The sequence below is a fragment of the Malania oleifera genome, chromosome 1 (genome assembly GCF_029873635.1).
Source record: "Malania oleifera isolate guangnan ecotype guangnan chromosome 1, ASM2987363v1, whole genome shotgun sequence".
Classification (NCBI taxonomy): Eukaryota; Viridiplantae; Streptophyta; class Magnoliopsida; order Santalales; family Ximeniaceae; genus Malania; species Malania oleifera.
The window spans coordinates 123,386,271-123,507,037 of NC_080417.1; the positions used below are offsets into that span (position 1 = coordinate 123,386,271).

General features: G+C 37.8%; 1 protein-coding gene across 3 annotated transcripts; it reads left to right on the forward strand.

The window, feature by feature from the left end:
• The first annotated feature begins 55,292 nt into the window (after positions 1-55,292).
• On the forward strand, positions 55,293-104,319 carry LOC131152891 (ABC transporter B family member 29, chloroplastic). Of its 3 annotated transcripts, XM_058104832.1 has the most exons (10): positions 55,293-56,246; positions 59,702-59,788; positions 59,890-59,997; positions 72,441-72,707; positions 73,542-73,625; positions 82,671-82,887; positions 83,014-83,099; positions 101,345-101,532; positions 101,734-101,863; positions 103,833-104,319. In XM_058104832.1, the coding sequence occupies exons 1-10, from the start codon at positions 55,647-55,649 to the stop codon at positions 103,977-103,979; spliced, it is 1,914 nt and encodes a 637-aa protein (XP_057960815.1). In that variant the 5' UTR covers positions 55,293-55,646; the 3' UTR covers positions 103,980-104,319. The 3 variants fall into 3 exon arrangements, with proteins under 3 accessions (XP_057960815.1, XP_057960832.1, XP_057960823.1); XM_058104849.1 differs by lacking the exons at positions 101,345-101,532; positions 101,734-101,863; XM_058104840.1 differs by lacking the exons at positions 82,671-82,887; positions 83,014-83,099 and having other exon boundaries at positions 55,331-56,246.
• Positions 104,320-120,767: the final 16,448 nt, after the last annotated feature.

Below are 120,767 nucleotides of genomic sequence, written 5' to 3' on the forward strand. Positions count from 1 at the left end.
TAAATTTTAAAAATCATTGATGTTTTAAAATTTACTAAGAAACTAATCAAACTAAACTATGTACTTTCGAAATCAAGAGATATTACTAAGAATCATTTTCAACTTCTACATTTTTTTTTTCAAATATTGTGATGTGATGTTGCATGAGCAGCGACTTCCCTTCTGATTTGGTGCTGCCTAAATGGTATGAAGGATTTGTTCGTATTGGAGTTTTAGGTCATAAAATAAAATTAAAAAAAAAAAACACTCTTCAGACTTCTTCAAAGAATTTTATATTTTCACCAATAGCTTTTATAGTCATTAGTAAGTCACGTAACAAATCGCATATGTGAAATGTAGGTTTACAAATTTAAAATAACTTATTATTATTTACTTATATTCGTTCAAAGATTACAATAATTTGTTATAAAAATATAAAAACATGACAATTTATTTAAACTATAGGACAAAATGCACTAAACCCTCTAATTTTAGTAAAAAGATACTAATGTTTCTTAAAATTTTATAGGCCTATCATAAATTTGGCAAAAAATATTGTAATTCTCAATCCTCAACATTTATAATTTTAGGACATTTGTATCTCTACCCAAACTTTTTTCTTTTGTGGGTAAAATGTGAGTACAAGTATGTGTCTTTTTACCAAGTCTCAAGTTATAGAATTTTTAAAATTATAAGAGAGCTTTATCTTTCTTTTTTCTTTTTTTCTAAATTTTAGAGAATGTCTTTATAATTTTTAAATTTTTAGAAGAGTGCCGTATTTTTATTAAACTTAAGAAAAAATTAATGTATTTTATCTTAAATTAAATAATAACAAATTAATTTTATAAATTAGTTAAAGACACGATATTGGGTGCATGTGCATTGGACGATCAACACAAAAGAAATCAAAAACTAAGGAAATAGTTTTTTCCAGTTTTAGTTTTAATTTATTTAAAATTATTTAAGAAAAGTTTGGGGGAAAATTTATTTCCCTATTTGATGCGTCTTAAGAAACGTTGGATGGTTCAGCATCTTTTAATCAAAAAGAGCTCACCACTCATTGACGGGTGGTTTAAAAAAAAAAAAAAAAAAAACATTGCACTAAGTAGAGTTTTTTTTTTTGCTCTTTTAGTCTAAGAGAGCTCACCGCTCACTGACGTGTGACAGCCAAAAAACATTGTATGGTCCAGCGTCTTTTAATCAGAAAGAGCTCACCACCCATTGACGGGTGGTTTTTAAACAATTAAAAAAAAAACGCTAGATGGTTCAGCATTTTTTAAACAAATTTTTTTTTTTCTAAAAACGCTACACGAAATAGCTTTTTTTTCCTATGTTCTGACACTCCTCTACGCTCCTCTCTTCCTTGTTTCCACAAAGGCTAGCACTACCACCCATCCGTGTTATCCTCTTGAGGGATATCCTCAATCCCCATGTGTCCCATAGGTTTTACTCTTCTATTTCTACACCCTACAACCCTAACCCCTCTCCTACCAATGCCAGTATTTCTCTCTCTCTCTCTCTCTCTCTCTCTCTCTCTCTCTCTCTCTCTCTCTCTCTCTCTCTCTCATCTGCTAAACTTTTACAAGATACCAACTTTATTATTATTGTTGACTTTTTGAGCCATATCCCGTTTTGATTATGACAAAGCATAGCATCTCATTTGCGCGCTAAGTGTATAAACAGGATCTGCTAAACTTTTACAAGATACCAACTTTATTATTATTGTTGACTTTTTAAACCCTATCCCGTTTTGATTATGACAAAGCATAGCATCTCATTTGCGCGCTAAGTGTATAAACAAGTTTATGTTTCTATAAGCATAGATGTTTGATGCAAATTTGAAGTCTTGAAGTACCTAAACGAGCACATCATTTGGCGTATTCCATTGATATGAAAAGAGCAAAGCTTGAAGACCTAGGATTTTTTCAATTGTAATGTTTTTAGGTTTCAATTGTGCATGCATATCATCTTATTTGAATTGAACCTCTCATATGACCTTAAACTGACCTTAGGCACTTTATATTTCATGGAAAATCATTTTACAAATGTGCAAAAATTATTTGAAGTGTAAAAATTATTTTTGGAATGAAAAACTCCAAAACAAGTTTTTCAAAAACCCCTTGATCAATCCGTTCTCATCTTAAAAATTGTTCAACACAAAAGTTGTGGATTTTCTCTTAGCTTTCATTTGATACCAAGGAAGTTCCATTTGGAGTTTCTAGAAAAAGTAATGGCCAAAATATTGAAAGGTGTCCACAATAGAAAATTCCCTTCATGCTTCCGCTGCCTCAATGATGAGTGATTTTATTAATGAATCACTTCTTATCTTAAAAAGTAATCAACATGAAAGTTGTGGGATTTTCCCTTAACTTTTTGTTGATATCAAGATCATCCAATTTAGAGTTTTGTAGAAAAAGTTATGCTCGAAATACTAAAGGTATTTGCAACCTCTTGGGAAAAGGGTAGAAACAACCATAAAACGGCTAGTTTTCAAAATAAAATATATTTTAACACGTCGATGACCATAAAACGGTTATAACTCCAATTTTCCTATAAATACCTTGTCCAAACACTTGAACAAGTCAAGAAAATCATTTGGAAAGCCTACTTGCATATTCTTCGATTCTTACTCATATTTGAAACCCATTTTGAAGATCAAGTTCATATTTTATCCTAGTTTCTTTTTCAAAATCCTTTTGGGAGAAATCTTTTTGGGTTATTCAAGAAAGGTTTGAGCATATATTCACACTCATATTGTGTTTAATTTTACAAAGGTCAATCTTGAAGAAATATTTCTCCTATTCTTCTTTTGAAAATTATTTTTGGAGAAAATCTTGTGAGTAATACAAGAAAACTTTGAGCATATATTCATTTATATATGCTTGCTTGAAAAGCTTCTTGAGAAATGCTAGAGCAAATATTCACACTCATATATTTTGCTTGGAACCTTCTTACTTGTTATATTTAAAAGGTCATTTCAAAAAAATCATTTCCATACTCTTACTCTTGCTTGCAATATATTTTTGAGAGAAATCCCTATACTCTATCGAGCTTCAATTTACAAATTATTTGAGAATGCATATTAGAATATTTTTCATTGTACAAATCAGCTTGTGAAGAAGCATTTTCTTATATGCAAAAACTATTTTCTATCATTTGTATTTTTGCGGTTCGGGTTGTGAATCGTACCAAGTGAAGGGAAATCACTTGGAGAGGTGGCTCCGCCTATAAGGAGTGGCCAAGCGAGGGAATATGATTTGGAGCGGTGGCTCCGCCTATAAGTAGTGGACCGAATGAGGGGATATTGCTCGGAGAGGTGACTTTGCCTATAAGGAGTGTGTAACGTGGTGGCTTCACCCAGTTAAAGGAGCGCTATAGTGGAAATCCTTGGGTGGTTTGTTCAAGGCAATGACATTGGCGGGGATAGCTGAACCTCGTCAAAATTGTTGTGTTTGATTTCACTCTCCTAACACAATTTATATTTTCGCATGTGTATGTTTGTTTGTTTATTGTTGTGATTGGTTTACATACATGCTTTAAATTTTGTTTGGGATATTATTGGTGAATCGACAAATTAATTAGCAAAAGTTTAAAAAAAAAAAATCCAATTCACCCCTTATCTTGGGATTACATCAATCCTCTGTAATAACCCGAACTCAGAAAAATAAAATAAAAATAAATAAAAGAAGAAAAAAGAAAATTTGAAAAAGCAGCACAACAGGGACTCATCGACGAGTGCCATGTGCTTGTCGACGAGGATATCCTGAGAGCAGGAAATGTAACGACCCTTGCCCGCCACATGGGCCCAGTGTGCTACTTTAGCGATGTCTGTGTACCTAATACCTTGTTCATCATATATAAAACACATATATGCATCGCAAATAAAATACAAAATTCTCAAATTACATTACCAGAGTTCTAACTATCTTTATACACAAATATATCCATTTTCACATATTTGCATCCCATAAAACTAAATAAAAATAAAATCTCTATCTACACACTACCTACATAAAATTTACACCATTAGCCCGACTCCTCTAGCCTGCTAGACCTGATCTCTAGGATTTCCTAAAAAAGACAGTTTGTAAAGTAGGGGTAAGGCACAACTCAGTAAGGGAAAAACTAAGTTAATGTCAGTGTGTGACCAGCATGCATTTAGTGTACAAAAAATAACCAGTTCACTAAATAGATAAACACATTTATGAAAACATTCTTAATTTACACTCACACACACAATTAGCCGAGGATAGGGAAGATTACCTGCCCATACAAGTAGCTTCCCTCTACTCTAATATCATTACTGCTATTAAGGCACTCACCTTTCTCACCAAGCTCTCGAAATTATCTTATTAATTATTCGTATTCACATAAATTAACAGATGTGCATATAACACAGTCCTTATGAAAAACATGCCATTTACTTCCCCCATGACACGGAGTGTGTGGCTCGAAGGCTGGACTAGTGTCTTGGGGGATCCACCCAAACAATAGTCATCTGTACTCTCCGTTAACATACTCCGCGGGTATATGCAACTCCAACTTCTAGTCCAATTGCCCTCACCTAGGGCGGTACATTTACCTCACGTAGGCAAATCGGACAAGGTCACAACGATACCGTGCTCACAATACACTAGTCCCCAAGGTTCCTAAAGCATATCATGCAATTTAGATAATAGAAAATACCATTTAAAATATCAATTCACATATATTTCCTGTTATTCCAAAAACCTGGCCCCCAACCACAAAATAAAACCTGGCATATAGTCATAAATTAAAACACGGCCCTCGACCATCATACCAAATTCCTGCATTATTCACAAGCAGTTCCAGTATTTTTCACAACAATTCTAGTATTCCACAAATAGTTCCCGTATTTCGCAAACAGTCTCAAATCTAGTTAAACAATAAATCCTACCAAATAATCATTGGCCACACGATTTTAACATTTAAACATAACCATATAAACAACCAAGCTTTCCACCTTTTGTTTCTATTCAAAATACCAATTCTAGGTTTATAAAATTTATTTCGAACAGTTGGTTTTTGAAATAACCTTCAAATTCTCAAATAAATAAATAAATATTAATTTAATCGGTTCAAATTAAATAAAATTCCTAACTTAACTTAATCCCCTTACCTTATTCCTAAAAAGCGCAATAACACCCCGACCTACGCCGTAGGCGTTCAAAAACCCCTAAAACCCTGAAATTTAAACTTAACCACATTATTCATCACAATTCCCAAAGTAACTTTCCCTAAAATTTCTCTAAGTTCTGAATACCCTAAATAGCCTAATAAAGTCTAAATTATTAAACTTACCCCCGATTTAAGGTTGGTGCCCCGGAGCTCCAATTCGAAAACCCACTCTGACTAGATTGTAGAGAATCTCCCCATAAGTCTCCTGACAATTTCCGTTCTTTAATTGGGCTTATGGTTTAAGAAAAACTGAGGAAAGAGTAAAAAGTTGCCTTACCCCAGGAGATATATCTACTCCTACGACAAATCCGCTCCAATAGGATTGTTGATGGCGTTGATTGGAACTCAACGGTATCTTCAGATTTCCGATCGACCGAATATTGGAGATGAGATTGAGGAGAGTGGGAGAGAGGAGACAAGGAAAGCATTAAGACGCAGAGCTTCTACGCAGAATGAGAAAGAAAAAAAAAATGCTTCTGTTTCCTGAAGGATCTTGATCCTTTAGGATAACCTAAACTTATATATATATATATATATATATATATATATATATATTATAATTTATAATATATTATATTATATTATATTATATTAATATATTATATATTTATTATTTATTTATTTATTTTAATTATTTATTATTAATATTTTTTTATTTTTTTTGAATCATTGCATTCTCCCCTTCTTACAAAAATTTCATCCTCAAAATTTGTTAACTATTATCAATCACATCATTAACTCGCTACCCCTGTCTGCAGAAGAGTCGGTAACCACCCATATAGCGGCCCCATCCCACATCTATTAACTACCCTCACTTATGGCAGAGGAATACCATGGTTACAATAATGTCATTGGGAAATTACAATATCCATAATAAATTTTCTCAAAGACTATCCATAATTAAAACTACTAACAACTAACTACACAACCTACTTTAATCCATCCATATACAACCATACCCTTACCTGTCTGGCACTAGCCCTCGCTGAACAGCTGCAGGTACTTCTGGCGTATTTCCATTTCTAACTCCCAAGAAGCCTCTTCAATTGCATGATTTCACCACAGCACCTTTACTAACGATATATCCTTAGTATTTTTTCGATCCAGAATCTGAACTAGTACCTTCTCGTATGCTAGAGTATCCCCAATCTCCAACGCTTCATAACTGATCACATGTGAGGGTTCTGAAATGTACCTTCTCATCATGGACACGTGGAACATGTCATGTATCATGGACAGCGCTGGGGGTAGTGCTATCCTATACGCCACCGAACCAATCCTCTTCAGAATCTCGAACGGCCCAATGTATCTAAGGCTCAACTTGCCATTCTTTCCATACCTCATCACTCCCTTCATCGGAGCAATCCTCAAGAATATCATATCACTTATCTCGAATTCTAGCTCCTATCGGCGAGTATCCGCATAACTCTTCTTTTGACTCTAGGCTGCTTTAATCCTTTCCTTGATAAGTTCAACCTTTGCAAAGGCCTGCTGAACAAGTTCTGACCCCAAAACCTGCCGCTCGCCTACTTCATCCAATACAACGGAGATCGGCACCGAAGACCATACAAAGCCTCATATGTTGCCATTCCAATTTTGGCCTGGTGACTGTTATTGTATGCAAACTCAACTAACGGCAGATATTAGATCCAACTGCCCCCAAAATCTAACACACATGCCCGTAGCATATCCTCAAGAATCTGAATGGATCCTTCTGAGGGTGAAATGCAGCACTAAAAGTGAGTTGAGAACCCAACGCTCCCTGCAAACTCTTCCAAAAACGCGAAGTGAACCACGGATCTAGATCTGAAACGATGGACACGGGCACGCCATATATTCTGACTATCTCCTGAACATAGAGTTCTTCTAGATTATCCATTAAGTAACTGGTTCTAACCAGAATGAAATGGGCAGTCTTCATCAATCTGTCAACCACTACCCATATGGCATTCTGCTCATGCAACACTGAAGGCAATCCCGGTACAAAATTCATTGATATATGCTCCCACTTCTACGTAGGGATGTCCAGTGGTTGAAGTGGTCCCACTAGCCTCTGGTGTTCTACCTTCACCTGCTGACATGTCAAGCACTGACCCACAAATTTAGCAATTTCCCTCTTCGTGTTACTCCACCAGAACAATTCTCGCAAGTCTCTATACATCTTTGTGCTACCCAGGTGAACTATATAAATAGAATGGTGAGCTTCCCCCAGAATCGTCATCTTTATCTCTGCGTCATCTAACACACATAATCGAGTGTGAAATATGAGAACTGCCTCCTCAACAACATTAAAGTCTGTGTGTTGCTCATCCTGTATCTTCTCTTCAATCTCCATCAACTCTGCATCTTTCAACTGAGCTGTTCTGATTCTCTCCTATAAATTCTGTTGAACTACCAAACTAAAAATGAACGTCTGATGATTCCCTTATACCAATTCTACACCCAACCTCTCTAGGTCCATCATGATCTGATGCGAAGCCATAACTGCTGAGGCTGACGTATCCCCAAATTTTCGGCTCAATGCATCGACTACCACGTTCGCCTTTCCTAAGTGATAGCTAATGGTGCAGCCGTAATCCTTTCTCAACTCGAGCCATTTGTGGTTAGTAAAGATCTCGCACCTTACCCCATAAAGATAGTGTCTCCAGATCTTCAATGCAAACACAACTGCTACCAGCTCCAAGTTGTGCGTAGGATAGTTCTTTTCGTACTCTTTCAACTAGCAAGATGCATACACAATGACTTTCCCCTGCTGCACTAGAACACAACCAAGTCCCTTCAACAATGCATCACTGTAAATTACAAATTCACTCTCACCTGATGGAAGGGTCAACACTGGGGCAGTGACTAGACGTTGCTTCAATTCCTGGAAACTCTGCTCACATTTTTCGGTCCAGTTAAATTTCACATTCTTCCTCATGATTCGTGTCAAAAACCTTGATAATCTAAAGAACCCCTCGACAAATCGGCGGTAGTATCCGGCAAGACCTAAAAAACTTCTGACTTCCTACACGTTCTTCAGCCTTGCCCAATCAACTACAGCCTCTACTTTGCTCAGATCACTAAAATCCCTTCCTTGGATACCACATGACCCAGAAATGCAACCTACTCTAGCCAAAATTCACATTTCTTAAGTTTAGAAAATAACTTCTTTTCCCTGAGCACTTGAAGTGCTAGTCTCAGATGGGCTTCATGCTTCTCAGGGCTCCTCAAATAGACCAAAATATCATCTATGAACATAAGAACAAACTGGTCTAAGTACTCGTGGAATACCCTGTTCATCATATCCATAAATATCACTAGAGCATTCATCAACCCGAACGACATAACCAAAAACTCATAATAGTTATACCGAGTCTGAAAAGTAGTCTTCAATACATTATCTAATCTAACCTTAACCCAATGATATTCAGATCGCAGATCGATTTTAGAGAAAATCTACATACCTTGAAGCTGATCAAATAGGTTGTTAATTCAGGGTAATGGATACTTGTTCTTCACCGTTACTTTTTTAATCTCCCGGTAGTTGATGCATATCCACATCGACCCCTCCTTCTTCTTCACAAACAACACCGGTGCACCCTAAGGTGATACACTCGATATGATAAACCCCTTGTCTAGAAGCTTCTATAGTTGCTCGTTTAACTCCTTTAATTCAGATGGAACCATTCTGTATGGGGCTTTAGAGATTAGTGTTGTCCCTGGGATCAGATCCATTGCAAACTCCACCTCACCATCAGGAGGCAATCCCGGTAAATCTTCTGGAAAAACATCAGAGAACTCCCTTATCACTGGGATATCTTCCAACTTGAGTTCCTCTTTCGGCACTTCCTTCACCATTGCAAGGTAACCCTGGCATCCCCCCAAAAGAAACCTCTTCGCCTGGATAGTAGAAAGGATCTATGGTGGCGAATGCACACACGACCCAACAAATACAAACTCCTGCTCCCTAAGAGGTCTGAATACCACCTCCTTCCTGCTACAGTCAATGTTCGTGTAGCTGGATGCTAACCAGTCCATGCCCAGAATAATGTCAAAACCATGCATATCAAGGACTATCAACCTAGTAGGAAACACTCTCCCCTGAATTTTTACTAGATAATCCCTGGTTACCTTGCTACACACTAACACTGACCCTGTCGGTGTGCCCACTTCTAACTATGTCTCTAACAGTTGAGCCCCTAATCCTTATAGTTTAACAAATCCTTGAGACACAAATGAGTGGGTTGCGCCTGAATTAAATAATATAATGGCACTATCTAACAGTATGGAAATAATATCTATCACCACATCGCTGGCGGTCTCCACATCACCCAGTGTAAGGGAGTATACTCGCATTTGAGTCGTACCCCGCTGGTGACCACCTCGGGGTGCCTGGTTACCTCCTCTATACTGTGGCTGCGGCAATGCGTAGTTCAAGACCGCGCGGCAATCTCGTATCCGATGGCCCGCCTCTCCACATCGGTAGCAGACAATTGATCTTCCTATGCACTTATCCCAATGCCTTTGATGGCATTTAGAACAGATGGGATGTTGGGGACACCCTGATGGCCTCGGTACCCCATCTCCTATTGCTGGCTCGAGAAACTACCAGGCCCCTTCCATGAGCCCTAGCTAGTGCTAGTCTGAAACCCCTGAGACAAAGGCCTCTTCTTCTGGTTCACCACTCTCTCTCCCTCCTAAATGTTGGCCTCAACCTCCATAGCCAGGTCCACCAACTCAGAAAAGCTCTGAGTCAACAACGCCACCACCTGTGCGTGTATACTCTGTCTCACTCCCCTCTTAAACATCCGTGCCTTCAGCGGCTCGTTTAGAACCATGTGTGAAGCTGTAACGACCTGCTATTTAACTGGGTTTTTTTTTTATACTGCAAAGTTTATAATGCTCTGATACCTACTAGATCAAACCAATGCATCAACCTAAGCAGCAAGAAGCGGAATTCATATAAACACAACCAAGAGAATATACAATACCAGAGTGCTAAAAGGTTCCTCAAAATATACATATAAAATTGTTACCCAAAATACCCTCAACTGGGCTAGGGCTATACATAATTGCTCTAAAAAAATACCACTCTATTGATAGGGCAGTACTAAAGCCCCTCTATCTGCGAGTCTGATCTGCTCACCTACCTGGATCACTTGAAAATGTTAAAGTAATGACATGAGCCAACGCTCAGTAAGACAAAATATGTTATTTTTAGTGTGGCAAATGAGTTACAATATTGAGAAGATCTGTTTCTATATAAACACATATAACTGAATCTAATAATATAGTACAAATAATATAATAACCTTCATCCCATGTTGTTTAACATAACTGTATTTTTTAAGATTTCTATACATAATAGTTTTATTATACATAAGTACGCCCTCTATTACTGTAAAACTGTATATACATATAATAGCTGAAAACTTCTCTGGATGGTTGTATGTCATGATTTAACCCCTCATGATAGGGTTGTGCGGCCCGAAGGCGGGATCTACCCTGGCTGGCCAACCAGAAATAAACCACTATACTCCATCACTCTGATCAGCCTTCCTCAACCCATATCTGATGGGGAGCTGCCCGCTCCTGGGCATTTGATCGACCTACATACCACGTATTATCTGAATAGGTGGTTGCATTCTATACTGAGTATCTGTATATAGCAACAGTACTGTGCTCTGCTGTCTGATCCATCAAGGTCTGATACTAAATAATACATTACTATGTACAATCTATATGTTTTACCATGATTCTGTAATATCTGTTGTTAGACCAAGTGGTTAAGGGTCTTTCATTCCAACTATGTTTTGATGACAACAACCCATTAGCAGTTCATTAAGGCTACTAACCTTTTTCTCTAGTCCTGTTCAGTTGCACAGAACGGCACCAAAGTAAGCAAGTTTCAAATCAGCCAAAAGCAACTCGTGACATGACCAAAAGATCAGCCACTCAAAGCAATCATGGACTCTACATAATATGCAAGTGTTCTAAAGATTGAGTGTGATAGTAAGAGGGATTATTTTTTGTAAATCCCTTGTATATGGAGTGACTCAAATAAAGAGCAAGAAATGGGCATAACACACACACACAACAAAGCCAAGTAAAGCTACTTAAGGTGTCTAAAAACCCTTAAACATGTTTTACAAAATTTAAAACATATTACAATGAATCAGGGATCATCCCTCATAAATAGACAAGGACCTTTCTTAGAACTTAAAAGGATTTTTTTCTAAAGTAGTAAGAAGGGCCTCATTGACGAAAACAGGGCTTCGTCGATAAGTATAACACATGCCCTTGTCGACGAACACAGGGTTCTCGTCGACGAGAATATAACGAGAGTGCCTAAAAATTCATAGCACTCCTCGTCGATGAATACAGGGGACTCGGCGACGAGGTATGTGCAAACTTCGTCGACGAACACAAGGTTCTCATCGACGAAAAGAAATCAAGACTTGTCTGAATTCAGAACCTGCAACTCGTCGACGAACACAGGGCTTCGTCGACAAATATATTGAAGAGCTCGTCGACAAAGTATAGACCTCATCGACGAATGTCGGGCTACAGGTTCATTAAATGCAGCAGAACGGCTAGTTTTGCTCTTGTCTTGCATCAATAAATGCCCAATGGCTCTCTAGCACCCAGCTCGCCCATTTGGTGATTAAATAAGGGTTTTTTCCTTTACTTTACACTAAGAAAGCTCATTTACTTATCAAGATCATTTGTTGTGCTTTCACTCTGGGTTTCTTTTATACTCACTTGCCCTCTTCCTACTACTCTTGCTCTTGTTTTTACTCCATTGAAAAGAGGACATAATGTGATGATCTTGCAGTGATACTCAGCTCAAAGGGAGCATTTAATATTATATTCACCTTTTGTCAACTACTTGTATAGAAAGGCCCTTTGTGAGCCATTGTAGGGTATCTCTAAGTGAGTACCTTGTTTGTAAGAAACCGAACCGTGATATATGGATTAATTATGTAAAAGAAGGGTAAAATGGTAAATTGAGTAGAGTTCTTCGATGAGGCCAGGGTTCGTCGATGAAGTTTCTTCTATCTCGCCGACGAAATTCAGAGGCTCATCGATGAGGGGATGCCGAGAGGTTCGAAAAAATTTGAAATATCCGGCTCGTCAACGAGGCCACCTCTTCGTCGACAAAGGTAATGGCGGACTTGTCAACAAGGACGCCAATTCGTCGATGAATCCACCCGAGTCAAAGGCCTTTAAAAGACATTTTGAGGTTTCTTCTTGGATAAGATTTGGAAATCCTCTCTCTCTCTAGAATTCGGAACCCTCTCTCTCTCTACTCAATTTCTTCGCCATTCGTCGCCTGATTTGTAAATCGGACATTACTGCGAGGATCAGGCAAGGATTCTCTATGTTTCTAGCAGATCGGAATTTCATTTTGAGTGATTTCGGGTTTCGGCCTAAAATCGAGGTAAGGCTCGGTTCTCGTTTATGATTCAATATATGTGCAGTAGTATGAATTGTAAGCATGTATTGTACTGGGGTTTGTAGGTTTTGGAGTCTCAGTTCGTAGTTTTGGGGATCGTAGAGTTCGTAGTTGGAATTCGGGTTAAGGTAAGCAGATTCAGTTTATATCAATTTATTTTCGAAATCAGGATTGGTAAGCTTGTAGGCTACAATCGTATGTATATTTTGGTAACTTATTTGGGAAAATCTATCGGGAAAAAATACGGGATTTTTGGGTTACGGTTTTCAAAAAAATTGGAGATTTCATGTCTCATCTCTACTTTGTTTGGAAAACCGTTCGTTTTGTTTAAACTGTATTATCGAGATGGTTGTTATCCATATTTGCATAAACTATATACTTGAAATGGAAAACGATATAATTTTTTGTAAACCAAATAAGTGTGGTATGTATGGTTGTATGAAATTGTTCCAGGAATGTTGTAAAATAGCTATATGGTAGCTTATTGTCGTACGCTGATATGTATAGGAGTATGAGCTCCAAAATGATTCCAGGTTTTGTGAAATTGGCTAGTGGCGGCTAATTACCATACGTTGAAACAACTATGCGGTGGTTAACTACCGTATGTTGCGCCATGTACCGGTGTGAAAATCGTGGGTGAGAGTGTCCGGCTCTATATTCGAGGGTGTGAAATATCAGTACATCATTTCCTTGGTCACCGAAGGGTGTGAGCCACCTTGTATGGCAATGTAATCATTGTGAAACTTTGAGTTCATGGAGTAGTTTCATGTTGGCAATGTAATCGATGTGAGACTTGAGTTTATATCGTAGTTGCGTACTTGTGTGAGCTACATCATATTGGCAATCGCTTGAAGCTTCGGGTTTCATAGCGTAGTTGCATATTAGTGTGACGACACTGACCGTATGTTTTGGGTATCGTATGTACTAGAATGCATTTGTATGCTTGAACTGAATGGAACTGTATGAAAATGTTTGGAATTGTACCGTATTGTATAGTGTTATATTTATGTAAAATAACACTAGTATGTCATACACTGATATAACATGTTTTCTTCCTTACTGAGAGGTATCTCACCCCGAATGTACATACAATGTTTTTCAGGTCCTTCTAGTAGCCATAATTAGCATTCTAGCATCTGGAAGTGGGGGTGTCATTAGTTACTGCTAGTACCTGTTAGGTACGAGTTTTGGTATCCGGGTTGTCAAGATTGGTTTGTAGACACCTGGGGCATGTTTTGTATTATGGGAATGTATATCCTAGCTTATATAGACTCTGGTATGATACTGTATATGTATAAAAAGATCGTATCCTGCTACGTATCTGACGAGTATGGATTTGTATGTGTATGTGAATAGGGCATCTGTGTACCCCACGGGGTCGGACCCTTTTATTGTATCGTATCATGTATGTTTGAATTGATACAAAGATAGGTTAGGTCACTATATTCACACCTGGGACCCACCTACGTGTTCGGGCAGTGACAGCTTGGTATCAGAGCTAACCAGGTTACTAGGTCTTATAGACTTTGTTAGGAGTATTGATGTGTACATACCAAAGTATAGGATGTAGGAAATTGGTAGTGTTGGTCAAGGGTTGTTTTGTTGCTAGATTGGGATTTGTTGGCGGTATTCCATGTTTTTCTTGGGATGACAATTCCAGTAAAGGCAGGGCAGACCATTGATGGATTCGTGTCGGTGTGACGGGACAGGTTTAGACCTGTGAGAGTAATAGTTGACATGATTAGGTCTATGATTGTGTTAATTGTGTATGATATAGGAATTCTAACCGATTCCTATTCTGTTTTTCAGAATGGAGCCCAAGGATAATAACTTAGATAGTGGCTCCGAGGAGACGGTGAGCGATGAGTCTCCTTCTGTGTCTCGTGGTTTAGCGAGACAGGTGATCCAAGTAATTAGGCGGAGTGTTAGGAGACGCGAGAGCTCTCCTACGGATGCGGGGTGTACCACCAAGAGGTTCACACGCATGTACCCTCTGACATTTATAGAAGGACCTGATCCGATAGTGGTGAAGGACTGGGTCGAGAAAACCGAGAGGATTTTGGAAGTCCTCCACTGCACTAAAAAGCAGAAGGTCTTGTACGCTACCTTTCAGCTGACTGGGGAGGCAGGGCAATGGTGGACGGTGATGAGTTTGCTTGAGAGGCAAAGAGCTGGTCCATCTGGTATGACATGGGGTCGCTTCAAGGAAGTATTTTTTTAGAAATACTTTTCGGTCTCCACTCGAGATGCGAAGGCTGATGAGTTCTTGGGCCTGACGTAGGGGACTCTGACGGTGCAGAGGTATGCTACCAGGTTTATCAAGCTATCTCGATTTGCGTCATACTTGGTTTCGAATGAGCACGAGAAGTCTCGGAGGTTCGAGAAGGGTCTGAGGAAAGACATCTGCTGTCTTATGGGGATGCTGCAGATCCGTGAGTTCTCTATCCTAGTGGATAAAGCCACCATAGTTGAGACCGACCTTCGGGGATATGAAGTAGTGCCAGATCAAGGGAAGAGGTCAGTATCTTCTGGTCCTTAGAGTGGTCCTCAGCAGGAATAATAGAAGAAGAAGAAGAAGTACAGTTCCAGTTAACGGTAGAATACCGAGCGGCAAAGTTATCAGGGGGATCCATCCTCTGCGCCGTGCGCCAAGTGCTAAAAAAGGCACGATGGAGAATATCAGTCGTTCTGGGGAAACTACTACAACTGTGGCAAGCCGGGTCACATGTCACGGAGTTGTTAGGCACTGAGGAGAGATACACCTGCACAGAACCAGAATCATGGGAGTAATCAGATACCTCGGGGGAACTACCAGGCAACTATGGCTCCGACGAGGATATATTCACTGACTCTATCAAATGCGAAACACACTGGGAAAGTGGTGATAGGTACCATGTTATTGCTTTCAAATAGAGCTATTATTTTATTTGATTCGGGGGCAACCAATTCGTTCATATCTGCTAGATTTGTGAATTGTGTGGGGCTGAAACTTGTGTGATGAATAAGATGTTGTTTGTGACTACACCTACTGGGAGTGTAACGATCTGTAGTAAGATGTTAGGGAACTGCCCAATAGAAATCCAGGGAAGACTATTACAAGCAAACCTTGTAGTATACGACATGTATGGTTTTGATGTCATACTGGGATGGATTGGCTATTCTCCAATTTTGTAGTGATTAATTTTCGTAGGAAGGTAGTAGTGTTCAAACCTACTGGGGAGCAAGAGTATGAGTTCATAGGATCGTGTGTGCGTTCGACGCCACATTTTCTATCAGCATTACAAACGAGGAGGCTACTCTTGGATGGGTGTCAGGGGTACCTACCTTGCGTAAAGGAACCACCATGGGAGGATTTGAGGCTCGAGGATATTCGAGTGGTCAACGAGTTTTCGGATGTGTTTCTTGATGAATTACTTAGTTTACCTCCGGATTGTGAGGTGGAATTTGCGATAGAGTTGCTGCCTGGCAAGGCATCGATCTCTAAAGCTCCGTACCGGATGGCTCCAGCAGAACTTTGAGAGTTGAAGGAGCATTTGCAGGAATTATTGGACCAAGGTTTTATTTGACCAAGTGTTTCGTCCTGAGGAGCTCCAGTTTTGTATGCGAAGAAGAAGGACGGGTCGATGCGTATGTGCATTGACTACCGTGAGATTAACAAAATGACGGTGAAGAACCATTACCCTTTGCCTCGTATAGATGATCTCTTTGACCAGTTGCAAGGAACGGAGGTCTTTTCAAAGATCGACCTACGGTCAGGGTATCATCAGGTGAGGGTTAGGTCTGAGGATATAGTGAAGACTACTTTTCGAACTAGATACGGCCACTATGAGTTCTTGGTTATGCCGTTTGGGTTGACCAATGCACTGGCAGTATTTATGAATTTGATGAACAGGGCGTTTCACGAGGACCTGGATCAGTTCGTAGTGGTGTTCATCGATGACATTCTAGTATACTCGAGCAATTTGGAAGAGCATGAGAATCATCTGAGGTTGGTGCTACAGATTCTGCGAGAAAGGATGTTGTATGCTAAGCTGAAGAAGTGTAAGTTCTGGGTTGAATCAGGTCGCGTTCTTAGTCCATGTGGTGTCTAGGGGCGGTATCTCCATTGATCCTAGCAAGATTGAAGTTGTGGTCAACTGGGCTAGACCAAAGAGTGTGCAGGAGGTTCGGAGTTTTCTAGGACTTGCGAGTTATTATCGTTAGTTCGTGGAGGGTTTCTCTAAATTTTCTGGACCTCTGACACAATTGACTAAGAAGGGGGTGAAGTTTGACTGGACTAGTGATTACGAGTAGTGCTTTCTCAAGTTGAAGCACCGACTGGTTACTGCTCCAGTATTGACCATTCCTTCGGGGGATGAGGGTTTTGTGATCTATAGCGATGCATCCCTAAAGGGTTTGGGATGTGTGCTTATGCAACAGGGTAAGGTGGTAGCTTATGCTTCACGACAACTTAAGGTGTATGAGAAGAATTACCCTACGCATGATCTGGAATTGACTGCTGTAGTTTATGCCCTTAAGATCTGGCGACACTACCTGTACGGTGTTCAGCGTGAGATTTTCACTGACCACAAAAGCCTCAGGTACTTTTTCACACAGAAGGAACTAAATATGAGGCAAAGGAGGTGGCTAGAGTTGATTAAGGACTACGATTGCACGATCAGTTATCACCCTGGAAAGGCTAATGTGGTAGCAGATGCGTTGAGTCGGAAGTTAGAACATGCAGCAGTAACTGCAGTTGTAGCTCAGCAATATATCAGGTGGGATCTGTAAAGCCTTGGTGTGGAGTTGGTGTCCGGTGATCATCAGACTTTCATTGCTAGCTTGGTGATTCAGCCGACCTTGTATGAGCATATTAAAGTCGCATAGGCTAATGATGCAAAGTTAGCTGAGATTGTGGAAAAAGTGCAGCAGGGTTTGGCTGTGGATTTTAACATCTCTGATAGAGGTGTGTTGAGGTTTGGGACCAGGTTGTGTGTTCCAAATGACGATGAGATCAGAAGGAAGATTCTGGAGGAAGCGCATCATTCTCTGTATACAGTACATCCGATAAGTACGAAGATGTATCGGGATTTGAGCTAGTCCTTCTGGTGGAGTGGTATAAAGAGGGATATTTTCTGGTATGTGGAACAGTGTCTAATGTGTCAGCGAGTCAAAGCTGAACATTAGAGGCCAGCAGGGCTGTTGTAGCCTTTGCCTATTTAAGTGTGGAAATGGGAGCATATTTCCATGGACTTTGTTACCGGATTGCCACCAGCGTGTCACGGGTAGAATGCTATTTGGGTAATCGTGGACAGGTTGAAAAAATTTGCTCACTTTGTACCGATGAAGGTTAGCTACCCTTTAAGTAGGCTAGCGGACCTGTATGTGCATGAGATTGTGAGAATGCATGAAGTACCGGTGTCCATTGTGTCAGATCGAGATTCAAGGTTTACTTCTCGATTATGGACGAGTTTATAGGAAGCATTGGAGACAAAGCTTACTTTCAATACAGCATTCGATCTCCAGAATGATGGACATTCGGAGAGGACGATACAGATATTGGAAGATATGTTGCGAGCTTGTGTGTTAGACTTTGGCGGTAGCTGGATACAGTTTATGCCACTTGTAGAGTTCGCTTATAATAACAGCTTCCATTTTAGTATCAGGATGGCACCGTTTGAGGCTTTGTATGGTTGGAGGTGTCAATCTCCTTTGTGTTGGGATGAGGTTGATGAACGTCAAGTATTAGGACCTGAACTCATGCAGTAGATGTCTGAGAAGGTAGGTTTGATCCGAGAAAGGATTAAATCAGCTCAGAGCCAGCAGAAGAGTTACGCGGATGTTCGCCGCCGTGATTTGGAGTTCGAGGTAGGGGGTAAAGTATTCCTTAGAATCACTCCGATGAAGGAAGTGATGAGATTCGAAAGGAAGGGCAAGTTGAGCCCGAGGTATATTGGACCATTCAAGGTTATTGATCGAGTGGGTCCGGTAGCCTACAGAGTTGCACTACCCCCAGCACTCTCGAGGCTCCACGATGTGTTTCACGTATCCACGCTGAGAAGGTACGTGTTGGATCCATCACATGTTATTAGTTATGATGAATTGGAAATTGAGGATACTTTAGCGTATGTGGAAATACCTGTCCAGGTTCTGGACAGTAAAGTTCAGAGGCTTCGTACAAAAGAAATACCGTTAGTGAAGGTATTGTGGTGAAACCATGAGATTGAGGAAGCTTCTTGGGAACTGGAAACGGAAATACACCAAAAGTATCCGCAGTTGTTTTGAGTAGTATTTGGATAGCAGGGTGGTATGAGTATGTATATATGTATGTAATACTTTGTTATCGTATTAGTATTGTGTGGTTAGTCTCTGGGAGAGTCTTGTAGTATTGTGAGCTTCTGAGACCGTGTATGTATGTAACCATGGTATTCCTCCGCCACAAGTGAGGGAATGTATGTATGTATGTATGTATCGTAACGGGGCTGCATATAAATGGCCGCCATTTTCTCTAGAGCATGTATGTATGTATCATATTGGGGCTACATATAAATAGCCGCCGTTTCACCTTAGAGTGTGTATGTATGTAGTAGTATGAATGTATTCGTAATGAGAGATTGCAAATTTCGAGGATGAAATTTTTGTAAGGAGGAGAGGTTGTAAGAACCCGAACCGTGATATATGGATTAATTATGTAAAAGAAGGTTAAAATGGTAAATTGAGCAAAGTTCGTCGATGAAGTTTCTTCTGTTTTCGTCAACGAAATTCAGAAGCTCGTCGACGAGGGGATGCCTAGAGGTTCGGAAAATTTTGAAATATCCAGCTCGTCGACGAGGCCACCTCTTCATCGACGAAGGTTATGGCGGACTCATCGACGAGGATGCCAATTCGTCAATGAATCCACCTAGGTCAAAGGCCTTTAAAAGATATTTTGAGGTTTCTTCTTGGCTAAGATTTGGAAATCCCCTCTCTCTCTCTCTCTCTCTAGAATTCGAAACCCTCTCTCTCTTTCTCCTCGATTTCTTCGTCATTCGTCACCTGATTTGTAAATTGGACATTACTGCGAGGATTAGGGAAGAATTCTCTACATTTCTAGCAGATCGGAATTTCGTTTCGAACGATTTTGGGTTTCAGGCTAAAATCGAGGTAAGGCTCGGTTCTCGTTTCTGATTCAGTATATGTGTAGTAGTACGAATTGTAATCATATATTGTACTGTGGTTTGTAAGTTTTAGAGTCTCGGTTCGTAGTTTTGGGGACCGTAGAGTTCGTAGTTGGAATTCGAGATAAGGTAAGGGGATTCAGTTTATATCAGTTTATTTTCGAAATCGGGATCGGTAAGCTTGTAGGCTACAATTGTATGTATGTTTTGGTAAGTTATTTGGGGAAATCTATCAAGTAAAACTACGGGATTTTCGGGTTACAGTTTTCAGTAAAATTGGGGATTTCATGTATCATCTCCGCTTTATTTGGAAAACAGTTTGTTTATTTAAACTGTATTATCGAGATGGCTATTATCCATATTTGCATAAATTGTATACTTGAAATGGAAAACGATATGATTTTCCGTAAACCAAATAAGTGTGGTAATTTATGGTTATATGAAATTGTTCTAGGTATGTTGTAAAATAGCTATGTGGTGGCTTATTACTGTACGCTGATATGTATACGAGTATGAGCTCCAAAATGATTCTAGGTTTTGTGAAATCGGCTAGTGGTGGCTAATTATCGTACGCCGAAATAGCTATATTGAGGTTAACTACCGTACACTACGCCATGTACTGGTGTGAAAACCATGGGCGAGAGTGTCCGACTCTATATCCGAGGGTGTGAAATGTCACTACGTCATCCGGCTGGTCACCCAAGGGTGTGAGCCACCCTGTATGGCAATGTAATCGTTGTAAAGCTTTGAGTTTATAGAGTAGTTGCATGTTGGCAATGTAATCGCTGTGAAACTTGAGTTTATATCGTAGTTACGTACTTGTGTGAGCTATATCATATTGGCAAAGTAATCGCTTGAAGCTTCGGGTTTCATAACGTAGTTGTGTATTAGTGTGACGACACTGACCGTATGTTTTGGGTATCGTATGTACTGGAATGCATTTGTGAAAATACTGGAACTACATGGAACTATATGGAATTGTATAGAACTGTATGAAAATGTTTGGAATTGTACCGTATTGTATAGTGTTATATTTATGTAAAATAACACTAGTATGCCATACACTGATATAACATGCTTTCTTCCTTACTGAGAGATGTCTCACCTCGAATGTACGTACAATGTTTTTCAGGTCCTTCTGGTAGCCGTAATTAGCATCCTAACGTCTGGAAGCGAGGGTGTCGTTAGCTATTGCTAGTACCTGTTAGGTACGAGTTTTGGTATCCGGGTTGTCAAGATGGTTTTGTAGACACCTGGGGCATGTTTTGTATTATGGGAATGTATATCCTAGCTTATATAGACTCTGGTATGATACTGTATATGTATAAAAAGACCGTATTTCGCTGCGTATCTGACGAGTATGGATTTGTATGTGTATGTGAATAGGGCATTTGTGTACCCCACAGGGTCAGACCCTTTTATTGTATCGTATCATGTATGTTTGAATTGATACAGAGACAGGTTAGGTTACTATATTCACACCTGGGACCCACCTGTGGGTTTGGGGCGTGACATTGTTAAAGCTCTTTGTGAGCAGTTGTGTGTATTGGCTTCTCCGCCCGAAGAAGGATCGTATAGTGGATTTTCGGAATCCTTGAGTTGGTCTCAAGGCGTGGACGTATGCAGGGTGCCGAACCACGTTAATATCGTCGTGTTAAGATTCTTTTCTCTTCTCTCTCTTTTATATTGCTCATTCATTACCATTTGCTGCACTTTTATATTGTGATATTATGCACTTGTTCTTGGCAAGATTTTTGTGTTTGTAGAAAATTTGCATATCCGTGAGAAACGTCTATTCACCCCCCCTCTAGACGCTCAACCGGGCCAATAAGTGGTATCAGAGCGCCAGTCGCTAAATTTCGGAGTAACTCCCAAGTGAAAAGATCAATATGGCGGATATGTTTGCCCAAGGTCAATCTGTGGACCATCCCCCCAAATTTTGTAGAGCTAACTACTCGGCATGGAAAGATCGAATGTCAATCTTCGTCCAAGCCTATGACTACTGAATGTGGAACGTTATCACTGAAGGAGACTACACCTTCAAGAATTTAGAAGGCGATGACATACCTATTGGAAAACTTCCCGAGGCTGATGCAAAGCTAGCACAACTAAACTTCAAGAGCAAGAACTTCCTCTATTGCGCTGTAAATGATGAAGAGTACAACCGAATATGTGGATGCAACACGGCTAAGGAAATGTGGGAAAAGCTTCAAGTGACATATGAAGGTACAACCCAGGTAAAAAAGTCAAAAATTTATATGTTGGTAAAAGAATATGAGATGTTTAAAATGGAAGAAGGTGAGACAATTACTGCCATGTTTACTCGGTTCACACACATCACAAATGGACTAAAAGCTCTCGGTAGAGAGTACTCTATGGAAGACAATATGCAAAAAGTCCTTTGCTCATTACCGGCATCTTGGCATGCCCAGTCCACAGCAATTGAAGAAGCAAAGGGCCTCTCAAAGGTCACCCATGACGAACTGATCGGGTCTCTTATGACCTATGAGATCAAGAAGAAAAATGTTGCTGCAGAAGCTGAAGTACCCAAGAAGGCTACCAGAATTGCTCTAAAAGCCGGAAAGCAAGAAGATCTTGTAGAAGAGGAATAAAATGATGATGATGATGAAGTCGCCCTCCTTACAAGAAGATTCAAGAATTTTCTAATGAACAAACGAAGTGGCAAACAAAAGGAGAAAGGAGAATCGAGCATAAGATGCTACCATTGCAAAAAGATCGGGCACCACATAGCTGATTGTCCTCTTTTCAAAAACAAAGGCAACAATCAACAGGGAGACAAAAAGAAGTTCAAAGCAATGAACGCAACTGAATGGGATGAACTGGATGAGACCTCAACCGACGAAGAAATCAAGGAAGAAGTTGCCCATTTCTGCCTTATGGCAGACGAACAAAGTGAGGTAAACTTTGATGATGAATATCTCCCTTCTTATGAAGAACTAGAAGAAAATTGTAGAAAACTATATATTGAATTAAAAGCATCTAAAAAGAAACACAAACTCTTAGAAGAAAATTATTCAAGATGCAAACAAAAACAAATCTGCTCAAGTGACACTTTGAAAGAAGAAAATGCATCTCTTTGTCTTGAAAATGAAAAGCTCACTAAGGAATACATAAATTGCAAAGAGTCTTCTCAAAAGGAATTTGGAAGCTTGAAAAGACAAATAATTGAAATTCTTCAAGAAAACTCTAAATTGAAAAAGAAGGTGGAAGATCAAAACAATACTATTTATAAATTTACAAATGGTAAAGAAAATTTTGATAAGTTACTTGGAGCTCAAAGGTTTGGAATTTTCAAAGAAGGATTAGGATACAACCTATCGTCTTCAGAATCAATAGGATTTGCAAATCTTTATGCTAAAAGAAGCTCTACATCAAAGAAAAACCCTGCACCTAAACCAAACCCCTCACATGCTAATAAAGTTTGCCTATATTGTGAAAGAAAAGGTCATGTACGATTTACTTGTCCCTTCAGGGGAAATAGAGGAAAGAACATGAATTACAAATGGGTGATTAAGAACACTAATCCCATAGGACCCAAGAAAAAGTGGGTACCAAAACAAGTCACTTAATGCTGTGTGTAGGTATGCTTGAAGACCAACTCCATAAGAAACAAATGGTTTCTCGATAGTGGATGTTCAAGACACATGACGGAAGATGCAAGCAAATTTCTCTCTCTCACCTACAAAAAGGAAGGATTAGTCGCATTTGGAGACAATGCCAAAGGAAGAATCATCGGTAAAGGTAGAATAGGTAATTCATCCTTGGCTATTGAAAATGTTGCTCTTGTAGATACTCTCAAACACAACTTGTTAAGTGTTAGTCAATTATGTGATAAAGGGTTAAACATTACATTTCAATCCACCAAATGTTTAGTAAACGATTTAAATGGAAAAACCATCCTCGTAGGAAAATGTGAATCCAACATTTACATAATTGAGTTTGATGATATCAAAACTTGTAACATTAAATGTTTAGCAGTTACTAATGAAAATTGTTAGTTATGGCATAGGAGACTAAGTCATGCAAGCATGGATCTACTTCATAAACTTTCATCCAAACAACTAGTAAATGGCCTGCCAAAAGACAATTATATGAAAGACAAAGTTTGTGATGCATGTCAATATAAAAAACAAGTTAAAACGTCTTTCAAAACCAAGAAAATGATATCTACCTCAAGACCGTAAGAGTTAATTCATCTTGATTTATTTGGCCCTAATAACATAGCTAGTATTAGTGGAAAGTTGTATGCATTTGTTATAGTTGATGACTTCTCAAGGTTTTCATGGGTAATTTTTATTGCAAACAAAAGTGACACTTGTAATGCATTCATTCATTTTTGTGGAAAAATCCAAAATGAAAAGGGAATGTCAATCGTACACATTAGGAGTGATAGAGGGAGAGAACTTAGAAACAAAGAACTAGAAGACTTTTGCAACGAAAATGGTTATTCACACAACTTCTCCGCACCAAAAACTGCACAACAAAACAGAGTAGTTGAAAGAAAAAATTGAACACTCCAAGAAATGGCTAGGACAATGCTCAACGAACATAACTTGCCAAAATACTTCTGGACAGAAGCCGTTAGCACAGCTTGCTATGTTAGTAACAGTGTCATCATTAGATCCAAGTTAGGGAAAACCTCATACGAGATATGGAAGGGTAGGAAACCTAACGTTTCACACTTTAAGGTTTTTGGATGTAAATGTTTCATATTAAATGATAGGGATCATTTGGCGAAATTTGATTCAAAACCCGATGAGGGAATTTTTATAGGATATGCCATGAATAGCAAAGCATATAGGGTATTTAACAAAAGAACTCGAACTGTTCAAGAATCAACCCACGTTGTGTTTGATGAAACAAACCATCACACATCCAAAACACCTATTGAGATAGATGAAGATAATCAAGTCACCACCTTTAGAATTGAAAAAAAAAATTGAGCAACTTAAGTTAAATAATGATCAAGATAGAAACTGTCAAGACACAAACATTGATCATCAAGAATCATCTCCTCAAAAGCCTAATAAACCAGAAGAAGAGATTCATGAACTACCTAGAGCTTGGAAGTTTGTAAAAAAATCACCCAACTGATCTTATCATAGGTAGTCCATCCCAAGGAGTTAGCACCAGACCTCACCTAAGAAGTGGATGTAATCATATCGCTTTCGTATCTCATTTAGAACCAAAAAACTTTGAGGAAGCTGAAAATCATGAAAACTGGATAAATGTCATGCAAGAAGAACTAGATCAATTTGAAAGAAACAAAGTATGGCACTTAGTTCTTAAACACAAAAATACTACAATAATTGGCACCAAATCGGTGTTTAGGAATAAGAAAGATGAAGATGGGAATATTGTTAGAAACAAAGCTAGATTGGTAACCCAAGGGTATAACCAACAAGAGGTATTGACTATGATGAAACTTATGCCCCTGTGGCAAGACTAGAAGCTATTAGAATGCTACTTGCCTTTGCTTGCTACAAAAACTTTAAGTTATTTCAAATGGATGTAAAAAGCGCATTTTTAAATGGATACATAAATGAAGAAGTATATGTCAAGAAACCTCCAGGATTTGAGAGCCACACTCATCCCGATTACGTATACAAACTCTCAAAAGCCCTTTACGGACTCAAGTAAGCACCAAGAGCATGGTATGAGCGTTCAAGTAAATTTATCCTAGATAATGGGTTCACAAGAGGAAAATTTGACACTACTCTTTTCTTAAAACATAAGGAGAATGATATGCTAGTTATACAGATTTATGTAGATGATATCATTTTCGGTGCCACCAATGAAACTTTGTGTCAGGATTTTGCTCAAACTATGTAGGAAACATTTGAGATGAGTATGATGGGTGAACTAACATTTTTCCTAGGATTACAAATTAAACAAATGAAACATGGAATCTTTATAAATTAAGCCAAATATGTTAAGGACATGCTAAATAAATTCAGTCTTGAAATGGGTAAGTCTAAAGTAACCCCTATGAGCATCACAACAAAGCTTGACACTAATGAAAAAGGGAAAAGTGTTGACCAAAAACTCTACCGTGGAAGATCGGTAGTTTGTTGTACCTCACTTCTAGCAGGCCCGATATAATGTTCAGTGTTTGTCTATGCGCTAGATTCCAATCTTGTCCCAAAGAATCTCATATTCATGCAGTCAAAAGAATCTTTAGATTCTTAGCAGGCACCCATGACTTAGGACTCTTCTACCCTAAGAATGCTCCCTTTGACCTCACATGCTACTCTTATGCTGACTATGGTGGTTGCAAAACCGATAGAAAAAGCACTAGTGGAACATGTCATTTCCTAGGACACTCTCTTGTGTCCTGGTTTTGCAAAAAACAAACCTCCGTAGCTCTCTCAACCACCGAGGCTGAGTGTATTGCAGTCGGTAGTTGTTGTGCTCAAGCCTTATACATGAAACAACAGCTTGAGGACTTCTGAATCTTAGTTAAGGGTACTCCAATCCATTGTAACAATACTAGTACAATCAACATTTCAAAAAATCCGTGCCTCCATTCTAGAACGAAGCATATTGAAATTAGGCACCACTTTTTTCGAGACCATGTCCAAAAAGGAGACGTTGAGTTGGTTTATGTTCCTACTGAAAGTCAACTCGCCGACATCCTAACTAAGCCACTCAATGAAGAAAGATTCAATAAAATCTGGCATGCCATAAGCATGTGTACTCCTTCAAATATATCATAGGATCCTTATATTGGTTCTTACTCCATTCTTTAGCTCATCCTACGCTTAACTCAATTTTTTTCTTCCTGCTCTTGTTGACGAACACAGGGTATTCATCGCCGAGAAGTCTATCATATTCATTGATGAACACAGGGGTCTCATTATCGAATTTGTCTTAATTTGGTCGACGAACATAGGGCCTCGTCGACAAAATCTGTCGGGACACTTCAAATTCCCACTCGCACAACCCCTTCTTTTTGCAAACCCTAGTCGTCCTATTTTGATCCCTCTCCTTCCTCTTGATGCTCTACCTCTCTCTCCCCTCCTTCTCTCAACCCACCTTGTCCCAAGCACCCTCTCGACCCTCTACCTCACTCTACCTCTCCTTGGCTCTCCACTCGCCGTTGCGCCTACCATCTCTTCCATCTTCAGCTCTCTCTTTCCCCTTCATCCTTCAATGGCACCCAGACCTAAGTGTCGTAACCTTCAAACCGAGGCTGGTGAAGGCTCCTCTCATCGTCCTACCACCATTCCTTCTCCAACTGCCCCCGCAAACTTTGACCCCCATTTCATCTCTCCAGAGGCCACCTATTGCTATCAAAACAACATTCTAAAATGGCACATCGTTTACGGGAAGATTGTGCCCTCTGACTTTCTTCAGCTATGTTTTCCCACTCTCCTCTCCAAAATTAAAGCTATCGAGTGGGATGCTCTCTTCGACCTAGGAGAGCTTGTCTATGAGGACTTGGTTCGCGAATTCTATGCTAATTTTGTTCCCTCACATAGCGGCATTGCCGCCTACTTCGTAGTTCACGGGACCGTCATTCGACTCTCTGAGGACACATTCTCCGCTGTGCTTGGTTGTGACAACTATCCACTCCGAGGCCTCCCCAAGGCTTCTTGGCCCACATGGTTTGAATGGTTCGACTCGCACACCGCACTAAAGCTCATTACTAGTAACCCTCGCATTCCCTCCATTGCCCGCCCCAAATCCAAGGACCTCACAGTTGAATTTAGAGTCTTCCACCACATGATCACATATAATCTTTGCCCTCGCACTGGTGGACGGGATTGGGTCACATTGGGTGATATTTTCAGTATGTACTACCTCTAGGTTGGGCATGGTATCTACTTGCCCTCCATCATTGTTCAAAATATGGAAGAGAGCCTCAAAGGGTTGCCTTCCATATGGTCGTCTCCTCACGACCTTTTTTGATCATTTCGAGCTCATCCACACTGGCTTGCCCTACATTCATCCTGTGCCTGAGGATATATACACCGAGGCGACCCTTCATCACATGCATTTTGAAAAGGACGATGCAACCAACACGTGGGTCAAAGCCCACGAGCAGAGTCAAGCTCCGATCGATGAAGTTGAGGCCACTATGGAGGAAGAAGAAGAAGGCGAGGATGAGGATACTTCCTATGGCCATATCCTGGAGCGCCTGGATGGCCTTCAGTATGCCATGACACAGTCTGAAATATGTCACCGCACTTGTTTTGATTCCCTAGATGCATCCCTTGCCCGTCAAGAAAACACCAACCACGCTCATTTTGACACCATTGACGCTTCCTTTGCTGCCCTCTTCAACCGCCTTGGTCACGCGCATGAGTAGCCCTCCGTTTCTGCTTTCCCCCAACTTTGATAATGGCAAAGGGGGAGAGATATAGGCTTTTATTCGAATGTATTCGGATGTAATCCATTGGTGTAGTAGCTTTGTAAGTCACTACGATCAATGTAGTAGTTTAGTATTTCCAATCGGTGTAGTAGCTTAGTAGTCACTGCGAGTAATGTAGTAGTTTAGTATTTCACTGAAATTATTGTACTTGGCAGGTATTGTAATTGTTGAACATAAATGCACTATTGTTGTACCAACATGCTTGAATACTACAATGATTGATATACTGGACTGTTACATATCGATTTTATACAGGATTACACAACTTAGGAAATGTCTTACTTATAGATGGCATGTTGCCGAAAATTTAAATAAAATCTTCATTCATATAATGCAAACATTAAGGGGGAGAATTTACTTAAATTCTAAACCTATACATTGATTAAGGGGGAGCATATATTTTTCAAAAAAACACTAATGGATTGCCATCATCAAAAAGGGGGAGAATGTTAGACAAAGTGGTTAAGGATCTTTCATTCCAACTATGTTTTGACGACAACAACTCATTAGCAGTTCTTTAAGGCAACTAACCTTTTTCTCTAGTCCTGTTCAGCTGCACAGAACAACACCAAAGCAAGTAAGTCAGCCAAAAGCAACTCATGACATGACCAAAAGCTCAGCCACTCAAAGCATTAATGGACTCTACATAATATGCAAGTGTTCTAAAGATTGAGTGTGAGAGTGAGAGAGATTATTTTTTGTAAATCCCTTGTATATGGAGTGACTCAAATAAAGAGCAAGAAATGGGCATATCATACACACACAAAAAAGACAAGTAAATATACTTAAGGTGTCTAAAAACCCTCAAACATGTTTTACAAAATTTAAGACATAGTACAATGAATCAAGGATAATCCCTCATAAACAGACAAGGACCTTTCTTAGAACATAAAAGGATTTTTTCTAAAGTAGTAAAAAGGGCCTCATCGACGAACACAAGGCTTCATTGACAAGTATAACACATGCCTTTGTCGAAAAACACAAGGTTCTCGTCTACGAGAATATACCGAGAGTGCCTAAAAATTCAGAGCACTCCTCGTCGACGAATACATGGGACTTGGCGACGAGGTATGTGCAAACTTCATCGATGAACACAGGATTCTCGTTGACAAAAAGAAACCAAAACTTGTCTGAATTCAGAACCAGCAACTCGTCGACGAACACAGGGCTTCATCAACGAATATACTAAAGAGCTCGTCGACGAAGTATAGACCTCGTCAACAAATGTTGGGCTATAGGGTTCATTAAATGTAGCAGAACGACTAGTTTTGCTCTTGTCTTGCATCAATAAATGTCCAACGGCTCTCCAGCACCTAGCTCACCCATTTGGTGATTAAATAAGGGTTTTTGCAATTACTTCAAACTAAGAAAGCCCATTTACTTATCAAGATCATTTATTATGCTTTCACTCCAGGGTTTCCTTTATACTCACTTGCCCTCTTCCTGCTGCTCTTGCTCTTGTTTTTACTCCATTGAAAAGAGGACAGAGTGTGAGGATCTTGTGGTGATACTCAGCTCAAAGGGAGCATTTAATATTGTATTCACCTCTTATCAACTACTTGTATAGAAAGGCTGTTTGTGAGCCATTGTAGGTATCTCTAAGTGAGTACCTTGTTAAAGCTCTTTGTGAGCAGTTGTGTGTATTGGCTTCTCCGCCCGAAGGAGGATCGTATAGTGGATTTTGGGAATCCTTGAGTTGGTCTCAAGGCGTGGACGTAGGCGGGGTGCCGAACCACGTTAATATCGTCGTGTTAAGCTTCTCTTCTCTCCTCTCTCTTTTATATTGTTCATTCATTACCATTTGCTGCACTTTTATATTGTCATATTATGCACTTGTTCTTGGTAAAATTTTTGTGTTTGTAGAAAATTTGCATATCCGCGAGAAACGTCTATTCACCCCCCCCTCTAGACGCTTAATCGAGCCAACATCTATATTAACCATGACGCTGTGATAAACTGTATCTGTATCAATTGTATTTTTGAAATAAACTGTAAAACTGTATGTCATGGTACTAAAAACTGTATAATCATGGTATTCTAAAAATACTATAAAACATATTCCATGTCTGTATAATCTGTAAAACATAATCCTGAAAACACTGTAAAACATGTTTCTGTACTATATTCATATTTTCATGCCACACAGTAATTTAAAACATTTTAAACGTGTTTGATACACTGTATAAATTCCTGCTGTGAAATAATAATCTAATAAAAAACATATATTTCATACTGAAATCATACTAGTATTATCTAGCATAGCATATTTCTCTTACCTGATTTCTGCTAAAATCCCCCTACTGTAGCGGGTCCTACACCCATATGGTTCTCCACTCAACACACTAAAAACCATAAATCCCAGAACAAAACATTATTATTTCTACATCTACTACATTTCCTACAGCTGCTACTAAACCAAATTTTGCTTAAAAGACCTTACCCTGAATTTGGGATGAAATTCAACTTCGTCCCATCGGTGATCCGCTCCAATAGACTTGGAGAGAACTTTCCCAGGAGCGTCATGGTGGCCTCAGATCGTCGATTCGGCAAACGACGGGGCCTAAATCGAAGAGAGATGGAGGTGAAGCCGTTGGAGAGAGAGAGAGGGAGTGAATTTCTGTAAATTTTCTGCATAAAAATCCAACTTTCAACTATTTATAGAGCCGGATTCATCGACGAGACACGTCACCTCATCAACAAATCCTGTAGAAAGTTCGTCGACGAATCTACACCCTCGTCGATGAATTTTAGACTTCCAAAAATCCTCTCTCGGTATCTTCTCATCGACGAGATGAAACTTCGTCAACAAGATCCTGAAAAACCCTCGTCGACAAAACCCCTGTGTTCGTTGACGAGGCTTAGAAAATTTCTTGGAATTATCACCTCCAAAATGCAATGTCATCGACAAACGCTTCGCATTTTTCGACGAAGTCGGCTGTCTCCTTTTGTTACTTTTTCCATTTTCCTCCCTCTTTATTATTTAAATATCATTATTCTTTGGGTCGTTACATTCTCCCCTCCTTATAAAATTTTGTCCTCGAAATTTACTATTCATATAGCTCATAATCCCTTAAAGGCAAAACGGTCTACTTATTTTATTACCTACCCTCACTTATGGTGGAGGAATATCGTGGTTACATGGGTAGTTCTGGGAGATGACAAGTATAAAAGAAAATTCTCCCAAAACCAAAATACTACATATCCTATACTCTACATTATAATTACATTGTACAAAACAAAATTATCACTACTTAAATTACACATCATTGTCATTACCCACTAAACAAGTGGGGGTATTTCTGTTTAATCTCGCTTTCAAGCTCCCATGAAGCTTCTTCTATTGCGTGATTCCTCCACAGGACTTTTCCAGCGGTATCTTCTTATTATGTAATTCCTGTTCCTTTCTATCTAAGATCTGTATTGGAGTTTCCTCGTATGCCAAATCACCACTGAATTCCAATTCTGCATAGCTGATGATATGGGAAGAATCTGGGATGTATTTCCTCAACATAGAAACATGAAACACTTCATGAATCCTGAATAAAGATGGTGGTAAAGCCAACCGATAGGCAACTGACCTAATCTTCTCGAGTATCTCAAATGGGCCAATGAACTTAGGGCTCAATTTACCCTTCTTCCCAAACTTCATGATTCCCTTCAATGGTACTGCGGCGAGTATCTGCGTAGCTTTTCTGCTGACTCTATGCTGTACTGATTTGATCTCGAATGAGTCGGACTTTATTATACGCCTGCTGAACTATCTCTGGCCCCAAAACTCACCTCTCACCCAGCTCACTCCAGTAAAAAGGGGAACGACACTTCCTACCATAAAGTGCCTCATAAGGAGCCATGCCAATGTTATCCTAGTAGTTGTTATTGTAAGCAAATTCCACCAATGGCATATACTAAGTCCAGCTACCCCCAAAATCCAATACACGCGCTCGTAACATATCCTCAAGTATCTGAATAATTCTCTCTTTCTAACTGTCTATCTGAGGATGGAAAGCGGTGCTGAATGCTAACTGAGTCCCAAATGCCTCCTGCAAACTCCTCTAGAACAGCGATGTAAAACGTGGATCACGGTTCAAGACTATGGATACCGGCACTCCATAGGGTCAAACAATCTCCTATATGTAAATTTCTGCTAACTTGTTCATAAGGCAGCTAACCTTAATGGGCAGAAAGTGCGCTGTCTTCGTCAACCTATCAACAATTATCAAGATGGCATTTTGACCATGTGGCGCCGGCAGTAGCCCCATAACAAAATCCATGGATACGTGGTCCCACTTCCATTTAGGAATGAAAAGTGGCTACAACTGTCCTGCCGGCCTCTGGTGCTCAACTTTAACCTGCTGGCACGTCAAGCACTTTCATACAAATTCAGCTATCTTTCTCCTCATCCCACTCCACCAGAAGTACTTTCGCAAATCCCGGTACATTTTAGTGCTACCTGGATGTATGGTGTATAGGGATCTGTGAGCCTCCTCCAATATAGTCCTCCTGATCTCGATATCTGCAGGAACACAGAGTCTAGTATGGAATCGTAGGGCTCCGTCATATGATATGCTAAATTCCTCACCCAGACCATCTCGCACCCTAGCCATTACCTCTACTAACTCTGCATCATCACCCCGAGTTGCTTTAATCCTCTCGTATAGCGTAGGCTGAACTACTAGGCTGGCAACAATCGCCTGAGGACTATCTTCTACCAATTCTATACTAAGTCTATCTAAATCCATTAGAATCGAGTGTTGAATCTCCATGGCTACTTACACTGGACCCACTGATTTCCTACTTAGAGCATCAGCTACCACATTTGCTTTCCCCGGGTGGTAACTAATGATGCAGTCATAATCCTTGATGAGTTCTAACTATCTCCTCTGGTGCATATTCAACTCTTTCTGTGTAAAGATGTACTTTAGGCTCTTATGATCAGAAAATATTTCACATTTCTCACCATATAAGTAATGTCTCCAGATCTTCAGTGTATGTACAACCATAGCCAATTCTAGATCGTAAGTAGTGTAGTTCTTTCCATATTCTTTCAACTGCCTGGACGCATACGTCACCACCCTACCATGCTGCATCAGTACACACCCAAGTACTCTCAAAGATGCGTCATTGTAAATCGCATAACCATCACCTCCTAATGGAATCATCAGTACTGGTGTAGTGACGAGCCTCTACTTTAATTCCTAGAAACTCTACTTGCGTTCCTTATCCCACACAAATCTGGCATTCTTCTTGGTCAAACGTGTGAGAGGTCCTGACAAAGCCAAAAATCCCTCTACAAATCATCGGTAATAACCTGCCATTCCCAAGAAACTTATGACTTCTTATATGTTCTTCAACCTGATCCAATTCACTACTGCATCAATCTTGCTGGGATCCACTAAAATGCCGTCTTCTAAGATCACGCGGCCTAAAAATGCAACTTTCTCAAGCCAGAACTCACACTTACTAAACTTGGCATGGAGTTTCTCTTCCTTAAGTGTCCGCAGAACCAGTCTCAAATGCACCTCATGATCCTTAAAACTCCTCAAGTGTACCAGTATTTCATCAATAAAAACTACTACAAATTGATCTAGATATTGGTGAAAAACTCTATTCATCAAATCCATGCACACATCTGGGGCATTCGTCAAACCAAACCATATAACGAGGAATTCATAGTGCCCATATCTAGTCCTGAAGGTTGTCTTTGCAATGTCCTCTGCCTTTACTCTCACCTAATGATAACCTGATCTGACGTCGATCTTGGAATACACCCGTGTACCCTGGAGCTGATCAAACAGATCATCTATACGGGGTAGAGGATATTTATTCTTAATAGTAACCTTGTTGATTTTTCTGTAATCAATACACATCCTCATAGACCCATCTTTCTTCTTTACAAACAATACTGGAGCTCCCCATGGCAATACACTGGGTCGTATAAATCCCCTATTCAGCAAGTCTTGCAACTGATTCTTCAATTCTCTTAATTTAGTTGGGGCTATACGATAGGAAACCTTAGAAATCGGTGCTGTCCCTAGAGGAAAATCTATAGGAAAGTCCACCCCGCGTTCGGGAGGCAACCCTGGTAGCTCCTCTGGAAAAACATCTGGAAATTCTTATACGACCAGGGTACTATCAAGCTTCGATTCATTCTCTAACGCTTCCTTTCCAAAAGCCACAAACCCTTGACTTCCATCCCGAAGTAATCTGCTTACCTATACAGCTGATACTATTTGCAACGGAGCATGTACACACGAACCAACAAACCTGAATTCTTGCTCACTAGGGGATCTAAAAACAACTTCTTTCTAATGACAATCAATACTGGCGTGATTAGTTGCCAACCAATCCATACCTAGTATTACATCAAACCTACACATCTCAAACACAATCAGGTCTGCTAGTAGCACTTTCGCCTGAATTTCTATAGGATACCCTCTGAGCACCCTCTGACATCTCAACACTGACCCATATGGTGTAGCTACTGACAGTTCTCTATCTAATAACTGAGTCTCACTTCTATATAATTTAACATACGATGCAGAGATAAATGAATGAGTAGCACCTGAATCAAATAAAATAATAATGGAATGTGATAAAATAGTAAAAGTACCTGTCACCACATCTGTAGTAACCCGACCTCGAGAAAATAATAATAATAATAATAATAATAATAAAAGAAATAAATAAATAAAGAGATATTTTGGAGAAGATATTTTGAAAAGAGATATTTTGAGATATTTATATATAAATATCTTGGAGGAGATATTTATTTAGATTACTTAAGGGCTAAGTTAGGATTTATTCTATAAATTCTCTTATTCTCTCTCTCTCTCTCTCTCTCTCTCTCTCTCTCTCTCTCTCTCTCTCTCTCTCTCTCTCTCTCTCTCTCTCTAAGATCCTTCGCTGTTCGTCGTCCATTTCCAAAAACGGAGGGTACTGCGTGGATCAAAAGAGGAAACTCTACACTTTTAGTGGATCGTCGTTTCGGAGAGTTTCGGGTTTTCCCAAAAATCGAGGTAGGAATCTGATCCTAATTTTGATTGGATATTTGGATAGCAGTAGAAAACATAGTAAGATTATGTTCTGTGGTTTTAGGTTTTCGGGATCTCGGGTTGTCAATTTGGACCGTTTTCATACGAACTTTCATTTCGAGTATAAGGTAAGGGGAATTTGATTACAAGAGCTATTTTGGAAAACTAAACCGCTAAAAAGCTAGTTTATGTTATTATTTATGATTTAACTGCTTATTTGTGAAATTCTACAGAGTAGAAATGTCGGTTTGATGATTTTACGATTTTTGGTAAAAACGAGGATTTCGACGTATGATCTCCAAATTTTACAAACATCGTTATTTGTGTTTATACTATAGTAGGAGAGGCTCGATTCCTTTATTTATTTAGTTAAACTATGTATATTGAATTTCTATCATTTAGCGGGTTTTTGTATGAAACTTGTGTGAATGAATGAATTTTCTATACTATTGATATAAAATATGGGAACGAAGTTCCAAATTTGTTATACTGATAATGTGAATAAACAGAGGCTGGTGATACACTGAGCCGCATCAGTAAACAAAGAAGGGTAAACTGAGTGGAAAGATATCAGTTTGAACCCAATGCTATTATGTGAATTTGTGAAAAATACTGGAAATGCGCAGGTTATCATATTTGTATAAATTGAATTTATGATACACCGAACCACAGCTTGAGAGTCCCAGGAGGGTTGAAAAATACTTTCTTTGCAAGGTGAAATGAAACCACTGTTATATGATACGGCACGATATCGTAGTTAGATGTACACGTGCAACCATACGTATTAAACGATGTGGGTACCAAAATGGTCGGCTAGCAGGGTGAAACCATTGCCTGATATTGGGCCAATGGAGGCAGTCGGATCGTATGTAGGTACTCGACAGTGTCTACACGAACAGGGCATTGGACGAATACTAGTGCACAACCCGAGCCACAGGGTAAAACTAGTTATAGGGATATTTTGCTGTTGGTCATATGATAAATCCTTAAATGGTCGAAAGACAGATGTGGGAATTTTGTAATATGAATAATGATATACCTTATGCATTACTGTATTGAAAATATTTGATTTATATTCCAGATGTTGAATGAAAATATGCATGTATGCAGTCACACACTGTTGTAACTCCTTCTTCCTTACTAAGAGGTGTCTCACCCTATCTTATAACCTTTGTTTTTAGGTCCGTCCGTGCATCGGTCCTAGTAGATAAAGGGACTGGGGAGGTTATTTTGGTTAGCTTACGTAAGCATCTAAATTTTGTACTAAACTTGATGAAAGTCCTTTTTGGAGGGTTGTAATATGACGATTACTCTAAATCTGAATGTATGTAAATTATGGATGTATTAGTGAACTCTGGTATAAGGCTAGTAGTAATCCCAATTGATGTTTATGTTTTTCCGTGACATTTATATCATGATTATGTATGATTTACACCCGTATGTCCCTGTTTAGGGCGGGTTGTTTCCATATCTTGAACAAGTATAGGTATTTGATGTATGTGAGTGACACCTGAGTCCGTGTAAAGGGTCGAGTCGTTACAACATCCGTAGCAGTCTCAGCATCACCCGGCGTCAAAGCATAAACTCGCGCTAGAGCTACATTCCTCTGCTGGCCTCCACGAGGCGGCTAATATCCTCCCCAAGCTGCCTGATGTCCTCCCTAATAGGGTTTGAGAGCTGAAACCTGGTCTTGCGGCCCTGGGCATGCACTTGCCATATGGCTAGGTCTCCCACAATGGTAGCATATGCTTCTCCCTGCCAGACCCCCGAATGACGTCTCTCGCGCGTCTGACATACTGGGACATTCGGCGCACCCTGATTCCCACGAGGTCCTGTCATCTGTCTCTGATCTCCCCTATCACAACCTCCTCTCCATGGACCCCTACTGAAACCAGCTTGAAAGCCCTGAGGCGCAGGCCTCTTCCTTTGACTCTGAGCCGCTATACCCCTTTGTATACCACTCTCAATGATCGTAGCTCTGTCTACAACCTTTGTAAATGTCTTAGCTCTAAAGCCAATCACCTACTGAAACAAATTCTGCCTCAGTCTCTCCTCAAACTTCCTTGCCTTTTTCTCTTCATCAAGTGCTAGATGTTCAGCAAAACGGGACAACTCAATAAACCGAGCTGCATACTAGGATACAGTCATCTACCCCTATACCAGATGCATAAACTCTGCTGCCTTCGCACTCCAAACGATAGCAATGAAATACCGCTCGAAGAACAACTCCTTGAATCAATCCCACGTCACTGGTACTGGAATCAGTCTCTGCTCCTCTATCAATCTCACTGATCTCCATTAGCGCTTCGCCTCCCCTGTCAACTTAAATGCTGCAAATACTACCTTCTGCTCATCCGAACAAGGAGGCACAACCAACATCTCTTCGATGTCTTGGACCCAATTCTCAGCTACAATCGGGTCATCTCCTCTAGCAAAGGATGGGGGCTTCATCCACGTAAACTGCTCGATCGAACAGTCACGCTCCCCAGAGCTCCTGGCCATCTAGTCATCACCTGCCGAGTGACACTGCGCAGCATAGCATCTGTATCTCCTCCACCAATGCTAGAAGGTCCTGACCTATCCTCCCCAAAATTCGTGCTGCTGCTTCTCAGGTCCATCCTAAAAACAAGAAACACACTTAAGCACCTTATCTCCTACATAGACCTATCCTATACAAATTCAAAATTAACTACCTTCCCTAACCTTAACTCAATATCCAATTTTGTCACCTAGACACACGGCCCGACAATAGCTTACTATGGTTTCCCTGAAATCGTCACCCTAGGAAAAACACAAAAACCACCACAGTAATCCTGTACCCAGATACAAAACAAACCTTAAATCCTTTTCCTATACTCTGGTATTGCTTCTGCTGCACTCTAAAGTCTACAAAACCTAGCAACCTAGGCTCTAATACCAAATTGTAATAACCTACTCTTTAACTGGGGGTTTTTTTTTATACTACAAAATTTATAATGCTCTGATACCTACTTGATCAAACCAATCCATCAACCTAAGCAGCAAGAAGCGGAATTCATATAAACACAACCAAGTGAATTTACAATACTAGAGTGCTAAAAGGTTCCTCAAAATATACATATAAGATTGTTACCCAAAATATCCTCAACTGGGCTAGGGCTATACATAATTACTCTAAAAAATACTCACTCTATTGATAGGGCAATACTGAAGCCCCTTTATCTGCAAGCCTGATCTGCTCGCCTACCTGGATCACCTGAAAAATGTTAAAGTAATGGGATGAGCCAACGTTCAGTAAGACGAAATATGCTATTGCTACTATGTGGCAAATGAGTTACAATACTGAGAAGATATGTTTCTATATAAACACATATAACTGAATCTAATAATATAGTACAAATAATATAATAACCATCATCCCATGTTGCTTAAAATAATTGTATTTTTTTAGATTTCTATACATAATAGTTTTACTATACATAAGTATGCCCTCTGTTAGTGTAAAACTGTATATACATATAATAGCTGAAAACTTCCCTGGATGGCTGTATGTCATGATCTAACCCCTCATGATAGGGTTGTGTGGCCCGAAGACGGGATCTACTCTGGCTGGCCAACTAGGAATAAACCACTATACTCCATCAGTCTGATCAGCCCTCATCAACCCATATCTGATGGGGAGCATGTCCGCTCCTCGGCATTTGATCGACCTACATACCACGTATTATTTGAATAGGTGGTTGCACTCTGTACTGAATATCTGTATATAGCAACGGTACCGTGCTCTGCTGTCTAATCCATCAGGGTCTGATACTAAATAATACATTACTATATACAATCTATCTGTTTTATGATGATTCTATAATATCTGTATTAACCATGACGCTGTGATAAACTGTATCTGTATCAACTGTATTTCTGAAATAAATTGTAAAACTGTATGTCATGGTACTGAAAACCGTATAATCATGGTATTCTGAAAATATTATAAAACATATTCCCTAATCGTATAATCTGTAAAACATAATCCTAAAAATACTATAAAACATGTTTCTGTACTATATCCATATTCTCATGCCACACAGTAACTTAAAACATTTTAAACGTATTTGATACACTGTATAAATTCCTGCTGTGAAATAATAATCTGATAAAAAATATATATTTCATACTAAAATCATACTAGTATTATCTAGCATAGCATATTTCCCTTACCTGATTTCTGCTAAAATCCCCATATTATAGCGGGTCCTACACTCGCAGGTTTCTCCACTCAACACCCTAAAAACCATAAATTCCTTAACAAAACATTATTATTTCTACGTCTACTACATTTCCTACAACTGCTACTAAACCAAATTTTTCTTAAAAGACCTTATCCTGAATTTGGGATGAAATCCAACTTCGTCCCATCAACGATCCGCTCCAGCAGACTTGGAGAGAACTTCCCCAGGAGCATTGTGGTGGCCTCAGATCGTCGATTCGATGAACGATGGGGTCGAAATCAAAGAGAGATGGAGTTGGAGCCGTTGAAGAGAGAGAGGGAGTGAATTTCTGTAAATTTTCTGCGTAAAAATCTAACTTTCAGCTATTTATAGTGTCGGATTCATCGACGAGACACGTCATCTCGTCGACAAGTCTTGTAGAAATTTCATCGATGAATTTGTACCCTCGTCAATGAATTTCAGACTTCCAAAAGTCCTCTCTCAGTATCTTCTCATCGACGAGATGGAACTTCGTCGACAAGATCCTGAAGAACCCTCGTCGATGAAACCCTTGTGTTTGTCGACGAGGCCTAGGAAATTTCTTGGAATTATCACCTCCAAAATGCAATGTCATCGAAAAACCCAAAGCATTAGTCAACGAAATCGGTTGCCTCTTTCTGTTACTGTTTCCATTTTCCTTCCTTTTTATTATTTAAATAGCATTTTTCTTTGGGTCGTTACAAAAATGAAATAGGATAACTCCAGAAACTTGGCCGCATACTGCTGCATAGTCATAGGCCCCTAAGTCAACTGCAGGAATTCCTCTACCTTAGCTACGCGGGTGATAGCAGGGAAATACCTATTGAAGAAAACCTCCCTAAACTAGCTCCAAGTAATAGTCGCTGGCCCTGAGTGCTGCTCCTCCACCATTTTTGCCGATTGCCACCCTCTTTTTGCTTCCCCCACTAGTTTATAAGTGGCATATTTCACCTTTTGCTTCTCAGTACACTCTAACACCCCCAACTGCTCCTTTATTTCCTAAATCCAATCTTTGGCTGCGATCGGGTTCGGTCCACCTACAAACGCCGGTGGGTTTGCCTGGGTGAACTGCTGAAATACGCAATCCCTATCAGGCACTAGCCGATCCTGCTCTCTAGAGTCCCTCATGTTTTCCTTTGTAGCCTGCCGCGCTATATTTCATAGCACTGCTGAAGCATCAACATCATCCTCGCTAAAGGTATCTCCTCCAATCACAACATCTTTTCCCCTAGAATCCATCCTATAAATGGGATATAACCCGACTTAGTAATTTCACATTTAACATAATTAATGCAAATATGGAATAATGGAATTGATATAATATATAGGTTCTAATTTAATAATTCATATCCCAATTCTATCACAAAACCATTAAGGTAAAAATCTCCATCCTAACATTAACTTCACACACATGCCCACTCATCCTAACATTCCAACCTAAATTTTCTGAATTCTAGTCCCTCAACTCAAAAATGAAACCATCGATGGATTTACCATGGTTTTTTGAAACTGGCGACTGATTTAGAAAATCACAAAAATCGTCAATAAATTTCTACCTCCAAGCTTCTAGACCAAAACCCATCTTAACCTACCCAAGCCTATACCTATCTTATCTCAACCTATACTCTGGTAATTATCAATCCTCAAAGTCTATAGAACCTAGCAAACCTAGGCTCTAATACCACCTGTAACGACCCCAACCCGCCACATGGGCCCAGAGTGCTACTTTAGTGACGTATGTGTACCTAATACCTTGTTCATCATATATAAAACACATATATGCAGTGAAAATAAAATACAAAATTCTCAAATTACATTACCATAATTCTAACTATCTTTATACACAAATATATCCATTTTCACATATTTACATCCCATAAAACTAAACAAAAATAAAATCTCTACCTACACACTACCAATAAAATTTACACCACTAGCCCGGCTCCTCTAGCATGCTATACCCGATCTTTAGGATTTCCTAAAAAAGATAGTTTGTAAAATAGGAGTGAGGCACAGCTCAGTAAGGGAAAAACTAAGTTAATGTCAGTGTGTGGCTACCATGCATATAGTGTACAGAAAATAAGTTCACTAAATAGATAAACACATTTATGAAAACATTCTTAATTTACACTCACACACACAATTAGCCGAGGATAGGGAAGATTACCCACCTATACAAGTATCTTCCCTCTCTGCTCTAATACCATTACTGCTATTAGGGCACTCACCTTTCTCAATAAGCTCTCAAAATTATCTTATTAATTATTCGTATTCACATAAATTAACAGATATGCATATAAGACACTCCCTGTGACAAACACGCAATTTACTTCCCCCATGGAACGGGTTGTGCGGCCCGAAGGTTGGACTATTGTCCTAGGGGATCCACCCAGACAATAGTCATCTGTATTCTCCGCTAACATACTCCGCGAGTGTGGGAAAATCGAATAAGACCACCCTACACTTATCAACACAGGTGTGGGCGCACATGGCCACATAACAAATCCCTAGCAACGGTACCGTGCTCACAATACACTAGTCCCCGGGCTTCCTAAAGCATATCATGCAATTTAGATAATAGAAAATACTATTTAAAGCATCAATTCACATATATTTCCTGTTATTCCAAAAACCTAGCCCCCGGCCACAAAATACAACCCGGCGTATAGCCATAAATTAAAATACGGCCCTCAGCCGTCATACCAAATTCCTGCATTATTCACAAGTAGTTCCAGTATTTTTTGCAACAATTACAGTATTTCACAAATAGTTCCATTATTTTGCAAATAGTCTCGAATTCAGTTAAACAATAAATCTTACCAAATAATCATCGGCCACACAATTTTAACATTTAAACATAACCTTATAAACCACCAAGTTTTCCACCCTTTGTTTCTATTCAAAATACCATACCATATATCCTAGGTTTGTAAAATCCATTTCAAACATTTGGTTTTTGAAATAACCTTCAAATTCCTGACTTAACTTAATACGCTTACATGATTCCTGAAAAAGCCCGATAACACCCCGGCCTACGCCCCAAGCGTTCAAAAACTCCTAAAACCCTTAAATTCAAACTTAGCCACATTATTCATCACAATACCCAGAGTAACTTTCACTAAAATTTCCCTAAGTTCTGAATTATTAAACTTACCCCCGATATAAGGTTGGTGCCCCAGAGTTCCAATTTGAAAACCCACTCCGACTAGATTGTAGAGAATTCCCCATGAGTCTCTTGGCAATTTATGTTCATTAATTGGGCTTATGGTTTAAAAAAAAACTGAGGTAAGAGTAAAAATTGGCCTTACCCTAGGAGATATGTCTATGTCACTCATACGACAAATCCGCTCCAGTAGGATTGTCGATGGCGATGATAAGAACCCAATGGTATCTTCGAATTTTCGATCGGCCAAATATTAGAGACGAGATTGAGGAGAGTGGGAGAGAGGAGACAAGGAGAGCGTTGAGATGCAGAGCTTCTACACAGAATGAGAAAGAAAAAAAAAATGCTTTTGTTAAGATCCTTCACAATAACCTAAACTTATATATATAATTTATAATATATTATATTATATTAATATATTATTTTTATTATTTAATTAATATTATTTATTTATTTATTTTAATGAATTATTTTTTATTTATTTTTATTTATTTATTATTTTTTGAATGACTACATAAATCTCAGACTTAAGGATTCGTCGACAAACCTCTTTTTCTCATCAACGAGTGTTCTTCTTTGACTCGTCGACGAACCTTTTATACTCGTCGATGAGTACCAGTCTATAAATAGGCCTTGGATCATTTTAATCCGCAAAAAATTCCTCTCTTCACTCTCACTCTCTAGGGCTTTGGCCTCTCTACCTTCTCTCTTCGATTTTGGCCCGGTTGCAGTCCGATTTGACGATCAAAAGTTATCACGATGATCTAGGAGCATTTCTGTATAAGTCTAGCGGAGTAAATTTTGAACTGGGCTTTTCAGGCACCACTCTAAGGCTAGGGTAAGATTTAGGAAATTAAGCAAATTTTATGTTTTTGGGAGTTAATCATTTATTTGGAGTTTGTGGGCCTAGGAAATGCTAAAATAGTATTTTACCTGGTGTTGAGTTGATTACACTAGGATTTATGAATTCAAGGTTTGTGTAAGCGCCACAAGCACAGTTAAGGGAACCCTACAGGCATAGCTTCAAGAAACCAGGTAAGGGGAATAGATTAAGCCAGTTGTTTTGTAAATTCTACTGGTTATATGATTATCATGCAAGTTTTGAAAGCCAACCATTTAAACTGAGGGTTTTGAGCTTAGGGTTGTGTTAATAGTTATTATTTTCAAAAATGAGCCGATTTAAGTAAAAAAAAAAAGGCTACAGGATTCAAGTAATGAAGTCTTTGGATAATTTGATTGGTTGAAATGATTAGTTGGAATTGTTTTACATTTTCTAAAATTGGTCAAGGTGAGTAGGGTTAATTATCTCCATTTTTCTTACTAACGCTTATTTTGAGTATTAGATCAATTGTGGAGATAATTTAACCTATATTTTTAGTAAAGTAGACAATGAACATGGATTGATTTATTATTTCAGTAGTTATATAAATATGCGTATTATTCAAATCGTGTGGCATGAGGAAAAATGAAAATACTGTGTTGAGTTATGAAATATGTATAATATGTTGAAATACTGAAATGCGTTGGGATTATATTTTATTTAGAATTGTTTAATCAGATCAGAATATTAATGTTAAATTGCAATTTATGGTTTGAGAACTCTGGTGGACCATAGTAGGCACGGTACCGTTGCAAGAGTTCTGGAGAGCTTAGTGCAACCACACGTCTTAGAGAGAGTGTTGGTATTGAATAGTCGATTGAGCTATGAAGGGTAGAGTTCCCCCTGGATTCTAGACTAGCATAGGAAAGCCAATCGGACTAACAGACTAAAGAGTTGGGAATTGATTTAACTCTGGTGGGCCGACTAGGGTTAAGTCCAGCTTACAGGCTGCACAACGCGTCATAGGGGGAAACATGTCAGTTTTTATCCATCTGGCAGTGAGTTCTAAAATTATATTTGTAGATTTAACCAGGGTATAATAGAGCAGTGCATGTAAATACATAGCAATGTATGTGAATACAGAATATATGAAGACAGAGGATGTGAAATGTGATAACAAAGTATGTGATAGGAAAATAGAGCATGTGAAAATAGAGATTATGAAGAGTTAGGTTTTACAGAGATAACAACATATAGAGTAAAGTAATAAAATATTAAATGTATTAAATATAGTAGTATTATATGTATTTGGAGCGACCCGAGGGCTTGCTAAGAAAGACGAGTGCCCTGATAGGTATCATTTGTAGTCATACCAGGTTGCATAACATATTAGAGCAGAGGGGAGTAATTGTGTGTGTGAGTGAGTGAGTATGGTATGAGAATGGATTTATAACTGTGGTTAATTAATAACTGATGATATTTTGTATACACTAAACTCATGATTACCACACACTAACATTAATCTATTCCGTTTTACTGAGATATGTCTCACCCGTTATACAATTCATCTTTTTCAGGACCTTCGCGTGATCGAGCTTAACGAGCTCGAGGCTAGGTTTGTTGGCGTAACATTTTTGCGAGAGGGTACAAATCTTGGATGTATTTTTGGGTTTATGTTTTTTAGATTTTTGAGATGTATATATGGATACTGGATGTTGGGAATTTTATTTTTTTTTTGGGATGTTTATATAGAACTCTGGCATATTATTGAAGATGTTTATTTATTTTTCGTTGCGTGATTAAGGTTATGGTATCAAACACAGGTGATTGGATCACATCACACCCCGAGCCCCACTTGGTGGGTTCGGGGCGTGACATCCTCACAATTATTACTTTTATCTATACAAGATACCATCGTACCACTTCAATCTAGGGGTGGCAAAACGAATCAAAACCCGACAAGTGACCCGTGACCCGCCCATTTAAAATGGGTTCGAGTTTTATAAAGCCAACCCGTTTATAAGCGGGTCAACTCGTGACTTGCCCGTTTATAAACGGGTCAACCCATTTATTTGGCTCTTAATATATAAACTGTAAAATCCTCAAAATTTCTCCATTTTTTTTTAAATTACTCTAATATTTGAATATAATGGGCACCCCTATGCATCGAAAAACATAAATCACATAACCACATATACATGTATATACAATACTAGAATTCAGTATTTTCAACCATAGCTACATAATACATCTCTCTCTCTAGTGTTAACTACCCAAAAATACAAAACCCTACACAAAACTTACCCTATAACTAAGGTGACCAAGTGATCTCTATCCGCGAGCCTGATCTGCTCACCTAACTAGCTCACCTGAAAAAATGTTAAAGTAATGGGGTGAGTCGACGTTCAGTAAGTGGAAATATGTTATTACTAGAGTGTGGCGACCGAGTCATATAATTATAGTAATAGTATTTAAAACTGCATGATCTGACAAATCTATAAAAACACATGTATAAAAGCTTAAAATATTTGTATCATCTACGCTTTCTATCATTCATTCTATTATAACATACTACATACAATAAAAACTATAAAACTGTATACATATACATAACTGTGTTCTTTCCCTGGGACTCTGTATGTCGTGATTTGACCCCTCATGACAGGGCTGTGTGGCCCGTACGCGGGACTTAACCTAGTCGGCCCTCCAAGTAAGTCATCATACTCTACACTACTTCAGCCCGACCAAACTACATCCACCCCTAAGCGCGGGAAAGGCTGCTACCTTGTCTAATCGGCCCCCTCTACCCAGCGTACTGGGGAGATGCATCCTCTCTGAGCACGGTTAGACGGTACCCACACACTATCTGAGATATGTGGTTGCACTCTATTTGTATATAGCAACGGTACCGTGCTCTGTAAAATGTATCTGTCTGTAATGTCTCCACAGGGATCTGATACTATTTCGTTGACGAACTTCTTCCCTCATCGACGAATTTCAGACTATCCAAAAACCCCTCTTGGCATCTTCTCGTCAACGAGGCATGACTTCGTCGACGAGGCCTACTTATGAGCTCATCGACAAAGCCTGTTGCCCCTTCCGTTTCTGTTTCCATTTCCCTCTCTTTTTAATATTTAAATATCATTATTTTTCGGGTTGTTACATTCTCCCCTCCTTATAAAATTTCGTCCTCGAAATTTACTATATGTATCTCTATCTATACACTCCATCATTCCGTAAAGGAAAAGGGTCTACTTATTTTATTTCCTGCCCTCACTTGTGGCAGGGGAATACCGTGGTTACATTTATGTTCTGAAAAATTACACATATAAAACTAAAAACTATCTACTAACTAAAATCAATACATGTACCTACAAAAGAAACTTATCTAACTATTATACTTTACCTGAGTACCTCTATACCTCTTGGAACAACTGTGGGTATCTCTATCTGATCTGCTCCTCGAGTTCCCAAGAAGATTCCTCTATAGTGTGATTCTTCCACAAAACTTTTATTAATTGAATTTCTTTGGTGCGCGGTACTTGTGTCTTTCTGTCTAAAATCTATACCGATGTTTCTTTATAAACTAATGAATCCTTCAGCTCTATCTTTGCATAACTGTTATGTGGGACGAGTCTGGGACGTATTTCCTTAACATAGCAATATGAAACATGTCATGAATTCTAGCCAAAGATGGTGGCAACGCTAGCCTATAGGCAACTGACCCTATTCTCTCAAGTATCTTAAAAGGGCCAATATACCTAGGGCTCAACTTGCCCTTCTTTCCAAATCTCATAACTCCTTTCAGAGGAGCTATCTTCAAAAATACTCGATCTCCCACATCAAATTCTAACTCTCGGCGATTAGTATCTGCGTAGCTTTTCTGCCGACTCTGTGCTATACTAATTCTTTCTTTAATTAGTCGGACCTTGTCACAAGCCTGTTGTACTATCTCTGGATCCAAAACTCGCCTTTCACCCACCTCGTCCCAAAAGAGAGGAGAATGACATCTCCTACCATACAATGTCTCGTATGGAGCTATGCTAATACTAGCCTGGTAGCTATTATTATAAGCAAATTCAACTAACGACATAAACTGAATCCAACTGCCTGCAAAATCAAGCACACAAGCACGAAGCATATCCTCTAGTATCTGAATCGTCCTCTCAGTCTGACCATCTGTCTGAGGATGAAAAGTCGTGCTAAAACCTAACTGTGTACCCATAGCCTCCTGAAAACTTTTCCAGAATCGTGAAGTAAACCGAGGATCTCGGTCCGAGACTATGGATACTGGTACTCCATGAACACGAACTATCTCCTAAACATATATCTCTGCCAGTCTGTCCATGGAATAACCGATTTTAATAGGGATGAAATAAGCGATTTTCATCAGACGATCTACAACCACCCAAATCGCATTCAGTCCCTGTCGTACTGGTGGTAACCTCGTAACGAAGTCCATCAAAACGTGGTTCCATTTCCATTCTAGAATGAACAGTGGCTGCAACTGTCCTGCCGGTCTCTGGTGCTCAGTTTTAATCTGCTGACACGTCAAGCATTGCTGAACAAACTCAGCTATCTCCCTTTTCATTCCACTCCACCAGAAATACTCTCGCAGGTCCCTATACATTTTAGTACTGCCGGGATGGACCGTGTATAGGGATCTGCGAGCCTCCTCCAGTATAGTTCTCTTGATCTCATTATCTACATAAACACATAGCCTAGTACCGAATCACAGAGCTCCGTCATCTGATATGCTGAACTCCTCTTCCCAGCCATCCCGCACTCTAGCCATCACCTCTGCCAACTCTACATCATCGCCTTGAGCTACTTTAATCTTCTCGTATAGTGTAGGCTGAACCACTAGACTAGCAATAACTGCCTGAGGACTCTTCTCTACCAATTCTATACCGAGCCTCTCCAAATCCATCAAAATTGAGTGCTGAATCTCCATAGCTGCCAGTACCGGTCCCCCTGATTTCCTGTTCAGAGCATTTGCCACTACATTTGCTTTTCCTGGGTGGTAACTAATCGTGCAATCATAGTCTTTTATAAGCTCTAACTACCTTCTTTGCCTTATATTCAACTCTTTCTGGGTGAAGAAATACTTCAGGCTCTCGTGATCCGTAAAAATCTCACACTTTCCACCATATAGGTAATGCCTCCAAATCTTAAGAGCATACACCACTGCAGCAAGCTCTAAATCATGGACAGGATAATTCCTCTCATATTCTTTAAGCTGTCTAGATGCATATGCAATAACCCTGCCGTGCTGTATCAACACACCTCCAAGACCCTTTAAAGACGAACCCATCCTCCCCTGAAGGGATAGCCAGTACTGGAGCTGAAACTAACCGCCGCTTCAACTCTTAAAAACTCTGCTCACAGTCGTCGGTCCAGTCAAACTTTACTTTTTTCCTCGTAAGTCAAGCTAGTGGACCTGATAGCCTGGAGAAACCATCCACAAAGCGCCGGTAATAACCTGCTAATCCCAGAAAACTCCTGACTTCCTGAACATTTCTCGGCCTTTCCCAACTCACCACTGCCTCTATTTTACTTGGATCAATTGATACACTTGCTTCTGAAATCACATAGCCAAGAAATGTGACCTGTTCTAACCAAAACTCATACTTCTTAAATTTTGCATATAATTTCCTTTCTCTCAATATCTGCAACACCAGCCTCAAATGATGCTCGTGCTCCTCAAAACTCCTCGAGTAGACCAGTATATCATCAATGAACAAAACCACAAACTAGTCCAAATACTAATGAAATACCCGATTCATTAGATCTATAAATACTGCTGATGCATTAGTCAACCCGAACGGCATCACTAAGAACTCCTAATGCCCATACTTGGTATGAAATGTGGTCTTTGAAATATCTTCTGCTTTAACTTTTACCTGATAGTAGCCTGACCACAGATCAATTTTAGAGTAAACCTGGGTCCCCTGGAGCTAATCAAATAAATCATCGATCCTAGGGAGAGGATATTTATTCTTGACTGTCAGTTTGTTTATCTCCCTATAATCGATGCATAATCTCATGGTTCCATTTTCTTTTTCACGAACAGAACTAGCGCACCCCAAGGCGACACATTGGGCCTAATGAAACCTTTATCCAGCAATTCTTGTAACTGTTCTTTCAATTCTTTTAACTCTACCAGGGCCATACGGTATGGTGCTTTCAATAATGGTGCAGATCCCGACAACAAGTCTATAGTGAACTCAATCTCTTGATCTGGTGGCAAACCAGACAATTTTTCTAGAAATACATCTGGGAATTCCCTCACTACTGGTATGTCAGCTTGTCCCAATTCTTCTTTTGACAATTATTTTATGTATGCGACATACCCTTGGCAACCACCCTGTAACAATCTCCTCACCTGAATAGCCGACACTAGCTGTGGTGAGGCACGTACACGTGAACCCGCGAATCTAAATTTTGACTTGCCCGGGGGTCTAAAAATTACTTCTTTCAGATGACAATCAATACTTGCATGATAAGTTGCTAGCCAATCCATGCACAGTATCACATCAAACCCTGCATACCTAGGACTACAAGATCGGCTATTAGCACTTTCTCTTGAATACTTACTGGAAAATTCTGGAGTACCCTCTGCATCTAACCACAGATCCCATCGGCGTACCCACAGACAGTTCTACATATAGTAGCTGAGTCTTTACCCCAATTATTCTAACATACCCCGCCAATATAAAGGAATGGGTGGCACCTGTATAAAACAAAACAACAATTGTATATGGTAAAGCAGTAAGGGTACCTATGACCACGTTTCTAGCCGTCTCAGCATTTCCCGATGTTAATGCGTAAACCCTTACCAGCGCGGTATTTCTCTGTTGACCTCTGCGGGGCACCTGGTATCCTCCTCGAAATGGCCTAGGAGCTGGTACATAACCTGGTGTCATATGACAAGATCGAGCCATATGACCGGGTCTCCCGCAGCGGTAGCAAACATTCTCTCCTAATCGACATTCACCCGGGTGTCTCTATCCACATCTGGTACAAATGGCGAGAGGCTGACTACCCTAAATCCACCCTGCTCTACCATATGTCTCTGACCTCCGCCATATCTACCTCCCCTCCAAAGGCCTCGGTTGGGACTCGCCTGAAAGCTCGAGGGTGCGGTCCTCTTCTTTTGAATCTGTGTCTCAATCTCTTTCGGTAGACTCTCCTCCATTATAATGGCACTGTCAACCAACTTTATAAAAATCCTAGATCCTAAATACCACCACCTGCCTGTAGATATCTCGCCTCAAATTCCTCTCGAACATTCTGGTTTTCTTTACTTCATCAGGGACGATATATGGGCAGAAACGCAAGAGCTCGATAAATTTTGCCGCGTACTGCTGGACTGTCATCAACCTCTGGGACAGGCTCAAGAACTCCTGAATTCGAGCCTCTCTTACTGAAGCAAGATAGTATCTATCAAAGAATATATCTCCAAAACGGGCCCAGGTCATCAGCACTGGAGTCGTCCTCTGCTCCTCCAATAATCTAGTGGCCGTCCACCATCCCTCAGCCTCCCCTGCCAGTCTATACGTAGCGTACATAACTCTCTGCTCGTTGGTGCAGTGAAGTATTGTCAGGATCTTCTCTACCTCCAGCACCCAATTCTCAGCAACTGCAGGGTCAGTTGCTCCAAAAAAAACTGGCGGGTTCATCTTTATGAATTTCTCTATGGTGCATCCCTGAACTAGAGATGGACCTCCCTGCTCTCTAGAACTCTGTGCTATCTCAGCCATAACTTGCTGAGCCACACTACGTAGCACAACATCTGAATCCCCACTTGCTACACTAGAAGGACCAGCACCATCATTCCCACTAGCGTGAGCGCTACTGCCTCCTAGGTCCATCCTATAAACACATAGAAAACCGTTTCAGAATTCTATTTCCCTACAGACTCAACTTATTCAACTAAAACTCCAAATTCTCTATTAACCATCCCCCCTGATTCTAACCCCAAAATCCACTTCTGCAACTCAAACACATGACTCGTCGACAGTTTACTATGGTTTTCCTGAAATCGTCACCCCAGGAAAAACACAGAAACTACCACGAAATCCTGTATCCAGATTATAGAATAAAATCTCAAATCTTTTTCCTATATTCTAGTATTGTTTTCTGCTGCACTCTAGAGTCTACAGAACCTAGCAACCTAGGCTTTGATACAAAAAATGTACCATTCTAAAAATTTCTCCATTTTTTTTAACAAATTACTCTAATATTTGAATATAATGGGCACCCCTATGCAGCGGAAAACATAAATCACATAACCACATATACATGTATATACAATAGCAGAATTCAGTATTTTCAACCATAGCTACATAATACATCTCTCTCTCCAGTGTTAACTACCCAAAAATACAAAACCCTACACAAAACTTACCCTATAACTAGGGTGACCAACTGATCTCTATCCGTGAGCCTGATCTGCTCGCACTGGCTCACCTGAAAAATGTTAAAGTAATGGGGTGAGTCGACGCTCAGTAAGTGGTAATATGTTATTACTAGTGTGTGGCGACCGAGTCATATAATTATAATAATAGTATTTAAAACTGCATGATCTGGAAAATCTATAAAACACATGTATAAAAGCTTAAAATATTTGTATCATCTACACTTTCTATCATTCATACTACTATAACATACTACATATGATAAAAACTATAAAATTGTATACATATACATAACTGTGTTCTTTCTCTGGGACTCTGTATGTCATGATTTGACCCCTCATGACAGGGTTATGTGGCCCATAGGCAGGACTTAACCTGGTCAGCCCTCCAGGTAAGTCATCATACTCTACACTATCTCAGCCTGACCAAACTGCATCCACTCCTAAACGCGGGGCTGGCTGCTACCTTGTCTAACTGGCCCCCTCTACCTAGTGTATTGGGGAGTTGCATCCTCTTCGAGTACAGTTAGACGGTACCCACACACTATCTGAGATATGTGGTTGCACTCTATCTGTATATAGCAACGGTACCGTGCTCTATAAACTGTATCTATCTGTAATGTCTCCATAGGGATCTGATACTATATAAGTACATCTATATATATATATATACCTTTGCTGTTTTCATTATGTTTCCAAAATAACCATAACGCTATAATTTTGTACTGTAAATACTATAAAATCTGAGTAATTGTAGCATCTCGATGCTATAACTATATAATCTGTCTTTATAAACTGTGTGTTATGGTATTTAGGAAAACATAGCATTCTGTAAAAACTATGATATATTGAATTGAATAAAATATATATAAATCTGTCTATTAATCATCTATGAATAATTGTATATACATGCTATATAACATGATATGCTGAAGTATTGTATAAATTTTACATTAGGTAAATATCTACTCAGGCCACACAATATTTAAACATTCGTTCTATAAAAACTGCGTAATAACTGGTATATATGTATCTATGAAAACTCTATTAATATTCTTAAAACCCTAGCATAGCATATTTCCCTTACCTTAACTTTGAAAAGCGCCTACTAAATTCTGGCCCTATACCTGCAAAGTTCTTCACTTAACACCCTGAAAATCAATTCTCCCATAACAAAACATTAGTATTTCTTCATGTATTGTATTTCTTATAACTAAGGGAAAGACAAATACTAAATAAAATGCCTTACCCTGAGATTGGGATGAAATCCAAGCCAACTCCTTCAATGATCAGCTCCAGCAAACTCGCAGAGAACTTCACCAGGAGTGTCGTGGTGGCTTTAGATTGTCGATCTGGCATGAATTGGGGTTGAAATCGAAGAGAGAAGGAGAGGGGAGCATTTTAGAGAGAGAGAGAGAGGGTTAATTTGCACTGAAATCAGATAAAAATCTGAGTTTTTTACTATTTATAGGGTCAGATTCGTCGACGAGACACGTCACCTCGTCAACGAGTCCTTCAATAATTTCGTTGACGAACTTCCTCCCTCGTCGACGAATTTCAGACTGTCCAAAAACCCCTCTCGGCATCTTCTCGTCAACGAGTCGTGGCTTCGTCCATGAGGCCTACTTATGAGCTCATCGACGAACTCCCTGTGTTCGTCGACGAGACCCTGTGTAAAATTTTCAGGTTATTCCATCCAAAATGCAATGTTGTCGATGAACGAGAAGCGTTCATCGACGAAGCTTGCTGTCTCCTTTCGTTTCTGTTTTCATTTCCCTCTCTCTTAAATATTTAAATATCATTATTTTTCGGGTCATTACATAAACCCATTAACCCTACTGTCCTGCGAAGATAAAAATCTAAATCCTAATTTGGGCCACAGCTACCTCCTGTTATCATATTCACATTTCCACTCCTCCATAAGCCATAGCTCCAGTCTCATCTTTGGCATCGCCAAACAAAACCCCACCCCCATCACTAGAAATCTTGGCCATGGCATATCTGAAGCTTCCTCTCACATCCAAAAGCAATAAAAACATTAGATTCTCAAGATCTATGAGCTAGGGTTTCAAAATCTTTAGGGCTTCAAATCCACAACCCTAGCTCCAGTGTCTCACCTCCGAAGTCACCGGACAAAACCCCACTCCATCGCCAGAAATCTTGGCCATGGCGGATCTGAAGCTTCCTCTCACATCCGAAAGCAACAAAAGCCTTAGATTCTCAAGATCGCCAAGCTAGGGTTTCGAAATCTCTAGGGTTTCAAATCCACGATGTGAAAAGAATACACTTTAAAAAGAGTGTATAGAAAGGGTAGAGAAATGGACGGCAGTGGAGCTTGGAAGTGTTGTTTTTTCTTCTCTCTCTCTCTCTCTCTCTACAATGCTTTAATTCTCCTGCTTTGTCTCGCTCTAATGTTCGATTTTTTAAGAGATATAGAGAGAGTGAGTGAGTGTCTTTCTTCGTTTTTCAAACAGGTAACTCGTGACCTGCCCATTTATTAAACAGGCAGGTTAGGGTTTACAGGGTTGTGACTCGTTTAATTTCGACATGTTTACGACTTGACCCATTTACGACCCAACCCATTAACAACACGTCCGGACCCGACCCATGAACCTATTTTGCCACCCCTACTTCAATCTACTATTTACAAAATTAACGTTTGAAAGTCTGATATATTTAGGCTCCTTTCATCAAGGGTTTACTTTAAGAAAATAAAGGAAAGGAAAAATAAGAAAAAAAAATTAATTTTTTATTTTATTTCTCTCTATATTAAATGTTATTAAAAATAAAATTTTATTTCAAATAATTAAAAATTAAGAAAAAATAATGTTAATTAATTATGTGTAAAATTACTTTTTTTGTTCATTGATTTGCTATTTCTTCTTTCATTATTTCTCGATAGCCAAACATGAAAAGTAAATTCGTTCATGTTTTTCTATCATTCGTTTAATGTTTTTTTTCAAGTTTCAAATGAGACCTTAAGATTTGTCTCGTAAATGTAATGACATGTATATGTTTATAAAATTGCATAGCATAAATATATTTAATAAATAATATTTGTCGACTAAATTGTCGCATAATTTTTTATTTAATAATTAAAATCAAGAAGATATATATTCAATGGCACATGAAAATCAAACATGCACCATTAAATATTTGCTAGTCTTTTATGATACATATGTGCATCTTAGGATTTCAATTTTCAATTTTGGCTCTTCGCTTGTAATGGGCTGCCCCTTCGATTACATTTTTAAACTTATAAACAAAATAATTTTTAATTATTTGAAATAAAATTTTCCTTTTAATAATATTTAATATAGAAAAAAATAAAATAAAAAACTAAATTCCTTCTTATTTTTCCTCTCTTTTATTAACCCTTCATTAAAGGAGCCTAAATATACGAGAGTTTCAAACCTTAATTTCGTAAATAGTAGATTGAAGTGGTTCAATGTATCTTCTATATAGATAAAAAAAAAAAAAAATACTAAAGTTGGTATCTTTAGCAGATGAGAGAGAGATAGAGAGAGAGAGAGACGCATGGGGATTGAGGATAACACAAATGGGTGGCACTACTAGCCTTTGTGGAAACAGAGAAGAGGCAAGAATAGGATCAGTCAGCAGACGGTGAGCTGAATCATTCAGTGTTTAGTACTGTTCCGAAATAAAATAAATTTTTAAAATTTTAAAACAGTACCTAAAAAGAAAAGAAGAAAAAAAAAACTAGTGAGCGTTTTTGGTTGGGCATTCGTCAGCTCTTCCATGCTGATTTCCTCGCAGTGAGCGAACAGTGATTGATGAAGATGAAACTTGAAGTTCTTGGCTTCTCTTTGCCTGGCATCGACAATGGTCGTCCTGCTGCAGCGATTCCCGCCTTCCTCTTCAACCATCATCTCTCTTCCGAGTCTCAACCTCAAACGTAAACACAACTGCAAGCCAACCCACCTCACCTTTCCCCTCAGAACCCCCCTAAAACCCCAATGCTTCAAATCCTCCAGGGTCACCAGAAAAACCCCCTCTGCCGCTTCCCCAATCCCTCCCCTTCTATCCCTCCAACCCTTTCTACAATCCCAGTGGAAGCCCATTCTCAAAGGCTGGACCTGCGGCGTTATCTCCGTCTACTCTCTCTCCAAGCTTGTCCCCAGAGTCGGACAGTTCTCGACGATCCTTAACCGCGTCGACGATGTGGTTCTCTTGCGGGAGCAGGGTCTTGTGTTGGGGGTCTTGTTCTTGGCTCGATTGCTTGCGAATTATTGGCAGCAGGCGTTTCTGTGGGACGCCGCTTTGAATTTGGTGTACGAGATCAGGCTTTATGTTTTCCGAAGGGTCATGCAGAGGGACTTGGCGTTTTTTGAAGGCGGTGGGGGCGTTTCGGCAGGTGACATTGCCTATCGGATAACGGCAGAGGCATCGGATGTTGCCAATGCTGTTTATTCTCTTCTTAATGTGAGTGATGCCTTTTTATTAGGTTGAACACGTGTTTTGTGCTGGTTTCTATCTCTGTGCTAAATTGTGTATTCTCTCTTAGTTGCTTAGATACTGCAGGACAAGAAAGACACTAACTCTGAATTTGTTCTGAATCTGAGGACCAAATTTGAAGCATGAATGAATTCAGTGAACCATTTAAGTTGTTCGGGGATGTCATTTTTAAGCGCCTGAATATTTAAGTTTTTAACATTATGAGGTCATGAGCTCATTGGGTCGCTGGAGAAACAAAAAAAATATGAAACATGGTGAATATACACACACATGTATGTATATATGAATGAAAGTTTGTCCAAATTGGCACAATATTTGTTGTCACTAAAGTCAGAAACAGAGGAGAGGAATAAAATTACACACCATGAAATAAATTCACGTCACATTAAAAAAGTTCAAAACTGTTGCAGGAACTGTTTGAACAGAGTACAGAGAAGAAGTGATATCAACATTACAGAAACTCTTTAGCCACCTTGGGGTTGCTCAGTTGGTAAGGTTTTGGTCTGATATGCCGCATGGTTGACGGTTCGAGTCCGCTGTCTCTGAGATCAGACTAATGATTTACCTGGATTGCTGGCTGTGGGGCCAGTCAGCTTCCTGTGGATTTGGTGCTGCACCGGGGGCCCAATGTGACTAGTCAGTGGCTGGAGTTCCCGCATCATTAGGAAAAAAATTACAGAAATTCTTTGGAATGCTGTTGAAAGGGAAAGCAAAAAGGGGGGAAGAAAAATAATCTTGAATAACATTTTTTTTTTGAAAAAAAAGGTGGGCATCCTGTCATAACAGCCTTCGATCGAATAAGAGACTCCTCATTCTCTTATTCTCTTATTCTCTTATTTGGTCAGATGTGTTTCATAGGTATTTAGAGACAACACCAAGCACCACCAGTTCACTTAATGCTGAACCAACTGTCTGCCTCTATTTAGAGGTCATTATGAGTAATAAAACAGCTGCTTAGGTGCAGTTTGATTTGCATTTTGCTTATATTTTTGCTCTATTAGTTGTAAGAATTTTCTTCTTGAGGCATGTTGGGCTATTGTATGGCCTATGTCAAAACTGGAGATGCTCATTGGGAGAATGCACGAGAAAATTTGACCGGGCATGGTTAGGATTTACAAACTTTATATCAATGCTTAACTTTTGATTTTTTTTTTTTTGTTTTTCTTTTTGACTTTCTTCTATGCCCTATTCACCCATCTAGGTTTAATATGGCATAGATGATAGTGTCTAATAGAGCTACGTATAACAATTATATTACACATATATAGAATTAGGTCATTGTATTTTTATAAGTAGTATTATTCTAATGAAGTTATGACTTGTCATAGAAATGATTTTTATTTTTTTTTAAAGCACCAAGTAGATGCCAACCCAAAAACAAAAAAAATCATCCATAAAAAAATTTTAACTGAGAAGGTAGATCTAGTATAAAATTTCCAGAGCTCCCAAATCTAAGGAATATATTGGCTTGTCCTTAAGTTTCTCTACATGCAATTCTTTCCCCTCAAAAGCTCTCTTGATCCTCTCTCCATAAACACCTAATCACGAGCAGAGGTGCACCAAACCAAACCTTCCTAGATCTTTGTCAATCCCCTTTACTTTCCAATAGGAAGGAAGGGAGCTAATATTGGTTGGCATGGGCTTTGCAATACTAAAACAACTGCCACATAAGAAACCAAAGTTCCTTGGCAACTTGGCTATGAAGCAATATGGGTTTAGGGTCTCTTGATGGCAGGTATATTGGATTCCCCAAAAATATGGGTATTCAATGCACACCTCTTCCTTCGGTAATCTTGGATTCCCTTGGGAATTCAACTTATCCTTGCCATTCATCATCTTGGGATGAAATTGCCCCTACTTCTTCACTATTATCATTATCATCATCATTACATGTACATATGTACATTACGAGTATGTACATAATGTTATTACTGTTACAAGTTTAGGGTGGTCTAGTAATCTTCTTAAAATAACATTGGGATACTCATGCTTTGCCAATCACTATAATCTTGTATTCCCAAAATCCTGAAGAGTGAAAAATATTCCCATGAGAGATTGATCCTATTCTCAGGCATAAGATACCCATAAAAGTGATTCCTGGAGGGCATTTACGATAACCCGAGCCATATGCTCCCTTAGCATAGTTGAGCCAAACACATGAAGGTTTTATGATTTATATTGCACAAGGTGGGTCAAACAAACATGGTCTACAAAGCGAACTTTTTCTTTGGGTGGATTGGGGGCAGATTTGGCGACCAATTTCTTTCCATTGAACAATTAGCATCAAAAGATAGAGAATCCCATGCATCTCAATTTCACATTGTACACTTTAAAGACCAGTCTTCTGAAGTTCAAGTTGGATGATTGAGTATCACGAAGAATCTAAAGCAGAAAGAACTTTTTAGTTGTTGGTTTGTATATCATATTACTTTTCTAATTCCATTGATGGGACATGGCTTGGACTTAATCTAAATTTTAGATTTGTGCTTCAAGGCTATGATCTCGAATTGTTTGATCAACTCCCTTTATTGATCAAACAGAAAAGGGTGATGAAATTATGTCTAAAAGTTTTTTAGTTATACCATACATATGGCCTAAATTAATAATTGGTGTTTGAAACAATGCGTAAAATGATGTTGCGCTGGTTCTTCAGCTAGCCAGCAGAGATATGCAGTTTGTGATGATAGTGGAGCAGATAGTCAACATTTCCATTAATTGTGTCACCTTCATGAATAGTGAACAATTGGGCTTCTAAAGTTGTTTGGGTGATCATGGATCTAAGCAGAGTTAGATCTTGATCTGGGCAGTAATATGTGCCTACCTATGACTTGCTTTTAACTTAATTCTTGGCATTTATAAATTATGGTTGTGCAATTTCTTTTATTAAATGAATGTTTACAAATTGAATTAATTAGAATAAGTTAAGCATTGTTTTCATGATTTTCATTTTTTGTGGTGTGGGATAAGATTCAGTTTTTAACTTCTTCATGGTGTGTCGGGTTTGGAATTTTCAGGGAAGCTAGTTTTCAGGATTTAAATAGGGACTGGAGGAACTGTTTGGCTTGATTTTTGTTTTTCCCTGGTTTGAAGTAGATCTTTTTGGGAGATTTCCTCTATTAATTAAATTTCTTTTGCTATAAAAAAATGATTTTTTTTTGTGTTGTTTTGGGAATATATATATATATATATATATATATATTCTTTGTTCTGATGCCTTCTGGGTATTTCTTCAAGTTGCATAATCTAGTTTTTGTTGCTTTTGGAAAGATATGCAGTTATTCAAAGTGTCAAACTGTGATAACATGTATTAGATTTCTATGTGATGTGTATACACTAATTTCTTCCTAGAGGGAGAGTGAGACAAGAAGAAGAAGACGCCTCAATATATATGTTTCTAATTATGTTTCTGTCACATGTGACAGGCCATCGTACCCTGTACTCTGCATTTAATAGCAATGGCAACTCAGATGTTGGTTATTAGCCCTATTCTTTCACTGATTTCAGCCTTGGTGAGGAAAGAATAAGTAAATCTACTCACTTACACAAGCTTTCCATGTTAAATGTCCATGCAGTTAATCTAAGTTGTAATCTTTGTCTGTTTTATGCATAGGTTATTCCATGTATGGCTCTTGTCATTTCCTATCTTGGTGAAAGGCTTCGTAAGATATCTAGGAAGGCACAACTCAGGGTTGCTAGTCTTTCAGCCTACCTAAATGAGGTACATATATTTTAGTGCCCCAGATATGAATAAATATATTGCTTCTTCTATATAAATATCTGTGGTTTTTAAAATTATTTAGGCTGCTCACGAACTCTTAAAAAAATGCTCATAAGTATGCTTTTTTAGAAGCATTGCTGAAAAAATTGCACAGATGTGGTTGTTTGTTTCCAAAAATACCATCAACAATTAGGATAGAGATTGAAACAAGCGTTTCATCTTTGATGGAGGAAGGTTCCTTTTGTTCTAAAATATGGTTTCAAAGAAAATGAGGGTATGGCCTCAGCCATGGTCCTTTGTCGTAATATGCTGTTAGTCATGTTATCCTACCTACATTATGATGTATATTCTGTTGGAGGATTCAAGCAGTAGCATGTGCTGAACTTAGCTGCAGGTTACTGTTATTCCATCATCCTTAAACTAAGATATATCTCTTATAATAGTGTGTAGATATTGCAAATATTGCAAGATGCATTTACAGTATTTTCTTTGTTTAAATGGCTTTGGTCTCTTGTGCCCATCATATTAGGATTATGCTTGTGCAATGACAGAAATATGTATCAGTTGCTTTGCCTAGATGGTCAAACTCTTCTTAGCGACTCTGGTTTGTCTTTGCTGTTGCCTTTTATTGAAGGGCAAAAGACATTGCCCTCCCATGAGGTTTGGTAGAAAGACACGAACCTCCCCGAAGTTTCAAAAATTCCTCGAACTTCTCCTGAGGCTTGGCAAAAAGATGCAGACCTCTCCTAAGGTTTCAAAAATCCAACAAATCTCCCCTACATTTGATTTTGGGACACTTATACGCCTTTATGGACTTGTCTTTTTGTTAAATGTAAGGGGAGGTCTGCGTCTTTTGGCAAATCTCAAGGGCTGTTTCTGGAAATTTTGGAACCTTAGGGGATGTTTTTAGAATTTTTGAAACCTTGGGGTAGTCTATCTCTTTTCCCTAAACCTAAGGGGAGGTCCTTGATGGCCTAAGGGCAACCCAAAAGGGGTTGGGTTTACAAAAATTAAAAGTGCTTGATATAAAAAATAAAGAAATTAAACGAACCAAGAAAATACGCAAATATAAAACCAATTAAATCAAGGAGAGAAGGGAAGAGAGAAAGCAAACTCCTTTTTATAGTGGTGTTTGGCAACCAGCCTACGTCCACTATTTCAAGACCAACCATCCAGAGGTTCCACTAATTCCCTTGATTTAATGGCAGCAAGGACACCAATTACACCCTTTGTTTTTTGGAGAGCAAGGAAACCAAATAAAATCCTGGTTTTGACGGAGACCAAGGAACCAATGCAAGAGAGAATACAACTTCAAATTCCTCACAAGAAAGATACACAATTAAAGTTCACAAAATAAACTCTCAAAGAATGATCAAAATAAAGTACAAGAGTTTTCTTTTTAAGATTAGAAAAATAAAGTCCTAAGAGAGATTGAGAGAGAAATAAAAGCAAGAGCGCTTAGATATTCAATATAGGTTTGTTTCTAATGTTCTCAAGGCTATATGTAGAGTTTGGATGAAAACTAGCCCTTTTTTGCCCGTCGGAGCCTTTTTGGCTTTCAAACCGGCTAACCGCTTACTAGCTGTTAGAGATAAGAAGAAGACTGTTTCAGGCAAAACTTGCCATACTGGTTGACCGCCTTTAGGGGTCGGTTGTCTGCCTCTAGCCTCTACCTGAGGCCGGTCGATTGCCCCCTGGGGCCGGTCGACCACCCCTGGCACGAAGCTGGGGCTTGATCTTCCATTAGTGCTATGCTTTATATTTTTTCATACATTTACAATTTGAAGTGCATTACAAGTGAGAGTATAACAATACAAATAAATTAAAATCTTCAACTTCTTCCCTCAATTCTTCAACTTCACTTCAAATTTAAAGGATTAAATCCTGTAGAGCACATCTTAAGTACAAAGCCATTAGTACTCAATAGTTTGTTGTCATCAAAACTAGGTTAATGAAACCTTGGGGCTAACAGTCCCTAGGATTTTTAAAACCTTAGGGGCTTCGTGTCTTTTCGCCAAATGTTAGGAGAGGTCAGTATTTTTTACCCTTTATTGAATGTGTCCTTTGGTGACCTTTTACTTTGTTTTTTGGAAATTTGCTCCATCATTTGTTTTTGCGGAAGATCTAGGTTGACTTGATTTCTGCTGGAACTTAAATCTACATTACTGTTGTGATGTCATAAGAATGACCATGACATGCTCTTCTTTAGTTGCAGCAGGTAATACCACAATAGCTCGAGTTGTCACCCTTAAATAGTCTGTCAAGGTGACCTTTGATCCTAAGCAACGTGTCATGGGATTACTACTTTTGTCTCACTGCTGTTTGACTTCCTTTTTGAGTTTGGATTCTGTATATGCTTTACGAAGCATTCATTCAGTTGTTTTTATTTTGAAAGTCATGGGTTTCTCCACCATTCTCTATTGCATTTTACCCGTCTGCAACACCTTTTGTTGCTGGTTCATCATTGTGCCCAATATATTTTACTCTTTTATCAAGTCTCGTTGATATATATCTCTTGTTAGGCTTGTAGATTTTCTCTTAGTTTCTTATCCACCTCCTTAATGTTGTTGGATAATGATTACTATTTTCTCTTCTAATGCCTATAGTAACAAGGTGGTTGATTTACTTGTGTTGAAGTATTAGGTAAATTGGGAGAGCTAACAACAATGATAGGTCTCTTTGTTGATTTGTAATATATTTCAAGCACATAACAATGACCATAATTCCCTTACTAACTCATGCTTACTACAACAATAAAAACAACAACAAACCAAGTCTTAAGCCCCAATGGGTGGGGTCAGCTACATGAATCCTTTTCCATCAATTTATACAACCATGGCAATTTCCTCCAACAAATTCAGGGCTACTAAATCCTTACTCATTATCTTAGTTCCAAGTTATTTTCGGTCTACACTTACCCTTTCTACCGCCCTTCACAGTATCTAGCTCATTCCTCCTCATTGGTGCACTGTTTTGGCCTTTGTTGCAGATGCCCAAACCATCTAAGTCGTCCCTCGATTATCTTATCTTCTACAGGAGTTACATCTAACTTGTAGCAAATATGTTCCTTAGTTTATCTTTTAATATTATACCACTCATCCACCTTAGTGTTCCTATCTTGGCAATTTTTACTTTTTGGATATGTTGTTTCTTAGTTGCTCAATATTGTGATCCATATCACATAGTTGGTTTTACGGCCATCCTTCCATTTTAATTTTAAGTGTATTCTACAATCACACAGCATACTCAGAGCACTTCTCCATTTTACCCAACTTGCTTTAACTCTATGCATTACATCTTCTTTAATTTCTTCTTTAGCTTGCATAATAGATCCAAGGTTTCGAAATCTAATAGTGTTATTGATTTCTTGACCATTAAGTTTAACCTTTTCTTCAATATTCCTTCTACTATGACTGATATTATATTTTATATATTTTGTCTTATTTCTACTTATCCTAAAACCTTTAGATTCTAAAGCTTCTCTTTATAATTCTAACTTATATTTTACTCCATCCCTAGTTTCATCAATTAAGACAATACCATCTACAAACAAAATACATTATGGAACCTCATTTTGGATACTCCTATTAAGTTCATCCATCACTAAAGCAAAAAGATAAGGGCTTAAAGTAGATCCTTGATGTACACCTCTTGTTATTAGAAATTCCCCAGCCTATCCACCTATAGTCCTTACGTTAGTCATTACTCTATTGTACATATCCTTAATGACATCAATATACCTACTACATATGCTTGCTATAGAATTTCCCTAGGTACCATATCATATACTTTCTCTAAGTAAATAAAAACCATATACAAGTCCCTCTTATTTTTCCTAAACTTTTCATTAATCTTATTAAAAAATATATAGCTTCTATAGTAGATCTCCCAAGCATAAAACTAAATTGATTTTCCGAGACCCTTGTTTCTAACTGTAATATTTTGTTCAACTAACTTTTCTCACAGTTTCATTGTACGACTCATAGTTTAATTCCACGATAGTTATTACAATTTTGAATATTTCCTTTATTTTTGTATATAGGTATTAAAGTACTTTTCCTCCATTCGTCTAACATTTTCTTAGTTTTATTCATTTTTTATTTTTTATTTTTATAATTTTGTTAAATAAATTAGTTAATGATATAATTTCACTTAGGTATTTTGAAACTTCGATTGGAATGTTATGTGGTCCTATAGCTTTTCCATTTTTCATTTTTTTAATGCAAATTTGACTTCATTAACTCTAATTTTGTGAATAAATCTTATATTTTTAGCCTTTTCTTCATTTTTCAATTCTAAATTTAAGCCTTCTACTTGGTTTTCAATAAATAGCTTGCTAAAGTAACTTTGCTACCTATCTTTTATGTCATCAAGACTATATCATCCTCACTTTTATGCATTTTACATTACCTAAGTCCTTTCTCTTTCTTTCTCTAGCTCTAGCAAGTTTAAGTATGACTTTTTCCCCTTCTTTTGTACCTAATCTAGCATATAAATTATTAAATGATCTATGTTTAGCTTTGATAACTACCTTTTTTGCATCTTTTTTTCCCGCTTTATACTTTTCATAATTTTTCATATTTCTACACTTTTGCCATATTTTATGCCAAATTCTTTTTTGTCTTTACAACTTTTTGGACATCTTGGTCCTGCCACAACTTTCTTTGCTATTCAAGATCTTCCTCTTGATTCACTTGAAATCTCTTTTGCTATCTTTTTAATAGGGCTAGCTATCCTACTCCAAGAAGTGTGTTTGTGTCTACACCATCCCTTATTATTCAATCAACATCTTTGATCACTATCTTTAAATTTTATTATGTTTTCTCCCTTTAGGTTCCACTACCTAGTTCTTTTGCACTAATTTATATTATCATTTTTGTTCCATTTTTTAATACATATATCTAACACTAAAACTCTATGTTATGTAGTTAAGCTTTCATGTGGGATAACTTTACAATTCTCACATGATGAACGATTCTACCCTCCTAGTTAAGAAAAAATCTATTTGACTTTTATTTTGTCCACTCTTGAAGGTTATTGAGTGTTATTCTCGCTTCTTAAGGCAAGTATTTATTGTAATAAAATCATATAATATGAAAAAGTCTAAGATCATATCCCAAGACCCATTTTTATCTCCATATCCATGTCCTATATGTATCCTCTCATAACCTTTAGTATCCTTTCCAATGTGTCCATTCAAAGCAACTATAAATATTTTTTGAGTCCTTGATATCTTTTGTGTAATACTCTCCATATCTTCCCTAATTGTCTCTTAAGGTTTTTTGCTAAGCCTATTTGAGGAGCATAAGCACTAATGACATTTATTATCTCTTGGCTTAGGACCATCTTGATTTTTATGATTCTATTCCATACTCTTTTGACATCTAAAACACCATCTTTTAAGTCTTTGTCTATAATGATTCCTGCCCCATTCTTATGTTTTACTTTTCCAATGTACCAAAGTTTGAATATTGATTTATCAATTTTCTAACTTTCTCCCCTACTCACTTAGTTTCTTGAAGGCAGATTACATTAATTTTTCTTCTAGTCATTGTGTTAACTATCTCCATGTTTTTTCCTGTCAGTGTCCCTATATTCCAAGTTGCTAATTTAATCCCAGTTTCTTGAACTAACTTATTTACCCGCTCACGTCTGGAATAATGTGGAAATTTTTGTATTTTTTTCATTTGATAGATATGGCGCTTCACTTGGAGGGGATGACCTAGCCCACCCTCCCACACTTTTCGCTACTTGAAGGTGGTATAAGTGCAATGCGTCGCTTGTAAGGGAAGCTCCGATGAATAATCGATTAAGATTTATATTATAGTGATTTGATAAGTTTTATGTCGGCTGTTAGCCATTTAAGGCAACCCTACTCCTCTACTCGGGCTTGGGACCGGCTGTGTGTGAAAAATTAGGACATTGAATGCATCATAGGAGGAGTTAACTCACACTTACTAACATAACAATAACACATATTAATAATGCTAAATGACCAAAATAACTTGTAACACTCCCCTTCAAGCTGGAGCATAGATATCATATGCTTCTAGCTTGTTACAAATAAATTTAACCCAAGCACCCCCCAAGGTTTAGTGAAAATAAATCAACTAGTTGGAATCCATACAAAGTGACAATCAACGTCAATGTGTTTTGTCCTCTCATGGAAGATTGGTGTTAAGGCTTGATATATATTGTTGACCCACAACCTAATAGCTTAAGCTTTTAGGTGAAGTGGTAATCTATCATGGTACCAAAGCTTGTTTCCAGGAGGTCGTGGGTTCTAGTCTCTTTGCTTGAGTTTATTATATGGTGTTTACAAAATTATTATATTCTCTATATTGGGTATTATCTATCATGTGTTTGTCTTTTCACGTGTTGTCTGGCTGCATGTGTGGGGGAGTGTCAAGGCTATAATATTGTTGGCCCACAACCTAACAGCTTAAGCTTTTAGGTAAAGTGGTAATCTAACAATTGGGTTGGAGGCAATGTGAATAGTAGCTCAATTATCACACGTCAACTCCATTGACTTGAGAATGTGGGAAACCAAGTTTTTCCAACATTTTCTTCAACCAAACAAATCCACAAATAGTGTGAGCCATGGCCTTATACTCTTAACTTGGTGCTTGACTTGACCACAACAGTTTGTTTCTTACTCTTTCAGGAAACTAAATTACACCAACAAAAACACCGTACTCAGTTTGTTGAAAGGTGACCTAGCCCAATATAAATTTGTATACCCCCTGAATATAAGGGTGACCCCAATTTTGATACAAGAGATCTCTCTTGGTGCACTTTAAGGTATCTAAAGATGCAAAATACTACGTCCTTGTGACTTGTTCTTGGAAAATCAAGAAACTGGCGCACAAAACTTGTCGCAAATGAGATATCCCGTTAAGTGATAGTGAAATAATTCAACCTTCTAACAAGTCCTCGATATTGTCCAAGGTTGGGCAACACATCCATGTAAGGAACTAACTTATTGTTAGGATTCATTGATGTACGAATAGGTTTGGATCCTAACATCCCAGTTTCATCTAAAAGATCAAAAATATAATTCCTCTGTGACAAAACGGTCCTATACAAGATATGGATACTTCTATGGCCCAGAAGTGTTTTAATAATCCCAAATATGTGGCCTGCAACTCAGAGCCGTTTGGTATCACTATAAAAAATACAGAAATGAAAACCAAAAACTAGAAATAGAAACTAAAAACCAGAAACCAACAACCTATTTGATTAATATTTATAAAACTAAAAAAAATTAAAAACTTAATTAAAAATGTTTATTTTCGTTTTAAATCAAATAATATTATAAAAATATGATTAAAATAATAAAATTGCAAATAATAAACAATAAAAAAATACTATAATAAAAATTCAAGTTCATATAATTATTTTACTTAATAGTTATACTTACAAAATTTACTCTACAATAAAAATTTTATTGGACATGACAATTGAAAAATAGTAAAATATTTTGTAATTGGCTTTGTTATTATTTTTTGAAATTTATGTATATTTTATTTTAATTACGTTTAAATTCATATGATCATTTTACTTTAATTTCATTTTAAAAGTGTATAATGTGAATGATTTAATCCAAAAAACTATTTTTGGATATTAAAATTTCTGGCAATAGGACAACTGAAAACCATAAAATCTGGTTCGTAGTTTTTTTTGTAATAGTTGAAAATTGACAACAAAAACAAAAAACTGGCAACATAAATGAACACATTTTTATAATCTTTTTCTTTACTATGCAGAAATAGAAATAGAAAATAGAAACAACAATGATACAAAACAGACCCTCAGTTTGTAGAAAACGCTTTAGGCCCTAGATACCTTGATTATCATTGGTCCATACCAGCCCAAATTTGAATTTTTTTGAGTTGTTTTCATGCAATTGGTTGGAGATGTTGGGTTTGTCACGTGTCTTTTTGATGCCACATGTCACTTGTTGGCCATGGCAGTTGATTGTTGGTAGTTATTGGTGGTTAACTTTTGAATTTGAATTTTCAAAATTCAAATTCAAAAGGAGTTTCCCTTCACTCCACTAAAGGCCTATAAAAGGACCCTGTTGGGGAGAGATTATGGCGTGTCCAAGTGGGGGCAAGGTTAGAGTTTCAAGACAAATTTATGTTGTTTCAAGGGAACTTTCATATGTCCGTGAGAATATGGAGAAACTATAATCCTCTTCCTTTAAAGGGACTTTGTGGGTGTGATTCGAAGTAGGGGCCTTCCACTTGATCTACAGAGAGTCAATAGTGCCTAACCCTTTACTTCATTCATATCCATCCATTACATTGATTTTGGCGTGTTGAAGCATGATTGTGTTTTCCTGAATCGCATGATTTGTACTTCATGATTTTCCTTACTTTCCTATGTCGAAAATGCATGTTAGATGTTGTAAAATATGTTTCTATCATGATTGCATAGGAAAAAACATGCTAGAATGTCAAAAATCATGTTTGTGTTGAAGTTTCCTTTTAGGCAGTCGACTGGCCTCTGTTTCATTTGAAAATGTCGTTGTTGGCTACAGGCAGTTGACTAACCCCCTGCAAATGGTCAACTGCCAACTCTGAAGAGCACTTATTTTGCACTCTCTTGATTTTTTTTAGGATTTCATGTTACATGGTTGAGCACCTTTGTTTAACATTGATTGATTTTTTCTTTAGAGTTTTCATGGTTTCTCTACAAAAAATCTCTTTTTCATAAAAAACAGATGGATTTGCATGAGTTTTATATAAAAAAAAAAAAAATCAATGATTTTCACAAAGTTTTTAGATTATTGGGGGTCATACATCCATGAAGCAGTGTTTGGGTGTTCTCCAATCTTTTCAATGATGGTCAAGTCGGGTTTGTGTTTTCCTTCCAAAAATCCACACTTTCAAATGGTTTTTGTAGTTTTTTCCTTAAATAAACCAATAAACCAAGAATGTCTTTTAGAGAATTTAACTTTTTAATGAACCATTCATGGTGCCGTTGTTGAATGGATTAAAAAACCTCTTTTCTAGAAGATAACTCAAGGGATTTCAAGTTGAGTTTTATAGTTTTCCTTTTAAAGAAACCAAAATCATGCAAATCCAAGTGTTTTTTCGTAAATAACTAAAAAAAAAATAAATTTAAATTAAAAATGTTTTTTGAAAACTATAGATGACTTGATTCCTCTTTTGAGGATATGTAGGCAGTCTACTTTGTAGGCAAGTCCTCAGCATAAGCCCTATGAAAACCTTTTCAAAAGGGTTAAGGGTGGAATGCTTTCTGAAATGAATGATGCCAAAAGCATGAGAAGCTGCAGAGGGCGGTCAACCGGACTCTTTCAAAAAGAAAATTTCATGTTTCTTTCCAAAACTCTAAAGTTTGTTTTCAAAATTTTTTTTCCAAAATGGGATGTATACACACACATGGCAAGCATGACAACCATTCAATTGAGTGGGTGTTTTAGGGTGCTAACACTTTGAATTCTAACCAAATAGAATTTAAAATGTTTCCTTTTCTATTCACAATTGTACTCCCGAATCTAATCTCTTTAAAAAGGTTTTCCTTTATTTTGCCTTTTCAAAAATTAAAATAAAGTGGCAACTTCGTTGTCAAAGATAAAAAGACAAGTTAGAGGACCTATTGTTTGATACTCTGTACTTTGAGTTTAAAATGGTCACCCAATGTTGGCAACCCAATTGGGTCTTCAAAACCTGATGCAGATAGACAGTAGAATCAACACCATGGGAAATGGGATCATCAGACGAAGATACCAAAGGCTTAGCAATAAAAGCTGGAGGGGCCTCTCCTCCCTTGACTTGCTATTGTGTATACATTTGCAAGTTAGACTCAAAGAAGGCAACATTGACTAATACAAAAAATTGTTGCAGGATGTGACTATAACAACAGTTCCCTTTTGAGCATATAAGTAGCCTAAAAAAATACAACTGATGAACAAAAGACACACTCCCAAATATACTAGGAGGAAAAGAAAACAAAAGAGAAAAGAAAGAGTATGGAACTGTACCAAAATGAGGATTGCATTCTGTTGATGAGAGAGGAGCAGCGAGCACAACATCACTCCAAAACATTAGAGAAACCTGCATATGATAAAGCAAGGTACAAGTGACTTCAAGAATGTGTCAATTTTTCCTCATTGCAAGTCCATTTCGTTATGGAGTGTGGGCACAAGATGACTGATCAATAATACCAGAGTGAGTCATTTAAGTAAAGAAATAGATACTGAAATACTCAATATTTCACGACGAAGCATCTGAACAAGTAAATCAAATTGAGTCTTTATTTCAGAACAAAATACACAAAAGATATGAAATAATTCAGAATGTTATTTTATAAGAAGAAGCTAAGTCCTCCTTGAATCATTATGAACCAAAGTAACAAAATATCAGAACCCAAATTGGACACAAGCTAAGACCCCGAACTTTGAAATGGACTAATATGAAAGGGCTTGCTGCTTGTCTATTGACTCAGGAAGCAATTGAAACACGATGATGCTTTCCGAACTGACAATACTCACACTCAAGACTAGACACATAACTCAAAGTAGGAAGTATTTTTTTGAACTTTGCAATGAAGGATGACAAAGGCGGCAATGGATTTGGAGTGGTGTAACAGCAACAGTATAGGCAACAGAAGGAGATAACAAATCGAAGTGGTAAAGTCCACCAACTTCTCGTCCTCCGCCAATTGTGTTCCTCTTCTTCAAACCCTGAATGACAACAGGATAAGGAAAGAATGTGATTGAACAATCATGGATTTTATGATTTTTTGCTAATTGACATAAGATTGAAAGGGAACTTGGGGATATACAATATAGAAAAAAGAGAAATAAAGGAAGTGGGATTTACCATCATTATTACCTTAACAGCAATAGTGGACCCATTAGGCAATAAGATGTAAGCTTTCAGAATATTGGAGAGTGGAAAAGAAGTTACTTATGCCTGTCATGTGTTCAGTAGCACCTGAGTCTATAATCCAAGGACTAGTGCAAGAAAGATTGGACGATAGGTAAGCAAGAGATGCAATGAGAAGAGAATCTTGCTGGGATTCTTGATACTGTTGGACCTTGGAATACTGTTTCTCTAACATAGACACAATATGCTACTCCCCACTTAAGCATGAAAATGTGGAATTTGTGGTGGCTGCATTGTTAATTTGTGGCAGTCTACTCTGAAGATCCCCACACAGCTCATCTGAATTACCTTTTTCACAATGCGTGCACTTGCAAGGGGGCCTCTATCATGTCCATCCCTTCCACCAGTACCACTTGTACCACCCAAAAACTTTTGAGCCTACTTGGTTGAAAACTAGAATCACCTTGTGTAATGAAAGCAGGCTTCTCAAAGCCAATGGTTGACTCACCTTGTGTAATGAATGTGTGTTGGAGAAAGCACAAAGAATGCGAGAATAAACATCAGCAAAGGATGGAAACTCTGCACTCCCAAGAATCTCAGATCAGACTGCCTTAAAGTTGGGTTTCAAACTTGCTAGGACTTGAAGAACTTCCCTCCTTTTGCTTTTTTGAATCTTACGAATATAGATTTTATGGGTTGCACGATATTAAGTTCCTCAAGGATACGCTTCATCTCTGCAAAGTATTTTGTGACACTCTCATCTCCCTGTTGTAACTTGTAACTAAAAGTACTCTAGGGATACATCGCACGTACGTGTAATGTTACTGGGAATATAAGAGCTTGACATGATCCCAAATCTCCTTGCATACATCCTAGTGTGTGCACGTCCGTTCAGTTTGGAGTTTCACTGAGTTTCACAATAGGGAGACAATCAATGCATCTTCTTGAATCCATATCTCTTTCCTTTTGTCGTCACATGGCCTAGATTGGAACTAGTGTTCATATTTACCTAAACCTGTCAAATAGATCTTGACAGTTTTAGACCACTGCACATAATTCTTTCCATCAAACTTTTCAGTTGTTATTTCTGGCAATGATGAAAGAACATACTTTTGGGATTCATGGACTCCATCTCAGCACTCTCAATGAAACCAGGAATAAATAATTTTAATAGCCAGGGCAAAACATCCAGAACAACCACAAACAAGGTGAAGAAACAAACTACCATAACAATGCGACAGCCCCAACAAGCCAACACATGGGCATTGGCATAGCCCTAAGACGCTAATCACAATGATAGATCTCTCCCTCTATTTATAAAGTATGTCAAGTACATAACAATGACCATAATACTCCCACTAACTCTTGCATAAGAATAACATATATTAATAATGCTACATGACCAAAATAACTAGTAATAGCAATGTCCTTTTTATGTTCAATTGCAACATGTAGTCTTGCTTACCTTAAAATTCACATCAATATGTTTTCAAATATCTCTTTTTTGACGCAATATTTTCATTTGCTGTGTTTTGTTTAATTCTTTCATCAACTAACTCTATTAATATTGTTGTTTATGTTTTTTAGGTCTTCCCATCAATTCTTTTTGTAAAGGCTAACAATACAGAGCTGCATGAGAGTGCCCGGTTTCAACGACTTGTGAATGCTGATCTATTTGAACATTTGAAAAAGAAAAGAATAAAATTGCTGATTCCTCAGATTGTGCGAATTGTCTATTTTGGAGCGTTGTCTACATTCTGTGTTTGTTCTCTGGTGATTTCAAGGGGTTCCATTGATGCTTGTAGCATCATTTCTTTTGTTACCTCGTTGGTTCTCTTAATTGAGCCAATTCAGGTAATATTAAATGTTGATAAAAATTTCTTTGCTTGTTGCTGCTGCTGCTGCATTCCCCACCACCCATGGCCTTTATGGGTTAGAGGTCAACCACAGTTGGGTGGGTTGGAAGGCTTATGCGTTTCCTGATTTGCATAGCAGTAGAAAGCTTCCTTGAGGCTTGACATATTTATTGAGTTGCCTTGAATTTTTAATGCATTTTCATTATCTCCTTGATACAGATTTATCATTTTTAAGATAAATCTTGTATTGCAATATTACCCTTCGTATAGTTTATGAGTCTACTGAGAGTAGTAGTAGAGAGCAGTTTTTTTTTTTTTTTTTTCTTTTCCCCTGTTGAGATAGGTTATATTTTCCTGTTCATGAGAGGCAAGGTGAATGATCTTGATCAAATTTTCAGAGATTGGCTGATCTATGATGACATTGGAAAGTTAAAAGATAGAATTAATTGTAAAGAAATGCTGAAAGCATTGTTGACCAGTGAAAACTATTCATTTTACCTGATTCAAAAACAATTTCATTAATATTTTTTTAAGGCTGATGCATGATGAGTGATAAGGTACATGAATATATGTTAGGATTGTGTACATTAAATTGGATTGCACTAAAGTTTGATTGATTTCTAGCCTTCTAGCATGTTAGATGGTGTAAGGTCATATAATTCTTTGTATAGTTATGGTTTGTTTTCATTTACAAAATGGTTGTTTGTTATATTTTGACTTGAGTATAGCTAATCCAAAACATTTAATCTAATTTTTATGTGTTCTTATTATTATGGTTTAGCCACTGAGAAGCTGTTTAAATTTGTCAATCTGAATTTAAAGCATCACGCAGGGTTTGGAAAAGGCATATAATGACTGGAAGCAAGTGGAACCAGCTGTTGAGCGCTTATTTGATTTAACTAGGTTCAAGTCTCAGGTAAATGTATGCTTTAATGGCTGCATGATTGTAATTGCAAATGATTGGTGCTGAGGGCTTCAATTTCCTTCATTAGATCCACAGGGTTTTCTCAGTCATACCTTTGTCATCATCTATGGAACTTTGGATTCTAAACTGAAAGTTGTGATGATGCCCTCAGTGAAATGTGGTCTTGACATATAAATAGGCTCTTAAAGAGTTAGAATGTTCTACCTATGGTAGCCTTTTTCTTTGAACTGATAAATGCAAAATGTTCACTTGAGTTAATGAATATTCCTTAACATACAGAGTGACTAATTTTCTGTAGATGGCAAAAAAAACAACTGAACAAGTGCTCACAAATACCGTGCCAAATTCAGTTTAGCTAGTGATGAGGAATTTCTTTTGTATTTTTTTGATACTATGAATGCGTCCATCTCTGACTGGGTCTTTTGGGTGGGGGCATAGAGCAATTAATTTTCCGTTCTGAGATGTGCATGCATTTCAAATTGCAAATTTTTTTATTAAAAAAATAAATAAATTATGTTTAGTAATAGTAAAAAACGATGTAAGATATATCATTATTGAACAAATTTATTCAGAACATATAAAAATTAAGTAATGGTGATTTGGAACATTGAAAGCGATTAGTAGCACAGTGGAAAGGCATAAAATTGATAAGGAAAACTGAGTTTGCTGTCGAAATCAGAAATTCAGAAATTTATTTCATTTGTTATTTTTATAAAAAAATATATTTGCTATTGAGAAACAAACCCAATAAAAGCAGTTTTAACTAGGGAAAAAAAATTAAAGCTAAAAAAGAAAATTTTAAGAAATTGACTACCCAGAGAGAGAGAGAGATCCGGTTGACTATCCATGATGAATAACCAAAGAAGTCATTGTCCGCTGGTGAAGTTGGAACCTGTTTTCTTGTTCTCTCTTTATTGCTACTTGCAAGCCTCACAACCCCCTTGAAAAGAAAAAAAAAAACTCTCCCTCTCTCTCTTTGAAAAATACAATTGTTTTGGTCCATTACACTATAGTTTTGGCTCTTAGGGGGCGTTTGATTGGCGACATCTTTGAATGTTCTTTGAATGCATGGCATGCAGGAATCTCACATTCCATGGGATTGAAGGATTCTCACGAAACATGGGAATCCCAGTCTCATGATCCTCGATGGATAAGTTCCATGAGAATCTGTGAAAATCTTCTTTTTTTTTGGACCATACCCCACTACTATTGGGCGTTAATGCCTTTGTAATATAGCACCATTACACATTATAATTATATTTATAAAAATGTATTGTTATAATAGCAAAAATATGAATCAAGAAAAAATTATTATTATTATGTTATAATACCAAAACATAATAGTTGAAATTTTGAAATCAAATTGCCTCCATTATTTTGGTTAATTGGATAATGTGTTATTTTATTTTATTTTTTAATTCATGATGGTTGAAAATTTTAAGACATGGATTTAATTTGGTTGATATTCTTTATAAGTTTTTCTGGAAATTTGATTATTCTGTATACATCCTCTTACTTCATACACATAATGGTATGATGCTAATTGTTTCGAAATGCCAGGATGTTGAACCAAATACTGATATGGGCATTCTATGTATGTTCGTGAGAATCTTATAATGCATGCCAAATAAAAATATTCAATCAATGCCGACATCACATTTTCAGGAATGAGTCTTGGGAATGTCACTCGGTTATTCCATGAAAATAGTTTTGATTCCATTAACCAAACTCCTTCTCAAGATTTTCAACCATATTTTTGTATTTTTAACTATGATTAAGTACAAGGGAGATTTATTATAGTAGGGGGCAGGGCAGTCCAGACCAACTATGCATATGCCTCATGATTGAATGCATGGAATGCTTTTGCCCCATGGATAGGGCGTGTATAGTTGGATGAGGCATGCACTTTTGGGCTTAGCTGCCTTATGTTTTGCATGCTGGTGCAAAATCAGGGCTCTAGCCTTAGTGTCAAGGGTCGAACACTTCATACTTTGTGAAGGGCCATACGGAATTAGTTAAAACACTATTGCTTAACTAGTCATCCAAAGTATACAACAATTTACCACAAGAACACATTTATAGCAGTTTAATGAAAAGTAAGCGGAAGTCGTATGCAATTCATGTAAGCAAATGACAAGCACGTGGTAAACATTGAAGCAGCATAATTCATTAACAACACCTCTATAGGCAATGTGTGTTTAGCGAGGGATGCAAGTAGGCTAAACACATTTACAATTGCTAATGAGTTTTACAAGACTAATAACACTTATCTCCCTTAAGATATTTATATGCTATTTTTGCTCTGGCATTAGGAAACATCAAAATGACCAAGGAGTTATACTCCCATTCCCATTTTACACTAAGGCATTGATACACTCAATTAACAAAACCTATACTACTAAGTACATGATGGTAAACCCATCCTATGCACACAATACAAACGGTCACAAACAAGCACAATGCCTTGAACATGCTTGGCTCATGACATTCTCCTCTGCTTATGTTGTTGACATCCTTAAATACTTTGACACTAGGTATTCTTCAACTTTGTCCATGAATGGTTCCATGTTTTTTGTTGACATCCAACTGATTTCTTTGCCTCCAAGGCCTCCCTATTTCACTAAGAATTCATACCGTTTCTTCCTAGATTATGTGAATTCTTTGTCTCAAGGATGATTTCAATTTCTCCTCTGTCAAGTCACACTATCTTCAATGGTGCTCTAGTTGATTGACTTTTGTTTGGATCTTTAGTGTCGGTGTTGAATGGCTTGAGGAAACATGATGCACATTCATCCAAGTTGGAGTATCAACCTTGTAAGAGGTCTTCCCAACTTTAACCAAGATGGGGAGTGGTACTTCATATTTGTGAAGTAGTCTCCTATATTGGCCTGTATTGACTTGATCTGTTGTAGATGGAGCTTAACAATCACAAGTCACCCACGTTGAAGTGCAACGGTCTTCCCTTTGATCTACCCACTTTTTCATCCGCTTGGAAGCTTTCTCCAAGTAAACTTGGGTGGTCTTTGGATTCTGTCTCCATTCTTTGGTGAAGATGTATGCTCTTGGATCCTTTTCTATGTATAGCTCGTCCATTGTGTGAGATAACAATAGTTGTTGGCCTGTAACAAGCTCAAAATGACTTTTGTTGGTTGAGCTCTTTTGGGCGTTGAAATAAAACTGATCCACGCCGAGTAACTGCACCCAATTCTTTTGATTGGCGGTGGTGAAATGGGGCAAGTATACCTTTAGTAGCTCGTTGAGTCTCTCTGTTTGTCCTTTTGTCTATAGGTGGTAGCTCGAAAAAATTTCAAGCTGTGAACCGTGAATTTTTGAAAGTTCTATGCAAAAGTTGTCTATGAATCTTGAGTCTCAATCATTGACAATGTCTTGGGGAACACCCCAATATTTAATCACATGTTTGAAAAACAAGTGGGCTGTCTCCTCTTTGATGCAAGTATAAATGTACCATATTTTGAAAATCTATCTCAACTCTTGGTAAGTTGGTGATGAAGTCAAGTGAGACACTCTCTCATGGTCTTGTTGGTACTAGAAGGGGCTCCAATAGCCCTGAAATCTTCTCCGACTCCACCTTGTCTTACTGGTAGGTGAGACAAGGGGTATACTCAACCACCTCATCACATATATGTGGGTAGTATTTGCTTCAACAATGCCAAAGTGCGATGCTATCTTAGATGGCCTGCCCATTGGTGTCATGACACTCTGTCAAGGATGTATTCCTCATATCGCTAGCTCAAGGCATAAAGAGTCAGTTGCCATGTGTGATCAACAATCCATATTTTAATCAGAATTAGCATGCTTTGTCCTCTTCCACTAACTTCATGGGTTGTTGGGCAACTGGATCTTTGACAAAGTTCTACTTAATTTGCTCCTGCATTGTCATGGTAATCATATTGTCAAGTGTGTTACCATCTGTTAGGCTGCAAGCTCAGCCTTCTTGCTTAGTGCATCTGTGACTTGGTTCATCTGGCCTGCCTTGTGCTCAATTAAGAAATCAAATTTTGCTAGGAATTCTTGCCAATGGGTGTGCTAGAATGATAACTTTGTTTGTGTAAAGAAGTGATTGGCAGTCGAGTTATCTGTTTTCACCCCAAATTTCAACCCAAGTAGGTAATGCCACCACGCATGAAGGCAATGTATCAATGATAGCATCTCTTTCTCTTGAGTTATGTACTTCTGCTCTGCTTCATTAAGCTTATGCTCTCGTACGCAACAGGATGCCCATCCTATAAGAAGGTTCCTCCAAGGGCGTAGCTTGATGCATTTGTCTGTACCTCAAAGGGCTTTATGAAGTCTAGAAGAGCAGTACTGGATCTCGCATCATTTCCTTCAAGTTGTTAAAGGATCCCTAGAACTTCTGTATCCAATTCGACCTATGACCTTTCTTTAACAATTCTCCCAATGAGGCAATTCTCTTTGAGTACCCCTCCACGAACTTGCGATTGTAGTTGGCAAGTCCAAGAAAGGAACACAACTCCTTAATTATCATTGGGATCTTCCAATCTTGAATAGCTCTCACCTTTTCCATATTCATTTAGATATGACCTTGTCTGATCACATGACCACGAAATTTGATGCTCTTCAGAGTGAGAGCACTTATCTTTCTTCACACAAAGGTTGTTTTCCTTTAGCCTCTTGACTACCTTTCGTAGATGCTCTGCATGCTCCTCCAAAGTGGAATTGTAGACAATAATGTCATCCAGGTATACCACGACAAACTTATCAATACCTGGTTGATCAATGTGCAGAATGTTGTTGGTGCATTCATCAACACAAACGGCATCACCAAGAATTCATATACCTCGTAAAGTGTCATGCAAGTGGTCTTCGGCTCATCACCATATGCTATCCGCACGGATAGTGGCTTGATTGCAAGTCAAGTTTGTTGAAGTACTTGGCATGAGTTAGCTCATCAAACAAATCAATAGTCAATGGAATGGGATACTAGTTGCGCATGATCACCTTGTTGAGTGCAAGGTAGTCCACGCATATCTGCATGCTACCATCATGTTTTCTTTGAAATAAGACCGGTGCTTTGGAAGGACGTATATAGCCCGCTTCCAATAACTCATCAAGTTGCTTCCTTTACTAACTTTGGAGGCCCCATCCGGCATAACCCTCTAGCAAGGGGTTCCACTCCTAGTAACAACTCGATCTCGTTCTCCACACACTGTCGTGAAGGCAAGTTATGAGGTATCTTGTCTGGCATATTAACTTTGTACTCATCCAACATAGCTTGGATGGTAGTAGGAATTCACTCTTGGCCTACTTCTTCTACCACCAGTGTGACAAGAAATGTCTACTCACCTCTTCTTAAACCCCTCTTGAGCTACATGGTTGAGAATAACTTCTCATCATCCCTTTTCTTCACAATAGCTTGCACCATGCAAGGTGGTCCCCTATTAGACAAATGAAACTAGAAAACGACATTGGTATTGCCTTGGTCTCCCTTAAGAATTCCATCTCAATTATTATTTGGAAATCATCCATCAACATGATTGTAAAATTCGCATGTCCCTAACTTGCTTGGCTACTCCCAGAGTAGGCTGAGTTGCAGAGTTAACCACTTTCATGCATCCTAAGTCCTTCCATAAGTTCAAGTTGAGTCTCTATGCTTTTACTTGTGAGACAAAGTTATGGGTAGACCCAGTATCTACCATAGCACAAGTTCTATTCCCATTGATCCACAAATCCACAAACATCAGGGCTGTGTAACTTTATCTTGGATAAGTTTAGGCTCTCTTTCCTACCTCTCCAACTGGATGAGTTACCACATTGCACCCATCCTTTGGGTTCCCTCCTAATCCTCATCATCTCGTTGTGTCCCCTTTGCAATGTAAGCTTGCAAGGCATTAAACAACGACTTGTGAGGGCAATCAACAACTCTGTAAGGGCCTCGACGCAAGAAGCATGTCATCTTACCCTTACCATTGGATTTGTTGAAAGACTGAATTTGTATGTCAAAGATTCTTTTGAAGTTGGTGCCTTGGTGTTATCTCCCCCACTTTTGGATTTACCCTTTTTGAAAGATTTTTCACTGTTTCCACTCATGCCACTCTCTTTAAACATTGTGGAACTCTCTATAGTGTAGTGTGCAATCAACAACTCTTGAACTTGTTGCTGAAGTTTTGCCTTTGCCCACGGTTTCAACCTCTCAAATAGAAGTTTTTTAACTCCCTAGCATCACGTGCACCCCCAAATGCTCTGGGTTTGGCATCTTAGTTCTCCATACTCTATTCACGTAGAGTGGAAATTTACCATAGCACAAATCATCAGGTTCATCTTGGCATTTAGATTCACCAATTGGATCTGTAATGCTTCTATAGTAGCGTGGAAGTCCTCTCCTTCATGGAACCCTATTGATATTTTTGTCACCCCTTAAATGCATCTACATAGCAAGTTTAGCCATCTTCATGCCCACGTTGTTAATGATCTCAGCCTGCGTCTCTAGTGCTTCAATTTTCTCAGCATTGGTTGGTATGGTCTCTTTTTATCGATGCTTAATACAATCCTACAATACAATTCTACAATACAAAGGCAATTGAATTCACATTGCAATTAACCAAGCTATGATACTAATTATTAGGGGTCGAACACTTCACACCTTGTGAAGGGTTGTGCAACAATAGTTAAAGCATTTTTGCTCAACTAGTCTGCCAAAATATACAACGGTTTACCACAAGAACACATTCATAGTAATTGAATAAAAAGTAAGCGGAAGTAATGAGCAATTTATGTAAGCAAATGACAAGTATATGGTAAACATTGAAGCAACGAAATTCATTGACAATACTTCCATAGGTGAAGTGTGTTTAGTGAGCGAAGCAAGTAGGCTATGCTTACAAATACTAGTGAGTTTTACAAGATTGATGAACATTCACCCTCTCGTAAAGAGCTTTATATGCTTGTTTTAGCTCTGGCACTAGGAAACATCAAAATGACCGAGGAGTCATATTCCAATTTTACATTAAGGCATTGACACACTCAATTAACAAAACCTATACAACTATTTACATGATGGTAACCCATCCCATGCATACAAGCTAAGCGGTCACATGTAAGCATAATGCCTTGAACAAGCTTGACGCGTGACACTTAGGAATGCTTTACATTCCTAAGATGTACTAGTCATGCATGTTAGGGAGTGGGCTAATGAAGTGGGGTGTGGTATCTTGGATTGGCCTTTGACCTACTTAGGTGTCCTTTTGGGGGGTAACCATAGAGCCGCAGATTTTTGGAACCTGGTAATGGAAAGGGTGATGAAGAGATTAGATGGTTGGAAGGTAGCCCTCTTCGCTCTTGGGAGTAGAATTACTTTGATTCATACTTGTCTTGCAAGCATCCCATTTTATTTCCTGTTTGTTTTTAAGGTTCAGGTGGGGATTGCTAGCAAGTAGCAAAGTTTAGAGGATTATAAAAGAGTTTTTGTGGTCTGACGAGGGGAGTTATAGGGGCCATCTAGTGAGTTGGAATGAGGTTTGTAGATCTAAAAATGAGGGGGTTTGGGTCTTGGTAAGTTGGTGTCTAAAAACACCGAAATCCTAGCTAAATGGCTATGGCGCTTCCCTCTTGAAGAATTGTCCCTCTAGCATAAAGTAATTAGAAGTAAGTTTGGGATGGATGAGAATAGTTGGGATACCAATGCTAATTTAAGATGCTCGTTGGGGGGTCCACGGAGGTCCATTTCTCAGATCTATACTTTTTTTCACCCATCACACTAAACCTGAGGTAGGGAGGGGTTTTTATATTAGTTTTTGCAAGGACCCTTGGCTGGGAAATGCAACCATTTGCCACTTATTTCCATTGCTATTTTATGTAAGTTATGAGCAAAATAAAGCCATTCATTTTTTTATTATTGGTGACTTGAGCAGTCCTTTACTTTCCCGGAATCTTCATTTTTGGAGATCTCTCATTGATAGGGAGATGGTGGAATTGTCATCTTTGTTATCTTTATTGAGTGGGAGTAACTTTTCTTTAGGGAGGGGCGTTCATTCTTGGTCTTTGGACCAATCAGGAGTGTTTTCTTGCAAATCTTTTTTGAATTTTTGATTTGTTCCAACTCTTCTTTCCTGCTATACTCTACTATTGGGAAGGTTAAGGTTCCTCCTAAGATAAAGGCTTTCACTTGGTTGGTTGTGCTTAATAAGATAAATACTAATAACTTGTTGCAAATTATAAGACCTATGAAGGCTCTCTCTCCTGATGTATGTGTGCTATTACAAGAACTTTGAGATAGCTTCTCACCTTCTTTTGTAATGTGAATTTTCTTGGAGTATATGGAATATGCTTTTTGGCATTATGGGAGAAAGCTAGGTTTGTCCTCCCTCTATGGAAAACTTTTTAGAAATATCCTTCACAGGCTCTGGTAGAAGGAAGGATAGGGCAACTTTATGGAAGTGTGGCTTTTTCGCAGTATTATAAGGGATGGAACGTTGTACTTGGACTTTTTTGGGAAAAAATTAAACCAAATGCTGGTTTGGGAAAAAATTAAGCACTTGGCCTCTTTGTGGTGTGTCGGTTATGAATTTTTTTTAAAGAGGCAAGCTTCCAGGAGTTTCAAAGAGATTGGAGGAACACATTGACTTGATAATCTGTTTTTTCTTGGGTATTTTTTGTTTAGTCTTGGAGTGTCTTAGTTTGTCTCGGGAGATATCTCATTTTCCCTCTTGTAAATTCTTTATCTATTAATGATATCTTATTTTGTTATTAAAAAAAAAATTATTGGCATCCATTTTCAATAGCTTTGTTGAACTTTGAAGTTCTTCCTCAACAGCATTTACCCAAATTTCTTCACAATCAATACCCATATTTCCAGCAGGAGGTTTTTTCCTTAAAGACTTTGATGGTTTTTGCTCAATATCATATTCATACTTAAAATGATGCTCCTTCACTTCTTTGATATTCCTTCCATTTTAATTTCAAAATGTGATGCCAAAGCCTAGTCAATTTAGTAGTTGTTCTTGTGCCCTGAAGATTTGATTTTGACAAATTTGCTGCTCATATTATTATTGAATTTAGGTAATTGAGAAATCAGATGCGGTTGATTTAGACTCCGTTACAGGAGAATTGAAATTTTGCAATATCTCATTTAAATATGGGGACAATATGCCTCTTGTATTGAATGGATTGGATCTCCACATAAGAGCTGGAGAGACAGTTGCTTTTGTTGGGCCCTCTGGAGGAGGAAAGACAACCCTTGTAAAACTGCTTCTTCGGCTTTATGATCCTTTATCCGGTGAGCCATCAGGGCATCAGTTTTGTTGCTCCATAACAAAATCTTTCATCTTTTGGCTATTCAATTTTGATCTTGACTGTGCTTTCAAGTTAATGGCAGTCCTTGCTTGTCTTTCCATGTGAACAGGTTGTATACTTGTTGATAACCATAATATTCAAAGCATCCAGTTGGAAAGCTTAAGGAGACATATTGGGCTGGTCTCTCAGGATATCGTGAGTGATTTGTGACCATGATAAGTTGTTTGTGTTGATTTTTATTTCCCGCCATAGTATATGAGCATATACTTTTTCCTGAACTTAGATATGAATTTGACCTTTAATGTAAGATTTTTTTTGGAAGGTGAATATACACCCTCTAAGTAAACCCTCTTGGTGCCTTTCATTAATTCAATATATTGTTTTTTTTTGTAGACAATGACTTTTATTAAAGAGAGAAAATAATTACAACAAAAGAAAAGGAAAAAAACACACAACACTCGAGGAAAACTAGGTATACTCCAATAAGACAACGAAAGAAAACGAAAAGAAAAAAATAAAAAAAAAAGAATCTGCAATACTACTCTAGTGAATCAAAGCACGCAATCTCTCTGCAAGTTTTCTACAGAAACTTTCTAATAGGGCCATTTGAAGAACATTGATGCAATCAAAACTCCTCTGCTGAAGAACAATTGATGAGAAGTGATGCTTTAAAAAATTAGGACATTCCTCTCCAGCCAAATACACTACAAAGCCTTCATATCCGTTATTGTATATCCTTTTTTTTAATGACATTTATATTTTCTACTTATCCTCTCCCCTCTCACCACCCCCCCCCCCCCCGGGGGCGGTGGCCCCCCCAAAAAAATGGTGGTGGCCTCGCTAGCTCTATTATGTAATTTATGGTGGTAGGAATATCCTTACATAATTATTTAATCTATGTAAAAGTTTAATATTTGTTTTCTATAGACATGTATCAATGTCTTGGTTCTTATATTCTGTTTTTTGAAGAATTTATTGTATTGTGTGCATATACCATTGAATACTTTGTTCTATGTCATCCAGCATAGCTGCCCCTTGTGGGAGTTTTAAATCCATGGGTAGTGGTTTTTATGGTAAATGGCTGAGCACGAGGTTCCAATATTTGTTGAGAGTACATTGGAAAGGTTTGTCAAGAGCAATGGAAACCAATTTGCAAATGCAGGGAAATGCATGGGAACACAGAATAATAGTTATCTAGATGCAATTAGAGGATTAAAAATAGTCATTCAACTGTACTTAGACCCAACACAGCTACCTAAACAGTAGGGGAACAGCATGTGAATGATTTTCATTTTGGTTAAAGTTTCACTAAATAGACCAAAAGGGGGATTAGTGCCTATTTTCATCTGATGGAAGCCCTCCTTCTTATGATTTACGCTTCTTAAGGAATCTCTACGAAAGAGAGGTTGTTTTTTAGCTGATCACTTTGCTCAATATGTTGAATCATTTTGTTCCATCCAGAGGGGTGATGAAAGAGTGTGGGTGGGTGGGCGATTCGTCTGGTCTTTTTCCACCAAATCCCTTCTTCTACATCTTTTCAAACACCCCACACCCTAGTTTTTTCCTTGGAGCCACATCATTTGGAAGGCTAGAGTTCCAATCAAGATTTGGACCTGTATCTGGACTGTGACTTCCGAGCATGTTTAACACACATGATTTACTTTAGATTAGAAATGACTCTTAAGCCTGATATGTGCATGATTCCATGAATCCCAATGAAATGAGTGCTCACCTTTTCTACATTCATTTGGGGTCAGTTCCTTTCTACCGATAAGATCTACAAAAATAGCCAACACCGCATTACACCATTGCACTTCCTCCTTCTCCTTCCAAAGTTCCTTCGAAGATTAAAGCATTCATTTGGTTTGTGGTTCTTGATGGATTTAACACATTTATTGTGGAGTGTAGGTCTATAAAGGCATTGGCTCTTTGTTTTAATCTGCTTTACCAGTTCAGAGACTGTTTCACATCTCTTTTTGTGATGCTCATTTACCTGCGGCATGTGGAGTAGGTTGTCTGGACTTTTTGCGGTTGGGTTTCTCTAAAGACGATGGAAGATCTTTTTTCCCCCACTCTCCTTTTTTTTAATTTTTTTTATTGAGGTTTTGGGAGGAGTAAGAATGCTGGTCGTTTGTGGAGATGTTTGATGTTTGCTGTTTTGTGTGGAATTTGGTTGGAATGCGGTGAGCATATTTTTAATTTTTACTGGAAAGGGGCTGGGACAGGAAATGATATTTGAAGCCTCTTTTTCATGATGGGGTGTTTAAAGGGAACATCTTTTTCAGACATTCAGCGGGATTGCCAGGCTTATTATCTTGATTACGCTTTGAATTCTTTTGGCTTTATTTGTTATAACTAATTTACTATATAAGTGATTTTTGAAATTATAACAGTGAAAATAAAATGTAAACCGTGTCCTAAATTAAACATGATGAATCATTACGTCTGATAAGACCTTTGAAAGTTCTTCAATCATTTGCAACATGGACAAAAATAATCCACATTAGTGACTGGTGATGGATATTAGAAAATAGAATGCCTTCATTTATTTTATTTTAATACAGTTACTTGGATGAGCAGTGAGCACCGTAATACATGAAAGTTTAACTTGCTACAAAACCACATCATTTGTTTGTTTCAATAAGCAATTTAAGTTTTGAGGCACAGTTATTTGTTTAAGATTTTTGAAAAGTTCCACCACATTAAATAAAAGGAAAATATTCTAAGCTAACTGCAATCATTAGTATGTAATATTTTGAAACTATTAACAATGTTGTGTAATTTGGAAAACCTAATCACAGCAATAAATTTCCCTCTCTATTTATAATATGTGTCAAGTACATCACAATGACCATAATACCCTTACTCATAGTTACTAATGCAGATAATAATACTAAATAACCAATAACACTCCTTCCCAAGATGGAGTATAGATGTCATTTGCTTCTCATTTGTTATAAATTGATTTAACCTGAGCACCCCCTAAAAATTTTAAAACAGATCAGCATGTTGGTATTCATACTTTGCATGAGTGGTTGCAATAAGCTTTTGCACAAGTTTCTCCTGAGCAAAATGATATCAACTTCAATATGTTTCATTCTTATGGAAGATTGGATTTGAGGCATAGTAGCTTGATTACCATGTATATCAACTCCATAGGCTGAGACTCTAGAAAACCAAGTTCTTCCAACATGTTTTTCAGTTGAATTAGTCCACATATACAGGTCATGGCCCCATACTTTGACTGAAGTACTTGATGGGGCCATCATAGTTTATTTCTTGCTCTTCTAGGATACCGGGTTACCACCAATGATCACAATTACATGGTTGTGGATGTTCAGTGTCCTTCCCAGTCAACATCAATATATCCTTGCACACAAATGTGACCCGATCTTGATATATGGGACCTCTCTTAATGCCCTTTGCAGTATCTCATCATCCAAATGACCACATCCTGTGAGAAAATAAGAAATTGGCTCACAACCTTGTCAGGAAAGATATATTTGGTTGAGTGATTGTGAGATAGTTTAGGGTTCTTTGGTATTTGTTTTTTGTTTTTGTTGTAGTATAGAGAAGAAACAAATATTTATGAGTTTATTATGTTGCTTGTTCTATTTTTGTTGTTGATTTTCATTTGTTTTTACAAAAATTGAAAACTAGTATAGTGAAAACCAGATTTTATGCTTTCTAGTTATTTTGGCAACTTGTGCTAATATCCAAAATTCACTTTTTTGGATTGAATCATTCTTTTGATGCATAATTTTTAATTAAAATAAAAATAAAATGGCCATGTGAATTCACATATAATTAAAATAAAAATATCCATAAAATTTCAAAAAATTTGGTAAAAAAAATAATAAGTCATCTCAAGTATTTTTACCATTTGTCAATTGTCTAGTAGAATAAGATTGTTTTTGGATCACTAAGAAGCGAGTTTTTAAATATAACAATTAAGTAAAATAATTATAATTAATTTTAATTTTTTCCATTTTATTTTTAAGTTGTATTATTTTATATTTTCGTTATTTTAATAATTTTAAAATTATTATTTGATTCGAGGAGAAAAATTAGCATTTTTTAATTACATTTGTAATTTGTTTTAGTTTTGGAAATATTAAAGAAATAGGCTGCTAATTTTCAATTTTTAGTTTTTGTTTCCATAATTTTTTATAGTGATGCCAATGGCCCCTTAACTTTCCAGTTTCCAACAGGTTAACAGTAAATTGGACCATGCTCTAACACCATGTTAACTATCTAATCATGAGGATAAGTCTCCCTCTCTCACTCTTTGTTTTTGTTTTTTGCTAAACAAGAGACCAAAACAAGCAATCACACCGAAACCAGCCACAACGCATCCACCAAACCCTAACAGAATAGACAAAAACACACACCCCCAACACAGAACCTCCAAGACCCTGCACTAACTCGCTTCACAAAAAAGGAAGGAGAAGGGACAAAGGGGACGTGGGAAGGAAGCCCTTTGAGGTCTTTGATCCTAGCCAATCTTATACTATTGGGCAATGAAGAGTCCACCAGAATGCACTCAACAAGACTCCACTTGATGCTGCCTGGGCTGCAGAGACATGGGCAAGGTTGTTGGCTTCTCTGCGAGCAAACAGGAATTGCGTGTATTTTGAAAACAACTTCCTCCTGCTTCTTTTGACAATATGGCTGTCTCTCCAATTTGATTCCTTTCAGATTGAGTGATATCATATATAATGATTTTGCATCTCCTTCCACTATTATCTATTTATTGAAAAATACCCCATATTTGCTGAAAGCATACTCAGCTGCTAAAGCTTCCTATAGAGGGATCTCCTGCAACGAAGGTGCTCACCCAACCCATAATCAGCTTGCCTTTGTCATCTCTAGCCATAGATGCTGTATAGATTTTTTGTTCATTTTCCATGAAGGCAGCGTTGAAATTGATTTTAATTGCACCGGGAGTGGGAGGGCTTCATTTACAGTTGGTTTTGAAATGGCAGGACATTTTTTGCAGCAGGATATGAAGATCACAATGCTCTGAAAGCTTTTCCTTCAGCACCTGGATGAACCTGTGAGGGTCAATAGATTTATTTTGAAATAACACATCATTTCTTATTTGAAATAAGATCTAGCAGCACAGCCAGAAGCTAGGTCAGGTTGTTGCCCTCAAGGTGATTCATTCCACAACTAAACTAATTTCTTAGGACTCCTTCTATCCTTTTACTGAGTCTTATTTGGCAAACTATCAATTTTAATTCCCCAAAAGACAAACCAGGCTAATCTTGCTAGCTCGCACTGAAACAGCGGATGGTTTGTTGTTTCTTGCCCATTCTTGCATAAAGTACAGCTGGTATTCTCTCTAGGGATTCTGCTGCAAATGTTCATCTTAGTGAGTAAAACTTCTGAGATACCCCTCCAAAGGGTCATCTTCAGTCTATCATGCAATTTAAGTTTCCACAGCAATTTCCAAGGGAAGCTGATCATGTTTGGATTATTAAATCTACCTTGCTGATTGTTCCAGTTGGCTGATTTAACAGTGAAGCTTCCATCGTCGTTAGGTATTCAGATACACATATATTTATCCTCCAATCCTGACAGAGGAATAGCTCTAATTTTCTCTGCACTGTTCCGAGCAAAGATTTCATTAATGACATCAAATTCCCATCCTTTTCTCTCTTTATCCATTAGCTCCTCCACCAAAATTGGGTAATTGGCCAGATCATTTCTGACAATTGGTGTGAATCCTGGAAGATTGAGAACCCAAGGATCTGTCCAAATATTTATATTTGCTACACCCACCTGATAGCAAAAACCTTTTTTGTTTACTTCTGCCCACCCAATATGGTTTTCCTAATATAGGAGTCATTTGCACTTTCCTTGAAGTTAAGGAAGTCATTCATTCTGCAATATTTCTGTCTAAACATCTCAATCCATTTGGTTGCTCCTCCTGCTGCCATTTGCCAGCTTAGTTTTATCAAAAAGCTTTGCTAATGTCTTCCATTCTTTGAAACCAAGCCCACCACACTGCTTTGGTGTTCAAAGTCTATCCCAACATTTCAGCACAATGCCTTTTCTTTCCATGTTCATTTCCTCACCAGAACTCTCTTCCATTGAGTTCCACCTTCTGCATAACTCTTTGGGAATCTTGGTAACCATCATTGCATATCGAAAATACCACAGATTTCGACAGGGTATCTAACGGCATATGAGAGTAGCTTGCTTTTCTAACCTTGCATTTTGTTCAATAACCTTTCTTTTATTTTGTTAAAATCTTCTTTGGTTGATCTGCCAGGATTTAAGGCCAACCTCAAGTACTTTGCTTTCATACTTATAACTCTGCATCCCAGCTTAGCTCTGAGCTTGGTTATCATTGCTCTTTTAGTATTAGTGCAGAAAATTAATCCAAATTTTTTTTGAAGTTGATTTTTGGCACAGACCTCCACTATAGGTATTCCAAACCTCCCTTAATGCCTCAGCATTGTCTTCATTGGCCCTACTAAAAATGAATTGATCATCTGCATACAACATATGAGAAATAGGTGGGCAGTGCCTTGCCACTTCGATTCCTTGCAATCCTCCCTGTTCTTCCTCTCTGAGTGGATGTCTAGAAAGCATTTCAATACCCAGAATGAACAAAAAGGGGGAGAGAGAGGATCCCTGTCTGAGCCCTCATTAAGGGTTGATAAAGCCCATGGATTGACCATTAGCTAACACTGAAAAGGATGTTGTACTTATTCATTCTTTAGTCAAATCCATTATCTGTTGCTTAAAACCAAAGTATTTAAGGACCTTGAGCACAAAACTCCTTTACATTTTGTCATATGCTTTACCCAAATCAATCTTGACTCCCATAAGGCCTCCATTCCCTTTTTCCTTTTTGAAAATATGCATGATTTCCTTGATGAGAATCAAATCATTTGAGATGGATCTGCCTTTAAGGAAAGCTGCCTGTAGAGGAGATATCAATTTATCCATGATACCTTTGTTCTTGTTAGCTAAAATTTTTTAGATTACTTTATGGCGAGCATTACACAAACTTATTGGTCTGAACTGGTCGACTGTAATAGCTTTCTGTCCTTTAGGAATGAGAGCAATAGCATAGTTAATTTCCTTCAACATTCTACAGCATCTGAAAATTGTCAACATATTGGGTGAATGGCCGAATGGTTTGGCCTTGAGTTCTGTATATTATATATAAACTTTACAAGAATGCTATACATGGAAAGTAAATAAATTCTAGCATGATTCTAGCCCTATACATGTAAACTATGATCTGTCAAGCCCTATACTTGTAAACTAAATATATGCTAACTGTACAAACTAATGAATTCAAAAATAAGGAAACAATTGTGGGCTGAAGTAAGGAAAGAAATCTTTTGCTTTGCTGTTTGCTGTTCCGTTGACAGCCCCCCTCAAACTGATGCGGATTGATCAACAAGCATCAATTTGCTACTTAAGAAGCAATGTTGATGACAAGTGAGAGCCTTGGTGAAGATATCTGCAATTTGTAATCCAGTGGAAATATGGGGAAGAGTGATAACACAAGCTTCAAATGCTTCACGGATAGAGTGACAATTGACTTCAATAAGCTTCGTGCGCTTATGATAGACAAGATTGGCCGTGATCTGGATCGCACTCGTATTATTGGCATATAGAGATGTAGGATCAGTCTCAGGAAAATCTAGCTCAGCAAGCAAACCTCGAAGCCAAATAATTTCAAAACAAGCAAGAAACATCGCCCGGTATTCAAATTCCGTCGATGACTTAGAAACTCTGTCTTGCTTCTTACTCTTCCAAGAGATCAATGCATCACCTAAGAACACACACCAACTAGTGATGGAGAGACGTGTATCCGCACAACCAGCCTAATCAGCAACACTATAAGCAGCAAGGCGAGTAGAATTGCCTGGAGGGAAGAATAAACCACGGGCAAAAGTGCCCTAAACATAGCATATGATCCTACGGACAGCAGCCAAATGAAGATGACGAGGAGTCTGAAGAAATTGACTAACTTGCTGTTCAACAAAAGAAATGTCTGATCTAGTAATGGTGAGATAGACAAGACTACCCACCAACTTCCGGTATAAATTGTGATCAACAAGTAAGTCACCCTCCTCTTTGCAAAGCTTGACATTTAATTCCATGGGAGTATCAACAAAAGTACCCTTGTGAAGGCCAGCTGTGGCCACCAAGTCACTAGCATACTTATGTTGATTGAGTGAAATACTAGAGGACTATGATTCACCTCAAGACCAAGAAAATATGTGAGAGACCCAAGATCTTCATATGAAAGGACTCTTAGAGATGAGTCTTGAGCTGAGCAAGTAAAACAAAATCGGACCCAGTAATCATAATATCATCAACATAACCAAAAGAACAACAATACCCATGTATGATTTCTAAAGAAACAATGAAGTGTCATACTTGCTTTGCTTGAATGAAAATTGTAATAAAGTGGTGTAGAGTTTATCAAACTAAGCCCTTGGAGCTTTTTTGAGACCATAAAGAGAGTGACGAAGCTTACACACATGTGAAGTCGGAGAGGGAAACAAGCCCGGGGGTGGCTTCATATAAATACACTCTTTAAGATCCTCATGAAGAAAAGTGTTCTTGACATCTATTTGATGTAGTGGCCAATCACTGGAAGCAGCAATAACCAAAATCGTACGAACAGTAGTCATCTTAGCCATAGGAGCAAAGGTGTCTTCATAATTGACACCATATTCCTGATTATTCCCAAGTGCAACAAGGCGAGTTTTGTAATGATCCAGACTTCCATCAGATCGGACCTTGACTGTGTAAACTCATTTACAACCCAGAGGAACAATGGTGGGAGGACAAGACTCAATGTCCCAGGTGTGATTGGCCTCTAGAGCGGCAATTTCTTCCTACATAGCTTGTCGCCAACAATCATGCTTGGTAGCGTGTGAGTAGGATGTGGGAATATCTAAATTGGACAATGCCGCAGTAAGAGCTGAAACAGAATTTCTAGAACTTGAAGAGGGAAACCCATACCTATGTGGGGGTACAGACACTCGAGAAGAGCGACGTACCAAAGGCTCTGGAGGTGCTGCAACTGACTGAATTCGGAGTGTGGTAGGATAAGATATCGGATGAGCTACCGGAAGAGACTGTGGGCGGGAGCATCACGTATACACAATACCTGGTTTAAAACGAGAACTAACTTGATAAGGATCTGAGAATTGCTTCTCAAAGAAGGGGAGAATCACAGTAGATGAGGAGGGTACAAAGGACATAGGAAAGAAATGTTGATTTTCATTGAAAATAACATTCCTAGAATTGCGTGTACGATGTAATGTAGGATCATAGCAAACAAATCCCTTTTGACACACATTATATCCCAAGAATGCACATCGAATAAATTGAGCAGATAATTTATGTCGCTCATGAGGAGGTAAATGAACAAAACATACACAACCAAAGGTACGGAGGTTATTGTAACTAGGTTTCTTAGCAAATAAGCAGAAATAGGGAGACTCCATGAGTAGGGCTTGAGAAGGTAAACGATTAATCAAGTAAGTAGGAGTTTCAGAACCTCAACCCAGAACAAGGATGGAACAGAGGATTCCAGCAAGAGAGTACGTACCACATCTAGGAGATGATGATTTTTCCGTTTGGCTACTCCATTCTGTTGGGGAGTAGCGGTACATGAATGTTGATGAATAATACCTTTAGAAGCCAAAAATGCCTGAAACTTAGTAGACACATATTCACCACCAGAATCTATGCGTAATGTCTTAATAGAAGCAGAAAATTGATTGTCAACATACGCTAAAAACTTAGTGAAAATACAAAAAACCTCAGATTTAGAGCAAAGAAAGTAGACCCAAGTAAATCTGCTATGATCATTAATGAAAATCACTTAGTATTTAAATTTTTCATGTGAACTAACTAGGGAAAGTCCCCAAACATCACTATGGATAAGATCAAAGCACTGAGAAGCTCTACTAGCATGCAAAGAGAAGGGAAGAGTTTTGCTTTTACCAAGTTTGCAAGAGGCACACTCAAGAGATAAAGAAGAATGTTCTTTATTACCAAGTAAACCAGAGTTCAATACATGAGATAAGATCTGAGTATTGGGATGGCCTAAACGACGATGTCACACCATACTAAGATCTGAAACATTATTACAAGAAAAATACTTAATAGAAGAAACTGGAGAATGTCCTAGAACAAGCAAAAGTAGTGGAAACAAGCGCCCCACTTTAGGTCCCTTCGCAATCAGCTCCCCCTTTACCTAGTCCTGCACAACACAACCATTACTTGAAAAATTAATAGCACAATTTTTATCAACTAATTGATGAACATAAATAAGATTCGTGGATAGCTAAGGAGCAAGAAACACATTAGTGAACTTAGAAGAGACATCTTCGACAGAAACTATTGGCAAAGAACTACCATTGGCAGTATGAATAGCATATTGACCAACGTAGGGCCGAACATGACACAGGGTAGTGGGATTATTCGTCATGTGATTAGGGGCACCCAAGTCCACATACCAGAGTTTAGTAGAATTGTTACCTTGGAGCCCCATTGCTGATAATGCCAAAATTAGCATTTGTTGCACCATTTGGGTGTGCAGTAATCCGCTGTAAGAGGTGTAGAAACAGAGGAGTCACCTAAAGAAGAGCTAGAGGCCGCAAAAGTCACTATGGGTGGTACAATAACAGAAGTCTATAATGCTTGGGCCTGACGATTCTGAGGGCAGATACGACAGTCTTTGATAATGTGACCCTTCTTGCAATAAGAGCATAATTTCTTGGAACAATTAGCAGCGATATGCCTAAATTCTTTGCAGCAAAATTATTGCAAGGTGCTAGAATGCGCAGGCGGTCCTCGTTGTTGAGCAGCATAAGCCACAAGGACAAACCCTGAACTACCATGAGATTGTGCTAGAGTAACTTGAGTACTAAGCCGTTGTTCTTCACGAAGTAACTCACCAAAACAAACATCAAGAGAAGGAACAGAAGAGCGATTCAGCAAAGACGAGCGAACAGATTCATACTCGGGGCAGAGTTTAATAAGAAACTAATCACGACAACTAGTCTCGTGAAGACGTTGAATAATGTGAAGAGAGGCAATAGGAACACCTGTAGTAACCAGATCAGAATATCTGTTACAAAGAGTTAGAAATTCCGAATAATAGTCTTGGATGGAACGATTGTCATGGTGAAACATGGCAATCGCATGCTCTAACTGAAAACGACGGGCACTATTATCTCGATGATATACTATTTTTAAATAAGTCCACATGGATTGAGCGGTGCGATAAGGTCGCAAGTTGGGGACAATATGTTGCTCAGCCGAGCCAAGACATAATCTGAGCATCAAGCACAGCCCATGAAGGACAAGCCGCTGACTCCTTGGATTTATCAGGATTGGGTGCACAATCCATACCATCAATATGACCCCAAAGATCTTTTCCCTTCAGGAAAAGTTCGAATTGAAAAGCCCACGTAGAAAATTGTTGCCTGTAAACTTGGCACACACTGGTTTGGAGTCCATGCTAAATAAAGGAGAAAATCAAGAAGCCCAAAAAAAAACAGACTGTGCTGAAAGAAAAAGACCACCCGAAAATCTAGAAGCCCAAAAAATATATCAACGCAGGTACAAAGAAAACCAAGAACAACCTGCCTGCACTAAAAAATAAATCTTGAACCAAAAAACCTGCTATGCCGAGAATCACAAGGACAGAAAAGCTGCTGTGCTGAGAATCACATGGACAAAGAAAATCAAGAAATGCAGTTATAAATAAAACCAATAACAACCTGCCTGCACTAAAAATTAAATCTTGAACCAGAAAATCTGCTGTGCCGAGAATCATGAGGACAGAAACCTGCTATGCCGAGACAGAGAAGCACCAGAAACAGCAACAGAAAGCTGTTGCCTGCACTAAAATAAATGGCAAACCATAAAACCTGCTGTGCCGATAGCCACTCGGCCACAGAAATACCAAAAGAACAGAGAACAAAAAAAATTCCAGAAGAGAAAAAAAAAAAAAAAACCCACAACAGCCACAGAAACGAGAGACACCTCCAAAACCGAGATGAAAAAAAAAATTCGAACAGAAAAAAAAACTTAGCAGTCAGCTGGCTCGGATACCATGTCAAAGTATTGTATGAATGGCCAAATGGTTTGGCCTCGAGTTCTGTATATTATATATAGACTTTACAAGAATGATATACGTGGAAAGTAAATAAGTTCTAGCATGATTCTAGCCCTATTCATGTAAACTATAATCTGTCAAACCCTATACATGTAAACTAAATATATGCTAACTGCACAAAATAATGAATTGAGATATAAGGAAATAACTGTGGGCTGAAGTAAGGAAAGAAATATTTTGTTTTTCTGTTTGCTGTTCCGTCGACAAAAATATGTTGAACCATTTTCACAAGATCAATACCAACACTGTCCCAATTGGTTTTATAAAATATGCCTGACATTCTGTTTGGTCCTGGGGCCTTTATGGGTTCATAGACAGCAGTATTGATTTAATTTCCTGCTCTTTTGGGATTGAACACATCATGTCATTTTCTTCCTCTGTTATTGAAGGACTAATGAGAAGTTCAAGATAATCAGGAATTTCAGGATTTTTTGCTCATGAAAATCTTGGTAAAATGAGTGATAAATTCCTGTCCAATCCTCTCTCTATCCTCCAACCATTGTCCTTCATTGTTTCTTTGAGCTTCAATACAGTTCCTTGTCCTCCTGGTTATTGTGGAGAGATGAAAGAATTTGGAGTTGGCCCCTCCATTAGCCATTTGACTCAAGATTTCTGTCTCCACATCAGCTCCTCTCTAATAAGCTGTTCTTTGGCTCTTGTTTCAGGGCCTCTTCTCTTTACATATTTGTCGGATTTCTAGGGAATAAATTAAGAAATTCTATTTTTTTTAAATCTGAAATTACTATTTCAGTTTTTAGTAGTTTCAGTTTCTATTTTCTTTCCTAGAGATCTGATGATTTTATTTGCTGATTTTGTGGTGATTTGATTTGCTGATTTTGTGGCCTTCCTAATTTGGTGGCTTTCCTCTACTATTTATCTTGTAATCGTGTCTCTTGAAATTCAGTAAGAATTGTTAATCTTCTTCTAAAAAATATTTCATGGTATCGGAGCCTCCTGCTCTTTTCTTCTGATGATGTCGTATAAGTTGGCAATGACCGGCGCCCAAAGAAATCCTACCGGCTCTTCCGGCACTACCGACACCATTCCACCCAATCCCACTATTCCTCCCAAGTCTGTATCTGCTGATTACTATTCCTAAAATTCAGCCCTTTATCTCACGGTTACAAAATTCAATGGGCGTAAGAAACCATGGTGCGAGCATTGCAAAAAACCGTGGCAAAGGAAGGAGACGTGTTGGAAGCTTCATGGTAAACCAGCAAATTGGAAGCCAAAATCCAAACATGACAGTCACACCTACCAAGCCAGGGCTGAAGAGACTCAGGAGCCTTCTACCAACTCATTCACTCAAACCTATGGCATTGATTACTTGGAGACATTCGCCCCAGTCGCAAAGCTAAACTCTGTAAGAGTTCTTTTGTCACTTGAAGCTAATCGTGACAACCTCTACAACAGTTGGACATAAAAAATGCATTTCTTAATGGAGACCTGGAGGAAGAAGTGTGCATGGATACACCTCTAGGATTTGGTGAAAAGTTTGGCACAAAGGTGTGTTAACTAAAGAAGTCCTTATATGGGTTAAAATAGTCACCAAGAGCCTGGTTTGACAAATTCACTCAGTTTGTTAAAAGTCAGGGGTATACTCAAGGGCAAGATGATCATATGCTGTTTATAAGACATTCACAGGATGGGAAGATAGCGATATTGACTGTGTATGTAGACGATATAATTCTCACTGGAGATGACGTACTTGAGATGAACCGATTGAAGACTTCCCTCTCATCAACATTGAGATCAAGACTTAGGATCTCTGAGGTATTTCCTTGGAATGGAGGTTGCTTGATCGAAGAAAGGGATTGTTGTCTCCCAACAGAAGTATGTCCTTGACCTCCTTAAGGAGACTAGGATGAGCGGTTGTAGGCCAGCAGACACTCCAATAGATCCCAATCAAAAACTTGGAGATGACAAGGAAGGTGATCCAGTGAATACAACTCGATATCAAAAATTGGTGGGAAAGTTAATTTACTTATCACATACACGGCCCGGTATTGCTTTTTCTGTGAATTTGGTAAGCCAGTTTATGCATTCACCCAACAAGAAACATCTTGAAGCAGTTTATCGGATTCTCAGATACTTGAAAAGTACACCAGGCAAGGGTTTACTCTTCCAGGAGACCACACAGCAGAACATAGAGGCATACACTGATGCAGAGTGGGCAGACTCAGTTATTAACAAGAGATCCACATCAGGATACTGTACTTATGTTTGGGGAAATATGGTTACATGGCGAAGCAAGAAACAGAATGAGGTTGCAAGGAGCAGTGCTGAGGCAAAATATAGGGCTATGGCTAACGGAGTTTGTGAGATACTATGGCTGAAGAGAATTCTTGAAGAGCTGCGGATGCTGGTGAACCTGCCAATGAAGTTGTATTGTGACAACAAAGCTGCCATAAGTATTGCTCAAAATCCAGTACAACATGATCGCACAAAGCATGTAGAGATTGACAGACACTTCATAAAAGAGAAGATTGATAGTGGAGCTGTTTGCATGCCTTTTGTTCCTACTAAACAAATAGTCGATATCTTCACCAAAGTACTTTTCAGACCTAGTTTTGAGCTCTTTGTAAGCAAGTTGGGCATGATAGATATCTACGCTCCAACTTGAGGGGGGGTGTCGGATTTCTAAGGAATAAATTAGGAAATTCTATTTTTTAAAATCTGAAATTACTATTTCAGTTTCTAGTAGTTTCAGTTCTCTGTTTTCTAACCTAGAGATCTGCTGATTTGATTAGCTGATTTTGTGGTGATTTGATTTGCTGATTTTGTGGCCTTCCTAATTTGGTGGCTTTCCTCTACTATTTATCTTGTAATTGTCTCTTGAAATTCAATAAGAATGGTTATTCTTCTTCTAAAAAATCTTTCAATATTCCTAGCAGAAGGTGAAAGTCTTTTATCTTTTTGGAGCTGTCTTTCAAAGCAATGTAATTACTGAACCTCTCTTTGTTCCAAACCTTCGAGGCCAGTCTGGCGTTTTTAATATTTTTACAGAATTTATAGGCATAATATACCTGGATTTTAAAAGGCTTGTGAAAGTTGTTTTGGTCTCCCAGAGTATCAAGAACAGTCAGACTGATATGATTCTATGGCTGGAAGATGTTTAACCGTTACTTTGGGAAACAACCTCTCCAGCTTAAATTAGCTATACCTCTGTCTAATTTCTCCTTAATATTTGCAATCCCGCATCCCATATCAGACCAAGTGAATGGGTGCCATAGAACCCAAGATCAATCAATCCTTGATCCTGCATAAGACACTTAAGCCCCTGTTTCTATGAACATCCTCTCCCTCCTCCAAGCTTTTCTTCTTTTGAGATTATGCAATTAAAATCTTCACTGCTTAATATTGGTCCTCAAAAAAATTGAATCATAGCATTAAGATTCTCCCATTGATCTTTCTGGTATGGAGGTCCATAAATCCTCGCCAGCATCCAGGTTCTATGCTCACTGTTAATCAGAGCAACAATCATATTTCTCCTTCTGCTAGAATTTCCACATCTATCTCTGATCTCCACCCTAAGCCCAAACCTCCTCGTGTTACATGAATCCACAGTTGCATCCATCGATATTTCTAAGCCTCCCAATATCCTTTTTTGTTCTCCCTTACATTTGGTTTCTGAGAGAAAAGGATGTCCGGTTTGTTCTCCCTCACCATGGCCTTCTAATAATGAACTGTTGAGATATGGCCTAACCTTCAGCAGTTCAAAGCTAGTATTCTCATGGTGCTTGTGGGGACATGATTAGGCCCGCCTCCTCAGCTATTTCCACGACAGTGTCAGATATTTTGCAACTACTATTGTAGAATTCAACGTTCTGTGTTTTTCTTCTTATTCTTCGGATGATCCTACCTTTCCCCATCAAGTCCCCTGAAGTTTTTTCAATTTCCTCTCCATTGACCTGATCTTCTTCTTCAACCACATTTCCTACCATAACCCGAGTCTTGGTTCTACTCTCTGAGAGAATGAGCTTCTCCCCAGTATGTTTTTTTAAAATAAATAAATTCTTCCGAATAAATTAGGCTGCAGATTAACATTTGTTTCAATTGAGTTTGGACCTATCTCCAACAATTGTGGCTGAACAAAATTCCAAATACCTCCCCTTTTCACCCCCTCAACACCCACTGCTTCAGTTACACTCGAACAAAATTCCAAATACCTCCCCTTTTCACTCCCTCAACACCCACTGCTTCAGTTGCACTATGTTCTCCTAAGTTCTACCTTCAGGGTTTCTTCTGTACAACTTCCTATGTGTCCTCCACCAGCAAACCTGATCCAGTAATCATAGCTGGTTTCCCAACATCTTCATTCCTTTGCATTAAGCATTTCAGATAATTCCTGTTACTTGCCTTTTCAACCTAAAGGCACTGGGCTTCTCCATTTGTTATTCTTTCCTTCTGCTCTTTTCCTTGCTTCAGAATTCAAGATTTCCTGGTTTGTTTTCATAGGTATTGGTTCTTCTTTTTTTTTTTGACTCAACACAATCTGATATTTCTTCTTCTATCTCTTGGTAATCTTCCTCATCTTCCCATCCTCTGTCAGCCCAAAAAAGCTGCCCCTGGCGGAGGCCATAGTCATTATCTCCTTTACTTCTTGTTTCCTCTCTTCCCTTGCAATTTTTCTGACTATGCCCTAATTTTCCACTCATAGGAAAAATCAGTGTCTTTCATACCTAAACTCTATCGATAAATCTCTCTCTTGCTTTCTCTTAAGCCAGAAACCCATTATGAGTGGTTTCTCTTTCTCCATGTCCACTGATGCTCTTACTCTTGACACCTTTCCTGCATGGATGAAGCATGTTTTCCGGTAGATCTATATTCATCACTTTCCCTGCTGTTCCTCTTGTTTTAACTATGTTTTCCTTGCTTATGTATGAAGATGGTAGCCTAACTATCAGAATCCAGAAGGGACTATGTGTAAACCCTAACTCCTTGTATGTTTACCTTGGGCTCCATTTGGTAAGAACTACTAGTTAACAGACCATGGGGCTCCTTTCAGAACCTTATGACTTGCTTCCTCCTCAAATTTGAAGTTATAGATGTTTTCCCCATTTCTTTGATCTGTACCTTCTCCATTTTGCTCCATGCTGTCTGAAGAATGTTCTTCACAACTTGTTTGTTTATGATTTTCTTAGAATAGACTTTGCCTGCATGCCGTAGCCTGCGTATTTCGTCATTCATCTCCTTGTTCTCTTCTAACTCCAGTTCCTGTTGCATTGCTCTTCGACTATAGATTCTACAGCGAAAGGAACGAACCTTAAATGCTTGTTTGGCTACCGAGATGACCTCAAAGAATAAGGGATGGGGAAACCCTAGGTTCCACCAAGGTGGAGAAATCTGCCCTAAGGGGAGAGAGGAAGATATTGATAAGTCTGCTTCTCTATAATAATATATGTCAATAACCATAATACCTTAACTCATGGTTACAAAAATAATACTAAATAACCAATTATAAAAACATAGCTACATCGTTATGCATAAATCCTGGTATGTTGTTTGAGGTAGTTTAAAATGGTGGGACAGATGTTCCAGACCCCATGTAGGATATATTCAGTAGTTATTAATTTCCAATTATTTTTGTTAATTTTTCTGGGTATTCTTTAAACTGATTATTCATCAGGTGCAAGCGGCACCTGTCTTTGATTGAACACCCCCGCCTTTTTTCAGTTGCTTCTTATGTCCTAAACCTATTAAGATTTTCAGCCACCAATTCATCTGAGGCACTATATGACTGATTAATTACTTCTAGTTCCATGTTACTCTTGCATTTAGATCATATAGAAATCCTAAATTGGGCTTGGAGGAGTTTGAGGTGAGTTTTGTTTTCTTTAATCAAAGGGGCCAGATGGAATAGCTCAGCTTGAAAGAGTTTTTTAATGACCTAAATTAATACAGTTTGGTGATCCTGTAGTACTTAAGAAGGAATGTATTCATGCATTGTAGAAAATGAAATTGTTAGAACCTTTAGATGCATGAGGCATGAGGCAGAAGGCATACATACATGCACAGCCCGCATTATTCCTCTCTATCTCTCTCTCTTTCTCTCTCACACACACACTAAAAAGACACACGATTTAACTAAATATAAGAAACACACGCATCTAGAAATCAGCATGATACAGTTGTGTATTTTAAGCTTCCTCTGTTTATAAATGGTTGCAAACATGTGCTTACTCAGTTCAAACGTCAACTTCTTCGTATGAAACTGCTTCCCCTTCAAAGGTTTTCTCCCTTGTGATAACTTTTATATATGTATCAGATACTATTTTCAGGAACTGTTGCTGAAAACATTGGGTATAGGGATCTGATGAGTGAAATTGACATGGAGAGGGTCGAGCTTGCAGCACGTATTGCAAATGTGGATGAATTCATTAGATCACTTCCAGAAGGGTACAAGACAAATATTGGACCAAGGGGCTCAATTTTAAGTGGAGGCCAGAAGCAAAGGTGAATTTTCAAATCCAATACAACTATGATCTTGATAGCTAATGGGACAGCAGCGCTCAACCGTAATTGGGAAATTAGAGCTTGGATGGATTTTTGTAACTAAGATATCTTGCTGTAGATTGAAGGATGATTGATGTCTCCATTTGTACATCGATGTTAAACTTTTATGTTGTTCAATGAAGACCTTGATTTGCCATGCAGACTAGCTATTGCAAGGGCACTTTATCAAAATTCCTCTGTACTGATCTTGGATGAAGCAACCTCTGCTCTAGATAGCAGGTCGGAGCTGTTGGTGAGACGAGCTGTGGAACGTGTAATGAAAAATCATACTGTAAGAGGATGATGAATCGTTATATTTTCTCCACATATTTTGTCCTTTTTCTAATTTTTTTCTACTATTAAAATATGCCTCTCTCCACCCCCATCACCCCCCGGGCGGTCACCCCTCCCCCCACCCCCCCGCCCCCCCCCCCCCCCCCCCCCACCCAAAAAAAAAAGAAAAAACTCAAAGAGAAAAAGCCCCCGAGGGAAAAAAAGACAAAAGAAAAGAAGAAAGAAGTATTATGACTCAAATCTCCTTCCCTGATGCACTGAAAGACTACATAATACCAAAAATGTGTGTGCATGTTTGTATCTAACAGTTTGGTTTACAAGTATTTATTAGGACTAGCGCAACTTACTTTGTTTGGACTTGGGATGTACAATGCAGATATGCTAGACCATCTAACTGTATCGTTATTTTTTTGTTCCATCCTTTTCTTGCATCATTTTGATGAATTATGTTGCAAATGTATCTAGAACGGGTGGTCTTTTGATGATAGGGTTACCTTGTCGATTGAGATTGGGCTGTCCATATTCTGGTGGCAATTTTTGACTGAATTTTGGCCTACTCTGGCCTTATGTCTAGATCTTTTCTTTTCTTTCCATTTGGGTGCCCCCCCCTAGGGAAATTGTCCTAGATCTAATAATAGAAACCTTGTCCAAAAAATTAATAACCTAAACGCACGTTTTGTCAATTCTCACCTATAATCTTAGCATGGGCTTGTTGGTAATGATTCTTGCTAAGAGACACTGGCACTTCAAACCTCTTGGAATGTGTTGGACGCCAACACTTCTCCAACACGCTTGGACACATCTGACACATGCCAGAAAATAAAAATTATTTATTTCCAACATGTTTTGGATACTATTGGACATCCTGGGGACACACGAAGACACATCAGGAACATATTTTAGCAAGACAGTTCATTTTGGGGAGAAGGGATTGTTTCATAAACTTAACTTCTGTACCTTGGATCTTTTTGGTTTTCCACCAAAGTTTAGAGCTCTACTAGGGACAACCTCATTTGAACTTAAGATGTTTGACCTCCTGCAAATGTGTGTGGATGTGTTTGTGTGTGTGAGAGACAGAACGAGGGGTGTTCTTATTCATATTGAGTTAAGTGTCATGCCTTCAATACTTACTCAATTTTTTGCATCGGTGTCTTGTCTTATTTGCTCATTGTGTGTCTGGCCGACCTTGCTTATGCATCTAACTTAAATTTGTATGGGCCTAAATATTTGAATAGCCCTTGCAAGCATGTATGACTTGTCCAAGCCCCTAATAAAGGGGTGGAATGATCAGCTATTCCGACCTGCACTTCCTAGGTTCCTTCACGTCACTGATAAGTGAGGTTGCATCCCTGATAATATCTGGAAACCCAGTTACCACCCAAGTGATAGTTCCTTTGGAAGTTTTATATTTTTGGGTTGATGAGGAGCATTGACCTTTAGTACTGTTTTGTGATCGGTACCATATTGAGGATACTGCTCAAACCATCTCACATAGATGAACCATTGCCAATTGAATGCACATCTCAGGACCCTCATTAATTATCGTGTATCAGTACCAGTCTCCTTCTATGAGGGCGGGCCTTGGATCAACAGTAAGGTTGGTCCTTTTTGATTGGTTGGTCATGGGTTCGAATTCAAGGGAACAGCCTCTCTACATAAAAGTAGGGGTAAGGCTACGTATACTGTGACGACCCTCCCCTTACCCTCGCGAAGCAGGGTGCCTTACGGCCTGAGGATGCCCTTTTAGTACCAGTCTCTTTCTGAATCAGATGAGTGTTAACACTTCAATTTGAATAAATATGGAAGGAACAAGGAGATGGAAAAGTAGGGAACCATTAATTTCCTCCTATATGCAAGTCATGAGTTGGGACATTGCCTAAGATTGACTCTTTGTTTTGCAAAGAGCAATAAGAGGTTGAGATTGGTTTCATAAAGTTTTAATAACATGTTGATAATCAATTGTGCAGGTGCTGGTTATTGCTCACCGGTTGGAAACAGTGCTAATGGCTAACCGAGTTTTCCTTCTAGAGGATGGGAAGCTGGAGGAGCTAGCCCGCTCATCTCTGTTGAGGGGGCTCCATGGTTCACCGGTATCAACTGGAACTGTAATATGAGGGCATCATAGGACTTGATGGTGCCTACCCGTGGGACATGCAGGTGGGCGTTCATGTACATTCCCCCATTTCTTTCATGTTAAAGTAATTTTTCTTTGACTATTACTTTGGTTCATCTCTACCAAAAATTCTAAAAGAGTTCATGTCTAGATCCCAAAGTGTTGTATATATATATATATATATATATATAATGGTCCTCTCTCTCTCTCTCTCTCTCTCTCCACATGAATTTGGAGATCGCTTCAATCTTAAACCCCTTTTTGTGAGTGTAATATTATGGGGCACAAAATGTCCCCTGATTATATTTTTCAGTTAATGAATTCATTTACTCATAAGGCCATATTTGTTTTTGTCCTTCAAAAAGCTTGTTACAACTTGTTGGTTGATGAGATTGCAGCAATTTGATAGTGTGGATGCCAGATCAAGATCCCTTTGACATCCAAGAGTGTAATGCGGTAATGCTGGCTAACAGTAACTTCTGTTGGCAATGAGAGCCAGTTGTTTTAGTGATGATCCTTTGTATTATGTTCCTCATTACTGTCTATCTGGGTCAGGTGAGAATGGCTTTAAATAGTCGTTACGCTCTGCCAACGACCTGGAGCCAGGCCTTTATTGTTTTATTGGAACATATTAATCCAGGGCAAATATTAATGCTATGTTTGGCCAGAAACTGAAAGGAAGAAAACTCGGTTCCATTTCTGTGGCTGAAATACAAATGAACTGTGTCTGACATGAAGGATGGAATGGAATCACAAAATCAAGTTTTTCACTTGAATTGTTTGTGTTTTTTAGTTAAATTTATTCAATTTCGTTTCAACCCCATCATACTAATTTATTCAACAATTGGTCATATTGGAAAAACCTAGATTTAAACGACACAAAAAGGAGTTAGAGACCACTTAATAAATGAAATGTCTAGGAATTTTTCTTTGGATTACTTGTGCAATTTGAGTTATGAGTTAGTTGTTTTTTTTTTTTTTAACTACTGAACTGTCTTTTTATCTACTCAATTAAAATTGATCTGTTTGGTATGTAAAAATGGATTTGAATAAATTTGGTCTCTATAATGTTACATATTTATCATATAAATTTTTATTTTATTTTATTTTTAAGCTGCGCGAAGGAACTGCTTTTCGGATCCAAACTTCTTTGTGTTTTCTAAGTCTTCTTCAAAGAATGCAACTGCTGCAAAAATCGAAGTCGTTGGTTTTGAGCCTTGAATTTGGATTTGAATGGATTTGAACAAATTTTAATACAATGTCGTAGTACATCTTATTCAAATTTACTACAAATTTAAATTCAACGTCGATTGTTTCACTTCATTCAAGTGGTCAACACTGGGTAATAGATATATTGCCAAAATACCCTTTTCAAATTTTTATCATCAATTGATCAAAATACAAACACCCCCACCCTTTTTATTTTTGGCCAACTGATTTCTCTCCATCATGATGTTCAGAATTCTCTTTTTCAACTTTTTCAAATGACCAATTTTTTTCTTTATTTTTCCATTTTCAAAATTTGCCAAAATTGGCAAAATTGGTAATTAGATGAAAGTTGAAGCATTTACTGACTTCTCTTAAATTGGTTTTTTCTTATCCTTTCCAATTGGTTTCTTCCCTTATCTCACTTCACTCTTCCCTCACACTCCATTTTTCACACTCATTAATATTATTAAGATTCAAAAGAAAGAACTAAGCAATTTGTTCAAGACATTATTTGCTCTTTCTTTGCCTCACTCATTTTGCTTGATTTGTTGATGCTTGAGTGTCATGTGTTTCCTTAATGTTTATAATGCTTAGTAACCTCATTTTTCTTTTACCTATGTCCTAGTTAAATGAATAATTGAAAATTCATGAGCAGGTATGTGTGTTTTTGAGATAGATCATATAAATGTGTGTGTGTGCGTGCGCTGTTTTTATATGTATAAAAAAATAAAATTAGAAAAAAAAAATGCTTAAAAAAGTGCTTATAGTAGTTATTACTTAAAATAAGAACTTTTACAAGAAAGTAGTGTTTGACTTATAGTGCAACAAAATTATTGCAGTAAGTATTTTTCAAGAACTAATTTTTTAAGAACCATTTAAGTGAGTTTTGAGAAGTAATCTAAGATAGATTTTTGGTCATGAAATTATTCACAGGGGGGGTCAATTTTATAAATATAAAAAAATTTAATAACTCTTTTATAATTTAAAAATTTATTAGAATATAATCATATATTACTTTATTATGTATTATAACATATTCATTATTAATGAAACATAATTCAATTCTAGATTGAAAAATAATAACCATCTAGTAATTTAAATTAATATTAAAAAATTATAAATATTAATTTAATTAATAATATTATTTTACCATAAATTAATGTGACATATATTATAAATATACATCAAGAAAAAGATTGTTGTTAATAAAAAAATATTATATTATTTTTTCTAATTAAAAATATTTAAATTTTGATTAAAAATAACAACTAAAATATTTATTAGTTAAATTATTAATTTAAAATATTATATTTTAAATTTAAATACACACACACATATGCATATATTTATTTATTTATTTATATTATTCGCTTATGCACATTCTTGCATACACTCAATCACACCATGCATAAATGGACATGCTTTCATATCCAAGAGCATTCATGGATGCACGCTCAGGTCCATTCTTACATTCATCCATTCATGCACCAAATAAGTGCATCATCCATCATCCTTGCACTCATCCGTTTGTTCATTCATGCATGCATACATGCATCGTTGACTTTTTGAGTCCGATTCTTAGTTTTGATAATAACAAATCGTAAATTTCTTATGTGTGTATCCAGTGTTTGAGCAGGTTTAATATGTTAGCGCACACATAAGGAAAAGGATAATGGAAACCAGAAGACCTTAAAGCCCACATTAATTGGCGTTTTCCACGGAAGATGGAAGAGCAAAGAAGGTGATATTTATTCTAATTGTAAATGCATTGTAGTTTTTAATTTGGTCTGTAACAAATGCATGACATGTATAATGTGGATGTAAGCTCAATGACCGTAGACAGACCCTAGGGACCAATAGTTTTCACACACAACCTTTTTTCTAAAAGTGCTAAAATCATATAAGTTTTTCAAATAAATTTAGGGTCATAATTAGGGCCAAAATTGTGCTTTTGAATAGCCCCGGTCAACCGAACCCTTCTGGTAATAACTAGCTTGGTCGACCGAACACTTTGTTGGCTGAAAAGACTAAGCCTCGATCGACCGAAACACTAGTAGTATAAAAGCCTTGGTTGACCGAACCGTTAAGAAGTCAACAAATTGACTTCTCACGATCGACCGTTCTGAAATGAACGTACCGTCCCTGGTCGACCGAACCGAAACGTGTCTGACCCCCCAACTGTTCGGCCGACCGTTTGTGTAGTTCAAATTGGTCACAGTTGATCGAACCATATGAGCGGTTAACCGGGTTAACCTTAGCCATAGTCAACCAAACCCACGAAGGGGTTCAAAATTGCCTCGAGATGGTCGACCATACCTGCAGTTCAAAAGTGTCACGGTCAACCGAACTTAGCAATGTGGTCTACCGAAACCTGAATATGGTTGACTGAACCTCTCGGGTTGGCAAAATTTTTACTGCAATAAAATAGGGTTAATTTTTGTTAAACATAATTAAATAATTTTAAAAATACCTTTATAGTCCCCAACGGTTATATTTTTTGCAAAAACTATATATACCTCCTCATTTGTCCTAATTAGCATATCGATTAGCCAATTTTTCTCTGAAAATTTTATTGGACTAAATCTTTCATACTCCCACCTTATACAAGCATATTGCTAAAATCTCTTTCTCATACTCATTCAATTACATATTTTTTAGAGAGATCATTTTTATTCTTCACATACTTTTTGCAAGCTAAACTCTCTCACATACTTGCATTTGTTGATTGTTGAATTTAGAGAGTAACTTAAAGTTTTCCCCATTGTATTTTACTTATAAATATTGGATTGGGAAAAACTCTTCATTTGCTTAAGAACTTGCATCCTTATTGCAAGTTTCATAAGCTTGCTTTGTGTTTTGATAAAAATATTTTTAGCAAACTTAAACCCTAATATCCATTATGCTTGATATTTAAAAAATACTATTGTGATATTTGCTTTATGTTGTAGAGGCTCTTTGACTATTCGTATTGTGAATATATTACCTTGGATCAAAGGTCTCACTTACTCACACATATACATATAGATACACATATTGTTGTGAGTTGATATACTGATTAAACCAGATCTCACTTTATCTTAATATCCCATCATACGTGAGTGTGTTAAGCATACTGTTGTACATCATCTGCTTAATTTAGAAGCATATCTGTTTGTACACAAAAATTATTGATTATCTATTGTATTCCCGATGGGTTGTCGGAAGACTAGCCCAATAAATAGTTTCGTATTGCTCTAATTCGGTTAGGAGAGCATTGGACTGGTTCAGACCTGGTTAGAAGAACTAGGTGCACCATTCTAGTAAGGTGTTCTAAAGGTTGGAGCCAGCCCTATTAATCGGACCTGGTGTATTCCCTTGCCTAACAAGGAGAGGGAGGCTATAAATGATGTCGCTCCACCTGCAAGTGAGCAACTAGTGGAATCCTCTTACTTGTTAACTTGAGGCGGAGACGTAGGCAATATTGGCTAAACCCTGATAATATTTCTTGTGCCTAATTTTAATTTCTAAAATTTAAATTTCAGCACTTGAATATTTGTATTCTTTTATTGTGAATGATTGGGTAACTGAGCCTGTTATACATGTTTTGATTATTTGCTCAGTTAAATTCTTGTTGAGTAATTAGTATTTGCTTAGAAACCCCTTAGGTTGTGTATTACTAACTGCTTGTTAAATTGAACCTAGGAGAAAAATTTTAAAATACCCAATTCACCCCACTCTTGGGATTACTTAAAATGGCCAACAATTGGTATCAGAGTCTTATTGCACTACGCTTAATAGTTTTTGTAAAAGATCACAATGGCTCAATTTGGTGTATCCTCATTTGGCGAGAAACAGTTACCTACTAGCCCTCCATCGTTTTGTGGTGTAAACTACACCCACTGAAAAATTCAAATGAGTGTTTTTATAAAATCAATGGACTGGAAGGCCTGGCAGGTGATTGATAAGGGAATTCGTATGTCTATAAATGAAAATGATATTAATTTGATGCATGCAAATCCACATGCCATGGATCTACTGTATTGCGCTTTGGATTCTAATATTTTGCTTGAGATTATGGCATGTACAAATGCGAGAGAGATCTAGGTTGAGCTCGAAAAAAAGTATGGAGAGACCTAGGAAAAGGAGACCACCACTTCGGAAGTGTCAAGCTCAAATGATTTGGAAGTGGTAAATTACAGGAATAGCGCATTAACAGAACAGGAGGTATATGATTCTCACTCTAACTCAATTAATGACTCATGTGTTGAATGTTGTGTTGTTTCATGTGCTGAATCATCTATTGAATATTGTGATAATTTTGTTATTGATGCACTTGATGATTCTCATGTAGAATTCGGGAATATATTATGCGTTGAATCATCTGTTAAAAATTATGATTATACTATTGATGTTGCATGCAGTGATTCTGACAACATATATTGTGACATATCCTGTAGTGAACCATGTGCAATGATATTGAAAGCATGACATCTTATGAGAAATCGCATAAGGAATTCATTAGTGCTCATAAGTTCATTGTTAGGATACATAAAAAGAAAACACTTTTGAAAAATGAAAATGAAAAGGTGGCAAAACACTTAAATGAATTGAAAGAATATTAAGCCACCCTAGAAAGGAGAAAAATTGAAAAGGTTTTGAAAATCATTTGTTTAAAAAGAAAAATTGAAAATTATTCTAAAATGTTTTTCAAATCCACAAGTGAGGAAGATAACTTGAACAAACCCTTCGGATTTAAAAAGAAATTTTTTTTCAAAAAGGATTCAGGTTGTTCGTATAAAACTAATAACCTGGCCTCATCAAGCAAAAATAGGACAAATAAGCATTGCCCTTTATGAAAATCCAAAATTTGCTTCTGTCAAAAAATGTAATGGCACATTTAGTTTACTTGTCCATCTAGAAGTGTCAAAGGCTTAGATAAGGAGATGGTGTGGGTAGTGATGAAAGCAAATCCCGTAGGACTTGAGGAAGAGTGGGACCAAATAAGAATTAAATATTCATTTTAAATTCTTCCTTAGTTCCTAGGTTTAGGAGGTTGTGATAACCAAAAGGCTAGAAAGTGATCTATGCTTAAAATGTCAAATCTTATATAGTATTTTATTTTATGCATTTTCTTTGATTTTTAATAGGGAGTAATTTTTTAAGGCTTATTAAATTTATTTTGGGATAATTTTTGATTAATTTGGTACCGGTCATAAGAACGGACGCATAGGGGGTGCTAATATCTTCCCCTCGCATAACCGAACTCCCGGACCCGACTCTAGTAGCGTAGATCGATTCTACCCCTAACAGGGTAGCAATCAAGTGTTCTAACCGCACTCCAAAAATTTAGTGGCGACTCCATTGCACTTTGTTTTCCATGAAAATATCATTTTCAAAACCACACACCTTTTCCAGTTCGCGTACCCCGGGGCAACACACGCATGGTTGTGTTTCCACCCAGCGCAGGAAAACATAGCGACAAACCTTGTATCAATATATATTGGATCATTACATCCTCCCCTCCTTCAAAAATTTTGTCCTCGAAATTTGCTAAATATAATTCTAATTAAAGTCTATTGAGTCACTTAAATCAATACCTTGTCTAGTGTCAAGCTTTTAATCTAGCTTTCCATCTTCAAAAAAAGATGTGGGTATTTCCGGCATATTTCCTTTTCTAGTTCCCACAATACTTCCTCAATGGCATGGTTGTGCCAGAGAACTATTACTAATGAAATTTTCTTGATACGCAATTCATGATCCTTACGGTCTAAAATCTGAATTGGTATCTCCTTATATGATAGAGTATCGTTGACTTCCAACAACTCATAACTTATCACATGAGAAGGGTCTGGAATGTACTTCTTTAGCATGGAAATGTGAAAAACATCATGAATTTTTTATAATGCAAGAGGTAGGGCTACTCTGTAAGTGACTAGACCAATCCTTTCCAATATCTTGAATGACCCAATATACCTGAGGCTTAGCTTACCCTTCTTTCCAAATCTCATGATACCTTTCATTGAAGTAACTTTTAAAAATATCTTATCCCCCACTTAAAACTCCAACTCATGTCGACGAGTATCAACATAACTCTTTTGTCGACTCTGAGCTGTTTTTATTCTATCTCGAATAAGCTTAATTTTCTTGGATGTTCTATACATAATTTCTGAACCTAAAATTCGTTGTTCACCGACCTCATCCTAAAACAATGGAAATCGTCACCTTCAACCATATAATGCTTCATAAGGTGTCATCTCTATGCTTGATTGATAACTATTGTTGTAGGCAAACTCAACCAAAAGCAAATACTAAATCCAACTTCTTTCGAAATCAAGCACACACGCTCTTAGCATATTCTCCAACATCTAAATTGTTCTCTTTGTTTGTCCATTGGTTTGAGGATGTAATGTCGTGCAAAAGTTAATTCGAGATCCTAAGGCTCCTTGCAAACTTTTCCAAAATTGAGAAGTGAATCATGGATCTCGGTTTAATACGATGGATACTGGTACACCATATAGCCTAACTATCTCCTAAACATACGACTTAGCAAGATTATTCATAAAGTAATTAACTTTGATTGTAATAAAATGAGTAGTTTTCGTTAAACGATCAACAATCACCCAAATGACATTTTGCCTATGAAGTGTTTATAGTAATCCTGTACAAAGTCCATAGAAATGTGATCTCATTTCCACTCAGGAATGTTGAATGGTTGTAGCGGCCCTTCTAGTCTCTGATGTTCAGCATTCACTTGCTAACAAGTAAGGCATTGATCTACGAATTGTGCAATATCTCTTTTCATGTTATTCCACCAAAAAGACTCTCGTAACTTCTGATACATTTCGTGCTTCCCGGATGCACCGTATAGGGAGATCAATGAGCTTCTTCTAAAATTGTTCATTAAATATCATCATCATTGGGCACATATAATCTATTTCGAAATCTCAAAACCCAATCATCTGAGATGTTGAAATTCACCTTCAGTCCATTTTGCACCTCATATATGATCTTTACCAATTCTGCATCTTGCATCTACATAGCTTTAGTCTTTTCCATCAAGGTTGGTTGGATTACTAAACTAGCAATGAGAACCTAATGATTTTAACCCACTATTTCAACACCAAACCTTTTAAGATCCATTATGATTTGATGTTGAGTAACCATTGCCAAAACTAAGGCTTTCAATGACTTTTGACTTAAAACATTTGTTACCACGTTGGCTTTTTCAAGGTGGCAATTAATGGTGTACTCATATTCTTTGATTAGCTCTAACCAACTCCTCTGTATTATGTTCAATTCTTTTTGTGTGAAAAAATACTTAAGACTTTTATGGTATGTGAAAATATCACATCTTTCACCATATAAATAATGTCTCCAGATCTTCATCGCAAACACCACAGCTTCCAGTTCCAAATCGTGCATAGCATAATTCTACTCGTATTCCTTGATTTGTCAAGAAGCATATGCAATAACCTTTTCCATGTTGTATTAGCACGCACTTGAGCCCTTTTCGGGATACATCATTGTAAATTACAAAACCACCTACTCCCAAAGGAATTGTCAGCACCAGAGCAGTGATGAGTTGTTGCTTTAATTATTGAAAGCTTCACTTACATTCCTCAGTCCATTCAAACTTAACATTCTTCTTTGTCAACATCGTTAGTAGGACCGATATCTCAGAAAATCCTTCTACGAATCGTCGATAGTATCCGATAAGACCTGAGAAACTCCTAATATCGTGAATATTGTTCGACCTCACCCAATTTGCAATAGCCTCTATCTTACTTGAATCCACTGAAATGTCATCTTTGGATACCACGTGTCCCAAGAATGCAACTTTCTCTAGCCAAAACTCACACTTCTTAAGTTTGGCATAGAGTTTATTTTCTCTTAAAACTTGGAGTATTATCCTCAATTGGTTCTCATGTTCTTTTGGGCTCCTTGAATAGATCAAGATATCATCAATAAAGATCACAACGAATTGATCCAAATATTCATGGAAGACCATATTCATGAGGTCCATGAATACAGTGGGGGCATTAGTCAATTTGAATGACATGACTTAAAATTTGTAATGGTCATATCTAGTCTCGAATGCAGTCTTTAGAATGTCCTCTAACTTGATTTTCAGTTGATAGTACTGTGATCGAAGATTGATCTTAGAAAAGACTTTTGTTCCTTGGAGTTGATCAAACAAGTCATCTATGCGAGGTAATGGATATTTGTTCTTAAACATCACCTTGTTTAACTCCCGATAATCAATACACGTCCTCATTGACCTATCCTTATTTGTAATAAATAGAAAAGGTGCTTCCCATGGTGATACACTAGGTCTAATGAAACCTTTGTCTAACAGCTCCTGTAACATCTCATTCAGTTCTTTCAATTCTGTTGGTTCCATTTTGTATGGAGCTTTAGATACCAATGTCGTTGTTGGAAGTAAGTCGATAGCAAACTCGATTTTGCGATCAGGGGGGAAACCTAGGTAAGTCCTCAAGGAATACATCCAAAAATTCCCTTACTATTAAAATATCCTAAAGCTTCAATTCTTCCTTTGGTGCCTCCATTATGCATGCTAGGTATCCCTAACATCCCTCAAAGAGTAGCATTTTCGCCTGAATGGCCGACAATATCAACAGTGAAGGGCACACACGGGATCCAATGAACTTGTACTCTTGTTGTCGAAGAGGTCTAAACACTACTTCTTTATTGTAGTAACCTACATTGGCGTAGCTAGAAGTGAGTCAGTCCATCCCAAGAATTACATCAAACACATGCATATCAAACACTACTAAATTGGTAGGTAGTACTCTTCCCTCAATACAAATTGGGCAACCCTTAAGTATCTTCCTACATACTACAAAGGTTCCCGTTGATGTAATTACAAATAACTTAGTATCTAACGGTTGGGTCCCAACCCCACACATTTTAATATAAGTCATAGATATAAAGGAATGTGTGGCTCCAAAATCAAGTAATACTACTACTTTCTTAGAGAATATGAGAATATTACCTGTTACCACATCGTTAGCATTATTTGCATCTCCTGGAGTAAGAGCATAACAAAATAATAAGTCCAAAACATCCTAGCCTACTCAGTTTTACCATCATCATGATTTATGTAATGCCCCAACCTGGGTCTACCAGGGAGCATTGCGTCTCTCCTCCTCCATCTGGACCAAACAATAGGGGGGCGGGCCTTATTGTACTAATGACTAGTCCCACAGACCAACACGTGTCATTTTCAGTGTGTTTTTTCCTCACTTACACACTTACTGAGAAAACTTCCTAGAAGGTCGCCCATCCCAAGATTACTCCAAGCTAAGCACGCTTAACCGTGTAGTTCTTATGGGAAGGTTCTCGGAAAGAAGGGTGCACCTTGTTGATATGGATAGTAACATCTAATTCTTTTAAGCCTTTCTTTCACGAGGTATCACATTCTCCCCCACCTATAAAACGCAACGTCCTCGTTGCGAACTCACATTTCCAAACCCAGACGATGTGAATCTCATCACACTTCTGACTACGTAATTGCTCTGATACCATTTTGTAATGCCCCAACCTGGGTCTGCTAGGGAGCACTGCATCTCTCCTCCTCCACCTGGAACAGACAACAGGGGGCGGGCCTTATTAGACTAATGAATGGCCCCACAAACCAACACGTGTCCTTTTCAGTGTATTTTGTCCTCACTCACACACTTCTTGAAAAAACTTCCCAGAAGGTCACCCATCCCAAGATTACTCCAAGTCAAGCTCGCTTAACCGTGAAGTTCTTATGGGAAGGCTCTTGAAAAGAAAGGTGCACTTTATTGATAAGGGCAAATCCTTTTCAAGCCTTTCTTCCACGAGATATTTTATTCTCCCCCACTTACAAAACGTAACGTCTTCGTTGCGAACCCACATTTCCAAACTTAGGCGATGTGAATCTCATCACACTTCTAGCTCGGTAATTGCTCCGATACCATTTTGTAACGCCCCAACCTGGGTCTACCAGGGAGCATTTTGTTTCTTCTTCTCCACTTGGACCAAACAATAAGGGCCGGGCCTTATCGGACTAATGACTGGTCCCACAAACCAACACATGTCCTTTTCAGTGTGTTTTATCCTCACTCACACACTTCCTGGAAGTTAGATTACTCCAAGTCAAACTCGCTTAACCGTAAAGTTTGTTGACCCTATGGGTCATACTTGGTTTTGATAATGACAAATACTCATGGTATTTGATGAATTTCAAGTTTGTGTGCAATGTCATATTAAGTTGGATCAGATTGATAGGATGCAGTAACTTGATGAAACATGAAAACCCAACATATTCATTATTTGTTTTAATATATTATGGGTTTGTAATAATTTCATTTCAAATGGGTCTGTAATAACCACCGCATATCATGCATATAGGATCTGTAAGTTCAGAAATGTCGTAGATAGACCATAGGTTAATCAAATGAATTTAGGGCTGACTTCGGTCAACCAAAGGTCGACCGATACCAGGTTTTTAGGCGTACCTAAAAAGGCCTTAGAAAAGACCCTAGGTCCTTGCACTTACACGTAAGATTGTCCCTAAAATCACATATATTGTCAGGGGAAACAATTAAATTGAAATAGGATATAAAGGACCAAAGTTGTGAGGTTTCGGGCGACTGAACCTGTAGTGTTCAAAACACTTCGGGCGACCGAACCTTTGATCGGTCATAAGTTGACTTTGGTTTCAGACGACCGAACCATTTAGACCATAGTGTCCTCGGGCAACGAACTTACTTTCTAACTTTTCCCACCAACTCAGCAGCTCGAATATATACGTTCAAAAGAGCCTCGGGCGACCGAACACATGAATTCAATTAACTAAACTCCTAACCAGGCAATCGAAACGCGGACATAATGGAAATCGCCTTGGTTCAGCCAATCGAGCCTTGACTCGGGCACCTGAACTTCGAAAAAGCACTTTTCTAGTTGAGTCTGTTTGGGCGACCGAACCTGAGGTCAGACGCCCGAAACTCTCAAGTTGGCAAATAATTACTGTAGGTAATTAAGGGTAAAAAGGGGGTTAATTCCTTAAACTCTTTTAAAATAAATTTTAAAATTCCTTTTAAGTCCCCAACGACTATAATCTACCCCTATTCTATATATATGTCTTCATTTGTCAAGATTAGTGGTGGATTAGAAAAATAGATTAAGAAAAATCCTATCAAAAATCCTAAGTCTTATTTTGCTATACAAACCTCATACACTCAGATTATACTACTTTCTTTGAGAAATCTTACATTGTGAGTGTTTTATTTATCATTCTAGATTGCTAGAAACCCTCTTTTGTTATTGTGATTGTGATTTTTATTTGAGGGTTAAGCAAAGGATTTTTCCCCCGATTTTATTTGATAAATCTTTATGTGGGAAAAATCTTATAACTAAGTGGGTCTTTGCATTGTTATTGCAAGATTCATTTGGGCTTATATTTTTGTGTGTAAAAATATTCTTTATAGACTTGAATATCTCTTTGTGTATTGATATTGAGAAAACTATTTTTGAGATATACTAAACTTCTATTGGTTTGAATCTTTGAAACCCTAAACTGAGATTGAAATTTTATCTTTACATTGTTTGAAAGATTAGCTTGTTGATACACTCTTGTGCTTGATTGTCTATAGACATAACTTAGAGTGTTGATTGCACACGTAGAGCATTGAGCTTATAGTTCCTATATTATTGATGTGCATTGATTAGTGCTTGTGCGTAGTGGTACTTATCTGTTTGTGTAAGAAGCATTTGTTTGTACGCAAATTTGAATATTCGTTGTATTCCAAGCATGGCCCTGAAGAGGGAGACTAGCCCTGTGGAATAGTCCCGGATTGGCTTAGATCCAGTTAGGAAAGTTAGGTGCACCATCCTAGTAAGGTGTAGGTTGAGGTCAGCCTCGCTAATTGACCTAGTTGTAAACGGTGCCGCTCCACCCGTTAAGTGAGCCGTAGTAGAATCATTGTGCTGGTGAGCCAAGGCGGGGACGTAGACAGTATTGGCCGAACCCTAATAACATTTCTTATGCTTGCTTTTATATTTTCGCAATTTATTTTCCACACTTTCATTTTCAGCACATGTATGTTTTATGTTTAATTCATTATATGTTGTACATGTGTTGATTGGGTTTATAATTATATAGAAAGACCCTAGGTTGTGATTATACTGCTGTTTGAACTAAAATCAACATAAGAAGTTTTAAATATCCAATTCACCCCCCTCTTGGGAATACACCAAAGTCAACAAATGTCTTATGGGAAGGCTCCCGAAAAGAAAGGTGCACCTTATTGATATGGGTAGTAACAACAAATCTTTTTCAAGTATTTCTTCCACAGGGTATCACATTCTCCCCCACTTACAGAATGCAACTTCCTCGTTACGAACCCACATTTTCAAACCTAGGCAATGTGAATCTTATCACACTTCTGGCTAGGTAATTACTCTAATACCATTTTGTAACGCCCCAACTTGGGTATGCCAGGGAGCACTATGTCTCTCCTCCTCCACCTGGACCAGACAACAGGGGGCGGACCTTATCAGACTAATGATTGGCCTCACAGACCAACACGTGTCATTTTCAGTGTGTTTTGTCCTCACTTAAACACTTCCTGAGAAAACTTTTCAGAAAGACACCCATTACTCCAAGCCAAGCTCGCTTAACTGTGGAGTTCTTATGGAAAGACTCCCGAAAAGAAAGGTGCACCTTGTTGATATAGGTAGTAACATCAAATCATTTTTAAGCCTTTCTTCCATGGGGTATCACAATTTATGCCTATACTCTGGTAAAAATTATTCACTAAAGTCTACAGAACCTATAACCTATGCTCTGATACCATAACTATCACGCCCCAACCCTGTAGGTTCTAAGGTTCGACTTCCTATAATAATTGCACAGGTGATGTAAGAAATAAAAATAGCGGAAATAAATAAAACCTCATAAAATTTTATACCAGAGTGCTAAATAATTGCATTACAGGAGTATTTCCAACATCAAAATTAACATTCTTAAAAATTACAAAACACAAAAGCATTTGCAACTGGTACTATACTAGTACTTGTTCTAAACTACTCTCTCTAATCTCGCCCACGTACTTGCTATGTCTGATTCTCAATACGCTCCTGAAAGCTGTCTGTAAGGTAGCAAAATAATTGGGTGAGACGATGCTCAGTAAGTATGAAAGATTATATCAGTGTGTAGCTACGATGAGCTTTACTGTACCATAATTCTATAACAAATAACATTTAATACTGTAGTTTCAAAACCGCACTTGTAAAACTGTAAAACATTTATAAAGTTAAAACATTTAATAATGTTAGCTGTAAACTGTAACTGCTTTTTAAAACAATAAACTGTAACTGTAATACTATATATATATATACTTTCTCTAATACTTGTTCTATATAATATCCCTTAGGTCTGTAAACTATGGGTCATGTTTACCCCCATGGTAGGGTTATGCAGTTCGAAAATTAGACTTAGCCGGCAGCCAACCAAACTGAGTCAAACTTTAACTGTAAACTAGATTTTCCCTATTAAGTCCTAGTCCGGAACCATGTGTGCATTCGGGAGAATCCACTGATCTAAAAACCACTTTATAGAACGATGTGGGTTCATTCTAATCTTTGTAAATGTAAACTGTAAGTTATGGTACCGACCATCTGTAACTCCGTAATCTCTGAGCCATAAGGGTTTTTAAAACATACTAATATATAAATCATGCAATAAAAATAGCATCATAAAAATATCATCATTGCTCATTGTTTCATAAAACATTCGATGTACTTTAATAAAATTAAACTCATACTACAGAGTTTTAGTGTTGAAAACATTTATTTTCAATATAACATCATAATGCTGTAAATTGCCCAAGAGAATTAAAATATTTTCTTCAAAAATAAACTTGGGTATATTTTATAAAAAAACTGACATAATCAAACCTACTTACCTTGATCTCCTTGGAAATTGAAAACTTTCTAATAAATCCTTAACCTATCATAAGATAACCGCAAATTCATGATTTAGAAAATGAATTATAATTTCGCTTTGAACCCCCTCCAAGGCCTAGTTCTAAATTCAATTGTATTTAATAAACCACAATTCGGAAAAATATGAGACTTATCTCAAAATGATCTTCTTTTCATGCTTAGAATTTATAAACAAATTTTGTATCCATACAATATGGTTTGGTCACTAAACTTGATTTTTGAAATTAACTTTCAGTCCTACTAATTGAACTGGGCATCATAGAATTCTGGACTTACTTTGAAAAATAAAAAAGTCATCTTCTCAAATTTCAAAAATCACCAAATTAAATCCATATATTTCTATTTATGTTATATATGAGTCGACCAAATTTTGTGGTCAGATTCGAAGTAGAAGTTATAAAATAAATTCAGAACCTAAGTCTGGTTGTAACTCTAACAGCATACCGACTATAGATTCGAAAAATTAAAAACCATATCAAATGACTTCAAAAAATTCTGAAATTTAATTTTCAAGAATATTGATATACTAACTAGCAGCCCAACAAATTTCAAAATTTTTGGGCGTAACCTCGGCTCTAGAGAAATCCTCATCTTTTAGACATTCAATATTCCGACAAGATTCAAAATATAAATCTTGAAAATTCTAAAGATGATACCTCCAAAATTCAGAAATTAAAAAAACTATGCTTATACCATAATAAAAATCAAAGTATAAGCATACCTTGATTTAACCCTTCCCGTTACAATTTCTCGGGACCCAAAATTATAATCCTCAAAATTTTCTTATTCTCTCTCTTTCTCCTTCTCTCCCTCTCTTTCTCTTTCTCTCTCTCTCTCTCATTCTCTTTCCCCTTCTCTCCCTCTTGCAATTCCTATGTACCACACCTCTCTCCCCTTTATATATAAATGTGATAAGACACATTAATGAGGGGATAAGACACATTAATGAGAGGATAAAGTACATTAATGAGATAATAAGACACGCTAGTGAGGGTATAAGACACATTAGTGAGAGGATAAAGTACATTAATGAGGGGACATGTGTCACCCATCCCTCAACTGACTGTAATTTGAGATGCAATCCATATTTTAATATTTTTAAACTAAAGCATGACAATTATATTATCAATTTATTGTTATAAATAACTTTAAAAAACCTACTTATGAATTTTTTTTTATCTATAATGTCATGTAAGTATTAAAATTTAATATTTTTCATGATATAATTAGAATATTCATGTCATATCATATCTTATATTTTTTAATGTTTCATGTCCCTATATTTATATAGTTCATAATGATATCTCATCTCGATATTTGTATTTTATAATTTTAAACAAAATATTAACTATTATAAATAACTTTGAAATTCACAATTTAATATTTGTAAACTAAATTAGGCAATATATTATCAATTTATTTTTAAAAGATATTTAAAATTAATTAAAAAACTATAAAAATATTTACAAACTACATAACACATTTATTAATGTATAAACTAAGGAAATTGGGGTTATTATATAAAAAAATGTGATTATAATATAAAATAAATGTTAATATGCCATGCATTCTAATATGTTGTACCCTTTTATTTTACTATGTGGTT

What these genes read in the sequence shown, in the direction of transcription:
- LOC131152891 (XM_058104832.1), top strand. Translation starts at nt 55,647, where the DNA reads ATGGTCGTCCTGCTGCAGCGATTCCCGCCTTCCTCTTCAACCATCATC. An exon ending in TTTCACTGATTTCAGCCTTG is followed by an intron (nt 59,789 to 59,889) that starts GTGAGGAAAGAA and finishes TTTTATGCATAG; the next exon opens with GTTATTCCATGTATGGCTCT. An exon ending in GGCTGGTCTCTCAGGATATC is followed by an intron (nt 83,100 to 101,344) that starts GTGAGTGATTTG and finishes TATATGTATCAG; the next exon opens with ATACTATTTTCAGGAACTGT.